At 44.4% G+C, this 117,067-nt stretch overlaps 3 protein-coding genes, 1 long non-coding RNA gene and 1 pseudogene across 14 annotated transcripts; 3 read left to right on the top strand and 2 right to left on the bottom strand.

Annotated features, from left to right (window-relative positions):
- Nucleotides 1–12,632: 12,632 nt before the first annotated feature.
- LOC140617665 (uncharacterized) lies at nucleotides 12,633–22,482 on the top strand. The gene is made up of 3 exons (XR_012017854.1): nucleotides 12,633–12,890; nucleotides 20,166–20,400; nucleotides 20,825–22,482. It is a non-coding gene; the product is annotated as an uncharacterized lncRNA (long non-coding RNA).
- Nucleotides 22,483–30,362: 7,880 nt separating this feature from the next.
- Nucleotides 30,363–79,054, top strand: DET1 (DET1 partner of COP1 E3 ubiquitin ligase). Of its 11 annotated transcripts, none has more exons than XM_072799393.1 (6): nucleotides 30,830–30,968; nucleotides 36,541–36,664; nucleotides 36,783–37,633; nucleotides 40,423–40,610; nucleotides 47,056–47,247; nucleotides 50,259–50,918. In XM_072799393.1, the coding sequence occupies exons 1-6, from the start codon at nucleotides 30,957–30,959 to the stop codon at nucleotides 50,446–50,448; spliced, it is 1,557 nt and encodes a 518-aa protein (XP_072655494.1). In that variant the 5' UTR covers nucleotides 30,830–30,956; the 3' UTR covers nucleotides 50,449–50,918. The 11 variants fall into 11 exon arrangements, with proteins under 11 accessions (XP_072655524.1, XP_072655447.1, XP_072655515.1 ...); XM_072799386.1 differs by lacking the exon at nucleotides 30,830–30,968 and adding an exon at nucleotides 31,032–31,073; XM_072799423.1 differs by lacking the exons at nucleotides 30,830–30,968; nucleotides 47,056–47,247; nucleotides 50,259–50,918 and adding exons at nucleotides 30,363–30,477; nucleotides 69,628–69,787; nucleotides 78,758–79,054 and having other exon boundaries at nucleotides 36,541–37,633.
- Nucleotides 79,055–80,955: 1,901 nt separating this feature from the next.
- MRPS11 (mitochondrial ribosomal protein S11) lies at nucleotides 80,956–90,186 on the bottom strand. Its single transcript, XM_072799325.1, has 6 exons — nucleotides 89,889–90,186; nucleotides 89,635–89,757; nucleotides 85,075–85,173; nucleotides 83,146–83,275; nucleotides 82,051–82,116; nucleotides 80,956–81,348 (listed from the first exon to the last, which is right to left on the bottom strand). Exons 1-6 carry the CDS (start codon nucleotides 89,951–89,953, stop codon nucleotides 81,241–81,243), a joined length of 591 nt encoding a protein of 196 aa, XP_072655426.1. The 5' UTR covers nucleotides 89,954–90,186; the 3' UTR covers nucleotides 80,956–81,240.
- Nucleotides 90,187–90,278: 92 nt separating this feature from the next.
- Nucleotides 90,279–100,271, top strand: MRPL46 (mitochondrial ribosomal protein L46). Its single transcript, XM_072799317.1, has 4 exons — nucleotides 90,279–90,538; nucleotides 92,158–92,347; nucleotides 93,101–93,274; nucleotides 99,887–100,271. Exons 1-4 carry the CDS (start codon nucleotides 90,311–90,313, stop codon nucleotides 100,135–100,137), a joined length of 843 nt encoding a protein of 280 aa, XP_072655418.1. The 5' UTR covers nucleotides 90,279–90,310; the 3' UTR covers nucleotides 100,138–100,271.
- On the bottom strand, nucleotides 93,767–96,869 carry LOC140610839 (tudor domain-containing protein 3-like; annotated as a pseudogene).
- Nucleotides 100,272–117,067: the final 16,796 nt, after the last annotated feature.

The following is a 117,067-nucleotide window of genomic DNA, read 5'->3' as shown; positions in this document are numbered from 1 at the left end:
AGGACAAGTGGAGAAGGGAAGTCGGTGGTGCGGGGGGTGGGGGGTGGTGGTGGTGGGGGGTGGTCACGGCGCTTCACATCAAAAGTCCCCTGTGGCCATGGCAACAGCTCGCGGGGGCCCGCGCACCAACCGCTCGCCGCCTCTCCTCTGTCCTGCGGCGGGGCTGGGCTCCGGCATCCCGCGCTCCACGGCCGCAGGATGCTGGAGCGGGAGCCAAAGCCGACCTTACCCGCCCTGGACGAAGCCCTAGAGCCAGTCCCGGGTCCACCTCTCCGTTCGCGCCCCTGTTTCGCGGTCCTAGCGAAACTGGGGAGGAGAGGGGCTGCCTGGCCTCAGGGAGACCCCAGAGAGCATCGCGCAGAAACCTTCGTTCCCACAGGGACATCCCATAGCCTTCCCCTTCAGCTCCCACTGCCCCGCCTGGGCCGTCGGACCCCGGGTCCCCTGACCGCACACACAGCCTGTCCTTCCTGAACTCAAGAATGTGAAGGCTTACCCTTCTCACCCACTCTTCACGTACTGAGGGAGCACACCCAGGGAGCGCCCACACAGAACCACCTGCCGGTGTCCTCACTCGCTGACACGGATCAACGAGGCTCCATTGCTTCAGAGAGCAGAGCAAACCGAGAAGAAAAGAGCAAGCCCACCATGGATCTAATGTACATCTAGGGTTTCCATGCTGGTTTCCAAATGGGGCACAGATGTGTTAACTGGGGGGGGGGTGTCTCACAGATTTTTTTTTTTTAATGAAGTACTTGTAAACAAGATTGAAAATGTTCAGATAGAAATCTGGGCATTCTATGTCTTTCAAAGGTAGGACAGGGGTTCTGCATGCAGTGGAGTAGCACTAACCCTTGTAGAAAGGACTGGGGTCCAGTCCAACCCAATGAAGCCTTCTATCCTTTTTGTCAGTGTCACCAAGGCCATTAATCAACTATTTTCCTTTCTCCCCTTTATAATAGTAAAAAGGAAAGTGAAATATTTTTGTACCCATCTCAGTTGTTCACTTCCTTAATGCCACCTTCAGGCCCCCAAATCATGTGAATTTTCTGCCCCCCTATGTCCAACAGGAGCTGGTAAGGGCTTTACGCGGGCTGAAATTCTTGTTTCACTACTGGCTGGCAGGTGCTCTACAGGTCCAACCTTTGACTGACACATAGGCATCTGTGCTGCTCATATTTGGACAACATAGGGAGAAGGATGTTTCCTGCTAATAAGGCTAGGTTTCTTTTTCTCTTACATTTTCACATTTCAAAATACACAGATGTTGGAAACATTTAAAAATTTGTATTTTTCATTGATCACCATCGAGCCCCAAAAAGACAAATACTGTATGATTCTACTCATATGAGGTACCCAGAGCAGTCAAGTTCATAGAAACAGAAACTAGAACTGTGGTTGCCTGGGGCTGGGGGAGGAGAAACGAGAAATTACTATTTAATGAGCACAGAGTTTCAGTTTTGCAAGATGAAAAACTACTACGGATGGGTGGTGGTTATAGTCGCACAACAATGTGAATATGTTTCACGTCACTGAACTGTACACTTAAAAATGGTTAACTGCATATTATATGCAATTTATCATATTTAAAAAAATTTTAAAGGAGGTGGTTATAGTTATAATGTCCAGCAAACCTTGAATTGTTCTGTTTGGAGGTAAGAAGAAGAAGAAGAAGAAGAAGAAGGAGGAGGAGGAGGAGGAGGAGGAGGAGGAGGAGGAGGAGGAGGAGGAGGAGAAGGAGAAGGAGAAGGAGAAGGAGGAGAAGAAGAAGAAGAAGAAGAAGAAGAAGAAGAAGAAGAAGAAGAAGAAGAAGAAGAAGAAAAAGAAGACGACTCGGGAGGAGAAATGCTAAGCATTACTACATTTTTTTCCCCTTTTTAAAAAGTTTTTATTAAGTAATCTCTACACTCGACATGGGGCTTGAACTTAACAACCTTGAGATCAAGAGTCCCACACTCTACTGACAGCCAGCCAAGCATCCCTGCTACATTTTTTCCAATGATTTGTTCAACAAATATATATGGAGTACATGGTATACGCCAGACAGTACACTGGGGCCTCAAACACAAAGACAGTGGGACAACCAGTAAAGTCTAAAAACAAATATACTTAAATTTTTGTAAGTTCTTAAAAAGAAAGAATAAAGAAAGGGGTACTTGGGTGGCTCAGTTGGGTATGAGATGGACTCTTGATCTCAGGGTTGCGAGTTTAAGCCCCAGATTGGGTTCCATGCTGGAGCCTACTTAAATAAATAAATTTTAAAAAACAGCTAAAAAGATAGAAATTATATTTAACCTCCAGACCAGTAGAGGAAAGAGGAGAAATGAGAAAAATTCAATCAATCAAGTAGAGGGTTAGATAGGAAAACAAAAGAAAAAAGCCCAAGGTAAACAGAAAACAACAAATAAAATGGTAAAAATACTTTTAATATTACTAATAACAACAGGGGCACCCGGGTGGCTCAGTTGGCTAAGTGTCTGCCTTCTGCTCAGGTCGTGATCTCAGGGTCCTGGGATGGAGCCCTACCCCCCACCCCTCGGGCTCTCTGCTCAGCTATAACCAAATTATAAGAGACATACATAGTCACATAAACATAGAAACTTTGAAAATCAAGAGTTGAAGAAAAAGTATATTTAGACAATATTAACTAGAATAAATCTCAGATGAAAACTTATGTAGGGGATGCCTGGATAGCTCAGTGGTTAAGCTCTGCTTTCATCTCAGGGCGTGATCCTGGAGTTCAGGGATCCAGTCTCACATCAGACTCCCTGAGGAGAGCTTGCTTCTCCCTCTGCCTATGTCTCTGCCTCTTTCTCTCTGTGTGTGTGTCTCTAATGATTAAATAAATAAAATTAAAAAAAAAACTTATGTAGAACTTAATGTAGAGTTTAAAGCAAAAAGCATTAAATGGGGCATGACAATGATTTTAATGATAAAAAAAGTAATTGGCCAGGAAGATAAAATTGAATTGGTGAATCTTTAACAAAATCTACCATGCTCTACCCTAAAATACATGTGACATAAAATTCAGATGGTTATACATGCAAATCTTACCACAACTTTGAGGAATAAAATATCTCTATATTACAGAACCAACCTGACTGGGGGGAAAAAAGAAAGGGGGAAAGGAAAGGAAAGGAAAGGAAAGGAAAGGAAAGGAAAGGAAAGGAAAGGAAAGGAAAGGAAAGGAAAGGAAAGGAAAAGAAAGGAAAGGAAAGAAACAATAACAAATCACAAGAAATAGGGGAAATAAATGTATAGAGCAAACTAACTTATAAACAAAGATGTAGAAAACAAGTTTTTAGTAAGCCAAACTTACATAATAAGTAAGATTTATTCTATGAATGCAAGAATTTTTAACATCTGGAAAATCTAGTTATGTAAATTAATTCAATTTTAATAGATTAAAAGGAAAAAAATCTTATGAACAACTGAATAAATCTAGAAGCATTTGATAAAATTCAATATTGATTTAAGATTAAACTTTTTAACCAACCTAGCATGAAAGGAAATTGCCACTCCTTAATAAAGGGTATCTACTCACAGCTAATATCACATATAACATTGCAGTATGAGAAGCATTCTCTCTGAAGACAGGAATGTGACTGCTTGTAATCAACATAGTACTGGATTGGACTATGAGAATACCAAATTGTCCTCCTTTCAAAATATACATAGAAAATGTAAGAAAATCTATAGACAAATACTATGGACTACTAAGATTGTTTGAAATAATACTACTGTCAAAACTCAACAGCACAATTGAGAGAAATCAATGAAACTGAAAGTTCATTCTTTGAAAAGATCATTACAATTAACAGTTCTTTAGCTAGGCTGACTATGAAAAGAGAGAGGGAGATTAAAATTGCTAAAATCAAGAGTGAAAGAGGCAACATTACTATTAACATAGAAATTTTTAAAAAAGATTTATCTATTTGAGAGAAACAGAGATAGTGACAGAGACAGCATGAAAGAACACGAGGAGGAGAGGGAGAAGCAGGCTCCTCACGGAGCAGGGAGCCTGGCATGGGACTCAATTCCAGGACCCTGGGATCATGACCTGGGCTGAAGGCAGATGCTTAATCAACTAAACCACCCAGGCGCCCCAACCTTACAGAAATTTAAAAATATATTTATATAAGACAATAATATAAACAATGGTATATTGACAAATTAGATAACCCAGATGAGAGTGGAGAATTCCTGGGGACACAGAAATTTGCTGAAACTAACTCAAGAAGAAATAGAAAATCTGAATGGACCATAATAAGTAAAGAGATCAAATCAATAGTCAAAAATAGTCTCACAAAGGAAAGCCCAGGACTAGATGGCTTCACTGTTGAAGTCTACCAAATGTTTCAAGGAGTAATAGCAATCTTTTGCAAAGTCTTCCAAAATAAAAAAGAGAAGAGGAGGGAATGTTTCTAAACTCATTCTCTGAGGCTAGTATTACCCGAACATCAAAACCAGATAGAGATATTGAAAAACTATACAACAGCCCTTATGAATATAAATGCAAAAATCTTCAACAAAATATTAGAAACAACAAAATATTAGAAAACCAAGTCCAGCAACTTGTTAAAAGGATTATACACCATGACCAAGAGGGATTTATCCCAAGAATGCAAGATTGGTTTAAAATACAGAAATCAGGGCAGCCCGGTGGCCCAGCGGTTTAGCGCCGCCTTCAGCCCAGGGCCTCGACCCGGGATCGAGTCGTGGAGCCTGCTTCTCTCTCTGCCTATGTGTCTGCCTCTCTCTCTGTGTCTCTCATGAATAAATAAATAAAATCTTTAAAAAAGTAAAAAGAAAATACAGAAATCCATATAATACCCTGTATTAATCGAATATGGATGAAACCCATAAGATCAACTCAACAGACATGAAAAAGCTTTTGACAAAATTCCACATCATTTCTTTCATATGGAACTCCCAACTAACTAAGAATAGAAAGGAACTTCCTCAACCTGATAAAAGTCATCTACAAAAAAACCCACAGCTAACATCACATTTAATGGTAAAAGAATAAAGCTTTCCTTCTTAGGAACAGGATGAAGATGTATACTCTCACCACTTATATTCAATGTTGTACTAAAGTTTCTATTCAGGACCAATTCAGACAATGAAATAAAATTAGATTAGAAAGAATTAGAAAGGAAAAAGTAAAACTTTATTTGCAGATGACATGGTCTTTATAAGTATAATGGAAAAGTCTGAGGAATCCACATACACGTACATGCCAATAAACAAAATTAGCAAGTTTGCAAAATATCAATATATATAAAATCACTTCTATTTCTAGCAATGAACAATCCAAAAATGAAGTTAAGAAAACAATTCTACTTGCTATAGCATCAAAAAGAATAAAATACTTGGAAATAAATTTAATGCAAGTTGTGTGAAACTTGTACATTGAAAACTACAAAGCATTGTTGAAAGAAACTTAAAAATCTAATAAGTAGAAAAATATCCAATGTCCATGGATTGGAATAATTAATATTGTTAAAATGGTCATACTCTCCAAATTGATCTGTAGATGCAACGCAATTCTTATCAAAATTCTAGCAATGTTTTGTGTTTTTTTTTTTGAGAAAGTGACATGCCCATTCTAATATTCATATGAGAATATAAGGAACCCACAATAGCAAAACATTCTTGAAAAGGAAGAGGAAAGTTGGAAGGACTCACACTTTGCAGTTTCAAAACTTACTGCAAAACTACCATAATTGAGATGTTATAGTACTGGCATAAATATAAATATAAATCAATGGAATAAAATTGAGGATCCAGAAATAAATCCATACATCCAACATCTATGATTTTCAACAAAGGCCTCAAGATAGTTCAATGGGGGAAAGAAGAGTTTCTTTAATAAATGGTGCTAAGACAACTGGATATCCATATGCAAAAGAATGAATTTGGACCTGTACCTCACACTTTACACAAAAATTTACTCAAAATAGATCAAAGTCTTAAATGTAAGAGTTAAAACTACAAAGTCCTCAGAAGAAAATATAGGTATAAGTTGTAGTGAACTTAGGTTAGGCAAAGGTTTTTAAAATACGACACTTAAGGCACATGCAATCAAAGAAAAAATATTGGACCAATAAAAAATATTTATTCAATTGGATAAATTGGACTTAATCAATACTTAAAAGTTTTTTGTTTCAAGGGACATTGCCAAGAAAATGGATGACCCACAGAATAGGAGAAAATGTTTGCAAATTATATCTGATAAAGGTCTAGGAACTTTAAAGAACTTTTACAACCCAATAATAAAAAGACAAATAACCAAATTTAAAAATCAGTAGAAGATTTGAATATGTTCCTTTAAAGAAGATACACAAATGGCCAATAAGCACATGAAAAGATGTTCAACATTGTTAGTTATCAGGGAAATGCAAATCAAAGCCAATGAGATACACTCACTAGGACAGCCATAATTTTAAAAGTGGACAATAACAGGGACTACTGGCTGGCTCAGTCAGTGAAGCATGTGGCTCTTGATCTCGAGGTCATGAGTTCAAGCCCCATGTTGGGTGTAGAGCTTACTTAAATAAATAAACCTTTTAAAAAGTGGACAATAACAAGTGTGGGTGAGGATATGAAGAAATTGGGACCCTCATACACTGCTGGTAGGAATGAAAAATGTTAGAAAACATTTTGGCAGTTCCTCAAAATGTTAACAAACATTACCCTATAACCCAGACCCAATGATTCCATACTTAGGTATATACTGAAGATAATTGAAAACATATGGTAGAATTAAAACTTGCATACAAATGGTCATATAGCATTATTCATAATAGCCCCAAAGCGGAAACAATCCACTGTCCATTAGCCAATAAATGAACAAACAAATGTGATAGAGCCATATAGTGGAATATTATTCAACCATCAAGACTGAAGTGCTGACAACATGGGTGTACCTTGTAAACATTTGGGATGCCTGGGTGGCTCAGTGGTTGAGCATATGACTTTGGCTCAGGGTGTTTTCCTGGGGTCCTGGGATCGAGTCCCGCATCAGCCTCCCTCCAGGGAGCCTATTTCTCCCTCTGCCTATGTCTCTGCACCTCTCTCTCTGTGTCTCTCATGAATAAATAAAATCTTTAAAAAGAAGAAAACATTTTGCTAAAGGTGATGGAGTTTCTTTTTGCAGGTGATAAAGATATTTCTGGAATTAGACGGTGATGTTTGCATAACCTTGTAAATATACTAGAAACCACTGAATTGTATACTTTAACAGGATTAAAATTTTATGGTATATGAATAGTTTCTCCATTTAAAAATATCAGTGGGGTGCCTGGGTGGCTCAGTCAGTTAAGCATCTGCCTTTGGTTCAGGTTATGATCTCAAGGTCCTGGGATTGAGCTCCACATCAGGCTCCCTGCTCAGTGGGGAGCCTGCTTCTCCCTCTCTCTCTGCTTGTGCTCTTTCTCTGTCAAATAAGTAAATGAAATCTTTAAAAAAAATCAGTAGCATTCCTGAGCAACACCTAATTTAAAAAGATAATTTAACAAATGAACTGATCCAAAAAACAAGAAAACCCTTTACGTATCAAGGAATAAATCTAATAATGATATGGCACTCATTGAGAAGATTCTAAAATTTTATTGAAGATTATAAAAGAAGACCTGAGTATGTGGGGGGACATGACATATTTGTGGATATGGCAATGACACTACAATGTTAATTTTCCTAAGTTAATTTATAAATTTATTGCAATTCTAATAAAAAGCCAGGGGATTTTCTTGTGCGAACTTAACAAACTGATGTTAAACTTAATATGAAGATGGCCAAAGAAAGCCAAGAGAATTATGAAGATTAAGGAAGAAGACTTTCTTGTCAAATATCAAGGTTTATAAGAAAACTATAGTAGGGGCACCTGGCTGTCTCACTCGGTGGAGTGTGGGACTCATGATCTTGGGGTTGTGAGTTCAAGCCCCACATCAGGTGTAGAGATTACTTAAAAATAAAATCTTTTAAAAAGTATTATTATTATTATTATTAAAATTTTATTTATTTATTCATGAGAGACAGAGAGAGAGAGGCAGAGACACAGGCAGAGGGAGAAGCAGGCTCCACGCAGAGAGCCCAATGTGGGACTCAATCCCTGGTCTCCAGGATCAGGCCCTGGGCTGAAGGTGGCACTAAACCGCTGGGCCACTGGGGCTATCCCATATTATTATTTTTTAAAAGAGTTTATTTACTCATGTGAGACACACAGAGAGAGGCAGAGACTTAGGCAGAGGGAGAAGCAGATTCCCCACAGGGAGCCTGATGCAGGACTTGATCCCAAAACCCTTGGATCACAACCTGAGCCAAAGGCAGATGCTCAACTACTGAACCACCCAGGTGACACTAAAATCTTTTTTTTTTTTTTTTTAAAGCTATAGTAATGAGTATTGCCTGGAATAGCCATAGCGATGTTAAAATAGTCTAACAGACTAGAATAGAGAGCCCAGAAACTAACAGAAGCTAGTCTGTATGTGTTTGGCACTTGTAATATTTATATGAAAAAATTCTTAAGGGAAATAAAATAAAATTAGGTTCTTATCTCATTCGATTCCCTGAAGTAATTTACATTTAGAATTAAAAGCAAAAACGTTGTAAACTTTTATTTAAAAATAGAAAAATATACCAGGGCATATCTTTATGATTTCATGACAGTGAATGATTTCTTAAACAAGACCCAAAAAGCACAAAGAAAAAAAGTATTCAATAACATTTACCTTTGAGACTTTAGTGGAGGCTGGGGTGCCTGGGTGGCTCAGTCAGTTAAGTGTCTGCCTTCGGCTCAGGTCATGATCCTGGAGTCCCAGGATGGTGCCCCGGGGCTCCCTGCTTAGCAGGGAGTCTGCTTTTCCCTCTCTCTCTATGTTCTCTCTCTTTCAAATAAACAAATATATAATCTTAAAAATAAAAGAAACTTTAGTGGAGACAAAAGATATCAACTAAATTAGAACCAAGTTAATTGGGAGAAGATATTTGCAAAGCATATCAACAATAAAGAATTAATATCTAGAATCCCTTAAGAACTTGAATAAATAAGTAAGAAAAAGATAAAGAAATGTTGAAAATTGAATAAAGGATATAACCAGGCAATTCATAGAAAAGGGCACTCCAATGGCTAATAAACTTATGAAAGATGCCCAAACTGACTAGTTATGAGAGTAATGCAATTAAAACAACCAATCGTACCCATTAAACTGGAAAATTAACCAGAATAATAATCCCAACTGTTGGTGAAGATACAGTGAAACAAGAATTTTTAGGCATTTGTTGGAAGTATAAATCGCTATCATGTGGCAGCATCTAACAAATTTGATGGTATGTATATCCTTCAACTCAGTAGCCCTCCTTCTAGTTACATACTCTAGGGAAATTCTCCTGCATGGTCACAAGGAAACATGAGGAAAATGGTCACTACACTGCTGTTTGAAGAATAAGACATGGGTACAGCTGGCTGGCTCAGTCAGTAGAACATGGAACTCTTGATCCTGGGGTCATGAGTTCAAAGATAGAGTTTACTTAAAAAAAGAAGAAGAATGGGGCACCAGGTGGCTCAGTTGGTTAGGTTACTGATTCAATTTCAGCTCAGCTCTTGATCTCGGGGTCATGAGTTTGAGCCCCATGTTTGACTCCATGCTGGGCATGGAGTCTACTTAAAAAAATTAAATTAAATTAAAAATTTTTTAAGAAAGTAAGGGGTGCCTGGGTGGCTCAGTCAGTTAAGTGACCATCTCCTGAGCTATTTCACAGCTTAGACTGGACCATACTAGCGTTCTGCTTTGTAGCTCTTGCCGAAATGACTTCTGCAAAATGTCCTAAAATAAGACAATTAAACACAAAAGCATTTGTCAATATCACAGGCAAGGGGCAGTTAAGACATAAGCCCCCAGGTGTCAGCAAAAAAGACCATCAGCATGTTGACATTAACCTAATAGGTAGACAGATATGTGAGCAAAGCTATGATTGGCAGGACTCAGCACACCTTGATTGCTTAAGATAGTTCTGCAAAAGAGCTCATAAAACCCCTTAAACTCAGAAACTCCAAGGGCAACCCTTTAGGGTCCCCTCCCTCTTGAAGAGTTTTATATTATTGCTCAATAAACTTTGCATTCTGCCCACCACTCTTCATCTCGTCTACCTTTTTATTCTTCAAAGTGTCACGACCAAGAACTGCAGGCACTAAACATCTACATCCAACATGGGGCTGACTCACAATCCTAAGATCACAAGTAGCATGCTCAAAAAAAACAAAACCCAAAAAACAAAAACACAAGAATCTCATGCTCCACTGATTGAGCCAGCCAGACATCCCTATATCATTTTATTTCTTGTTTAAAAGCATCTGAGGTGGGGCACCTGGGTGGCTCAATTGATTAGGCGTCTATCTTAGGCTCAGGTCATGATCCCAGAGTCCTGAAATTGAGCCCCATATTGGACTTCCTGCTCAGTAAGGAGTCTGCTTCTTTCTCTGCCCCTACTCCCCTTCCTTGTGCTTGCTCTCTCATTCTCTCTCTCTCAAATAAATAAATAAAATATTAAAAAAAAATCTGAGGCAAGTACATCAACAGCTGTTAAAACCAGGAAATAGATACATGGCCATGTTTTGTATTTTCTGAAGTATTTTACATATCTTTGAAATTTTTAATGATTTATTTTTAAAGTAGATACAAGCCCTGCACAAGGTTGTTTGATGGTAGAAATTGATGTTTGACTTTAGGAAGTTGTTGGACTTCTGGGTCACAGGTTCTTTTTCTTCAGATGAGGATGCCGACCCTTCTTTTGCTACCTGATAGGGTTTTGGTGAGCATCAAATACACTCACTCAAGAGAGCACTTGGAAAACTATAAATTCTGCTTAATGCTAATACTATTGTTATCACATAAAATGAAATGGCAAAAACATAATTAGCTAAGAACGGCTCAGTCCGAGATTTACAGTGAGAGCACACACTAATTTTGAATTAGATTAGAGACAAAGAGAAGGTACTCAATTTTTCCTTAATGTTTCCCCAGGGTGTTCTAAGCAGTACAGATAAAGGCCACTTGCCCAGGGAGGCAGGTGAGAAGGTCCTGGGCTTAACTGTAAGTATAAATCTCTCCTTTGGCAATCTACTAGACTATCCATCAGAGAAGCCTTTTAGTGGAAAATGCCAGAGGCAGCAACCAAAGGCAGCTTGTAGAAGTGATGGGCTAGTTACAGAGGCACATTTAAGAGAAGATGTAGGTGAATTCTTGGCATTTTCAGGGCAGGAAGGCCTGCAAGACTTTCCTGTGAGCAGCTCCATCTCTCCTGCCTTTGGAGAGGAAATTGCTGAGTTAATTATATACATGGGAGACACAGTGCTAGCTGACTGACTACTTCTGATTCGCATTATTATTACTGAAATGATCTCGGCTTTTTAGCTAGATTGGGAGAAACCAGTTTCCTGGACAAATCTCAATAGAATCATGGTTTTCCTATCATCAGGTGGAAATCTTGTTAAATGGTCCAAGGACCTTGGTTTTATGGGTTTATTTCCACAGCCCCTGGCACTTTAGCTAAGATTTCATTCTGAAATAACATTTCCCCTTGGTGAAAAATGTCTTGTTGCTCCAGGCTCTTGGGTTCAATGACCTTTATGAATTTCTGACTCCTGGAGGCCCAGGAGTAAATCAGAGGACACTCGCATATAACTTCTCAGCTGGCCTACAAGATGAAGAGGGGACTCCTATCAAAGGGAGTCTTGATAGGAGGGGACTCCTCCTAGCAAGGTCCCATCCAACCATTCAGAATGGTATTAAATGTAAATGTATTAAATTTAAGTAGATTTTATATTTTAGAGCAGTTTTAGGTCCATAGCAAGCTTGAGCAGAAAGTACAGAGTGTTCCCATATCTCCCCTGCCTCTACACGTGCCTAGCCTCCCCTCAACTCACATTTCTCACCAGACGGTACATTTCTTACAACTGATGAGCCTACACAGACACATTACTACACCCGAAGTCCATAGTTTACATTAGGGTCCACTCTTGGTGTTGGAATTCTATGCTGTGCATTTTGACAGATGTATAATGACATTTATCTACCATTATAGTATCGTCAAAGAATAGTTTCAGTGTCCTAAAAATCCTCTGTGCTCTGCCTGTTCATTCCTCCTTCCTCCCAACTCCTGGCAATCACTAGTCTTTTTATTGTCTCTACTAGTCTGTTTTACCTTTTTTTCCAAATATCATGTAGTTGGACTCACACAGTATATACACCTTCCACCTTCCATATCCACCTTCCATTGGCTTCTTCTGCTTAGTAATATGCATTTAGGTTTCCTTCATGTCTTTTTTATGGCTTGATAGCTAGTTTCTTTTTAGTTCTGGATAATACTATTCCATTGTCTGGATGTGCTACAGTTTATTTATCCATTCCCCTACTGAAGGATACCTTGGTTACTTTCAAGTTTTGGCAACCAGAATAAAGCTACTATAAACATCTGTGGGCAGGTTTTGTGTGGATATGTTTTCAACTCACTTGGGTAAAAAAAAAAAAAAAAAAAAATTGCTAGATCTTATGGTAAGAGTATGTTTAGTTTTGTAAAAAAGTATCAAACTATTTTCTTTTCTTTTTTTTCTTTATTTATGATAGTCACAGAGAGAGAGAGGCAGAGGGAGAATCAGGCTCCATGCACCGGGAGCCGGATGTGGGATTCCATCCCGGGTCTCCAGGATCACGCCCTGGGCCAAAGGCAGGCGCCAAACCGCTGCGCCACCCAGGGATCCCTCAAACTATTTTCAAACAGTGGCTCCACCATTTTGCATTCCTGCCAACCACGAAGGAGAGTTCCTGTTGCTATATATCCTCACCAGCATTTGGTGTTGTCAGTGTTCCAGATTTTAGCCATTCAAACAGGTGTGTAGTAGTATCTTATTTTCATTTTAGTTTGCATTTTCCTAATGACAAATGATATGGACACATTTCCATCTGCTTGTTGGTCATCTGTATATCTTCTTTGGTGAGGTGTTCACTCAGGTTTTTCCTTTTCTTATTTTTGAGTTTTAAGAATTCGTTTATTTTTGGACATACAGATATTTATCAGACACTTATAAAATATTTGTCAGATATTTCTTTTACAAATATTTTCTCTCAGTCTGTGGCTTGTCTTCTCATTCTCTGGACAGTGTTTTTGGCACAGCAGAAAAATTTAATTTTAATGAAGTCCAGATGACCAACTATTTCTCATATGGATCATGCCTTTGGAGTTGTGAGAAAGTTTTTACCATGCCTAAGGCCATTTAGGTTTCCCCTGTGTAATTGTCCAGCAGTTTTATAGCTTTGCATTCTTCATTTAGGTCTATACGGTACTTTTGCTTTAATTTTTGTGATGCATATAAGGTCTGTGTCTAGATTCACTCATGTGACTGTCCAGTTGTTCAGCACCATGTGCTGAAAAAACTATTTCTATCTCTACAACTGAACAAAATTCCCAGTAGACTGAGTCATTTCCTGAAATTAGAACATTGCTTGCCAAATAAGAGATACCTAAGGCACTGTCAAATTCTGCTTTTCCAGCTCCTTTCCTTTTCTGTTTTTTATGTTTTATCAACCTCCCTTCTCTTGCACTCTTTCTACCTTCCTTCCTTCCCATTTTTAAGTAATTTTAGACTTACAGAAAAGTTGCAAAAATAATACAGAGAATTAATGTATACCCCTTACTTTGCTTCCCCTAATGTCAGCTACTTATATAGTCACAGGGTAATTATCAAGGCCAGAAAATTAACATCTTTACAATACTAATAATGAAACTACAGGCTTTATTTGAATTTCACCAGTTTTCCTGCTAATGCCCCTTTCTCTTCTTCTTGGATCTCACACTGTGTTTGGTTGACATAGCTCCCTAGTCTTCTCTGATCTGTAGAAGTTGCTAATTTTTTCCTTGACTTTCACATCCTTGACGAAGAGCATTGGTCAATTACTTGGTAGAATGTCTCTCAATTTGGCTTTGTGTGTTTTCTCATTGATTGGATTGAGGCCATGCATTACTGGGAAAAATAGTACAGAAGAGATCTCAGGTCTTTCACAGTACATTGTATCTGTGGGTACCTGATGTTATCTTACTACTGATGATGTTAGTGAAGTGGTGTCTGACAGGTTTCTCTACTATAAAGTTATTTTTCCCTTGTAATTGATAAATATCTTCGGGGAACTACTCTGAAATGATGCTCTATCTGCTTCCCCTGGTTTTAGCCTCTATCTTGTCTGCAACAAGTATTATTGGAGACACATTATTTCTTAAAACATTGTTAAAAACTACATGGATATATTCTTATATTCAGTTTACAGAATATAACTTTAAAGGTTTTTCTTCACTCTTGCCACTCAGTACCACTTCCAACCCAAAGATAATGTCTCTTCAATGGTGTCTGTCCAGTGCTTTTTCTATGTACATCAAGAAAAATCTCCATTCTATTCCTGCTCCTCAGCCACCCCTTGCTCTTTCTGAAGGCAAAAAATGTCATTGGTGGCTTGGCTATTTATCTAGGGATATTTATGAATATGTGAGTACTGTTTATATGTATACCTTCCCAATGCAAATGCAAATGGTAGTATACCTTAGATACAATTCTGCTCCTTAATTTATACCTTTCCCTAAATGCAACTTGGAGATCATTCCATATTGGTACAAAAAGCATCTCCTCCTTAAAGCTAATGATGGTAGAGCATTTCATTGTAAGGATTCCGTTGTATGGACTATTTAATTAGTCCCCAATTGGTGGATATTCAAGTAGCTTTCAAATCTTTTGGTCTCTCAGTAACGTGGCAGTGCATTATATCTTCATGTTGGTGCAAGTGTTATTTATACGATAAATTCCTGGAGGTGAAAATACTAGATAGAGGGCATGTGCATTGATAACTTCTACAGGATATTAGCAAATCATCTCCCTATCAAAGCTTTATCAGTTTGTACTTCCATTAGCAATATATGAGAGAACCCCTTTTTCCTCGCTCTTATTAACATAATGCATCATTAAATGATTCCATCTTTTTAAATCATATGTAAAAAATTATATTCAATGTAGTATTTTAAAGTAAATTTTATTGACATTTAACATACATGCGGACATATGTAGAAATCATAAGCATACAGCTCCATTTATTTTCATAAAGTGAATTCGTCTGTGTAATTGCACTCAGATCAAGAAATAGAATTCCAGCAGCCCCATCATATCTCCAGCTCCCTACCACCCAAGACAGATTTCTAAACACCTTCAATTAGTTTTGCCTGTTTTTGAATGTTATATAAAGGTCATTATGCAGTCTGTCCTTTTCCTGAACTCAATATCTCAATATAGTCTTATTTTGCAATTAAATATATTGTGTGTACAATGGGATATCACATTTTATGTTTTAACAGCCATTTCTTAAATCCCTTTTTCTGTGAACTCTTGATTCATATCCTTTGGGCATTTTTCTTTTGGGCTATTAGTCTCTATTTTTGTTGGTTTATGGAAGATTGTTACATATTAGGAAATAGCCCTTTGTGATATAAGTTGCAAATATTCTTTCCCAATTTATCATTTGATTTTGCCTATTGTAGTTTTTGTCACAGAATTAAAAAAAATGTATGGTGATTGAATGTATTAGTCTTTTGGAGATTCTGAAGTTTGCTGTCATATTTAGAAGGGACTTACCTATGCCAAAGTTATTCTTTAATTACCCATAATTTGCATAGTTTTGTTTACATTTAAATATTTAAACCAATTGGTGGTCTTTCATTTCTGAATACCTTGTAATTTGATTTTTTAATTTTTTCTTAACCTAAGCGTATTTAGGAGAATATTTTAGTGACTTTTTAAGGCAGATAATATTTTGGTTATCCTTTTAAAACTACTAATCTTGAATTTATTTCATTGTGTTCAGAGATTGTGGCCTCTTTATGATTTTTAGGATTTGTCTAGTTTTCCTTTGTAGCTCAAAGCTGGGTCATTTTTTGTTCCCCGTGTGCTGTATGTGTGCATAATTTCATTCGCTTTTGTGTGTATTTGGTATGTGTACACATATGTAAAATACATTTATATATGGTCAAGTTTAATTATGCCATCAAATCTTTTACTTTTATCTAATATCTGATCGATGTGGCCCAAACCTTCCACCATGTGGTTTTATTAATATCTCTTTGTTTTTCTATCCATTCTTGCTCTCTATATTCCAAAGCCATGCTCTTAAGAACATAAGGGATCATGATTTTTTTACTTTCATTTTACCACAGTTGATACACAAATGTGTCTCATTGTTAAAATGCAAAGAAACAGAAATAGAGGTGAAAAATCACTACTCCGTGTTATTACATTAAAGCAACAATGAGATACCATTTTTCCAGCAACAGATTGACAACATTTTTTAAATATTAGTAACGTTCTAGAGCGCCAGAGTGGCTCAGTTGGTTAAGTGTCTGCCTTTGGCTCAGGTCATGATCCCAGGGTCCTGGGATGGACCCTGTGCTAAGCTGCCCCCCACTCCCACCCACCCCATCTGATCTAACCATCAGACCCCCTCTCCTCCCCCTGTTCATTCTCTCTCAAATAAATAAATACAATCTTAAAAAAAAAAAAGATCGGTAATATTCCGTGATAGCAAGCCCCTGTCATGGGTGAGAGTACCCCTGGGAAAGGTCCTAGAGCATTGCCTGGCATGTATGTTAGCAGAACAATAAACAAGACTTCTTGTTACAAGTGAAATGACTGGTTGTGCCATTTAAAAGTTTGGTAAGTATTACCAAGTTCTTCACCTAAAAAGTTTTGTGTGTGTTTTTTTTTAAGTTTATCTGTTCATTAAATAACCTCTATACCTAGCATGGGGCTTGAACTCACAACCCCAAGGTCAAGAGTCACATGTTCTTCTGACTCAGCCAGCCAGGCACCTCCTTCACCTAAAAAGTTGTAATCACTCTCTATCAAACCCACTGTGGGGATGCCTGGGTGGCTCAGTGGTTGAGCATCTGCCTTCCCCTCAGATCGTGATCCCGGAGTCCTGGGATCAAGTCCTGCATCTGGCTCCTCACAGGGAGCCTGCTTCTTCCTCTGCCTATGTCTCTGCCTCTTTCTGTGTGTCTCTCATGAATAAATAAATAATATCTAAAACACAAACAAACAAACAAACAAACAAAAAAGAACAACCTGCTGTGCTCAGAGTAACCCCAGCCCTAGTCTCCTTGCCCTAGTAGAGTAAGAGAAATGCAATCTGAGCCATTGTTTTTTCTCCTCCCATCAGGGTCATGCAAAAGTTCTGGGTTTTTGGAGATGCTAAGGCATCGGCTTCTGGCTCACATGGGTTTCCTTGGAGCCATGCATTGTGCCAGCCAGCTGCCCACTGCACAGGTTAAGGAATGCTTTGTAAGGTTAGGAGTACAGGTACTCCACCCCACCTGAAGTTTTACCATCATCTTAGGAGTGTGCATGCTCCTTGATTAGTAAGGGCATAGACTTTGTCTCCTCAGATCCCAGGAAATCTCCCTTCCCCAACATCACAGCTCTTCCCTTGCCCCTCCAAGACTCCTCACCTTATCCCTTATTCTGTGGCTTACTATTTCATAAAAGGGAAAAGGCCTTTGCCTATAGGCTGTGTCTGTTTACTGTCCTATTTAGTATTTTCAAGTCCTGCTTGGCTGCCAGAATTGAGGAGACAGGAAGGAACATTTAAGGGTAAAGAGATAAAATGTGATATTTTATAAATTATCCTACCACAATACCTGTCATTCTGTTTCCAGCTTAAAGGCTAACGCTACTTTATTTTTTTTAATTAAATTTTTTAAAATTAAAATTCAACTTGCCAACATAAAGTATAACACCCAGTGTAATGCTACTTTATTCTGTCCCAGCTCACTTCATATGTGCCCCCCAACACACACAGACACACACACACAGAGCTCCTGCACTCCATTTAAAAAGACAGCTGGACCATCGGGCACCAGGGCCAGCCAGGCCTTTCTCACACCTTTCCAGGAGCTGCTAACTAGGCACTCTGGCTCTGTCTCTTCTGAGTTGGTTTCTCCTGCAGGAGCATCAAGGTTGCCTGGCAACCACCAGCAGGTTGGCCTCTCATATGGTTTCCTTTAAGAAAATGGCAAAGCTCTCTTTCCTGTCGCCGTGCAAGCAAGGCCTAATTAGTGTGAACCGGGAATCAATCACGGAGGATTGGGAGCTGTGGCGCAGGATGGTAAAAGGGTGTTAAAAGCACAGAGGGATCTGGAGTGGGCACTTGGGTGCTGGTGTGAAAATAGCCACCATTTCTGAATTTTACCTTTTATTCCCTCCATGATGGAGTTCAGGGCAGGGCTTAGCAACGGGGAGCTCCTTAGGCTGGAGCCTGAGCTCCTATTGAAGGAATAGGTCGTCTTTAATCTGGAGAAGACTCTTCTCAAGGATTGGAGACATGGAAGTCTTTAAATATTTGGAAGCTGAGAGTGCAGGAAGGGGATTAGTCTGGTTCTAGTTGGTGTGAGAGGGAAACACACATGGGCCCATTTGATAGAGTGGATTTGAAAACCGTAAGTGGTCCATAGAGGAGAGAGGGTTTGTTTTGGGAGGCAGCAAGTTCCCAGCAGGACAGGTATGCATGCTGGGGGAGGGTATGCACAGGTAAGCACTGACGCCCACATCTATGACACCTCATCTTGGACAAGTCTGCATTCCTGAGTGGACACAGGTAGCTCAGTGTGTGGGCGCTGAGTCTACCCTCCTTGTACCCTGAGTTCCAAGAACTGGCCATCCTCTGGTCTCCACTGGCAAGTGGTGGGCCTGCTATCAACATCCACTGCATACACATGGGCATTTCAGCCCAAGGTCTCCTGAATCCACAGGTAAGGTTGGGGTCACAGCTGGTGTGGCTGACGCCGCTGCTGGGGGACACTGAACACAGAAGGTTGGGGCGATCTTGTGGAATGGACAGTAGAAAGGAGTGGCCTACTCTTGCTGAAGTGGATAGCAGTGTGAGCAGGGACAGGGCAAGGGTTTTTTTGTTTGTTTGTTTGTTTTTAGGGCAAGGGTTTTTTTTTTTAATTTTATTTATTTATGATAGTCACACAGAGAGAGAGAGAGAGAGAGAGAGAGAGGCAGAGACACAGGCAGAGGGAGAAGCAGGCTCCATGCACCGGGAGCCTGACGTGGGATTCGATCCCGGGTCTCCAGGATCGCGCCCTGGGCCAAAGGCAGGCGCCAAACCGCTGCGCCACCCAGGGATCCCTAGGGCAAGGGTTTTAAGTGGCACTTCTGGAGTTGCAATGGGGATGGGAAAATCATGGAGTGCATGAGAGGTCGGAGTGGAAGAAGTTGATGCCAAGTGATGTTGAAGTTCATTTAGATATTGAGTCTGTCAAGCAAGGAAGGACAAGTAATCAGGAGAAGCAGGCTCTTAAGGGACCAGCTATTACACAGGGACCCACACTGCCATTTGGTGTGATGTGCCAGGTGCTTTCTTTTTAACTGTCTTTAATCATCAACAATAGGTAAGGCAGGGAATATTACCCCCACTTTACAGATGAGGAAACTAAGGCACAGAGCAGACACGAGACCTGCCCTGAGTGACTTAGGAAACAGCAGAGTCAGGAGTCAAATAAAGATGTGTCTTCTTTAAATTCTATCTCTTTCTGCCTTGCTGCTGCCCCCCACCTTCACCCCCACCCCACAGCGGACGGGGATCCAGGCAATAGGACGACAGTTGTACACACACAGTCTGGGTCTCTTGGTGGGGAAGGGGGGTGTTAAACCTGGGTCTCTTGGTGGGGAAGGGGGGAGTTAAACCTGGGGAGCCTAAGGAGCTCCCTGTTGCTAATGCTCCCTGTTGCTCCCCGTTGTTAACGCTGAGTTCTGCATTCCTTTTTTTTTTTTTTAAATAGATTTTTCTTTTAAATGTATAAGTAGAGGGATAACAGACAGAGAGTACATGCATAAAGGACACTTAGGCATACAGCTGGATGACTTTTTACAAATGCACACGCCTGTACAATAATCACCCAGGCCAGGATACAGAACATTCCCAGCAGCCTCGATGTGTTTTTCTTAACACAAATCAGAACTCTATTGGAACAGCTAAATATATACATTAATGGGTCAGGTGCCACTGAATAGAGCCTAACAAGATTTGCTAACATAGGTACTGTGTTTTCTCTGCAAATGCTATGGTTTCCAGAGCCCAGAAGAGGAGGGGATGAGGCGATTGTACAGCAGATAAGATCCTGAAGGCCAGCGTTTGAGATGATTAATGGTCCCTGGGCTGCAACTCCTTTTCAGACTGATATGGAGAGAGGGCAGCTTTGTTTAAATTCTCGCCGTTCCAGCCTCCCCCCTGTCCCCCAACCATGCTTCTGTTATCTCAGCGAGGTCAGAATTAACCCGTGTTTAAACCATCAGAAGCCTTAGAGAAGGTGAGTCATTGATAGAAACTCATTTCTTAACAAAGTCAAAGAGGAATTTCTGAAGTGTCACCTGGGAACACAGAACACTGCCTTATAGCCCTCAGGGTTTGGGGGGCTTCATTCTCCCTGGCAGGTGTGTGGGACCCCTGTGGCCCCCTGGCTTTGAGGAGGTGAGCCAGGAGGCCTGGGTGGCGTTGTCTGGAGGATGAAAGTGCCAGATGGCTGGGCAGGTGTTCCAGCTGACTTAACAACCTTATCAGATGCCCCGAGGGGCCCAGCCCTCAGCAGATAGTAATGTTTTGTGAAGGCAGCAGGGGAAGGTATCCCCGCTCCTCTCTTCCCTCTTCCCATCTCTTGAACCTGTCCCATGTTGGTCAGAAGGCCATCCAGTGGTTCTTAGCTGCTGACTGTCACCCTGTCCCCCTCGTACCAGATCCCTGGCAGAGGCTTCTGGCCAGGTCTCTAGAAGGACGTTGGCTGTCTCCCAAATTCACCAATTGTGGACTGGCAAATGTGGCAAATCACACCCTGGCTGGTTGTGAGGTAAGATTCCTGGTTGAGTGGAAGGTGAATTATCTTCCTATGGTCATGTGGAGGGTTTGGGCATGCCCAGACACCCACATCCTAAACTGTTCTGCCCTCCTGTATTAAGCTGTGGGATTATAGCCTTTAGTTTTGGTCAATGGGGTGGAAGAAAGAAGAGAGTAACTCTGGGTGGCCTTATCCATGGAAGTGGCCAAATTTCACATCCCAACTACTGTGGTTATTGGTTACATATCACAAATGTCAATTTCCAGTTGCAAATGCCCACCTCCACCATCTTGGGACAAAGCCCGGTTCTTTACGATGATACCTAAAATGATGTCCTTTTCCTATATTCAGCCTTTGGTGACTAGGGAGGTTAGATGTCTCCAGGAACACAATCCTGCCCAGCACCTCTGCTCCCATAAAAGATAGAAAGGAGCCTCCAGGTCAAGGTGACTCCCTGCACACATGTGTTTTCCTCCTGCCTTCTCAAATCCCATGGTGAAGGCAATGATGTACAGAAGGACCCATGGCCCAAAAGTATAGAGCCATAATGTTGAGGGAAACAGGATGAGAGATCAACAAATTTCCAGAAGAAAGAAGGTAATGGGGGAACGCTGACCAGAGTAGCTGAACACTCAGTGTTGTAGAGGAAACGGTTGTCGCTTGCATAGAAAAGCTCAAAATTCAGAGTTTGATAAAAAGAGTGGCTAGCTGCTTAACATCTGTTCTAGGAGGAGGTGGGAAAGCTTGTCTGGGGACAGACCCCTGGGGCTCCTGCTATGTTTGATGGGGCTCTGGAGCAGCGGCACTCAAACTCTGCTACCCTCTAGAATCCTCAGAAAGCTCTGAAATACCCCATGCTCAGGCTGTACCCCTGGTCAATTTAATCAGAATACTTGAGCATGGGTCCCAGGGCTCAGCAGCTGTAAAGCTCCCTAGCTGCATTCACTGGGCAGCCATGGTTGAGAACTGCTAATCCAGAGGACACACTTTGTTCAGGCATTGGAGAGGGGGTGAGTCAGCTTGTTCACTGCCAGCTACCTCTAAGAGAAGCCTGCTAGTTGATAGGAGGGGCTCCCTGGATACATCCCCTAGCCTGGGCCCTCATCACGGGAAAGGTGGCCCCATGTTTCCCTCCCCATGTTGCTCTCTCTGTTCTCTACAGCCCCTAGATGATCTTCCTAGGGATTGATGCAAAAATCCTGTCACACCCCTGCCCTCCATTGCAGATCAAGTTCAGGCCATAGAGACTTCCCCAAAGATCCCCTTGCTCTTCTTTCTAGCTGAATTTCCTACCCTGGCCCTATACTCTGGTCAAATGGAGGGCTCACCTCATCCTTCTTGTGTCCCCTTACCACCCCAGTGCCTAGCTAGGTGATCTGTGTATAGAAGATGCTCACATAAAGGGCTTGTTTTGCTGAATTGAGCTTCACCAAGTGCAGTATCTTTGTGCTGCAGAATGAAGGAAATATAATCTGTCTTCGCTGAGCTGCTCTGGCCATAGATGGCCTGTTCTGAGGGTAAAAGTGGGGATTATAAGCAGCATGAAAACTCAGCATTTTTCTCAACCTACCATTTATGCTATTATTTGTGTTTTATTTGCAATACTTTCAGAATAAATATCTGTGCTGATTTGCCAATAATTAAAATAAAACATGTTCATTATAAATTTAAAAACCAGAGATACCTAGGTAGTAGAAAGTGAATCTCTCCGTTACCCTTTCCAGGAATAACCATTGTCAACAGATCGATGTCTAAACCTGCTGACTCTTTATTACCTATGCAAACTTTTCTCCCTTTCAAGTGGGTCCACACTTCACATACAGCTTTCCCCATGAACGGTAGTCACCAATGTGTCTCCTGTTGATACTGGCTGATATTCCACCTCCATTTGTTGAATGAGTTCCCTCTTGGTAGATGGTTACATTGTTCCCAACTTGAGCTGTAGGGTTTTTAGTCTATGAAAAAGTAAAGGATAGAAATAATTCATGAAAAACAATGAGAACAAAAGAAATAGCACTCTATCTCTCATCCAAGCACCACCATTTTGTCATAGTTGTTTACAAGCATTGCTCTTCCCATAGGTTTTCGTTAAAACATTTTAGACATAGCACGTACACAATTTGGGTCCTACTTTGACACTTGCTTCACCATAAATGTACACCATGTTGTGAGTCACTTGTCCTTACTGTTGGCTTTGGGAGTGGCTTTCTAGTCCTCGAGATGCCATCAGTTGCCCAGTAATTGCCCCGCTGCGGGATATTAATGGTTGCAATGAATAGTTTGTCATGGATGGTTCCACTCCCCTAAGACCTTTAGTTATAATTCCCGGTCAGAGTGATGGTACTCTCCTTCAAGAGGCTTACCACTGGTTCTATGGCTTTCTCAAAATGACTCTTTTAGAGTGGAGTATGTCTTCTAGGAGGTGTCTCTCACCATGTGCTTTCTCACCCATGCCCTTCTTCTGTGGCTTCCTCCCCTGACAGCTGTGCACCAGACCTGTAGTCAGAGATGATTTCTTGAAAACCATCCCTAACTAAGGGACACCCGGGCTCGCTGTCACCCGCTGTGTGTGTTCACATGGCCCTGTGCTTCCCCAGCCAGCATGCTCCACACCCATTCTGTTTTGCAGTGTGAGTTACTCACCACTGGATCCTCTCTGGATGACAGGGAGGATCACAGGGACTGGGGAGCAGGAAGGAATGCCTGGTCTCTCTCCCACAGACAGCCCTCTGGCTCCCTCTAGGCCCTCTGGGGATCTGTAGCCTACAGGTAGACAGGGGTCAATTCTAGCTCAGCTACCCGCTTCACTCCTGCCCTCAGAACAGGTCCTCGTTCCATGGTGCTTGGGCGGCCAGACCCCAGAAGTTAGGTGGTGGTTGGGAGGAGGCTTGTGCTTTGTGGGTGGCCAGGCCACCCCTGTTCTTCCAGCCAACCCAGCTGCCCACCCCAGGAAGGACTGTTTGTTCAGTCTTCATAACAGAGGGGCGATTACCGGTGCTGGAGGGGAGGACCAGCTGTTCCAAGTCCCCAGCCAGTCCTGTCCCCTCACCTGATGGCCTCCCTATGTTTTATCGAATCTCTGTGTCTCACAATTACCTGTAATTTCATTGCCTTCATGGGAAGAAGAGTGCTTTTCCCTGCAGCTAAGATTTTTCATGTTCTCTGGACTTTGCCTCCTCAACCCCCAACCTCTTCTCTTCATTTCCAGCAAGTGACATGAGCAATCCTTTCCCCCGGAGCTCTGCCTGCACCCCTATCCCAGCCACTCACAGCTCAGCTGTTACCCCTTGTCCTGTCCCTGAGAGAGGAAGGTGGAACAGGATGGCCCTCGGGCACCTCTGGGACCCCCAGTTTAAGGGACCCACTCCATGAGGCCCTGCTATATGGCTGAAATAGCTACTGCCACAGGAAAGAATGTGCTGATGGTTCCCTACTTCTTTTTCCTCCCCAGAGACCTTCTTCCCACCCCAGATCACAGGCATATCTAGAAGGAGGAGACTTCAGGTTTGGCTTACCCCATTCATTCATTCACTATTATAAAAAATACTTGTTATGTCTCTAATATGTATTAGGCATTAGATAATAAAAAAACTATTTAATGCAGATTTATGAGACGTGGCCATAGATATAATTTTAAGACATGGTAGCTGCCTTTGAGAAGTTTCAAATCTGTCTGGGCATAGAAGTGATCGTTGATTAGATACCTAATCAGATCTGGTATCATTTGAAGTAATACTGTTATCCCTTTTTTAAAGGAATAGTGAACCTGAGTGAACCTCAGAGCCTTTAGCCCTCTATGCTGTCACTGCGTACTTTACCCTCTGTGATTCAGTAATGCCGAACTGCATTTTGTTTCTGTAGACACTATGCTGTTTTGCATTTCATATCTTGGCCCATATAGTCCCTATTGTCTGGATCACCATCCCTACCTTTCCTTTGGCATCTTCTGTGGTGTTTGTTCTCAGAGTACTGGGGTGAGTGCCCATCTACCCACCTTGCACAGACCTCCAGCTGAGTGCTCCCCACATCATATAGAACTTAGCTGTTCATGAGTGTCTTTCCAACTAGTAGGCTTCCTTGAGGCAGAAATCATGTCTTATTCACCTTAGTCCTGCCATACCCAGCATAGGGCCTGGCACAGAGCCAGCAATCTAAAAAAGATTGGCTGAAAATAACAGACGGGTGAAGTCACATGTCTAAAGTTGCACTGCTCACAAAGGACAAAAATGAGATTTGAGGGGTACCTGGGTGGTTCAGTGGTTGAGTGTCTGCCTTTGGCTCAGGTTGTAATCCTGGGGTCCTGGGATTGAGTCCCAAATTGGGCTCCCCAGAGGGAGCCTGCTTCTCCCTCTGCCTATGGCTCTGCCTCTTGCTTTGTGTCTCATGAATAAATAAATAAAATCTTTTAAAAAATGAGATTTGAACCATGGTTGCTGCTACTGTAAGGCACCTTTGTGTGAATTAGGACAGAGCTTCCTCTCTGAGTGGATTGACTGCAAAAAATGCAAGTCTTCTGTGTGGACCACTGAGAAAAAGGCATTCCTTCTCTGGCTGATGCAGCGCTGTACCAGGATCCCAGCTCGGCTGAGCCAGCAAGGACGAGATTTCAGCCCCATTCTGCTGCCCAGGCATCCCAGTTCAGATACAGCAAGGGATGGCCTGTTTAAACTGTGTCAGTCCTCATTTTGAAGCCCATACTCTTTTTCTCTGCCGAATGAATGGGAGCAATTCTCCATAAACATTTCCAAGCCAAAAGGAAACTCAGGTGTGCATGTGTGTGTGTATGCTTTTGGGCAAGAGCAAACCTCATCCTGTTGCCTGAGCATAGGTACCTGAGGCAGTGGGAAGATTGTCCAAGACAGACTAAAAAGGCTGTGGGATCCTCAAGGACAAAGAAAAGCCATTGCTGGGGCAGGAAACATTTAGCTGAGAGCATGGAGGAAAGGTATGTCCTCAAACACTTGATAAGAATTTGGATTCATGGGGCACCCAGGTGGTTCAGTGGTTGAACATCTGCCTTTGGCTCAGGTCGTGATCTCGGGGTCCTGGGATCGAGTGCTGCATCGGGCTATCTGCAGGTAGCTTGCTTCTCCCTCTGCCTGTGTCTCTGCTTCTCTCTCTGTGTCTCTCATGAATAAATAAATAAAATCTTTAAGAATAAAAAAAGAATTGGGTTCAAAATCTGAAGGCTGAGGGACTACAAGCAGAAACTTTGCATTGCCTGCAATTAGCAATAGAGGATGTATTATAAGGAAGTGAGCCTTGTAGAGAGAGAAGAGAGTGGGGGGATCTAAATGAGGATCAAGTGAGACTGAGCTTAAGTTTCTGCATCTGTGAAGTGGGGGATAATAAGACTGAACTCGTGGGGGATTGAAGGACATAATATAGGTGAAATGATTGTCATAGCATCTGGCATATAATAAATATGTACTAAGTGCAGATTGTGAGGATTTTCATGAAAGGATAGATGATGGGGACGGTGATGGTGATGATGATGGTGTTAATCATGCTGTTTGTTGGTGATGGTGATGATGGGGAGTGGTGGTGTAATACTTAGGGTAAGAAATGTCTGCCACTGAATATAGAGGTGAAAAGAGCTCAGCCAGCCTCTTTTAGAATGGGAGAAAGAACAAGAGCCTCTCATCCTGCTTTTGTTCCCATCTCCTCCTCTTGTGGCTAATGCACATACCAAGCAGAGCTGCTAAAAGCCTTGGCAGAAGAGCCACAGGAGGACAGAGTGAGAGGAGAGAAAGCTCTCAGGTCCTCCAGGTCCCCCTCCCTAGTACTCCATCATCTCACTCACTTGGGGACCTGGTGTGCCCTGGGACTCCTGAGAGGGACAAAGGAGCACGGGCTGCGGTGGGGGCTCAGAACTCAATGTTCTTCCTGGGCTAGGAGCACAGTGGGAGGGAGTGGTGGGCAATTAGAAGTTGGAACATCTGGGAGAGGCAGGCTGAAGAGCCGTGGAATAACATGTGTCATCTGAGGCACTGCCTTGACTGGTGTCAGCATTCAGCAAATCTTTATTGCGTGTCTCTGTGCCCTGGCACTGTGTTAGGCCTCTGGAATCAGTAGCTGCAAAACCAAAGTGGTTACTGTTCTCACGGAGAGGACTTTAAACGTGGCCCAATCCAAAGATACTATTACTTTTTGAGTAAAAGCATTCACAGTTACTCAGGCCAAATATTTTGGAACATGCTTGCCTCTTCTCTTTCTCTCTCTCTCACACTGCTTATCCAAGCCATAAGCAATATATCTTTAATGTATATTTCAAATCTGACCACTTCTTACCACCTTCAAGCCTTTATCACTCAAATCCAGGCAGCTATCATCTCTTGCCTGGACTATTGCAATAGCCTCCTGGCTGGTCTCTCAAGTGTCTCCTCTCCCCATGACAGCCAGAGTGAACCTTCTAAAACACAAGTCTGCTTCTGCTATTCCTCTGCTCAGAGCCATCCTGCAGCTTCTTATTTCATTCTGAATTGAAGGCAAAGTCCTTCCAAAGACCTCCCAGGCAGTCATAGTCTTGGTCACCTTTTTTAACATCAGACCCTGAGAGCAATGAAATGAAATCCACTTCCTGGAAAAGTCCAGGAGGAAAGACAGCCTCAGGCCTCCTCTACCACCAGCAGATCTTCCAGGAAGCCCAGTGAAACAGCCTCCCCATGCTAGACTCTGCCTTAAATCAACAAATAGCAAGAATAATAGTGGGAAGTCAGAGGGTTTTAAAGACACTCTTATAAATGAAAATCAAATGAAAGTTAAACGTTAGGGGGCACCTGAGTGGCTCAGTTGGTTAAGCTTCCAACTCTTGATCTCTGCTCAGCTTCTGCACTGGGCATGGAGCCTGCTTATGATACTCCTTCTCCCTCTCCCTCTGCCCCTCTGCCTCTAAAAAACAAACAAACAAACAAACAAACAAACAAACAAAAAGAAACAAAACCTGCTGAACTATTTTCCACAATGACCGCACCATTCCTACCAGCAATGTAAGAGAATTCCAATGTTCTACAACTTCACTAATATTTATTATTTTCCTTTTTGAAAATCATAGCTGTCCTCGTGGCTGTGAAATGGTACCTCACTATGCTTTTGATTTGTGTTTTCCTGATAATTGATGATGTTGAGCACCTTTTTATGTGCTTATTGGCCATTTGTGTATACCATGTTTTGCCTATTTTTCAATTGGTTTGTCTTTTTGTTGCTGAGTTGCAAGAGTTCACTTTTCAAGATTTTTTTTTTCTTTGCAAGATTTTTGAATTTATTCATCTGAGAGAGAGAGACAGAGGGAGCACAAGCAGTGGGAGGGGCAGAGGGAGAGGGAGAAGCACTGTGCAGGGAGCCCCACAGAGACTTGATCCCAGGACCTGGAGATCATGACCTGAGCCGAAGGCAGACAGTCAACCATTTGAGCCACTCAGATACCCTGAGTTGCAAGAGGTTTTTTTTTTTTTTTTTTTTAATATTCTTGGGGATCCCTGGGTGGCTCAGCGGTTTAGCCCTTGCCTTTGGCCCAGGGCGTGATCCTAGAGTCCTGGGATGGAGTCCCATGTCGGGCTCCCTGCATAGAGCCTGCTTCTCCCTCTGCCTGTGTCTCTGCTTCTCTCTCTCTGTATCTCATGGACAAATAAATAAAATCTTAAAAAAATAATAATAAAATAAATATTCTTGATACTAGACCTTTATCAAATATATGATTTGCCAATATTTTCTCCCATCCTGTGGGTTGTCTTTTCACTTTCTTGTGTGTTTTGAAGCACATTTTTAAATTTTAATGAAGTTCAATTTAATCTATTTTTTCCTTTGATTGCTTGTGCTTTTGACGCCATATCTAACAAACTATTGCCTAATCCAAGGTCATAAAGAATTATGCTTATGTTTCTTTCTAAGACTTTCATAGGTTGCTCTGCATTTGATAGTTTCAATGACATTCTCTTATGTTATCTAATAATCAAATCAGATAATTATCAAATATTAGATATAAGAACACAGACTTGGAGATGGTGATGCCTAAAATCACGACAGAGTCCGAACTTGGTAGTGTGGGAGAGAACCCTGGAAAAAGGGAGATAGGAGTCCTGGGTCACAGTCTCCATTCTGCCGCTTGGGTCTGTATGAACTTGTACAAGTCATGTCCCTCTTTGGGTCTCAATTTACTCATGCATGGGCAAGGGAGTTGGTCTTGAGTAATGGCAATAATATTTTACTGAGCATCTATCACATTCCAGGCTTTGTGCCAGGCACTTGAAGTATAACACCTCTAATTCTTTTTTTTTTTTTTAAAGATTTTGTCTATTTATTCATGAGAGACACAGAGAGGCAGAGACACAGGCAGAGGGAGAAGCAAGCTCCCTGCGGAGAGCCTGATGCAGGACTCGATCCCAGGACCCCAGGATCACACCCTAAGTGGAAGACAGATGCTCAATCACTGAGCCACCCAAGCATCTCTAACACCTCTAATTCTTTCAGTAACCTTACTAGGTAGGTAAATCTTCATTTCCCAGAAGAGAAAATGAAGACTCTGCAGTCAGTACCTGTGAACACTCAGCCTAGAAATATCAAGACTGGGCCAAGTACCCACCCTGTCCCCTCTTACCCACTCACCCTTCCTGAGTCAGTGTGCTCCTCTGTAAAGGCTAACCAACATTCCTTCCCTCCAGAGTTCCTGTGAACAGTGTGGGTAGAGCCACTCATTCACAGTCACAGACCCACTCCTTAATGGGCACCTCCAAGATCTCAAACCCTATTGCAGGCAGGACAGAACAGAAAACAAGACAAAATCCCTGCCCTCATGGAGTTGACATTCTAGCAGGGGGAAGGGAAGCACAACAAAGAAGGAAATTTGTGCGTGCACACACACACACACACACACACACACACACACACTCCCCAGGTATTATCAGATAGTGATGGGTGCTAATGAGAGCAACCAGGAAAGCAGGTGACTCGTGCGCGAGAACTGCATGATTGACGCTGGGACGTGTGGGGGCAGCCTGTCCAAGCAAAGATCATGGGACTAGGTTGGAGCAGGAAGCTTTTCTGTACTTGCACTATATGCCAGCCACTGTATTGGAGCAGGGTGTTCAGAGAGAGCAGCACAGTCCTAGGGGTTCAAGGGCGCGCTGCGCAGGAGCGGACAACACAAAGCGGATCGTTCCTCCGCCCATGAAAAGGCCGCATCTAACCAAGAGATGAAACATTCTTTATCCACGTGCTTGCAAAGGTCTCCAGCAGGGCAGAGACATCACCCTAAGAGATCTCTGACGGGTCCAGGTTAGGGCTCCCGTTCATTTCTCTCCTTTGCAGCCGTGGGCCCCTTTGGCGGCGATCCCCCTCCGGACACCAGGGTGCGCTGTAACTGTCTCAGCGCCCACTGACGGCGCCGCGCTCTCCGCCCCTCGTCTCGCTGCACCGCACTTCCGGGGGCGGCGGAAGCCGGGGCCTGCGGCGGCGGGCGCGGGGGCCAGAGGCATGGCGGGGGCGGGGCTGGGGGAGGCGCGCGCCGAGCTGGCCGGGGGGTCCCTCGCCCCGGCCCTTTGAATTCGGACCGTACAGGTGAGGACTTCTCCTTCCTTGGCCCAGCCTCCAAGCCCGTCCGGCCGTCCCGGGGGCCTGCCCCGGGTTCCCGGCGAGGGGCGGCTCCCTCCCGGCAGGCCGCCGAGGCCCCGCGGCCCCCGCCCTCCCTGAGCGGTCCCTTCCCATTGAGGCCCCGCCCCGGGCTTCTCTTTCCGGGGGCGCCCCCTTGGGTGCGTGTGCCCGCCCCTCGGTATCCCCTTACGGTTCTGGAAGCCGGCGGGCGAGGGGGGGGGGGTGTGCGCCGGCGCCCCTGGGGAGGCTGGGACGCCGCCTCGGGGAAGGGACCTGCTCGCGTCCCGGCACGGCTAGGCTTTCTGCTGTCATTCACAAATAACGTACCGAACGCGTACGCAGGGAGCAGCCGGGCTCAGAAAACCGAGGTGACCCGAGCGGACGTGGTTGCTTCCTGCCTGGGGAGTACGGTTTAGTGGGAGAGTCGATCATTAAAACACACAACCATGCAAGTAGCGGTGCGTGTTCACGTCGTGGCAGTCCCGATGGAGAGGACAAAACAGGAAAAGCAATGGGGGAGGCCTGCTTCGATAAGGATGATCAAGGAAGACTTCCTGGAGGAGGTGACCCTTGGGCTGCCACTGGAGAAGTTACGGCGAGGGCTTGGGGAAAGGCGCCCCACCCCTAGGCAGAGGGAAGAGCCCCTGCGGATACCCGAGTTAGCAAAAAACCCCTAGGGTGAGGCAGGTTCAACCTACAGGAGATGAGGCTTAAGGTGTGTCCACTGCGGTGCCGGGCAGACCCTATGTGTGCTGCTCAGGAGCTCACCTTCTGGTGCCACAGGTGGAATAACATGCAGAGACAAAGCTGCAAGCGTGGCAAGTGCCCTGAAGGCGACGTGTGGCCAGTAAGCCGCTCTTTTAGCTACTGGGCAGGTGGAGGCAGATTCCTCTCAGGAAACGACGGTTCGGCTGATGTCTGGAACGGGAGGTAGCAAGGGGCACAGAAGAGCTTTTTTAGGTTTCGGTTAATAGTTAAGTGTCGGGCTTCTGAGGCAGGAGATAGAATCCCTGTTGGAGCAAGGGATACAGTTAAGGGGAGAAGATGGGGGCACCTGGTGGCTCAGTGGTTGAGCATCTGCCTTTGGCTCAGGCCGTGAGTCGGCCTCCCCACAGGGAGCCTGCTTCTCCCTCTGCCTGTGTCTCTGCCTCTCTCTGTCTCTCACAAATAAATAAATAAAATCTTTATTAAAAAAAAAAAAAGGGGGGAGAAGATGGGGTTGGAGAGACAGAGCTGGGACCTTTGAGCACCTGGCTGGGACGTTAAGGATTTTGATTCTGATCATAAAGAGCAACGGGAAGATAACTGGCCTGTTCTAATCCGTAGGGGAAAGGACGTGGTCACAAAAGCATTTTTGAAAAGATTACTGGCTGTTGAAAGAAATGGATTTAGGTAGGAAGCTGGTGCAGTTTTTGCAGATGCGAAACGATAAAAGTTTGGATGAAGGTGCTGGCAGGTTGTGGTAGAAATAAGTGGAAGATGAGAGGACTCTTTAGGAGATAAAACCTCCAGAGTTTGGTGACTGATCAGAGGGCTGAGGGAAAGGGGCGTGAAGGAGGACGGTCAGGGTTCTGGTTCTTGGTGGTGGGAGGGTTGCTGGGCCATTCACTGGACTAGGGGAGCTTGGACAGGGCAAGCTTTTGGGAAAATATCGTAAGTTACTCTGACTTTTTTTTCGTAAGTCTGACTAGAAGAGAGTATATAATACTTTTTTCTGTCGTATTTTAATTGTTATGAGTGTGTTTTATTTTTATAATGAGAACAATAAGAGAACAAATTTAAAAAGCCGTAAATGTCTCCACCATGTCTCTAAAAGTCATAATTGTGTGTTATAAAATTGTGTGTGTGTTGGGGGGTGGGGTGTAGGGAAGGGGAGAGAGTGCATATGCTGAGATAAGTGTTAGGAAAGTCAGTGAGGATTTCCTGTAGAATTTGGAGCTGGAACTAACAGGTCCTCTGCTTACCCTACCCCTTCACACCTCTCACCCCAGTTACTGGTGTCTTTGCCTTAAGAAGGCAAATGAGAGAGTTTAAGATGGGGCTATGCAAAGTATATGTCAGTTTTCTTACAGTTAAGCATTGATTTTGTTTAATAGGTTTAGTGGCTCTTTCTAAGTTGAGTACCTGTGATATACTTGGTTCGGCTCATCAGTTAGTCTGCTAGGTGTCCTGCCATCCCTGGCCTTATCTGCCTTTGCCTTCCCATTCTGGTCATCCTCTCTGACTCCAGCCCCCATCTTAGGTTGGCAGGGTGCTAGTTAGCAGGCTTGTCCTGGGCAGGGATTGAGTGATGCAGTTTTGTGTATTATTTGGTATTTTGAAATGCTTAAACCTTAATAGTGTGTTTTTTAGGCTGTATCAGAATAGCCACATCAACAATGTCAGTGTTACAAAGTGTAACTGTGTGCAACTTAGTATCTTACTGAGTTGTTCAGATATGGAGGATATTGCTCACTTTATCATGCCAAGGTCCTTTGAGAAAACTTATGAGAGAGATTGCTTTTAAGCTCTAGTATTGGGAAGGTGCTTCTTGCAAGCATCTATTAAGTTTTTATCTTATTGGCTGTGCAGATTCTGTAACTGATCGTGTTTTCCTTTTTACTTTGTATGCTGAGAAAATCAGGGCCACATTAGAAGGTTGGAAATCCTGCAGGTCCGCATGGTATGCATTTCTCTGTACATCTGGCTTCATCATCCTGTCCTACCTTAGTTTTCTCTTCATGATGATTGTTTTTTAAATAAAAATTTTGTACAAGTACAAATAATACTTTAAAAGCATATGTAATCTTTCTTAAAAAATTTTTTTTTACTTATTTGAGAAGACAGAGCCTGTACACAGAGGGAGAGGGAGAAGCAGACTCCCTACTGAGCAGGGGCTTGATCATGACCTGAGCCGAAGGCAGACGCCTTACTGACTGAGCCACCCAGGCACCCCAAAAGTATATGTAATCTTTAAAGAACAACAGTATAGTGAATGCTGATTTAAGAAAAAATACAGCCTTCACGTTTACCCTCATCCCATTTCTTACTTCTCACAGGTAACCACTGTTCTGAATTTTATGTTTATAATTCCTTTAGTTTTTGTAATTGTATACCACATATGTTGATAGCCTTAAACTAGAAATTGTTTGAAGCTTATATAAAGAGAATCACAAAAATATTCTGCTCCTTGCTTTCTTCAATCACCCTTGTATTCTGAGATCCGTGTAGGTTGTTATGTATTAACTGTAGTGCATTAATTGCTTCAAAGATTCCACTGTATGAATATGCCTGAAGGACTTGTTCTGGTCTTCTGTTGATGGGCACTTGAAGTGTCATCAGTTTTTACTTTGGCTGACAGTCCTACTGTGGACATTCATGTTATTTATGTGCAGACATTTCTCTAGATCAAGGTTTCTCATCCTTAGCACTGTTGACATCTTGGTCTAAATGTGGAGGGCTGTCCTGTTTACTAGTGGATGTTTGCCAACATCCTTGGCTTCTATTTGCTGGACACATATCACCCCTCCTTCCCAAATTATGACAACTAAACATTGTCTACAGATGTTCCAGAACTGCCCCAGTTAGGAACCAGTGGTCAAGATCAGTTGTTGGCAAACTTTTTGTGTAAAGGGCCAGCCAATAAGTATCAGGCTTGCGGGCCATGTGATCTTTGGTCTCAACTAATCATCTGTGCCTTTGTAAGGCAAAAGCAGCTATAGATAACGTGTAAATGAATGGGAATGGCTGTGTTCCAATAAAACTTTATTTACAGAAACAAGCAGGCAGACAAGATTTGGCCTGAGGGCAGTAAGCGCTCTTGCTGTAGTCTAGATCAGTAGGAAATATATTTATATTCTCACCAAGTACGTATAATTCATATATATAATGGAAACATTTTATAAAATAGTATTTACCCTTACTATGTATGATACAATTTGGTGTTTTCTATTTTATTCCACTTTTTATAATGTCAGCTATATCCACTAAATTGATTTCAAGGCCTCACTAATGAATTACGACTAGCAGTTTGAGAAATTTAATTTGCTCATAGAGGTATGCACATCTTTAAGTTGACTAGATAGTATCTATACTTACAGCATTTCAAATTTTTAGAAGGGGACAATATAAATAAATACCACATTGTGTGTATATTTTTATTTCTCAAATATAGACTGGATCAGTCTCTCCCCTGCCGAAAACCTGCAATAGCTGCTGTGGCACGGTGGGGCATGAAAATGTTTTCCAGTCTGGCTCCAGTCTACCTTCCTGGGCTTCTCTTTTATCACGCACACTGTGCCTCCTGGGCTCTTACCACTTGGAGTTACCCTGTTTCCCAAATATATCATGCCACACCTTCCAAGTGTATTTTTTAGGCTCCCTTCTTTCTAACTTGCTCCTCTTTTGAACTTTGCCTAATGAATTCTTTTCTTTTCTTTTCTTTTTTTTTTTTTTTTAAGATTTTATTTATTTATTCATGAGAGGCTCAGAGAGGGAGGCAGAGACACAGGCAGAGGGAGAAGCAGGCTCTATGCTAGGAACCCTATGTGGGACTCAATCCCAGGTCCCCAGGCTGGGCTGAAGGCGGCGCTAAACCGCTGAGCCACCTGGCTGCCCTGTCTAGTGAATTCTTGATCCTGCAAGGCCCATGTTGGAAAGTTGCTCCATTCATTCACTTGACATATTTCTGAGCACTTAGTGTCTCAGGTACTACTCAAGGTGTTGAGGATTCAGCAAGGAATTGGGCTGGGTGCGTGGGGTCTGGTGTGTGATGACAGATACTAAAAAGGTAAACAAAATAATTTCAAAACATGATGAGGACTGAAGAAAATGAAACAAGGTAGGATGATAGTTGACGTGAATGGGAAGGTAGGGAAAAGCTGAAGAGTTGCTTTTTTAGCTGAGACTTGAATGTTGACACAGAATCAGCAAAAGGGAGCAAAGAAGTTGACCAGCTTCCTTCTGGTCTCCATGGTTTCTCAGGAAATCCACAGACATTTGAATCATTTCCCGCCAGGTAATAGATCATCTACCTGGTTACTTCTAAGATTTCTACTTTGTGTTTCAGTTAAGTTTGACCGTAATGTGTCTGGGCATGATTTCTTTGGGTTTATCACATTTGGGGTTTTCTGAACTTCTTAAACTTTGAGTTTACATCTGTGAGGGTTTGTTTCTGGATTCTCTGTTCTCTTCCATTGGTATATTTGTTTTTATGCCAGTACCACACTTTTTTTTTTTTTTTTTTTTTTTTTAATTTGGCTTTGTAATATGTTTTGAAATCAAGAAGTCTGAGTCTTCCAGCCGTTCTTTTACAGAATTGTTTTGGCTGTTTGGGGTTCCTTGATGTTACATGTGCGCTTTAGGATGAATTTTTCTTTCTTTCTTTTTCTTTTTTTTTTTTTTTTTTTTTTCAAAAAACACCTTTGGGATTTTGTTAGGGATTGCATTGAATTTATAGATTGTTTTAGGTAGTATGGATATCTTAACAGCCAGTAAATAAATATATTTCTTTAATGAATGTGCACTGAATGTCACTCTTAACACTGAACAAATTTGGTGTAATTCTATGTTTATTCTTCTGAGTATTCCCAACAGTGAAATGTGCTTTGAACGTGTTCTGGTGAATTAGGTCCTTCCCTCAGACCTGTTTTTATTTTTTTTTATTTTATTTTTTTTAAAGATTTTATTTATTTATGAGGATGCACAGAGAGGAGAGAGAGAGAGGCAGAGACGCAGGCAGAGGGAGAAGCAGGCTCCATGCACCGGGAGCCCGACGTGGGACTCGATCCCGGGGCTCCAGGATCGCGCCCTGGGCCAAAGGCAGGCGCCAAACTGCTGCGCCACCCAGGGATCCCCAGACCTGTTTTTAAAGTCAGAAATGTCAGGACTGCTTGCTGACTATAACCAGGGAAGGGAGAAATGCTGATCACTCTCATCCTGCGAGTTCCTGGGTCCAGGGCATAAGGAGGAAAATCTCTTTCACTTGTGTATATTTATGTTTTGGTCAATTCTGGTTTTGTTTTTTTTTTTCTTCTTTACTTTTCTACACAGAGATGTGATAATGGATCATCATGTTTCCACCATCAAACCTCGAAGAATCCAGAACCAAAATGTCATTCACCGCTTGGAGAGGCGGCGGATCAGCTCAGGCAAGGCAGGCACCCACTGGCATCAGGTCCGAGTATTCCACCAGAATGTCTTCCCCAACTTCACAGTTGTCAATGTCGAAAAGCCGCCCTGTTTCTTGCGTAAATTCTCACCTGATGGACGCTACTTTATTGCTTTCTCTTCAGACCAGACGTCTCTTGAAATCTATGAGTACCAGGGCTGCCAGGCAGCTGAGGACTTACTGCAGGGCTATGAGGGGGAAACCCTGTCCAATGGCAATGACCAGCGGTCAGTCAGCATCCGCGGTCGGCTCTTCGAACGCTTCTTTGTCCTGCTACACATTACCAACGTGGCTGCCAACGGGGAGCACCTGAACCGGGAGTGCAGCCTCTTCACTGACGACTGCCGGTGTGTCATTGTGGGCTCTGCTGCCTACCTCCCGGATGAGCCACACCCTCCGTTTTACGAGGTATATCGGAACAGCGAATCTGTGACCCCTAACCCGCGGTCTCCTCTGGAGGACTATTCCCTTCACATCATTGACCTTCACACTGGCCGCTTATGTGACACCCGTACCTTCAAGTGTGACAAGGTGGTCCTGTCACACAACCAGGGGCTATACCTGTACAAAAACATCCTGGCCATCTTGTCAGTGCAGCAGCAGACCATCCATGTCTTCCAGGTTACTCCGGAAGGCACTTTCATTGATGTGAGGACCATTGGCCGTTTCTGCTATGAGGACGACCTCCTCACTGTGTCAGCTGTGTTCCCTGAGGTGCAGCGGGACAGTCAGACAGGCATGGCCAATCCCTTCAGAGACCCCTTCATCAATTCCCTCAAACACCGGCTGCTCGTGTACTTGTGGCGCCGGGCAGAGCAGGATGGTAGTGCGATGGCCAAGAGGCGCTTCTTCCAGTATTTTGACCAGCTGCGGCAGCTGCGCATGTGGAAGATGCAGCTTCTGGATGAAAACCATCTGTTCATCAAATACACTAGTGAAGACGTGGTAACCCTTCGAGTCACAGATCCGTCACAGGTATGCTGTGCTCTCCTGCTCTTTACTACTCCCATCTGCTTGGTAAAATGGGAGAGTTTCTCTCTTGGCCTATAGCCAGCCTCTCAGAAATGTGCATTTTATGTATTCTTGAGTTTTTGTTATCCTTGGCCTCAGACTTAAAACAGTTCCATTTTTCTCTGGCCACATGTATTTATTTGGATGAATGGAAGCTCAGTCTCAAGCCATTGATATGTGGGTAGTCAACTCTGTGATCATTACCCTAATACTTGACCAGAGCATTTTCAGTATCCTTGAGATAGAAGCCCAAGTGCTACAAGGTCAAAATTTGGACTACCTGTGGATAACCCTGCCCTGATTTTCTGAGACTGTGGCTTTTTGGTCTGACCTCTTTAGTTCTAGGAATGAGAATGAGCCCACCATGCCACAAAAATTTTCTAAAAATTTGGTCTCTCTTTCCTGCTTAAATGGATAATGTCAGTGCATGTCTTCATAAAACCTTTGGGAGGTAACTAATAGGTAAGTTCATCTAACAGTTGAGTGTTATGACTTTATCCTGACCATACCCATGTGCTGGACCATAGGTTGGAGAGCAGTGAAAAAATTAAAAGGAAGCCAAGACTTATGGTCTCCCAAGTGAATCATCACGACCAAAGGTCCTAGGGTTTTTCAGTGTGGATGAAAGATCTTGGAGGGGAGAGAGCTATTTCTTAAATGGGAACCTAGGGGTGTTAAGGGCATAGAAACCTCCCAGGACTCTTGGGTTGAAATACCATGTTGAAATTCAGGCTACTTTTGGGCATTTTTCTTTGAGAAACTCTCTACTTTAGTGTTGATGGAGTAAGAGACCTACCTTTCTGTACCTTTGCCACCTATTCTCCCGTTTGCAGAATGTCTCCTTAGGTGTGAATTTGGGAAATCACAATAGAGAGCAAACCAGTCAGCTACAAAGAGGGCTGAGTGTTGTATCTCCCACTGACTTGCAGTTGGTTCTATTGCAAGAGACTGTACAGGCCATTGTTTCCTAAGACCTTACCAGTCATCCATGGTAAAATGTTTTCCAGTACTTTTCTTTGGAATCATAGCTTGTATATTCTAAACAAAGGTGGGTGGCAGGGAGTAATATGGTTGGAGATAGTTTTTCTGGATTCTTTTCTTCCCTGTTAATGATGAAGTCACCCATTGAGCCATCACAGATGAGCATCGAGTTCACGTTACGTTTCATAGGAGATTGTCAGTGACACTCTTGGCTCCTTTCACCTTCTGTCCTGTATTTCCCAGTCTGTCCTGGAGGGAAGGCTAGTAAAGTTTGTGTAATTTTATATTCACATAATTGTGATGGATCCTGGTGGAGCCCTGATAATGATCAAAGTGTTGTCCAGGTCTATAGAAAGGACATGAGTCAATCTTTTATTTAGGTTTGAGCTATAATTACCTTTTTCTTTTGGAGGGCATAAGTTATCTGCGATAGCCGCGTTTGAGATTATCCTCCTTCCCTTTGCTAAAACATGACCTACTTATTTCTGGTAGTTATAATGAATTGTGGCTGGAATCAGTACTAGAGCTCAGTGTTTTGCTTACAGAGTTTGTAACCTTAAACCCAGTTTGCCCTAGTTGTCCTCCCACCCCTTTCCCTGTTTTAATTTGAGAGGTTCCAATAAGGTTAATGAGTAAAAAGTGCACCTACATACAAAGCCTTGCTGATATTATGGGTATTATTCTCAGGTTACTCTCCAGCCTCCTTAATTTACAGCCATATTTAATTTCCAGGTGACTGTAAAAGTCATGTAATGAAAGCTCTGGGAAGGACTAATGACTAATAAAACAGGTGGGCACTGTGGCTCTAGGAATTGATGACAGAGACTTAAACTCAGTCATAGGAGGGGGAGTACTAACCTTAATGTTCTGGAAACTTCTAGATCAAGCTTGCCGATTGATTCACACTACCACATTCATTGTGACAAAAACCAGGGGTTCCTGGGGCTTCCTTGTTAGGTAGAGCAGAGCACTGGTTGTTTAGAGGGCTAGTCACCCAGGGCCCATTCAGAGAAAGTAGAAAACTCTGCCACCTATGGCATTTGAATGCTTTTCAGGTTCCCCCTCTGATCTTAATTGCTACAAATCTCAAATGTATCGTCCAAATGCTCTTGGCTGAAAGAACATTTATGAAGAAAGAAATGGAAAATGCCTCCCTGATTTTTCATTTGTTCAGCAGCAGTTCCCTGCTTGGTTACAACTTGCCTGGGCAGTTTTAGGACACAGTGTACTTCAGGTTTCTCTCTGCATGTTAGAAATCTTAAGAAGGAAAATAAATGTCCCTAAATTGAACTTTCAACTGTACATATACAAGAGAAAATAATTTGCCAACAGGCAGCTACAGGCTACCAATCACTTTCTCAGCAGGAAGGAAAATTAAATCTGGCATTTTAAAAAAGTGCTTTTTATTTCAGGCTGGGTTGGGTAGCAAGGAGGGGGAATAAAGAGTAGGAAGGAAAAATATTGAATTTGCAGAGTCAGAAATGCAAGATTGGAAACCTTTCTACACATGTATGTGGGCCAGTTCAGTAATTCTAGCAGCACAGATACGGTGGTAAATCCAGCAGTTCTGACCATAACTGATGGCCCTTGGCTGATAAAGTTTACTGAGGCTTCCTCCTCTCCCAGAACCACCTGGAGCCACATTTTTATGCTAGTGCAGGAGAAGTGTTTGCTTGTTTTACTTGAGTACTTTGAATTTTCAACCAAGTGGTAGGTTTCCAAGGCATGGCTGTATACCCAGCTGTCTCATAGCTGTCTCTGTTCTTCTGCAGGCATCTTTCTTTGTGGTGTACAATATGGTGACAACAGAGGTGATTGCCGTGTTTGAGAATACATCAGATGAGCTTCTAGAGCTCTTTGAGAACTTCTGTGACCTCTTCCGTAATGCAACCCTACACAGTGAAGTCCAGTTTCCCTGCTCAGCTTCCAGCAACAATTTTGCAAGGCAGATCCAGCGCCGGTAAGCTCTTCCACCAGGCTTAACAGGCTTAATTTTTCTTTAGACAATTCACTGGTGTTAGGCCAGTAGTCATGTCCTCCAAAAAACCCTTCCGATATTCTCTCTGCTACCTCGCTTTGGTTAGGTCTGCCTGTTGTAATCCCTTGGGTCATCCTGAACTTCTGTCTCTCAGCACCTATGGAATTAGTTGTGCGTTATCTGTGATTCCTCCTAGAGGAAGGAGAGCAGTGTGAGAGCTGCCTAAGAGATGCAGAAAGGTAGAGACTATATCTTTATTATTTATTCTTATAGTCTCATGATGCACTGTCAAGCATTTAAGCATTTTTTCAGTGAATGACTAAGGAAATAATTTTAGAACTTTTGGTTAAACATGATGTGTTGAGCACATGTGTTTATCTCTGCTCCATCCCCAAACCCCACTAAAATGACAATAAAGCAGTAAGAGGTATACATTTAACAAGAGCAAAGAGAATGGGAGAGGAGAGACATTGAAGACGGGAGATGATTGGCAACAGGAGAGGGATCTGAATCAGTGTCGGGAGCTGATAAGCTAATTGATCAGCGGTAACCTATGACTTGGCACACTCCAGAGAACAAAAACTTAAGACTGCAGAATTTAGCCATCAAGAAACAGGTTGCCTTGCTCCAGAGAACTCTGGAAAGGGTTGGGGAATCGGATGCTCCTAGTCACTCTGACAATACCTGTGACGTAGGCTTAAAGCAGGAGGATTGGGTAAAGGTCTGGAAAGGCCCCATTGCCCCCTTCTCTAAGCCTGCTCTGCCAGATAACTGTCTTCCCCACCTTCTCAGGAGGCTGGAGGTTTAGTCTCTGGAGAAATTGAGCCATATAGGCACTGGTTTCACATTCATGAGGCACAGCTGAGGCAAGGATGGGATTTGTCATGCTAAAAACAAGAATTAAGTGAAAGCCAACAAACTGAAGGTAAGATTCCTGTCCCCTTTATCAGATATGGCAGCCAAGTGTATACTTCTCAGGCAGGAGGTTAGAGATTTTTTACCTAGGGAAAAAAAAATGACCAACCCAGAGAAGAGACCCTCAGATATTCATACTTGGAGTCCCTCTTCAAACACCTGGGTGACCCTCACTTAATACCCCACATCAGCCAGGTCTTCCTATGAACTAGAGTTCCTGATAGAATTATCTGAGCACATGATTATGACATGAACGGTTACTTTGGGTCATTTGCCCAAGCTGAATCCACTCTAGTCTGTAATGCCTCATTCGACGCCACATACTAAATTGCTCCTCCAACTCTAGCCAGTTAGGGAAAATATCTGTTTTCAGGTTTCAAGATAGGTCAGACCAGAGTGAACAAATGACTCAGAATAAGCATCACTGCCACTGGAAAAAATGAACAAAGCAGGTACATTAATGTAGTGGCATCATCTTTATGTGAAAGGGTAGTACTCAATTAGAAATAGATGGATGCTGGTTTTCAGACAGGTTACTTGCCTTTTCCTTTTTTTCTGGTTCACATAAATTTTCTGCCCTATAAGCATTTCTGTTCAGCATAGAAGGATTTTTGGAGGCAGAACATGGATCAGATTTTGCTTTTTTCATTTTGGAATGAATGTTTCTGCTTTTATTATTTTTAAAAAGATTTATTTATTTATTTTGAGAGCAAGGTGAGGGGTAAAGAGAGAGGGAGAGAGCAAATCTCAAGCAGACTCTGTACTTAGAGCCCAGTGAGGGGCTGGATCAGGATGAGATGACCCTGAGATCAGGACCTGAGCTGAAACCAAGAATCCAGACACTTCACCAGCAGTGCCACCCAGGCGCCCCTGAATTTTCTTCTTTCAAATTAACTTTAAAATCAGGCAGATCATTATCAATAATTACAAAGCTCAGTACAGCTGGCTGAATGAAACCATCAAGGAAGTCACTAGGAGGTATACTTAAACGAGGACAGGGATTTTTATCTTATATTCACTGCTGTATCCATAGCACCTAGGCCAGTATCTTTCATGTGGGAGAAGCTTATTAGGTATTTGTTGAATGAATGAAGTCACCTAGTAATTAGAGGAAGCTGTGTTTTTTGAGAATTATTTCAGAATACATCTGGAATTAAGTGAAATTGTAGGAAGTCTCAGGAGGAGAAAATAAAGGTTTAAAAGAAAGGCAGGGTTCCAGCTCTGTGATCCTCAGAATTTTGCATCATACCACCAAAATATTTTGAACAACTGTAGATAGCCTCACACATGGATTTTTAAGTTGATCTTAAAATGTTCTTGCTGTTATATTTAAATAACTGCAGAAGATGCAATTTTCAGTGTATATTAAATATTGATTTTTAAAAATAAAATTATTACAAGCCTTTTCCCCCAGCTTTATTGAACTACAATTGGCATATAACATTGTATAAGTTTATGGTGTATAACTCAACACCTTTAAACATAACCCAGGGAATCTAGATGCCATAGTAGTTGGTCTTCAGTATTTGATTATAAAAAGGAGAGAGCCAATTATGCCCATACTTCTGAAATTTTACATTGTTTTTTCTTATGTTCAAATTCATATATCTATTTTATCTCCTCCACAGAATTGTATCCTAGTGCAACATATTCCATTAACTGTCTTGTCATGCTTTGCTGCATTGAAAATATGTATGTAAATTAGAGTTATTTTTTTTCTTGTGAACAATGACTCTATATGCTCAATTTTATAGTCCCTAGTAATCTTTTAGTAAAAATAAGTGAAAGTGGATCCATTATAGGTTAAATGTCCAAGAAAAAAAGGACACCAAGAATCATGAGTAACTTAAGAAAAATCTTTATTTTGAAAGAGACCAAAATAAAACAAGCAGTAGAAAAAATAAAGGAGGAACATTGCAATTGCTGAAATAATTGAAGCTGTAAAACAAAACAAAACAAAACAAAACAAACCCCAAAACATTCCTAGAACAGAAATTTAAACTTTGTTAGACATAGTTGAGGAATTCTCCAAGAAAGTAGAATAAATAGATGAAAGTAGGAAAATGGGAGAGAAATGATTTAAAAAAAAAAATCAGAAAATTTGCCCAGGAAGTCCAATATCTGGTTGTTTCCAGAAGATGCAGTAGAGAAAATGACAGGGAGGAAATAATGTAAATAGTTTTCTGGTCCTGAAGAACATAAATTTCCAGATTGGCAGGACCTTTCATTGGTGTGTTGGGGCTGGCTCCTAATGGCTCATGAAGAGCCAGTTAAGCTATCAGGAATTTTTGCAAGCTGTTGCCAAAAGTGGTCATTATTAAAAATTAATTATTTCCTAGTTATTTTACTATTATTCTCTTGAGTTTATATGCATATTTTATCTAGATGGTGAAAATACAGTATAGTTATGTGCTACTGCTCATCTTCAGACAGCTCCACATTCAGTGCTGTCACATTGGTACCCTGAAATTGACCACAGCAGTAGGATTTACAGCACAGAAAGTGGCAAGTGCTGTAAAGCATGGCTTTTGCCCTCAGATAAAAAGTTATTAAATCTTTATTAGGCTGTCTCCAGTTCCATCAAGTACCCAGTGAGAAAAAGACCCATACTGAGGCATATCATGAAATTCTGAGACATTGTGGGAATGCCTGGGTGGCTCAGTTGGTAGGGTGTCTGACCAGTATTTTTTTTTTTTTTTTAAGATTTTATCTATTTATTTGACAGAGCAGCAGTGGGAAAGGGAGAAGCCTGAGCAGGGAGTCTGACGTGAGGCTCCATCCCAGAACCCTGGGATCATGACCTGAGATGAAGCCAGATGCTTAGCCAACTGAGCCACCCAGGAACCCCTAGAGTGTCTCACTCTTGATTTTGGTTCAGGTCATGGCTCAGGTCATGTGAGATCAAGCCCCACTTTGGGCTCAAAGTAGAGCCTGCTAAGGATTCTCTTTCTCCCTCTCTTTGCCCCCCCCCCCAAATAAATAAAATCTTTTAAAATGAAATTTTGGATCATTGAGGATAAATAGAAAATTATAAAAACTTGCAGAAAGAACATACATTTCACATGTCAAAAAATAAGTCCTCAGAATGGTATTGGACTTAATAATAACACTGAAAGCTTGTAGCCAATAAAATCATGCCTTCTGTGAAAAAAAAATGATATCCAATCTAGAATTGTATATCCAATAGGATGGAACAAAGACCTTTTCAGACATGAAAGTTCTCAAAAAATTACCTCTCATGTACCTTTTCTAAGAGAGCCTCTGGAAAATGTGTTTTCCACACAAATCACAAAATATGGTACAGGAAATAGTCTGAAATTGTGTAGTTGGGTGAAACTGATGGTTTAGGAAAAGGTAAGAAGAATTGATTATACGAGAGGCTGTGGGATCTAATACCTAGGGAGGAGGTTCTGTGGTGCTGGAAGGATAAACTCTGCAAATTTAGAAATACTCATGAATTGAAAGAGTCACCTGGACAGAGTGAGAGTGAGCCAGGGGACTTCACAGGGAAGACTGCCTCATCTTTTTGTCAGTGGGGAGCATGGAGAGTGAGGTAGTGGTGCTGCTGGGGGAAGACAAACTGCTTCAACCTAGAGGTTGTCCTGGAGGCTTTGACTTAGGATCATCATATAGCTGTGGGCCGGCCAGCCCCCATGGTTTGAAGCCAGTGAGCCAGGCAAGGCATAGTGTGGATTATGAGAGGAGGTAGTAGGGGTGCCTAGGTGGCTCTCAGTGGGTTAAGTGTCTGCCTTGGCTCAGGTCATGATCAGAGTCCCTGGGATCAAACCCCATGTCAGGCTCCCTGCTCAGTGGGGAGTCTGCTTCCTTTCCCTCTGCCCCTCCCTGCCCTTGCTTGTGCATGCTCTCTCTCTCTCAAATAAAATCTTAAAAAAAAAAAAAAATGAGAGGTAGTATTAGAACTTGGCTGAAAAGCAGCTGAAAACCAAAAACCTCAGGATCTTTGATTCAAACTCATTCAAAAGGGAAAGAAAGAAATTCTCCTTGGCCCAAGATTTAATGTTATGATTGACACCGAGGCTGTGAAAATTAGTCTCAAGAGGAGTAACAGAAAAGCAGTATTGATAGCTTGGCTGTCTTCGAGGGAAACAAAATTATTGATCTCCATCCAGCATCAGAGGTTAATGGTAAAGACAGAATCCATCTCATCAAGTTTTCTGGTCTCCACAAATTTGGGAGCATTCAAGTTTTAAAATTTATTTCATTAGTTTTCATTCCATTAATTTCAGGCATGAGATGTTATGTTTTTTCCTGGACTAAAAATATATTTTCCCCTTGAATTTTAAACCATATGATCTGCTTTGATATAGAGATTTTTAAAAATATATTATTGATAGTTGGACAGTCTTTCTAAGAAACTATAGGAAAGTGAAAAAGAAGAAAAAAAAATAAAAATGTGATTACACAAACACAATTATCATTTTGATGTATTACTACCAGTCTTTTTTTTTAAGTCCTAGATTTTTTTTCTTTGTTTTTTAAATCATACTGTGTATACAGAATGTATCTTGTTTCTTTCTTTTTTTTTTTTTTTTTTTAAGATTTTATTTATTCATGACAGAGAGAGAGAGAGAGAGGCAGAGACACAGGCAGAGGGAGAAGCAGGCTCCATGCAGGGAGCCTGACATGGGACTCCAGGATCATATCCCAGGCCAAAGGTGGTGCCAAACCGCTGGGTCACCGGGGCTGCTCTGTATCCTGTTTCTTTTACTTACCGTTATGGTAAATATTTCCTCTGTTACCATGTAATCTTTGAAAATCACAGTTTTCCATTAGGTTTTTAATTTTCTGTCAATTTATCATAAAGAACGCTGTATTGAATGTGCACAGCTATTTTTCTGCATATGGGATTGCTTGCTTAGGGTAAATTTCTGGAAGTGTAGAAATACTTGGTGACGGGATATGTATTTAGTATTCATGACAGTTGTGAAAAATGATTGCTTTGTTATTATTACTACAAATAAGTGAGATACGTGATTGTGTCCGTGTTACTATTCTTTAGATACTGGCGTTTCTGTGGGAGTACAGGTAGCTAGCTCTGAGCCTGAAACAAGGAATGAATAATTTGTCGAAAGTTTTGATGAAAGTTGGCTTATCACTGATCCTGAGAAGAGTCAGAGGCTGCTCTTCTCCAGGAGATCCTCTGTTCTCTATTAACTCCTTTCTAATGCAAGGTGAAGCTGTTATTTGGGGGAAGTAGATTTGAGTAGAAATGTTGTCATAGAATAGTTATGCTCGTTTTAAACTTGTTTGGAAAGTCTTTGTTAACTTTTCTAAAGTAATTTAATGTTCCCATTTCAAATTCTGTTTTCTGCTTTTTGACAATATTTGTAGCCAGGCCAACTTGTGATGTGTGAGTTCTGTCTGACTTCCTTCACTATCTAGATTTCTATTTACAGAATGAGTTGTTTTTAGACGTGTTTTATCAGTTTAAAATCCAAGGCAGCATTGTGTGCCTGCTAACACAGCCTTCCTCACTGGTGCTTTATTTTAGGTTTAAAGACACTATTGTAAATGCCAAGTATGGAGGGCACACGGAGGCAGTACGCCGACTACTGGGTCAGCTCCCCATCAGTGCCCAGTCTTACAGTGGTAGCCCCTACCTTGATCTGTCTCTCTTCAGCTACGATGACAAGTGGGTGTCTGTCATGGAGCGACCTAAGACTTGTGGAGATCACCCTATCAGGTATACTGTCACTGCTTCAGCTGCTAACTGTCTGAGGGCTAAAGATGGCCCACTTTCCACCTCTTCTTCTTGGACCTCATTTCACTGTGATTGTGTCCACTTGTACTCATGGGTCGAATTGGAAGGATAGGCTATTTCTATAATGTGAGTGCTTTTGATCATGTAGGCCCTGGTCTCATAAATGAAGGAGTTTTGCTCTCCCTGGTCTCATAAATGAAGGAGTTCTGGTCTTTGCTTCTCATCAGAACATCCAATCCAGATACGTGTTGTTCCTTTTTAAAGGTATCCAGGGTAGGAAACCACATTCCATTTCATGATAGTGTTTATAGTTGAGACTTTATAATTTTATTTCACTCAAATTATTTTATCTCCTCATGTTACCTAGTAGAAAAGATAGCAGAGATAATTTGGGAAATAGGCAGTTTTGGAGAAACTCCTTGCTTCCTCACTTGAGAAATTTTGGAATGTAAACTACTGCATTATTGCTATAGAATGTCTTAGAATCAGTCCTTCCCTTACAAATGTCCATTCCCCAGTCTCCCATTCTCTCCGTTTTGGGAGCTTGTGATGTTCTGTGTACTATGTTAGGTACTAGGGAGAGTAACTGAAACCTCCACTGCAGGGTGATTTCAGGGGATGTGTGTCCCTGGAACCTTGGGCTGAAGAGCGAAAGGCCTTTTTCACTCTGCAAAAGGTGGTAGGCAATGTTTCACGATCCAGCTTTGTTGTGTATTAAATAGGTTTGTGTAACACATTCTGTACAGTTAATCACAGTTCGTGGTATTTCCTTTGGGAAATTGCAGTCATGTTCCAAAAGCCAGTTAACTTTTTTTTTTTTTTTAAATTATAGAAAGCTTTAAACATATAAAATGGGAGAGTATAGTGAACCTGCATATACCCACCATCCAGTTTTAACAGTTATCAACTCATTGTTAATGTTATTATCTCTTACCACACCCTGCCCCCAACTGCCACCCTTGATTATTCCGAAGCAAAACCCAGATTTCAGAGCATTATACTCAAATTTTGGTATGAATTTCTAAGACATAAAGACTTAGAAAAAATACAACCATTATTTTATCTTAAGAAAATTATCAAAAATTAATTAAGACCACCAAGTACTTAATTTTCACGTTTTCCTGTTGTCTTGTAAATATTTTTTTTATGGTTCCAATTTGTTCCCATCAGAATCTAAACAAGGTTCATACATTGCCTTTGGTCGCTACTCCCTTAAATCCATTTTATCCTGTAGGTTCTGCTTCCCTCTTTATTTTCCTTGCAGTGAAATTGTCCTGTAGTGTTACCCACATTCTGGTGTCTGCACACTATCCCTGGAGTAGTATTTATGATTTTTCTCATTCTCCCACATTTCCTGTGAACTGGTAGTTAGATGTAGAAGCTCAAACAACTCACTTTACCTTACAAGCCCTTTGTGTGTTGGAGACTGTGTGGGTAAGGTGAATATGGTTTTCCCATGTAAAAGCATATCATGGACTTCATGTGATATTGTCAAAGTAGCATGGGATACATTCCTCTCCTTTCTAACCTACCTTTCTAATTTGAAAAGAATAAGCTAAGTAACAAATTTGGAAGTGGCTGTTGCCCCTAACTAAGGGAGTTTTTCACTTATTTTTAATTTAAAATGAGAAATGTGAGGATATTAAAGGCATTGGAGGAAGAAATGCCATGACTTGAACACTTGTATTATGTATTCCATTCTGGTCTTTGTCAGTATGCATGCTTACATGTATATTGTTGTCATCCTGGTTAGCATCATCCTTTGTAGTCTGCTTTTCTTTTAGAAATGTTTTTTCATGTTGTTCATAGTCCTCAGAGTTAGAGTCTTAATGACGGCATATTATTCCCTCAGTTAGTTGTACCACAATTGATTGAACTAGTCCCCTGTCACTGAACCTTAATTATGTCCTGAATTTTTACATTGGAGCTGCACTAGAGTAGCTGTCTTTATTCATACACTATGTTCTCCATTTAAATTAAATTCTGAGGATGTAAATTCTTGGAAATGGAGTTACTGAGTCAGAGGCTATTAATATCTTTATGTCTACCATGTGTTTGCTTTCCAAAAGGGAAGTTATAGAGCTCTATAGTTCAAAGCTCTTCATTTTCTAGGACTTTCCCTAATTCAGCCCCAACCCCACTGAACATCTCTAGTTCCCAATACCCTAGGGTGTTTATTTTTACATATGGGAAAATGTCTTAAAGTATGAGGTTGAATGGAAGTATTAGATGAAAAATTAAAGGCTACTTAGTATTTTGTTTTTATCTGTGGAAAGAGGAACCTTCTAAAAGAATTTATTATTATTAGCACCATGCTCTAACCCACTAAGCTAACTGGCCGCTTGGTAAGAGTTTATTCTTAAAAGTGAAAAACTCAAATATGGGCTGAGATCTGTATTGTCGTGTATAGCAGCCACTCACCACGTGTGGATTGTTAAACACTTACAATGTGACTAGTCCAAGTTGAGATATGCTTAAGTGTCACACATCAGATTTCAAAGGCTTAATAAAAAAAAAAGTGAAATATCTCATTAATATTTGTTTACCTGGGTTACAGGTTTGGATACCAGGATTGGGTTAAATAAAGTATATTATTAAAATTATTTTCACCTTTTTCTTTTTAACTTTCTTAATGTGGCTACCTGGAAATTTAAAAGTATACATGTGGCTTAATTTCATTTCTAGCCCTGGCCTAGACAGTCTTGGGTCAGCTTTTCTGGAAAAGGGGAAGCTGTAGTTAAGGCTGTAACTAAGGGTCATCTTGGGAAAGAGAAATAATCCAATGACTCAGGACAGCACAGTAAAATTCATAATGACCCTGTGCATAAAATGAGTTGCTCAAAGGCAGTTTTGCGGTTCCAATAACTTGGGGCTGATGTAAGAGGAGATAGTGTAAGATTAAAAAATGAGTTGCCACATTCCTGTGCTGTGCAGATTTGTAGATGGTGGTGAATATCTGTACCATCCTCTCTTTCTCTCCTTGTTCTGTTTAGGTTCTATGCCCGGGACTCTGGTCTGCTCAAGTTTGAGATCCAGGCAGGCTTGCTTGGCCGCCCCATCAACCACACAGTGCGACGCCTTGTTGCCTTCACCTTTCACCCTTTTGAGCCTTTCGCTATTTCAGTGCAGAGGACTAATGCTGAGTATGTTGTCAACTTCCATATGCGACACTGCTGCACGTAGGTGCCTCACCAAAGTCCGGTTATCTGGTCTTCCAAGACATTCCCCCCTTCTCATCTCAAGGGGACTCTGAAGCAAAAGCTCCTGACTACCAGCTTTGTTGGTTCCAGACTGTAATACCTCAGATGGGGAGAGTCGGAGAGAGGAGTGAGGGTGTCTCAGTCTAATAGAATCTTTATCATATCCAACTACTACTGATTGATGGAAAGTCATCTGGTCTTTACCTTGTGGGAATGTCTAGCATTAATTAAGTCTGTTTAATTTTTGTTTTATATTGCATTTTATTGCTATGAAGATGAGAGCATTACCCCTTCCCCCTTGGCATCTGTTCTTTGGCATTATGGTATGCAGTCTGAAGCAGGGATGTCTTGTTTACTCACAGGGACTGTGTACATCCTTTCCACGTAGCCAACAACAGGGCTGTCTTTATAAAAAAAGAATAATAATAAAGCCTTGGTATTTTCTTACTTAAATATATCCCGTTTGATGATTGCCTTATGTCCTGATCTCACCAAATGCTTCTCACATCCGTGGGTTCTGGGAAGGACTGTGAAAGGGGCCAGAGGCCACGGCTCCAGCGGCCACCCTTGGGAGAACTTAGTGGTGTGTGCCTGCATGGAAGATTGTTCTCTGCCAGGACTGTTTTCTTCCCTGGGGTTTTCTCCTGGTAATTGTTACAGCTGGAGGAACTGGGCATAATTGTATGTTGTCATGTGGAAGCATGCTCCCATCTGTACCATCTGTGTCATGCAGGTGGAAGAGTGAGTAGTTCTCTTTGGCCATAGCAGATACAAACACTGTGTGGCACGTACGGCGATTGGGGAGCTCTAGCTGGCAGACACCAGGCGTCTCTAAAGAGATCAGACCGGTTGTGCCCGGATGGCTGAGCCATTGCAGCTCCTACAGACGCTTGCTGGGCCCCAGCCCACCCCCTTCTATATGGTCTCAGCTAGTGTTCTCCAGTGGGCTTGTCAGGCTGTTTATGTTTCATCTGCATAATGTATCCACTGTTTATGTAGTAAGCTTGTTCAGTAACATCTGACTTTGAAAGCAGCCTGGAAATGCTGGGTTTCAGAGCAGGTTGTGAAAGGAGCCATGGATGCAAACAGATGGATTCTGTATCCCTCTGCCATCCAGATTGACATCCCTTGGGAACATGACAAATGTAATATGAGATACTGATTCCCACTAAAAGCAGTTCAGCTAATTTCATCATCTTCAATATTGAACAACTAAATTCATTTTCATTTGGCATTCAATACAGGATTTGAGCACTTACTATGAATCAGGTAGATGCTGTGCTACTCTGTGAAGGATGAAGAGAGAAATAGACAAATAAAGAGAATTCTAGTGCAAAATGACAAAAGCCCCCATAGTGGTTACTTGGAGATAGTGGAGGAGGATGAAGGAGAGGTGGAGAAGGAAAGCTATCCTGGGGAAGGGCCATTGGAGCTGAATAAATGGAAGCATGTCCTGTGAACCAGGGCAGAGGACAGACATTTCAGGGAGAGCTCCAGCATGCCCAAAGACACACTAGCATGGACAGGGCCATTGGGATGATAACTAACACGGCTGAACACAAGCTATGGGGGAGGCCAGGGGAATGTGACTGAATCACAGAAGTCTGGCGCACAGTGCTAGAATTTTGTGCAGTGGAAGACCTACTCCGAATTTCACAAAGACCATCGTTAGCAGCCTGGAAGATGGTTTGGGGGAACTAGAGACTGGAGATTGGCTGACAGACCAGTGGTAGTAATCCAAAGGGGAATGGGAGAGAGGATGACATCCCTGGGCATCGGGAAGGGTGAAATACTGATTCTTCAAAGGTTATAACAACATCAGGGTCCCACAGCAGTCACACATATGTGGGACTCAGAGAATCTTCCTTTGTAGATGTACCTTACCTGCAGCTTTATCTTTGCACTGGGTTGCTCGATTGCACCTGAGGGACTCAGCAGCATGGAAGGAGCATGGAGTGTGAAGTTGCTGGGGTCTCAGTGTGAATCCCCCCACTTCCACCCATTAGCTGTGTGATCCTGGGTCCATTCCCTAATCTTTCTGAAGCTTAATTTGTACATACTTCCACCTTACTCATCCACTCTCCTAGTCAAATCTTAGGTCTTTCATCATGTCTGCCTACTGAGTGAGCAATCCTCATGTACCTTCCTTGTCTGTTTACTCTCCCTCTCCCTGGAATTGCCGATTGACACCTTCGTTTCTCTTCAAAACCCCTCCTGTTTCTCATGATCACCTTGCTACTGACTCCATGACAGCAAGAGAAACAATTGGAAAAAAAAAAAAAATACCATATCAACCATGTGACTTGCATATGCACTCCTTCCAGAGTGAAAGAGCCCTGCTTCTATAAAAGGCCAACTCCTCTACCAGTTCACTGGGTCCTCTCTCCTCTTGACTTCTCAATGTCCTCCCTCCTGCAATGATTTTTTTCTGCATCTTTCTCTTGATAGGTCATTTCAGTCAGTGCATTAGATGCCCTCTAGGATCTTTCCTGCTTTGGCCTCTGTTTTAGTTACCTTTAGTTATCACCCATCTCTCTGTTACCCCTCACAGAAAAACTTCTTGGAAGAGTTGTTGAAATTAAATGTTGTCACCCCACCACCCATTTTTCCTCAGCCCACTGCAGGTAGATTGTAGTGCTCACACTCACTGGAACTACTTGTCTAGGCACCAGTAACTTCGTGTTGCCAGTTCAGCACTCATCTCCTGTCCCTCTTCTACTCAGCCTCCCATCATTGGGCATGATTCATTTCTTTTCTTTTTTTTTTTTTTTTTTAAAGATTTTATTCATTTATTAATGAGAGACACAGAGAGAGAGGCAGAGACACAGGCAGAGAGAGAAGCAGGCTCCATGCAGGGAGCCCGATGTGGGACTCGATCCTGGGACTCCAGGATCACGCCTTGGGCTGAAGGCTGCACCAAACTGCTGAGCCACCCGGGCTGCCCCAGGCATGATTCATTTCTTAATCAAGAAACACTCGCTTCTCTTGGTTTCCATGAGTACATGTTTCTGGTTTTCTTCCTATCTTGCTGATTGTTGCTTCTTGGTCCCTTTGCTGTCTTTTCTTCTTCGATTCTATGTTTAGATGCTAAGTACCCCTGCCCTTGGCCTTGGAACCTCACTTCATTTCTTCTGTATATAATTTCTTTAATTGATTTCTTCCATTCCCCAGGTTTCAAATTCTATCCATATGCTGATGAGTCTCAAAACTATAACTCCAGCCCTGACCTCTTCATTCACCTCCAAATTCATATTCCCATGGCTTACATGGCATCTTCATTTGAATATCTAATAGATACTTCTTTTTTTTTGTAACCCTTTATTTTTATTTATTTTTTTAAGGATTTTATTTATTCATTCATAGAGACACAGAGAGAGAGGCAGAGACACAGGCAGAGGGAGAAGCAGGCCCCATGCAGGGAGCCCAACGCGGGACTCGATCCCAGGTCTCCAGGATCACACCTTGGGCTGCAGGCAGCACTAAACCGCTGCGCCACTGGGGCTGCCCCTCTAATAGATATTTCAAAACCACATCCAAAGCAATGGTCTTGATCCCATCCACCCATCTCCACCTCCAACCTGTTTTTCCTTCAAGAATTCCTATATGGCTTCAGTGTCTACCCATTGACTTCAGGCAAAAACTTAAGAACTGTTTTCAATTTTCTTTTTTTCTATCCCCCTCCACTCCCTGCACTGCTCGCACCTCTGACTTCACTCTGGGGATGTGCCCTGAGCAATCTAAACCAGTCATGGTAATCCTGTACTCCTTGTTAGTGACCAGAACTAGAACTTTGGTCGATAGCAATTGGCAGGAGGGATTGGTTTATGATTGTCATGTGACAAATCAGGTCAGTGATACTGTGAGGTAGAGGAACTGTTGGGGGAACCCTTTCTTTTGAAAATGTCAGTGAGGAACCGTGTGGCCCAAGTTCCACTCTCCACCGCCCTATGATCCTGTTCGAAGTTATCCGGAGAAGGAAGTTAACCTGGAGGGCAGAATGGAGAGAAAAGAACCCAGATCATAGATGACATAGTTGGTTGACTGGATCACACAACCCTGAAACCCACTCTACAGCTGGATTTCCAGTCCTGTGAGACAGTAAGTTTCCATACTGTTTAAGCCACTTCGAATTGGTTTTTTTGTTTCTTATAATTGAAAGCAAAGTAATAGATGCAAAGAGAAAGGCAAGTCCCCTGGGGAAAGACTCATGAAATTCCTGCCAGCTAGGTTCTTAGATTGGGTTTGAAAAGGCCTGACTGTGATTCCTGTTCTTTGATTTCTGTGAGATTCCTGGCTCCCCTAGAGCCCCCTGCATCCATACCTCAGGTGGCCTCTTGTACCTGAAAGGATGTAACTAAAATGAGAAAGCATGCAGCCCATTGAGCACTTGACCCATATGAACTTCGCAACCTCTGTGTCTTCATATTAACTTTGTTTCTAAAGAATTTAAGGCCACTCTTGGTAAATTCTAGTGCCTTCTCTCTACAGATATCCAGTGAATCTCAAGAATCTTTGGAGAAACAAGTTCTTTGCATTCAAAATGTTTAAGAAAAGTAGAGACTTCTGGGAATATATCTTTCAGATTTAATTCTTCCTGAAACTCTCCTCTCTTCCCTACTCTGCAGGGTCTGGCATGTCAACGATCAGTGCCAAGCTGCCCTGGACCTTTGAAAGGCTCCATTTAAATTTAGCAAAACCTCTTTCATTCTGAGTCCTTGTAGAGAAGCACAGTGTAAATCATTGAAAAGCCTAAATTAGATAATTTTTAAAAGAACGATAGCTTCATTATTTTCAAGTACACAGAGTAACTCCATCTCATCCATGAAGTGTTCCTTTGTAGAAGCCCTTAGAGACTTTTCCTTAATGAATGGATTATAATTATTGGTAATCAGCATAACAGTTCTCTGTGCTACGTGCTTCAAAAGGAATTGACCATATTAAGTGATTTTGATGTTCCAGAGGGCAATTTTATTTACAACATTCATCTGCTCAGTGTATACCCTTTATAGCTATAAACCTCTGTTTAAAAAAAAACAAAGAACAAAAAACTTTTGATGGCTCTCTCCATCATATAAGACATTTGATTACCAAAGGCAGAAATAATGTAGGAGGAGAGACATACATAGTGGGGCTCATTCTTTACCCATGGTGTCCTGACAGAAGAACCCCAGGAACCCCAAGTGCAGCCAATACAAACGCTGAGCTTGATAAAAGAACTTTACTGAGTTTCCATTCCTCCGTAATATGGGGCTGATGTTTACTTTGTAGGGCTGATATGAGCACTAAATGAGTATTAATTAAGCTCTTCATACAGTAAGTACTCAATACATGCTAGCTGCCTTTCTCTCTCTAGATTGCTTGATCTGTGTGGGAGGCTCATGCCTCTTTATTTATTTTTTTTTTTTTTAATTTTTTAAATTTTTTTTATTTATGATAGTCACAGAGAGAGCGAGAGAGAGACACAGGCAGAGGGAGAAGCAGGCTCCATGCACCGGGAGCCCGTTGTGGGATTCGATCCCCGGTCTCCAGGATCGCGCCCTGGGCCAAAGGCAGGCGCCAAACCGCTGTGCCACCCAGGGATCCCTAATGCCTCTTTAATATCACAGAGACCACCCAGTCCTGGTAGTGCCTCTCCATTCCTTGCTGACCAAGAAACACAAACTTGCCCCTTCTCCACACCCACCCTGCACAGGAGACTGGTGGCTTGGCTTTGGAGGTGGTGCCATTCTGCTGCTATGGCCTCTGTCCCCAGCATACCCCCGTCTGAGAAGATGAGAACATCCCTAGCCCTCTTTGCGGCCAAACACATTGGACTTAGAGGAGCCGTGTTTGCTGAGTTTATTGTTGTCAATTGTGAACATGTATTAAGCATTTACGATGGGGCATGAAGCTATGTAAGCACCTTGTGCTGGAAGGTATTCCTTCGTTTCATCCATTCTGAGATACATTTCTCAGCATTGGAGCATGTCTAATACCGATGTCTTATCGGTGGTGCTAGACCATGACTTGACATCACTACTGTTGTCACCTGTGCATGTGAAGGCTGGGCATGCTCTTCTTATTGTCACATCCCTGTTGAGTAAATGCCCTGTGAATACCATGTGTGTTAAATGTACATGCTATTTAAAATGTCTCCAGAAAAAATTATGCTGTGATTTGGTACTGAAATGAAAGGTTATTTTTTTTTTGAAAGGTTATTTTGTATATAGAAAAGTATGGAAGCAGAGCAGTGTGGTTAATTTTGGTCTCAATGAAGTAAAGTTTTGCACTGAAGGAATGAACATGAGGCCGTATCTCTTTGCAAAATGCAGTCAAGGGCTTTTAGGAACTAAGAAAGAAAGCAAGGTAACCACTGGCAAATGAGATTTTATTGACATGCTGAGATTCGTGCAAAAGGACTGCCTGTCAAACACCCAACAAGGCACATGAATGAAGGGAAAGCTATCACATGCCTTGGAATAAATGGAAGAAGTTTTAATCGAATAAGAGGCCTGGTGTGATCGATTCATGCAAAGCACAGGACTAATCATTAAGGTGTGAACCAATTTGTCAGAAACTTCATGCTGACTTTGAACAGAAGCTGATTAACTTCCAGGGGCCACATGATTCCAAATAGGAAGAAGGTGAAACTATAGCTGAAGTCAAATGAGAAGTGCTGATGACTCGGGGTTCATAACATGCCCCTAATGCCTCTAAAAAAAAAAAAAAAAGCCAGCCTGAAATGCTCTTTGGATAAGTATATGTTTTAGGGGTACTAGGACTTGTTTTAATCCAACACAGACATGGAAGTGACTGTCACAAGGGAAGAAGTCTGTTTGACTTACAGGCCTCTAGAAACAGGTCATGAGGGATGACTTGCTTCTATGGGGAAGCACCTGGGTCACTCGGGAGATAAGGGGAGCCGGGGGAAATGTGGGTGAGAGCCTTTATTGTGGTTTCTACAGGAAGGAACAGACAAGGCAAGCTGAGTAGGTTTGGGATTGGCTAATTGGAATAATTTTGATGGGCTCTGGAACGTAGTGACTGTCCCTAGTTGTCTGATACTTGGCTCTGAGGTATTAGGGCAGCTGGATAGTGGCCCAGGATGTAAGAGCACTATAGAGGAGGTGGTTGGGGTATTGGCTCTGTATTGATTGGTTTGCATAGAAAGTCACATTCCCAGGGGAGTTGTTACTCTCTCTAGGAATTAGCTAACTCTGGGAGGGGTGGTCCCTAGTAAGTGAAATCCTAACATGTCAAAGCATCAAAAATAAAAGGCATGGTTAATACAGTATAAAATAGTAGTTCCAACTAATAAGAAAGCATTGTCATGGTATAATTATCTGGGTTCTTTTTTGTTTGTTAGTGGCACATCGTTGGTAGCCAGCCTCCAAGATGGCCCACAGTGAGCCCACCTCTTAGGTTCATGCTCTTGTGTAGTTCCCTCTTACATTGTATCTGGGTTTCTCTGTGTGACTACAATACAGCAGAAGTGTGAGCAGGTCACTTTCAAGCCTAGGTTATAAAAGGCATTTCAGGGCTAGGCTTCCACATCCACTCTACTTCCCTTGAATCAACTCACTCGGGGAAACCAGCTGTCATGAGGATATTCAGGCAACCTTCTGGAGAGACTCACTTGGCTTCTTGCTAATAGCTATGTGAAAGAGACATTTTGGAAGTGGAGCCTCCAGCCTCAGTCAAGCCAACAGATGACTGCAGCCTTGTGGGAAACTCTGAATAGGAACCACTCAGCCAAGCCACGCTTGGTGTGGAGTCGGCTTGAGTTTCTCTCCCTCTGCCCCTCCCCCCCAAATAATTAAATCTTAAAAAAAATTATCTTTCTCCCTCCCTCTGCCCCTCTTGCTCATGTACACATTCTGTCTAAAATAAATCAATCTTTAAAAAAAAAAAACCAACAACAAAACACCTAGCCAAACCACTTTCAGATTCTTGACTCTCAGAGATTGTGTAAGATAAATGTTGTTTTAAGCTGCTGAATTTTGGGAGTAATTTGTCATATAATAATATATAATTAATGCAAATAATGGTGTGTTTTGCAATATGAAACCTTGTATTTGAAAAATGCCATATTATCCTCATTTTATAAATAAGGAAACTGATCTCAGAGAGACCAAGTGATGTGCTCATCATTACTAGTTAGTGGCAGGTAAAACTGTAATGCATCCTGTGTAATAATTAATTTAAATTTATATAGGTCTGGATATAGATAGGTCTAAACTGGTATTTTACTGATTACCAATAACATTAATAGGAAATTCTGCTGTTTTTGTGCTTCTGTATCCACTCCCTCCCTTATAAGGAGGATGACCAACAAAAGTATCTTTTATTAAAGGTTGAAAATATATTCCACATATTTCTCTCTTTACACTGGTGTGTTGATTGACTTACTTGTTCACTTATGTATTTGAAATTTATTGAGGACCTACGAAGTGTCAGGAACTAAGAACATAAGAATTTGGAAGCCAGAGACCCAACCTTTGAGCTTCTAGTCTGAAAATGTTTCCAAATACAGCCATGCCTCGGAGAGATTGCAGGTTCAGGTCCATAGCACTGCAAGAAAATAAATGAATACTCCGATAAGGCAAGTCAAATGAATGTTTTTGTTACCTGTGTGTATAAAAGCTATGTTTAAAAAAAAATTTAAAAAAAGCTATGTTTACACTATGCCATAGTCTGTTAAGTGTGCAACATTATGCCCAAAAGAGCAGTGTACATACCTTAATTAAAAAATACTTTATTACTAAAAAATGCTATCATCACTGCTTTCACTGAGTTATAATGTTTTTGCTGGTGGAGGGTCTTGCCTTGGACTGGTGGATGCTAAAGGTTGGCACAATTTCTTAAAATAAGACAACATGAGGTTTGCTGCATTGATGGACTCTCATATCACGAATGATTTTTCTGTAGCAGGTGATGCCATTTGATAACATTTTTCCCATAGTAGAACTTCTTTCAGAATTGAAGTCAGTCTTCTCAAACCCTGCGCTGCTATTTCAACTAAGTGTATGTGGTATTCTAAGTCCTTTGTTGTCATTCCAACAGTCTTCACAGCATCTCCACCAGGAATAGATGCCATCTTAAGAAACCACTTTCTTTGCTCATCCACAGGAAGCAACTCCTCACCCATTCAAGTTTGATCATGAGATTTCAGCACTTCTGTCCTTCTTCAGGTTCTACTTCTAATACTTGTTCTCTTGCTATTTCCACCACATCTGTAGTGCCTTCATCCACTCATGGCATGAACCCCTCAAAGTTATCCATGAGAGTTGAAATCAATTTCTTCCTGAATCCTGTTAATATTGATATTTTGACCTCTTTCCATAAGTTATGAGTGGTCTCAGTGGCAGCCAGAATGGTGAATCCTTTCCAGATTTTCAATTTACTTTGTCCAGATCCACCAGAGGAATTACTATCTGTGGTAGCTATAGCCTTACAAAATGCATTTCTTAAATAATAAGATTTAAAATTACTTCTAGGTCCATGGACTGCAGAATGGACATTGTGTTGGCAGGTGTGCAAACATGAGTCTCTGTACATCTCTGTCAGAGCTCTTGGAGGATCAGGTGCATTGTCAATGAGCAGTGATATTTTGACAGGAATCTTCTGAGCAGTAGACCTCAGTAGTGGGCTTGAAAAACATAGTACAGCATGTTGTAAACATATGTACTGTCTGGGCTTTGTTGTTCTCCTGATAGAGCACAGGCAGAGAGATTTAGCATCATTCTTCAGGTCCCTAGGATTTTCAGGATGGCACGTGAGCACAGGCTGAACTTCAGGTTAGCAGCTGCATTAGCCCCTAATGATAGAGTCAACACATCCTTTGGAGCTTTGAAGCCAGGCCCTGACTTCTCCTCTCTAGCTATGAGAGTCCTAAATGGCATCTTCTGATAGAAGGCTGTTTCATCCACATTGAAAATCCATTGTTTAGTGGAGCCACCTTCGTGAATGATCTCCTCTAGATCTTCTGGAGAATCTTTCCTTAAGCCTCATGAACCCACCTCTGCCAGCTTCAGACTTGTCTTCTGCAGTTTCGTCCCCTCCCTCAGACTGCACAGAATTGAGGAGAGTGAGGGCCTTGTTCTGGATTAGGCTTTGGCTTCAGGGATGTCCTGACTGTTGGATCTTCTGTCTAGACCACCAAGACTTTCTCCTTATCAGCAATAAGGCTGTTTCACTTTATCATTCTTGTGTTCAGTGGAGTAGCACCTATAACGTCCTTCCAGAACTCTTCCTTTGTATTCACAACTTGTCTGTTTGGGGCAAGAGGCCTAGCCTTTGGCTTATGTAGACTTTCAACACACCTTCCTTTCACTAGGCTTAATCATTTCCAGCTTTTGATTTAATGTGATAGTTGTGTGACTCTTCCTTTCACTTGGACACTTAGAGGCCATTGCTGGGTTTTTAATTGGCTTAATTTCAATATTGTTGTGTCTTGGGGATCAGGGAAGTCTGAGGAGCGGGGGCGGGGGGTAGACGGAGCAGGCAGAACACACACCAAACAATTACATAACATCAAAGATCGCTGATCACAGATCGCCCTAGTAAATATAATAACGAAAATCTTTGAAATATTGGAAGAATTATCAAATGTGACCCAGAGACTCAAAGTGAGCAAATGCTATTGGAACAACGGTGCCAATAAACTTGCTAGACATGGGGTGCCATGTGAACACAGGGTATCGGAAAAATACCATAATGTGAGGTATGTCTATGCCTACCTATCTCCCTACCTGTGAAAGAAAGAGGTGCCTGGGCATCCCTCTGGCTCACCCATCGCACCATCAATGAAGCACCAGGTAACCGGTGTCTGAGTGCGAAGTTGGGAAGAAGGAGCCACGGGGTGGACTGCTGTGCTGTGGGAGCCCATGCCTTCTCTGTGCCTTGTTTAACTATGTCTGATGATGAAGTTCTGTCCCCCACAGGGAGCACTTACAGCACCACAGGGCAGCTGTCTGAAACTGCTGCCTGGTTCTGCTGGCAGAAGCGGGATTCTTAGGCCCCATGCTGCACATCCCATTCATCTTCCTGAGACCAGAGATCTCCTGGTCTTCAACTACTGTTTCTCTTCCAAACTTAGTAATTAACTTTCCAGGATTAGGAGAGGAGACTGTCACTTAGCTTTAATTAATTGTTGAAAGAACAGAGAGGGGTCTATGTTTCTAATAAAAGGAAAATAAAAAAGGGAGAGATTGGAAATATTCTGAATGGGGGAACACAGAAATCAAATGAATGCTGATTTTCAAACTCAGCTTCTTCTCATTTTTCTTTAAAGGTTTTTTTTGGGGGAGGGGGTTTATGAAGTTTTAAATGTGTCCTTAAGGAAGGATGTATTACTCAGAATAAATGGCCTCTAGATTATTTTCCAAAGTCAGTTGTTAAAAAATTTTTTTTGAATGTCAGTCTGGTTACATTTTTTAAGAATAAAGCTTATCTGAAAAGTGACTGTCAACTCAGGGTGGGTTACAGATAAAACTGAAGTAGTGGGCATGTTAGAATCTTGAAGGAAGTTTCTTTTGAAAAAACCAAGTTGATATTTTTATTGAGAGAATGAAAAAAAAGTGTCAGTTTTCACATGACAAATTGTAGAGAGTTAAAAAAAAAAATCTCTGATGAGGTTATGTAGAAGAGAAGGATTCATGATTGAGATACATCTCAAAATCCTGGAGGACAGGACATGAGATTGTCCAGGTTGCCAAATAGAGGGATGAGTTTTAGAAGGTTGAAAAGTATTGTGTTGGAAAAATATCCATTTTCTGAAAAGGCAGAATGAAAAGAGCTGGAGTGGGAATCAGGTACATTTCTATGGGTCTCTTGAAGAGTGGGTTCTGGGAGCGTCAGGTGGAGGGCCAAGGTCAGAGAAAGACAAGTACCCCCTCACAGAGTGGATCCGTGATTACCTAGGTGCTTTTGTCTTCTCGATTTCGGTTTATAATCCTGCCATTGAGTAAGCGCCTTTTCAGAACGGGGGGTGGGGGGAGCCAATAAAGTTGAATACATACAAATAGAAACTTATATATAACAAAAATTATCAAAACAAAATCAAATGACAAATGACAATACATTTATCAAAAGATTGACTTCCTTAGCATAAGACATTTTGAAAATGTATGATGAAAAGATGAACAATCCCAAGTGAAAAATGGGCAAAGAATCTTATTAGCAGCGTGTTCACAGAAAACATAAATACACATGGACAAGAGCTACATGAAAATGTTCGCAGTATTTTCTTCTCACCCATCAGATTAGCAAAGGTTAAATGATGACCCCGTGTTGTCAAGAACGCAGAGTGCCCTCCCCACACTATTGGTGGGGGAGTAAGCTGACTCAGACTCCCTAAAGGACAAAAGAACAGTGTCTTGATAAATGTTCATATTTTTTAAACCCAGCTAAATTTTATATATTAAGGCAAAACATTTGCGTATGTAAGACATATGTACAAGGCTATTTCATTGCAGGTTTTTCATTATGAGAAACTAGAAACTACTAACTGTGCATCATAGAGAACAGACAAAATAAATTATAAATGTCCATAAAATTGAATCTGATACAGCTGTTGAAAATAACGAGGCAGGTCCATACTTATTGATTTGGAAAGCTCTGTGAGCCCTAGCAATTGAACAACTGTGTCTAGTGTGATGCCATTTTTTTGTAAAGATATAAAAACCAACTAAAATCTGTACTGAAATTGAAGTCAGCCTAGATATAAATATATACATGCTCACCGAGTCATGGAACACTTTGGAAAGCATATGAAGATGCTATTAATGATAGTTACCTCTGGAGAGCAAGCAAGCTTATTTCCTTTATCTTTGTAATTTTTTAATATCAGCATGTATTTCTTAAAAAATTTCAATGAGGTCTTTTTTCACTTTTTAACTGTACAATTAAAGCACAAACCAGAAGACTTGCCAGCTTATCTCTACGTATAGTTCAGTATTGTTAAATTTATTCACATTGCTGTGCGACCAATCTCTGCAGCTTTGTCATCTTGCAAATCTGAAACTCTGTAGCCATTAAATAATAATTCCCCATTTCCCCCTGCCCAGCCCCTGGCAACCACCACTGTGCTTTCTATGAGTTTGACTACTTGAATAACCTCATGTAAGTGGAATCGAACAGCGTTTGTCTTTTCCTGTGTCCTTTTGTGACTGGCTAATTTCACTTAGCATAATGTCCTCAGAGTTTGTGCATATTGTAGCTTGAGTCAGAATTTCCTTCATTTTTAAGGCTGAGTAATATTCCATTATATGTGGATACCACACTCGGTTTATCCATTCACCCATCAGTGGACACTTGGGTTGCTTCCATCTCTCGGCTATTGTGAATAGTGCCTCTGTGACCATGAGTATGCAAATTCAACTTTGAGTTGCTTTTAATTCTTTTGGATATATATGCATAAGTGGGATTCAATGAGTTATTTATTTTTTAATTTTTTTTAAAGATTTTATTTATTTATTCATGAGAGACACACAGAGAGAAGCAGAGACACAGGCAGAGGGAGAAGCAGGCTCCCTGCGGGGAGCCCAACGAGGCACTCGATCTCAGGACCCCAGGATCGTGCCCTGAGCCGAAGGCAGACACTCAACCACTTAGCCACCCAGGTGTCCCTCAATGAGTTTTTTAAATAGTACTTAGCCAGTGAATTCACCTGTAGCAGCTGAGGTGATATTAGGTAGGTGCCCTGTGGGCCAGTTGAGCTGTGTAGTCTGAGGCCGGGATTTTCTTTACTAGTCTCCAGGGGCTTAGCAATTTCATTCCTGTCCCCTGAGCCTTTCCTTTGTACAGACAGGAGGGGCGTTCTCGGGCTTGTGCACCCGCTGCTCCCTGCCCGCTCCTGCCTGCATTAATTCAGCACATTTCTATAGCTCCCCGAAGGAGGAGATGCTGCAGCAGCATTTAATTAGCGGCCTGGAACATGCTTTCCCAAGGACACGACTTATTTCGCAGCCAGCTGTTGCCAGTGGCTCCCTAGCAACATGCAGCACTCACATCTGATTGCTTCTCTCTTAGGGGGTGGCTGGTCCACCTGCTGTCACCAGCCTAGGGTGGGGGCACGAGGCAAGGGGTCCCTGGGTCTAGGGCTAATTCTCTAAAAGAAGTAAATGATCGGAACCTGGTATCCCTGCAAAGCCAAATGTGGTACTAAAGCCTCTTGACCCTTGAACTACTTATCCCACCCCTCCCTTAAGCTCATGATTAGAGCAGACAGAAAGAACATCACCAGCTATAGCACAGATAGAGCGACATGGTCTAGAAAGGTCCATTGGAATTGTGAAGTGCACTGAGAGACTTTGGGGAAGAGAGAATGGTCTCGCCCCATAGTAGGCAGAGCCTGCCTTTCAGAATGGACTTGGGGGTGGTGCCTGGGAACACCACCTCTAGGACAAGGGGAAGAGGAAAGCGTCATCCCCAGTGTCCCCCGAATTGCTCTGGGTTTCCTGAGGCTTTGGAAAGAGGGCGTGGGGAGAGAGCTACCACTTTGAACGTGAACTTGCCATTCCTCAAGGGGTCTGAGAGGTGGCTGCTCAGGGACCTGACTTCAGGCCTTGATTCCTCCCAGGGGCTTCTTCTGCAGAGGCTGCAACTGGACGTTTTGAGGCAAGGTGCTGCTCAGTGACCTGCTCTATTTGGCCTATGTGGTGCTTTCACAATTTTGAGGATTTGTAAAACATCTTGCTTTTTCACGCTGCCATCAGGAGCCCCACAGTGGGACCCCTTTAGACTGGCTCGTGTGGCCCCACTTCACCTGTCCATCAGCCTGTGGCATGTGGGAGCCCCACGCACACCCTTCTGCATCCACAGTGGTGAGGGAGGCTGCATCTGCAGGGGTCCACTTGCATTTCCTAATTTGTTCCACAAATGTTTCTTGAGTTGCTTCTGAGTGTCAGAGCCTGAGCTAGGCACTGGGCCGAAAGGACCAGTAAGATGTGGCCTTTGCAGTCCTGCATTTATGGGACAGATGGGGAGGCAGACGAGGAGACAGGTTGGGGATTCACTGAGAGACTAACCAGTGCACCTGGAGTCCAGGAGCAGAAAATCTGGGTGCCTGACCCACACTGGTGGGGTCAGGGCTGACTCTGGGCAGAGATGCCACCTGAGCCCAGTTCCCAAGGATGATGGGGGTTAGGCTGGTGAGGAGAGAGGAGTGGAGGGGAGAGGGAAGAGAAGGAGACCTCAGCCAGAGGGATCTGTTCAGGGATTGGCACACAAGACCAGAGACCCAGGTTCTCCCCTAGGCCAAGAGTGCCCAAGGGGGTGGCCTGCTGAGGGATTGCACTTAGCCCCGCAGAGTGTCATCGGGGAAACCATTTATCTGGCTCCAGAGTGGATCTGACGTGGTAAGGGCAGTCAGGAGGCAGGGAAGGGCTGGCAAGGAGGTTGTGGAGGTGACAGAGGAAGTGAGGTGTCTGTGTGGAGCTCTCTGCACTCCCCTCTGTCACTCCCCAGCAGGGAGCAAAGCTGCCTTAAGAGGTGGGCTCCAGGGGGGCCCCTCCTGTCCTCTGGGACCCAGCCCGCCTCTCACAGCCTCCTCTGCCCGCTTTGTGCCTTCTCCCACCTTACTACTCCTGAGGCCCGGCAGCGGGACGCTTGAGTATTATTGGAGGCTCAGCCAGGTGTGGCAGAGTCGGGGCTCTGGAAGTGACAGTTCTTGTTGGATGATGAAGCTGGTTGAGAACTCGGTTTCCCTCCAGCTTGCTGCCTCTCAGTGCTGGGCACCACTGCCCATGGCCTGTCCCAGCTGGCTCCTGGGCCCACCATACCTGACTGGGCCTCTGTGCCCTGTGGCCTATGGAGGGTGGTTAGGAGTGCTGGTGGCCGGGCAGTGACTGCGGGGTAGGGGGTGCAGAGCAGTTGTACATTGGGGGCCCGGGGAAGGAACACTTAGGGATGAGTTAGGCAGGTGGGAGACACAGTGCCTACCAAGACTGGGAACCCAGGGAGAGGCTGTCGTGGAAGGGACAGTATCCGACACGGTTGAGGGGCCATGGGACACCCAGTGAGGCATCCACAGGAGGCCCGGTAGTGAGCCTGGAGAGCCAGAGCTCTAGACTGGAGGTCAGGATTGAAGGGCCAAAATCACCCACGGCAATGTTTTGTTGAGAAAAAAATATAACAATTGCTGTGCCAAGTATTTGAAACCACACGCTCATTAACTCTTTTTTTTTTTTTTTTTAAGATTTATTAATTCATGAGAGACACAGAGAGAGAGAGGCAGAGACACAGGCAGAGGAAGAAGCGGGCTCCCTGCGGGGACCCCAGTGCAGGCTGGAGGCACATTCACTTCACCTCTCGTTGAGGGCAGGCATCCAGTGAGGGCAGCAAGTTTGGCCTCTCCAATTCTGAGGCTACCTCTTCCTAGGCTCTGACCCCACTGTGTTGCCTCCCTCAGCCTCAGTTTCTTCACCTGTAAATGGGCACAAGAATACTGACTTTGGGGTCATGAGGATGGAATAAGGGACTGCACGCCCCACACAGTCTGTGGCCTGACATGCACGGCAGAGAGCGCCCTGTAAGGGAGCACATGGCCCCTCCAGCATCTGGGTGGAGCGAGCCAGTGTTGGAAGGGTTAACCAGGCAGTTTCTGGTCCTCTTACCCTTGAACGGAAAGGCTTCCTTTTTCCCATTTCTCGAGAGACCATGGGGGGACGACAACCTTTGGTTCTGGCTTCCCTTTCAGCTGCTTCTTATTGATGAAGTGAAAATGGAAGCCACCAGCTCAAGGTTGCCCTGCTGTGTGGGCAAAGGGCCGGCTTGCCTCAGCTCGCAGGCCCCTTCCAGGCCATGCTTCACATCCCTGGAGCCACAAATCAGCAGGAAGCCTGGCTCAGGGGTGGCCACGCAGACAAAGGCTGTGGGCGACAGTGTCTTCTCCAGAAAATATGAACATGTGTGTAGTGGCTGCAGTTGTCATAGAACCGAGGGCAATCTCATAAGGCACCCACAAGAGTTTCAAGTTCAAGGCCTCCATTCATTCCCGAATGATGTTAGTGGGCTCACCCTGCAGCTCTGCTTTCCATACATTGTCATTTGCTTGGTTCCCCCCCCAGCATTCAAACCTCTTTTTGGAGTTTGCAGGATCCTACATTTTATGGGTTCTAGTAGGGAGCAGGACCCGCTCCCATGAAGGGGCCTCAGCTGAGGCTCTGCCGCTGGCCCACCCCCAACAGAGCTGTGGGGTCAGCTCTGCAAGAGGTGCATATGGGCAGCTCCCTTCCTGAGTCCCAACTACGAAGTCTTAGCATCAAAACTGCCTCTTCTAAGTACAGTTTGCATGTGGAAGTAGCCTACAGTTATCGAGATCATCTACTGCTGGAGTAATGAGAATCAGGCAAAATAATTCTAATTTTTATAGAATGGCAAAGCAACTCAGAACAAATGAGGGGAATTCTCTGACAGGCCAATACTAGTAGGTGGGCCTTTTGCTTTGTAGTCTTTCTTCTAGATTCTTAAGGTCCCTTCATAGGTTTCAGGACACGTTTTGAAGAGGGTTATAAAGCTATTGCTTTGGCTATTCTTTCTGGAGGGCAGACAGACCAAGCTGAAGGCCCTGCTTGAGTTAAAGGGGCTGTCTGCTGCCCAAGATGCCTTCTGGAAGGTCAGCTGGCATTTTCTTGGCCACTTGAGCCAGACACTGTGCAAACTTCTTTATGTATGTTAGCTTACTGAACCCTCTCAGCTAACTCTCTCGAGCACCTCCTATTGTCTCTACCTTATATGAGGAACTCAGGCACAGAGAGACTACGTAACGTGCCAACAGTCACACAGCTGGAACCAGAATTCAGATTAGACTTCTGAGTCTGCCACCCAGTCAGCCCCTTACCCCTGCGTGTGGTGAAGGGCCCTGGGGAATGACGTGGGATGGAGAAGGACAGATGGCATAGCTAGGGCTCACACTGCCAGCAGGAAGCTCTGTGGGAAGGATGGAAAATCCCCAACTGAGGTACAGATCCAAGCCTGGGGGAACAGGAGAGATGCTCTGAGGGATAAGGAGCCTCTAAAGACACCTGTGAATCTCTGGCTGGGGAGGGTGGGTGGCAGATGGGCAGCCATGGAGCACAGCCCTGACCAGCTGTTGTTTGCAGAGTAGGCCGAGTGCATGGTGACAGTTGGATTAGGTGTACCCAGCAACCTCAGTGACCATCAGGTGGAGACGCACTGTGGGCCCTTCTGGCTGGCCCTTCCAGCACCTACCCGCCCTTGGAGCTTAGCACTTGCTAATCTCTGTCCCCATGGCGGCAGGAGGTGACAGGGTCATCACTTAGGCCATGGAATCTCCCACCTCTTGCCGGCCAGGGAGCTTTTGATCAGAGAATCTTCTCCCTTCCAGAAAGTAAGATGTAAAATGAGAATGACAGGCCCAGCATCTGTAACTAGGGCGGACCGTCTCTCCTGGCCTACTCTCAATTCCCCTTTCTTCCCCAGCCTCCTGTCTCCTTTGATTTGGGTCCGCTGATTTCATTTGTGCCCTTGTGTTTCCTGCCTCATTTCACAAAAGTTTTTGAAGCAGTTATCAAAAATGCATTCCAAACAATAGGACAATAAAATAAATATCTGCATGACTTGGGGCCAGGAGAATACATGAATGAGCCTCTAGAGGTGTATGTGGGATGCTACGGTTCCTTAGAAACCCCTTTTCAGAATACTGCTTCTGCAACCGTTCCAGTCTGTCTCACACTTTAAAGCTAGACGGACATTTTGGGCATACCTTCTTTTTTTTTTTAAAGATTTTATTTATTTATTCATGAGAGACATAGAGAGAGAGAGAGGCAGAGACACAGGCAGAGGGAGAAGCAGGCTTCATGCAGGGAGCCTGACGTGGGACTTGATCCCGGGTCTCCAGGATCAGGCCCTGGGCTGAAGGCAGCGCTATACCACTAAGCCACCCGGGCTGCCCTGGGAATACCTTCTTTTTCATATTACACAAGCAGTTGGTTCATTCAGTAAATAGTCCTTAAGTATCTAATAATAAGAAAAAAAATCCCCCACCTTCATTTCTAAATTCTTTTGTCGCATTTTGGAAACAGCCCCTCAGAACCAGACACTGGCCGAGGTTTCAAATTCCAGGTAACACTCTAGAATCCATTCCTACATGTCATTTTAGCTGTTTGCCCTGTTGGTAATCCAGAGTCTTGCTACTTAGTGTTTTGGAATATTTCTCCAGAAATGTTCTAGAAAACTGCTGTAAAAATCACGTGATGGAATGCTCTCCAACATTCTCACGGCATCTTTCTGGAAAATGGCTCAGTCAGCAGCTGGATGGCATTCCTGTTCCTCTGCAGTGTGGAGCCGTGGAGAGCTGGTGAGGGGTACTGAGGCCAGAGGTGAGCCCCCTCCTCTTGTTGCTGAGCCCTCATTATGTACCCCCTCTCTCTTCTACTCTGCCCCCCCCCCCCGCCCCATAAATCCACAAGGGCCTGCCTTCGTGAAGTTACATTCCTTCTGACAAGCAGAAGCTAAACAAGTAACAAACGAGTGACATCCTCTGTTGTTGTTGTTGTTGTTGTTTTAAAGATCTCCCTGGCTGCTGGGTAGGAAGTGGGTCGTGCCTGGGGGAAGGGGCAAGAGGACACAGGGAGGCCACTCAGCAGTAGGCCAGGGCAGCAGGCCAGGCAGGACTAGGGCGGTAGTAGACACGGTGAGAAGTCAGAAGGAGATCTAATTTGGAGGTAAGGCCAACTGGACCAGCTGATGAATTTGGCATAGGGGTGAGGCAAAGGAACCAAGGATGCGTCTTGGCCTGACCTGGGCCAGCTGTTCCATTAGCTGGCTTAGGTAAGACAGGGAGAGGGAAAGAGTTTTGCTCTGGCCACATCAGGTGGAGAGATCTGTTAGACCTTTCAGTGAGAAGATCTACAACTTCCTAGTGATCACCCAGCACTCTGCTGGATCTGGGCTGCGGGTGCAGGAGCAGAGGGGATGGTCCCAGGGGGTAGGCTGCCCAGGAATTCACTGCCTGGATCAGGGCAACCCAGACCCCTCTGGACGCCCAACCCCCACCCCCAGGCGACTTACTCTGGCCTCATACATTCATTCCCCTGACACACGCAACACATGTTCATTGAGCACCGTGGTGGATATTTTCCATTTGCCCCTGAAAGGCACAGTTTCTGGTGTCGTCAAACTGGACAACATGTCCTTTTCTGCTGTTCCATTTAGTATTCCAACTTTTGAAGAAACATGAAAGCCAGCTGAATGAACAGATGGATAATAAAATATAATGAATAAGGCCCACGAGGCTGGGCTCCAGTAACCTGGGCCAGCGGGAGGACAGGTGAACTCAGAACCTTTTTATCCTGTGTCTCCGCTCCTCAGGCCACCATGGCCCTCTACTGCGAGGCCCTCTGCTGCGAGGTGCTGTCATGCCTCTGATGGAGCCCTGCTCAGAAGCCTTAGGCTTGACCCAAACTCCTTTGCATGGCTTTCCCACGGTGGCCTCAGCAGCATTCCCAGCCTGCCCCTGCCCTGACTGCCACTGACCTGTCCCTACACTGTCCCAGAGGGCTGTTTCCAGAGCCTGGGGCTGGCCAGCCCCCTTTCCTGGCGTCTTGGCAGATAGTCTGCTGTTCCTTGCCGCGTCCCCACCCCCCAACCATGTCCTCCAGGCTGTCATTGTTGCAGAGACCCAGCTCAGAGCCGCAGCCCTCTGAACTTTCCTTCCCTGGAAGGCACCCCCTCCTAGCCCCAACATGAATCCCAGCCTTGCTCCCCATGCTTCTTCTACACTCATCCTTCCCAGAAAGGAAACCCAGGTCCCCCCAAGAGGCACTGCTGACCTGTGTCTGGGAAGCGAGATTTCTTCAGTCACAAGGTATGGAGGAGGCAGGAAGCTGTGTCCTGTGGCCCACCAGGCTGTGTGTGCAGTACGAGCTTCTCACTTGATCCTCGAGGGCTCCGCCTGGGTCTAACTCACCTTCGTGCCTCCTGCTCACTTGGCCCAGCCCCACTTGTGCAGGATGGTCAAGGGGCCAACTCCTGGTGCTTTGGTTTTGTAGCTCGAGGCCCATAGCTGAGGGCAGGTGATGCTACGAACCCTCATGGTCTGAAGCCCTGAAGCCGTGCTCTTCAGCAGGCCTGGTATAGAGTTAGGGCGAAGGCATCACCAGGAACTAGTTAGAAATTCAGCCTCTTGGGTCTTTATCCAAGACCCATAGAATCAGACACCTACATTTTAACAAGTGTCTCCCGGGTACTCATGTGCACAGTCAAGGATGAGGACTAGTCACATCCACGTGAGACCTTAATAAAAGATAGAAAAACAGTGCCAATAGCTGCCACCCCATCCGGCGAAGGAAGAGCTTCAAAGTTCAGAAAGGTGTACAGTTACAGGAAACAGAAAGGACTCTAGCTGTGTTTGGTTGAAGAGGATTTGTTATTGGAGATTAGGTGTTTACAACGCTGTCGGAGGGGCCCAGAACATCCCTGCAGACCCTCTAGGGAACTGTGCTTTTGTCCCATCAGGAAGGCTGGGCTTTCAGAGCGAGTGTGGGCCTGGGGGCCTCAGATCCCTGTCTCTCCTTGACCCCAGGGTGGGGACACTGCCACTGCCCCTGCCACCACCAGCTCTCGACACCAGCAGAACTGGAAGAAACCCAATATCTCGACTCAGCCAAATCAGCGGGATGGGGTTGATCTCTTCTTCCTTCCAAATCTTCTGCGTAGTGAGACCTTACATAGGGCCAGGACTGCTTTGGGCTTTGAAGTCAAGTGATGGGGGGAAGGCTGGCAGGGCTCAGGGCGCCTATGGAAGAGGACTAGAGAAGCATGCCTAGCTGCGGGAAAGCGGTGAGCCTGCTCCACGCCACCTCTAAGGCAAGATGGTTCTACGAGAGAGTTTTGGGGAGCAAAGTATTGATGGCACCTCTGGAAGCTTGGGTAGAACATTCGGGCACAGACAATGGTGCCTGCCTCTGCTTCTGGCCTGGAGGAGCCGGGAGGTGGGAGACTGGTGCAGGAGGGCTAGGGTAGGGCCAGGGTTGGGTAAGCCATGCTGCTGGCATTGGGTGGGGCCAGGGTCAGTGGGGCATCCCCAAGGTTTCTGTGGCTCAGTGGACACTGAGGAAGGAGCCCCATTCTGTCCGCCTTCCCACCCTACCCCATGCTTGGGAGGGTAGTGTCAGAGTCTGGAGACGGAAGGGGAGAAGCTCTGGACAGCCACAAGATCGAAGTTTCATTATGGGTTTGGCTGGGCTTTGGATCCCTGAAAGACAGTGGTAACCATCAAAATGGGACTTATTCTTACAGTTTAACAGGTGATGGGGTTGAAGGAGTGCACCTGCTGTGACAAGCACTGGGTGATGGATGGGAGTGCTGAATCCCTATAGTGTACACCTGACATTCGTATTACACTGTATGTGAACCAGAAAAAAAAAATTCAAAGAAATTTTGAGAAGTACCCACAGAGCCTTGGAATCTTCCTGGGATGGAGGCTCAGGGGTGTTGAGAGGCGGGTCTCACAGGGTTGATTTGAGGCAGCGAGGAGAGGAAGAGAACCGGATCCTGTTAGACTCCATCCAGGATCTGTGCCTGGACTTGCCCCTCATCGAGGGGCTGTTGGAGCTAGCTGCGTCCTTGGGGGACCTGGGGGGTGAGTGGGCCTGCACGCTGCGTGTGGTGTCCTGGAGGCCCCGGGCCCACGCGGTGACCCAGTTTTCTGCCTCCGTCAGAGCCGAGTGAGCTCTGATTATAGGGGGTGTGAGGGCTCTAAATGACTGCAAAGTACGTTTCAATCAGATAGAAAATAGGTGAGAAATGCATTTCCGTTAATGCTCCAATTATCCCAATCCTGACAGGACCCAAAAAAAAAAAAAAAAAAAAAAAAAAGCCCTGCTCCCTGGGACGTGCTGTCAGGATCCCCTGATTGTCCCGGCCTGCCTGGAAGCAGCTTTGTCCTCGGCTCACACAGCGAGGGGCTGCAGAGCCGTCCTGGCGGTCCTTGCTGTGGCCGAGCCCCATCTTCGAGGGCCTGGGAAGCAAAGCCCAAGGAGGGAGCCCCCCTGCCCCTTGGTGTGGGGTCTGCCCAGGGTGCACCTGTTCCTGCATGTCTGTGCAGACCCCTGACCCCGGCCCCTTCTGTGAGACCCTCCCTGCTGCTTCTTAGCTCTCTTCCACCCAGAAATAGGACTTCTGCCTCCCGGGCCTCTCTTGGATGGGCCCTGCCAACAGTTCTGATTGCTGCTGTCCTCCATCAGGTTCTCCTCTCATTTCCAGGGGGAGAGCCCATTCGTTGCCTCTACCAGCTTCCAGTGGCCCCGGGTGGTCCCTGGCTGTGGCCACATCCTCTCTAGTCTCTGCCTCTGTGCTCGCACAGCCTTCCCTCTTCTGTCTGTGGTGCAGTCAGAGTCGTCTTCCATTTTATAAGGATACCTGTGATCTCGCTCAGGGCCCATCGGGATCGTCAAGGTCATCTCCCCATGTTGAGATCCTTAAGCACAATCTGCAAGGACCCGATTTGCATCGAGGTTGACATGTACAGGTTTCAGGCTTAAGACCTGAGATCTCTGGGGACCATGCTTCGGCCCGAGAGAGCCTCCCTACCTCACATTATGTTTTGAGCTGTGTGCAATTTACTGCACATACTGTGTCATCTCTGTCCTCTGCTTTTCGTTCATGCCATCCTCTGCTAGAAACAGGCCCTTTCGCCCCTCACCCCCAGCATCTGCCTTCTCATACTCTTATTTTCAGCTCAGATGTCACCTCCTCTAGGAAGTGTTCCTTGAACTATCACACATGTTCTTGCATGTGTGTGCATCCATGCACGCACACACACACACACACACACACACACACACAAGTGCCCCTGTTCTGTGGTAGTACTGGTGGTATTACAATAGACTTTTCCAGAATTTGTCTCTCCCCACATTAGCCTCTAAGCTGCTTAGGGCAGCAACCAGGTTTCACACATATTGTATCTGAGTGTTGATAGATTTTCGAGGAAGGAGGGAGGGAAGAAAGACCCCTGAGGGATAGACTCTTGAGTCATTTGGCTTTTTAATTTAATTTTTGGCTGCAAATTTTTAACAATCTGGCTTAATCTACAGTTGAGTGGATTTAAGGGAGTAGGAGGACAGGTGATTGGCTCCTACAGAACATTTTCTGATTAAAATCACAGGGGAAAAAAAAGCTTTTGAAAAGTAATGCTAATGATGGCTGCAAGAAGGCACCTGCATTCACCATTGTGTTCCCAGCCGGGTCCCCACAGCGTGCAGTGTGAGGGGGGCAGGGGCACCCTGCATGAGCACCCGCTGTGCAGCATGCGGTACACGGTTATCTTAGCAAATGTCCCTAACAGCCCTCTGAGGGTGAGAAGCTGAGGTTCAGACAGATGCAGAGATGGTCTCTAAGGGCTGAGCCCTTCCCACCTCAGCAGGCTAGAAGGGATGGGCAGCCGGGGAGCCCTGGAGAAGGCACAGGGTTGGGGCAGAAGAGCTAATTGCCTTTCTAGGACACACAGGTAGACCTTCGTCACACCCCTGAAGCTTTCCCCCAATGCGGTCACGTGTGTCAAGGCCTTGGCTTTCCTCCCGGCCACACATGAGCTGCAGGCTCCTGGGAGGCCAGAGCCGCATCCCACTCAACCCCCTCTTTGACTCAAGGGGTAAACCGAAGTCTGACGGGGGACGGAGAGCGTGACCCGACAGCCTGTGTGTGGAGTCTTTGCTCAACTGGGTCTAGACGACATTTGTTCTGCTGGCCAGGGACCCTGGACACTATGCTGCCCCTGAGTTGACATTTTGTTTCTGTTCGATGGGATTACGCAAATCCAAATGGTTAAGCTGCCATTGGGTGCTATGGAAACGGAGCGCCCTGCTTTGTCTGCCCCCTCCTTCCAGCCAAGCAACAGAGGCCAGCTTCTCTGGCGAGACTCATGCTAAATCGCAGAGCATGTGCACAATTTAATTTGGACCTGGGCAGGCAGAGGGGAGAAGCCAGATTAATTACCAGAACAAATTTCCAAGCCAAGTCAGATGTCTTCCCCCAAACACTCGACCACCAGCAGGATGGGGGTGGGGTGGGCATTACAGGGTCTTTTCAAGTATCTATTAAAAATGTTATGTGCATACTTTAGCAGATAATTTATATAATGCCCAACTCTGCAGGTTCTATACCTTTTTTTTTTTTTTTTTTACAAACCAGTCCTTCATTTTGATTTTTATTCTATTTTAGTTGGCTCATTCAAGATTTTTTTTTTTTAAGATTTATTTATTCATGAGAGACATAGAGAGAGGCAGAGACACAGGCAGAGGAAGAAGCAGGCTCCCCACAGGGAGTCTGATATGGGGCTTGATCCTGGATCCTGGGATCAGGCCCTGAGCCAAAGGCAGACGCTCAACTGCTGAGTCACCCAGGCGTCCCTTAGTTGGCTTGTTCATTAATCTGTATAGGCACCAATGTGTACATGGCACCCCATCATAAGGATGGAAAAGGTAAAAAGTGAAGTCTTTTTTCCATCTGTTTCTCAGATACTGTTTCCCTCCCTGCTGAGATGCTACCATTTTGGGGTATGTCTTTTCAGACACTCAACACATATATTTATGTACCCATACCCTGTCCTTTTGTTCAAAAATGAGTAACTGTACTATGCACATTGTCCCCCTCCACACCCCTTTATTTTTCACTTAGCAATACATGTTGGCCTGTTTCAGGGCTAGTATTTCATTATATGGATGCGTCCTGATGTCTTTAGCTGGCCTGCCACTGATGGGACATTGAGGCTGCTGTATCTTGCCATTACTCACAGCGCTTCAGAGTCTAAGCTGCGCTGTCCAATATAGTCGCCACGAGCAATGTCTTCCTAGTCACATTTCTATTAATTTGAGTCAAATAAAACTTAAAATCCAGCTCCTCAGTCATGCTTGGCCACATCAGTGCTCGAGAGCTGCGTGGGGCTGGTGGCTCACAAGCCAGTGGTGAGGATATGGAGCATTTCCAGGGTACAGGGAGTTCTCTGGGATAGCGCCGTCCTGTAGGGTGAATTCCTAGAAGGGCATTCTGAAGCCAGAGGTCTATATATCTTAAGAGTTGGCAGACACTGCTGAACCTCCCTCTGAAGAGGCTCTAGCTATTTCTCTTCCCTGCAATCAAAGCTCAGAGAGGAACAGCACGTTTTATTTCCGAACGACTGTATGCACTGCGGGGGGAAGAAATGTTCCCTGTGTGCTGCTTGCAAGGACATTGTGTTTTGTTGGTGGTGACCAGTTGAACATCGCTGTCCCCAGCTTAACAGGGGGCGCACCCATCACCGGGAGCCCCACATGGGCGGTCTCCCTGAGGCCTGGCTTCCTGCCCCCTTGTTAAGGGCTGCCTCTCCCCAGATCTAAGCCACCTCCATCTGCTCCTTGAGGTCCAGAGCACCTCCACGCCCTGGATCTGGACCCACTATGTCTCAGGGAAGAGTGCTGGCATCCTGGCACATTCCCTGTCTCCGTGACACCGCCTTTATTGGAAGACTCAGCCTCCTTCCTCGCCTCCCACTCTCTCCTAGCTCTTCTCTCTTTGGCAGGTGGTGACCTCTGCATCGCCAAATCCAGGTGGTGTTGCCCTGTCCTCATCTTGCCAGAGCTCTTAGCCACAGCCTGCACTTTGTCCCTTGGCTTCTGAGATGCCACGCCTGCTGCCTCTTTGATCATTTCATCCCTGCCTCCTTTGCAGCCTCCTCGTCCTCCAGCAGTTACAATCGACCTCTTGTTTTCCTCCTTCTCTACCTTTTTTTCCTGGGCAGTCTCACTGCCACCATGGCTTTGATTAGCATCATGTGGGGAATAACGGTCATGCAGTTTAATTCCCATTTTCCGGTTACTAGTAAGACTGAGCATCTTTTCATGGTTTCTGGCCTTTGTATTCCTTATGAAAGCAGGTTAGAAGCAGAGCAGACTGGGACCCAGGTTCCCGTGCAGACCAGGGCTATGGCCCTGACTTCCCTTTGTGGCCTCAGCAGTGAAGACTGACAGCTTTCTTTGTCTACAGCTCATAGTTTCTCGCCTTGAACCTGAGATTTACTCACACTCAGTTTTAGATGACAACATACCCAACTTCATCACCTGTAAAGGAGTGAGCTTTAGAGTCCCCACCGCTCAGGTTCCTTCTACAGCCTTCTGTGCGCCCACTTCCCCTTCTTCGCACCTGTTGAACCTGCTCTTTATTCTTGTGTTTGACTCCTTCCTCTTCTCTCACCCTCCGGTCAGCTCTTCCCTCCATTTGTCTTCCTATCTGGTCTGAACCCTATGACCCCCCAGAGCAACCAACCTGTACCTGGTAACCCGATGAGCTCTTACCTCCTTAACTCGGGCCTGGTTGCTTTGCCAGTTTCCAATCCTAAGGATGCTGATCCAGTTGCTTCTGCCTGCCATCTTCTCTTAAGGGACACAAGCCTTCCCTTGCATCCCTTAAACAGAGGGGCCATTCATACCTCTTTTCTGGAACTTCTTTCTTTCTAATTTGGCCCTGTGTCTGTCTAGCTTCCTTAGACTGTGAACTGCATACAGGACAGTCATGCCAGTGGCATCTCTGTTCCCCCAGGGCCCAATCTGTTTGTGCAAAATAACCTATGTTTGCCTAATTTGGTTGAACAGAAAATTTCTGCCTTGGCAGTGACTGCTCCCAATCACTTGGCGCTGATACTCCTCAGATTTAAAAAGCAAGATATTTATCGGGTACAGGAAAAAATGCATAGAGAGAAATGATAAAGGGGCCCAAGTGGATGGTATATATGCATTCTTTTGAATGGACATGTCAGGGTGAGGTTGCAGGCAGAGGTGTCTGGAGAATGGCTTTTCCTCAAGTGCAGTGGGATTCTGCTAGCATTCAGGGGCTCTCATGTCAAGCAGGCTCATTTTGGTGGTGATGATACATCTTGGTGTCTGGTGATGACCTTGGCTCAAAGATGGGAAAACATTGCATCTATGCAGAAAGGAAAGAAGTTGTACTTGTCTTTGCCTGCGTAGAGGCTTCCCTGATGTAACCAGCCCTGGGCCAGCAGCTCTGAGCCTATAGGAACAAACCTGTGAATGCACTCATAGAAATAATCCGAGGGCCTGCTGCCTGGAAGCAAGGGAGTGTCTCACACAAGCTGATGCCAATACTCTGCTTGTGCAACTACTCGGGACCCACTGCCCAGCTCTGCCCCTTTCCGTCTCTGCCTGGGGGAAGTGCAAGCATGCAGCCCACCTGTGTTCTCAGGACTACCAGGAGGCCTGTTGCTGAGAAGGGTTTGTGGCAGCAGGGGGCGGGGTGGCCAGCGTTTGAAGTCAATGCTACCTGCCTTAATTGGTCAGGCTTCAGTGAATGTGCCTTAGTCTTCCCTAGGAGGGGCCGAGTCTTTGAGAGGCCAAGACCTAATGAAGAGAGCACGGCCTTCGTTGGCCTCCCTGGGCCTGGACACAGCAGCATGCCCTGAGAGCTCGCAGTAACAGTGCACATTCTCCTGCACACCTTGACCACCGGCTCTGGTGGTAGCACCAGGCATCCGTTTCTGGGCCCAACACCATTGATCTTGTATGGCTCCCAGTGTCCTCTCTGTGCTTGAGCATTATCTTCCATTTCAAAGCCCTTCTGTAAATAAAAGCATGTGTTGTTGTTTTTTTAATTTTAAATGTTATTTCATTTGAAGTCATTATTTAATTTTTGTACAGTTTCTTTGAAGGCTTTTTTTAAAAAAAATTTAAATTCAATTTGCCAACAAATAGTATAACACCCAGTGCTCATCACATGCCCTCCTTAATGCCCATCACCCGGTTACACCATCTCCCCACCCCCTTCCCCTTCTGCAACCCTTTGTTTGTTTCCCAGACTTAGGAGTGTCTCATGGTTTGATAAGTTTTCTGATGCTACAGCGTATGGAGGATTTCACTTCAGGAAGAACAAAGACCACCATTCTAACCACACCAGCCTGCTCCCCTCCCTTCTTGCTTCTGGTTGGGCTCAGCCCCTGGGACGCCCCGCAGGGGATCAGAGAGTGGGTGGGCACAGTCAAGGCGTTTCCTTCCTTTCTGGGCCAGGCCTGGGTTTTGGCAGAGGCTGTGCTCCTCGCAGCCAGGTTCTGGGAACCTCCTTACCTTGGCCCTGCCAGCCTCGGGTGGGAATGGCTTCCTGTTCCTAATCCTTGAGCACTCCAGCACCTTTGTTTTCTCACCCCTGCCCACACCTCTGTAAAGAGCCCTCCTTCAACTTCTCTTCAAAACCTTTCCAGCCATCTGTCTCTTGCTGGGGCCCTGCTGGATAATCTGTCCAGGTGTCCTCTGTCCAACCAAGTAAAGGCTAAACCCTATCAAATCCTGGAGTGGTTCTTAGGAGCTGTGTGAGCGCTCGTGTTTTTTCGCGAATAACATTTACATGTAGTGAGACACAGGGCTCCTTCTAGCCTTGGCCTTGACCCGACAGGCCTCCAAGTGGGTTTTTTCAGTCAAGGGTCACAAGGAAACCTTCGCAGCTCCTGCTGAAAGAAGAGAGGGCAGCAGGGAGATATTTTTCCTCTTAAATTTGTGCCCCAGGGCAGTCCCGGTGGCACAGCGGTTTGGTGCGGCCTGCAATCCAGGGTGTGATCCTGGAGACCCAGGATCGAGTCCCATATCGGGCTCCCTGCGTGGAGCCTGCTTCTCCCTCTGCCTGTGTCTCTGCCTCTCTGTCTTTGATGAATAAATAAATAAAATCTTTAAAAAATAAATAAATTTGTGCCCCGGATGTGGTCTTTTCTGCCTCCAGCCCTGCATGACAGTGGTTTCCCCGTTCAAGAGGCGCCTGTGCATGAAGTCCCTGGGGTCCAGGCCTATGGCCTCTGTGTTCAGCAGGGCCCTTCCTTCGGCTGGCTCCCAAGTGAGGAACGATGCTTCTCTGGACGCGTGCTGCTCCTTCCCCTTGGCCATGCTCTCCACCCTGGCCCTCTCTGCCCATGGAGCCGGCGTCCCTCCCGTTGGGTCTCTAGAACCCCAGCCTCCCGCTCCCATTTGGTGTGTGTGTGTGGGGGGGCTCAGAGCTGATGGGTGAGCAGCCAGTTCTGCCTGGAGCTCCTGCTTTTGTCCTCACTATCCGGGCTCCACACTATCTATTGCTCCTGCCCATTCCTCCATCCACTCTATTTTCTAGAAAAGCCCATTTTATACTCCTCTCCTTCCTCCCTCCAGGGTCCCTGGGTCTTGGGTGCTGGGAATGTGGAGGAAGGGCCTCAGCGTGTGTCAGGTGACGTCACCGCAGGGGAGTGCAGGTAGGCCTCTCACACCGCTGGGAACTTTAACTAGGCTCACTAATTTTAACTAGGCCTATTGACGGTGGAATTTCTACAACCAGAATACTCTAGAGGGAGGAGGCAAGAAGTTCTCAATCTGGGGCCCAAAAGGAAACACCTGGAAGCAGTGAGGAAGCTGCCTAGTAAACAGCGACTCATGTCTACATTTCCCCCGTGTCTGGGGTCTCCCCTCCATCCAGTCACCTTCTCACTTTTGGAAGGCAGCCTGGATTGCTGTTTGCAACTCTTCAAGCAAAAACAATCACAAATTACTTCAGGTGGCAGAGATATTTTTATTTTTGCAGAGCAGAGGCAGCATTTATTGGCTATGGAGTCTAAGTGGCAGCTGTCCTGGAGCTCCTCTCGAGTCCCTTCTGGACACTGGTCTCCAGTCGGAGGAGCAAGCAAGGCTGCCACGCTAGGGGGCAAGGCTCCCCCTTACTCCCTGAGAGGTCTCCAGCAAGCCCTCCACTGGAGACAGCTCTGACAGGGTGCCTTCTACGAGGTCCAGCTGGAGGTAGGACTTGAGGACAGGTTCAGGGGCAGGCTTCCTTTCCATCACAGCCTCCGAGCCTTCCTGGGGCGGCAGCCATTGTGCGGGATAGGAGTGTTGTCTGTGATGGAGATCACCTCCAGGCCCCCCATGGTCAGTCCCTTGATGGCAGACTGGAAGGAGCAGAAGAACAGCAGAATGCCGTGGTCCCACACACGATGACCCAGCATGTCCAGGCAGGGCTCGGAGGGGCATCGGGGGGCTGTGATACCTACAATTCTAACTGTTCTCTCACAACAGACACCCAACCGAACCAAACCCTTCACCGTGTCCTCACCACTGTCAATTTCTCTAGAAACACCTGACACTTCCCACCTCGTGCTTTACCATCTGAAAACCGAGATTACCTATGAACTCCTACACACCTACCTTAAGCATTATGCTTCTGTAGTGTCGTCTGTCTGGAATGTACCCTCCCTCCCCACATACCTGGCTAATGCCTCACTATTCTTGAAAGTCAGTACAGATATGTCACCTCTTTGGGGATATACCCAGTGGGCTCCCAGCACCTTGGGCGCAAGCTTTACCACTGTACCCACGAGTCTGTGCTAAGGGACCTGCCTGTGACAACCCCCCCCATGGAGCACCTTTCTATGCCCAGTGCCTGGCACACAGCAGGCACTCAATATGGGTCTGATGAATTAAACTCGATGACCTAGACTTGCTTTTGAGAAGCTCTGTAGGTTAGAAGACCAGAAAGAAACTCCAGCCATCCTGGAAATCCGCCAGAGGCTTCTTCCATTCTCGACTCTATGCTCAAGCCCGCTTCTCTCACTAAAGAAGCACACTCACTGCAGAGACTCCTGGCTACTTACCAAGCGCCCTGGCCCCAGGCCCTTCACCACCACTCGGATGTGGGTCACGCCCTTCCCCGTAGCTTTCTGGAGAGGAGAGGTGAGTGGTTAGTGCTCTAGAAAGAGAATTGCTACAGCCAAACTCTCTTGCTGCTACCATTTGGAGCAAGAGGGTTACGAGTTCTGGGGGAAAGGCACCCACACACGTAAACAGGCAGAAAACAGGGAAGGAAGCAAAGGACACATGGTCACAGTGCAGGGCAGACATCAGCAGAGAGCACAGAATGCGTCAGATTCTAGATTTATAGTCAACTGTAATCCTGGTTAACCCAGGGCGGCACTGCCACCTGATGGAGATTTCTAAATATCACTCACCTTTTCCTCAGTAAATGCAGAATTTTAAGGCTGAGCCTAAATAACCCATTGAAAAAGTTATCGTTTTCAGGTGTTTTAAATTTTAAGTGTTATTTAATATTTTCTCTCTTGATTATAAAAGTTTGTTATAGAAAGTCTGGAAAACACACAAAGTCACTCAACGTGCCATGCAGAAGCCACTATTAACACTGACCTAACTGTATACAATCTGTATTGTACACTGACGATCATTAATACATGGCAAATAATATGTTGGGGCATCGAGCTTTATTTGAAGGCCAAGGTTTTCCCTCAGGAAATACTTCTTGTTTGGCAGAGTGTGCACCTTTGTGAGGCTGGTGCTATGGTAGACAGCACGCAGGCCGCGATCCCAGACCAATGACTGAGCAAGTCACACTCTGGACTTTAACTGGCTCTTAAAGAGATGGGTAATACTAAGCATCTTCTGAGGATTTAAGGTAACGAATGTAAAGTGTCTGGTGTACAGCAGACGGTCAACAGGAGCATATTGCCAATGTGCTTCTAGAAAGGTCCGCAACAGTTCACAATGAAATTGGTATTGCTTGAGAGAGAGAGAGAAAGCGACAGAGAGACCTCTTCAAACTGCCGCCAAGTGGAGTATCAAACAAGAGTTGTCCGACAGCATTGTTTCTGAATGACTTCAAGAACCTTCCTCACAGGGATCAGCCATGCAGAAAATGGAACCCATCACAGAGGGAGCCAGAAGGAACACACACTTACCACAGCGGCGGCTATGCCTGCTGTTTGTGCAGCAATGCCCGTGCCCTTCTTGGCGTTCCGGAATCCCTCCGTGCCACAGGAAGTGCGGGCAAGGGGCTGGTTAGCGGCAGAGACCACCTGGATCTGCGTGCTGAGGAGGCAGGGAAGTGCACAGGCTATGACCACTGGCCAGGGAAGTAAGGGCACTGAGCCAGGGCTGTATGAGCCCGCGGAAGATCAGCTGCTTTCCCTTTGAGCTTCTCAGATGAATGCTTTTTGAACTCCTACAGGAGGTGTCTAGAAAGGTCAGAATCATCCCCTAAACCTCATCAAAACCTGACATGTCAATCAATCTAAGGACTGCTCTGTTAATGGACCACATGTTTGTGTCACCCCAAATTCAAGTTGAAATCCTAACCCCAGGGATGCCTGGGTGGCTCAGTGGTTGAGCATCTGCCTTTGCTTCAGGTCATGATCCTGGGGTCCTAGAATCAAGTCCCACATCGGGCTCCCCGCAAGGTGTCTGCTTCTCCCTCTGCCTGTGTCTCTGCCTCTCTGTGTGTGTCTCTCATGAATAAATAAATAAAATCTTAAAAAAAAAAAAAAAAGAAATCCTAACCCCAAATGTGATTGTATTTGGAGGGGCCCACGGGAGGTGAGTAGGTCACAAGGGTGGAGCCCCCATGAGAGGAATTAATGCTCTTATTATAATAAGGATAGTGATTTAAAAAAAAAATCCCACAAAACTGTTATCATACCTAACACAGTAAGCAGTATTACTATAGTGGATAATTTTAATGCTAAATGACACTGTTCCACCATCAAAAAACTTTTAAGTGACACTTCTTTTCTAGTCATCTCTGACTTTAAGAAATACTTAGACATGATTTTCATTACTCCTTGGCCACCATCGCTCCATCTTCTGGCCTGAAGAGCTCCCTGAGGCATCATGTAAGGAGAGAGGGAGAGGAGCAGCTAGGGGGAAGATAGGGGGTGGCCCCGGTTCCGGGCCATCTGCCTGTCGGCCTGGCTACAACTGCCCTTCCCCCCTAGCGGAGCTCCCAGGGTGTCCAGTGCAAACAGAAGCGTAAGAGAAATGCCTGTCCCTGATACAACTTCAACAGTGATCTACAGGGCTGGCCATAGGTGCTTCTACACACAGGGAACACTAACCTATGTCCTCGTTAGCCTGAAGAGGGGAGAAAAAGAAATCCAGGTGCTCTCATTTGGAGCTTCTCACATGAATGCTGGGTGAATCCTGTGGCATCTCAGCTGTGCCCCACACTCCATCCCCAACGAGCAATGGTTTCTTGTATGGTTCTCTGAATTGCCTCATGGGCAGGCTGTGACCAAAGATTGACCCCCTCCCCCGGCAGGGGCTGGTCTGCAAAATTGTCCCTGATGTCAGGATGGCTTCTGCTGTCAACACGCAGCTGGGGAGGCCCTCAGCACTCACGTGGAAGTCACACATTAAATCACAATTCTCTTTTAGCCCTACAAGGTTGGAGGTCAGTGCACAATGGCCCAGGGTAAGTGCTTCTTGCAGATTTACATTTTGGTAGGTTTGTTTGTCAATAAATCATATCCTCTTAAACCACTGCTCTCATGTTTATCTCACCCCCTCTGTTCCCCAGGATCTAGTAACACTTAGCACACTTTCTTAAATGTTCTCTGCAACTCCTGAGTGAAGCCAGGAGATACTAGTCCTAAGGCATGCAGAGAGAGCTGAACACTGTAACGTGCTCAACCTAGCTCACATTTCATGAAATCTGAATAAACTTTACGAAGACATGTCGTTTCCCAAAACAAGGAGGAGAGGCGCTGGGGGGCCTCTGCATTGACACTACCAAGAGGAATGAGGGCCCCTGGGTGTGCCCCCCCACCCCTCTCCACCGCCCATGAAGGGGAAGAAGCCCCCTTAAAACCAGCCCAGGTGCTTCTGCCACTTACTTGTTGTAGGATGCTTTAATGTGTGCGATTGGGATCTCTTCGAATTTCTTTCCTGCCCACCTCAGAGGGCTCTCCTGTCCTGGAACTGGAGGGTAAATGCTGTAATTAAAGAAACACTTGAGGTAAAAACTCTACCCCGGATCTGCTCCTAGGGTAGCCACCCCAGTCCGCCTCAGTTCAAAGCCCAGTTGGCCATGCTGTGCTCTCTTTAATTCAAATACACACAGGTGTCCTTCAAGATTCCAGACACAAGTAAGCCTGCTGTTGCATCCTGCCTACATGCTCGGATCAGACCCGTGTTTGTATCCCCTAACACCTCCTGAAATTCAATGGACTCTAGTTTAGAAAATACTCTATTACAGGAGTGCAATCCTGCCCCGGAGCCCTACCTGTCTTCCCAGAGATAGATTTCAAAAACAAAACAGAAAATAACATAACGGTCTTCAAGGGTGTTCCTTCCTGCCCGGCCTGATCTGGAGACAATGCGACCCCTCAGCAGGCTGTGGGCTTCTCGACCTCCAAGCCAAGATGGAGAGTGGATGGGGCTCTGATTGGACATTAATGTTTAAAACTGAATCATTTCCCCATAGATCGTTTCCCCTACTGACTCCGGGATCTAAGAACTAAGCCTACTAAAGTCTGGATGTGCTAGTGTAATACCTTTATATACAGCAAGGTTTTTGTTTGTTTTTTTAAGTTTTATTTATTTTAATGAGAGACAGAGAGAGGCAGAGACACAGGCAGAGGGAGAAGCAGGCTGCCTGCAGGGAACCTGATGTGGGACTCGATCTCAGGACCCTGGGATCACGCCCTGAGCCAAAGGCCGATGCACAACCACTGAGCCATCCAGGTGACCCACGGCAAGAGTTTTGAACTTGAGAGGATTTGGAGCTTGAACCATTTAACTGAAGGCACGGAGATCAGGCCTTTAAGCTGACCAGGTCCAATGTGCAAAGGAACGAGTGGTTCACCCTGGGGCAGCCCAGACCAAGGAAAGACAAAGCCTTCTGGGCACTGGCCTGCTGCCTCTTCATATCTGTCCTCACAACCGGGAGAATAGAGAGGGGCCAGCATACATAGCGTCTCTTCGGAAGGGCCATGGATTGAAAACAGCCTCTGCTCTCCACTGCTGAAGGGCTGGAAGGGAAGGCTGACTCCCATCACAAGCTGCTCAGGCAAAGAAGTGCCACCAACCCTGACGGAGTGGCAGCCGCTGGAACCTGGGCCAGCTCAGCTGTAGTTCCGCTCCCAGATAAAGAAAGCCTGGCCTCACGGTCTGCACCCCACTTCCTAATTGTGGCTAGAGACCATTTTTTAAAAATGCAAATGCATGTAGAAAAATGTGGGATTATAGCTCCTGGCTCACTACTCCTGTCACAATTCTATGCATGGCTTCTGTAAGATCCTTCCAATCCCTTGGCTTCTGTTTCTTGACCTCCTTTTCTCCAACGATCCTGTGTCCTCTGGCATAGCCTGACTGCTTCCTCATGTGGTCACACCTGGCCTTTGTCATTGCCACGTCTGCACACCTCGTCATGACGTCAGGCTACCACCTCCAGGCACACCCCTGCTACCCTCACTCTAGGAACCCTTCTCCAAGCCCACTGATTCACTTTCCCTCAGTGCCCCCCAGACCTTTACTTCTCTCCTGGCCTCTAGTAAATTCCATGACCAATCATTATAATTGCTCCTTTTGCATACCTCTGCCTCTTACTTCATCGTCCCCTCCTGGCAAACTCTAACCATGGCTGAATCCATCTCTCCTGCCACTCTGAACCTGGGCATGCCCCTGCACAGCTGCCTACGGAAAAATCCATACCAATGTTGACTGGTCTCTATACGTATCGTGGTTTCTCAACTTCAACACTATTGACATTTTGGGTAAGAGAATTCTTTGTTGTGAGGGGCTGGCCTACGTGTTGTGAGGTGTTCAGCAGCATCCTCAGCCTCTACCCGCTAGTTGTCCCTCCGCTGTCCTAAGTTCTAACCAAAATGCCTTCAGATATTGTCAAAAGTCCTCCTGGAGGCCAAACTGCCTCAGCTGGGAACTACTGCTTTATTTTATGACTTGTAGCATCAAGTGGGCCCTCAGGACTGCCTGGCAACCCGCACTGTACACATGTCCCCAATTCAATTATTCTTCCACTCTCCTGGATGAGTACTTTAAACCGTCCTTTGTCTCCCTAAGCCTCCACCTCCTTCTCGTTTCCTCACAGCCAAATGATGACCTTTGGAGAGAAATACAAGCAATCAGAATTTCTTCTTTCTTCTACTACCAAACATCTGTGCCCACAATCTTTCCCTTCTCTCCTCTTATCATGCTCCACTTGTGTTAGCCTCTCAAGGACATCATTCCACCAATGTTTCTACCGCATGTCATTCCTGTCAGCAGAACATGCTGACATCCCCCAACCTAAAAACAAACCTCTTTATCCCAAAACCTCCCTGAACTCCTGCCCATTTCTCTACTCCCTCTCAAAGAATGGACTATACTTGATATTTCTGTCTTCTATTTTCCTCGAACCCACTCCAATCAGACTTTAGTCCTATTATTCCACCAAAAATACTCTAGGCAAGGTCACCAACCAACTCACTGTGTTAAATCAATCGAGCAGTTCTGTCATCAGCACAGTGACTTATTATATCAATAACATCTGGCACAGCTGATCTCTCCAGCCTTGAAACCACTCTAGGTTTTCTTACCACCTCTCAGGAGTTTCCCTCTTTGTCTCCTTTGCTAATTTTTCCTCATCTCCTAAATTTCTAAACACCAGAGTGCTCTAGGTTTCGGTCTTAGGACCTCTTCTCCTCTTTATCTACACTTACATTCTTGATGATCTCGCAGTCTTGTGGTTTTAAACGTCATCTACACGATGAATCTTTCAAGTGTGTGTGTGTGTCTCTAGCCCCCCTCAGTCCCCTGATCTCCCTTTCTAAAAGCCCACACTGTATCTCCATTAGATGTTAATTAAGCATCTCAAACTTAACCACCCAAAGCCAAACTCCTACAGTCTTCCCTACTTTCAGAAATGACAACTCCACCTTTCCAGCTGCTTAGGCCAAAGATTTTAGTGTTCCTTCTTCATTCTTCTCCTTTTCTCACACCTTACATGAACACATCTTGTTGGTCCCACTTTCTGTATGTTCTTGCCCCGAAAGCTGTCATCTTGACCCAAGCCACCATCATTCCCTGCCTGGATTATTTAAAAATTCTTCTAACCACTGAGAAGACTTCTCCCGGCTTCCATCCTTGCTTCTTGACAGTTCCATTATCAACATGGCAGCCAAAGGGACTCTTTAAAATGAAGCAACATCATTTCAGCCCTCTCTTCAAAATTCTCCCGTGGCTTCCCATCTCATTCAGAGTCAAAGCTGTTTTAAGTCCTTAGGAAGACCTACAAGCAGGTAGGGCTGCCTCCTCACAGATGGGCGGCACCACTCATCCCCTTCCCCCATCACCTGTTTTACTCGTCATGCCACACTGACCTTCTTGCTACTCCTCCCAATTGCTAGACACACTCTCACCATCTGTCGTACCCTCACGTTTTATGTGTTTTCTATTTACTGCCCCCTCCCACGAGAATTTGAGTCCTACGGGGACAGGGTTTCTTGAGTGTTTGGTCATTGATGTATCCTTAATGCCTTAAACAGTGCCTGACATTGCTGAACGACTATAACAGGATGTTGGCTTAAATTCCTTCAGCAGCTCCCCACCCCCCACTGCTTACAGTGGGAACAGTGTGAAAGCTGCAGGGTTACAGATGAGACCCTCAGCATTCTGATTCCTTCTCCTGTTGGCCTCTTGTGCCATCACACACACAAATGAATGTACTGTACCACATGCCTTTACACAGACTATTAGCGTTGCCTAAGATGACCCCTTCCCCATTGTCCAGCTGAACTCCAACTCCGTTCAGTTCTCAGCTCCACATTATCTTGCCGGCAGTCTTGGCTGATCTCCTCGGGAGTGAGACACTCATTCCTTCACCTCTCATCCACTACTGACCAGATTATGCTGCATATGTTTGCATGGCTGTCTTCCCCAGTAGCCTGTGACCTACTCGTGGGGTAGAACCATCTTCTGTACTTGCATTCCCAGCATCTAGCACAGCGCCTGGCACCAAAACGGCTGTGAATGCACGCAGGGGTGGTGGCACTGATGGAAATGCAACGTGTCAGTCCCTAGGGTGGAGCACAAAACCCACCCTGCACCAACTCAATAACCTACACCACCGCGGGGCACCCCCAACTCCCATGTTGCAACCGAGACCCAGGGAAGGTTGTGAGTCAGCCGTGAGACCCCTCTCGGTGGGAAAAAGGTGATACTTCCGCTCATTCATTGATCAAAGTGTTCACAGAGCGTCTGCTGTGTGCCGAGGCTCATCGCATTTGACCCCCGCAACCTGTCTCGGCACCCTTTCCCTCTGTCTATGAGAAAGCTGGGGCTCAGGGACTAATGTGCACAAGCTCCCAAAGACGTCAAGTGGCAGAGATGGGAATGCACTGGTCCCCGGACTCTGCACCGCGACGCCGGTGTCCCGAGACGTAACTGGCCCTCACCTGAAGCCGCTGCGGCTGGGAGTCGAAGCCTCCGCCTTCTCCCCAGCCTCCTGCTTGGCCGCTTGGTTTTGCAGCTGCCGGGCGCCGGCGTGGACGGTGGAGGCTGGCGCCCCCGCCACGACCCTGAGGGGAGGGAAAGCTCAGTGAGGTCCAGGCCTAACGGCCACTGCAGTCCAAGCAGCTCAGGGGCACGCGCAGGAGCGCAGTCGCCGGGCGGGGCGTGGGGGGGGGGGGGGAGCGGTGATCATTCTCACCTGGGCGTCGGGGACCAAGCCCACGACCGCAAGAGCCAAGACCTCGTCGTCCGTACCACCTGCATCACTGGAATTGGCCCCCGTCAGCCGCCGTCCGCGGCGACCGCGGCGCCAGCACCACGAGGGCTTGTGGGGGAGAGCGTACAAGGAAAGTCATCTCATTCCTCTTCATAAGGCCCACTACAGATTTTTACTCCCATTCAAATGCTCTACGATAACTATCATTGCGAGTTCTCACCGATAGCTTCTTCCTTTTTCCCTAATCTTCTAACATGAAATCCTCGCCCACCCCTCCATATTGGAATGGTTCATTCTAGTAGCTCCCCGGACGGCCCGCTTGCTCTCCCGCGCTGCCTTGTGGGAACATGCGATTGGCCCAGGCCCCCGCGGGGAGCCGCGGTGCACTGTGGGAGGGCCGGAGCATGGCGGCGCCCGTAGGGCGGACTGTGCTTGGGGTGGCCAAGGGCTGGCGGCGGCTCGAGGGGCTCCGGACCGCTAGCCTGGGTTCTCGCAGCCTGTCCCTCGCGGCCGCACCCTCGAGCAGCGGGTCTCCATGGCGTCTTTTGGGCGCGTTGTGCCTGCAGCGGCCACCGCTGGTTTCGAAGCCGCTGACCCCGCTGCAGGAAGAGATGGCGGCTCTCTTCCAGCAGGTAGGATGGAGGTGCGGCCGGCGGCTTCAGGGTGCTGTTGCGGAACCCACAGAAGCACGTGGGCCGGGGCTGGATTCCGACTCCGGCACCAGTCAGTCTGCGTAACCTTGAGCAAGTCCCTTGGTTTCTCTGAACTTCACGCTCAACCTGCGCATCAGCATCTACCTTACAGGGTTGGCTCGCTGCGTACAAGGCGTTCGATAAAAGATAGTTTTCATTGGCATTCGATGTTGTCACGTTAGGCAGCTCTTTAGAATTGTTTTCCTTTGTGGTCGGATACACGAGGGGTGCGGTGGTGAACAAGACGACTTAGCTCCTATCGTAGGCACTCGGTAATTTTTTAAGTTTTTATTTTTTTAAAAGATTTTATTTATTTATTCACGAGAGACACACAGAGAGAGGCAGAGACACAGGCAGAGGGAGAAGCAGGCTCCATGCAGGGAGCCCGATGTGGGACTCGATCCCAGGACCCCAGGATCACGCCCTGAGCCGAAGGCAGCGCTAAACCACTGAGCCACCCAGGCGCCCTGGTACTTGCTGATTTAGAGAAGGGGGAGTCTGTGATGTGATGTTTATAGAGGAAGGTAGTGGGCACATCTATGAGATGCCTGTGATAAGCGGCAGGTGAGGAAACGGGCAAACATTAAGTGTAGTGGCTGTGAGGGGCGTAGATCCCCACAGATAGTGATTGAAGGTTGTTTCCCTAGAATTTGAGATGTTTGTGTGTGTGTGTGTGTGTGTGTGTGTGTGTGTTGGCGCCTAAAAGCTCTAAACTTCACTTCGTGGTTTTTACTTGGTTTATTTATTATGTAAATATTGATCATTTTATAGATAGTCACTTATCACCTATTTTGCTAAGTGCTAGAGACAAGTAAGACAGACCTGCTTCTGGTTCTCCGAGTGTTCAGTCTAGCGGAGGTGGGCCAGTCAATAACCAAATAATCCCATGACTATAACCGCAGACCCTGGTGAGTGTTGTAAAGGAAGACGCAGGGTAAAACGTTTTAACGGGGACATCTAAGTTGATTCTATGGGTGGTGTCAACGAATATCTCCCTAAGAAAGTGATGTTTAAATTGAAATCTGGGAGCACCTGGTTGGCTCAGTGGTTGAATGTCTACCTTTGGCTCGAGTCGGCTGCTTCTCCCTCTGCCTGTGTCTGCCTCTCTTTCTGTGTCTCTCATGAACAAATAATAAAATCTTTAAAGAAAATAAATTGAAATCTGAAGGATAAATAGGAATCTCCTAGAAGAGCATGAGGGAAAACATTCTAGGAAGAAGGGAGTGCATCTGTAAACTCCCCGAGGCAGGAAGGCTCATTGTGAGATCAAAGACTGACAGAGGAGTGTGGTAAGTGGGCAGGCAATGCCTGTCCCAATCCCTCTGTTCTTTGTAGCAGCTTGACTTCCAATCACATCCTAACATTTTAGCAAATGTAACTCAAGCCCAAAGTGCGGGTGACCTTTTTTTCTTTTTCTTTTTTTTTGGTGGTGATTTGATTGTATGTTTGGTTATGCTGGGTGGTAAACTTCTGAGTCCGTCAAGTGTGCTATAGCTCTGTTTTCTCCTCTACCTGTTCTTTGTTTTGGTTTGGCTATTTTGTGCTTTTAATTTTCCTAGATTGAGGTAGAGAGAAGTATGTATTCAGACCATGAGCTGCGTGCATTGGATGAAGCCCGCCGACTGGCAAAGAAGAAAGCTGACTTGTATGATGAGGAAGATGATGAACAGGATATACTGCTGGTGCAGGATTTGGAAGAAGTATGGGAGCAGAAATTCCTACAGTTCAAACCTGGAGCTCGCATAACAGGTGTGTGGTCTTTTCAGGCCAGCAGGAGAGAAGGGAAAGGGGAGTATTGTGGTTCCTAGATAAAGGACATTGGCTTAGCCCCTGCTTTGTATTTTAAGTAACAAGTAATTGCAGAACTTCCTTCAGGTGGGAGGAAAATCAATCCTTTTCCCTGTTTCTCACATCCACCCTAATAAAATTTTTAAAGGCACATGTTATTTTTGAGTGGAAGGTAGGGGTGTTGGGATAACCTATTCTCTCTCAGTTAAACTTTATGAACGTTATTTGAGTTTAACTCCTAGTTCAGGTGTGAGAGTGGGGGGAAATTAAGCCTTTCCCACTAGTTTCCTGTGTTTTATCTGAAAGCTCTCCTAAAGCAGAGGATTGAGTTCTCTTATCTTTGCTTCAGAGATGAAGCCTGAAGAACAGAGAAAGTGGGGCCAAGTTAAGTCACTAATAGTGTCAAAACCAGTGAAGTAGTAGTGTTTGAAGTAGTGTGGGTAGAGCTGCTTTTCCAGAGGCTCAAAGTACTTTGTGTTGTGCTCTTCAAAGGAGAAGTTCAGCTTTTGGTTTTCTCTTCTTACATTGTAATTTTCTTAAGATTGTGAGACTCTGAAAGAGGTCTGAATTCGAGAGATGGATCAGGATTGTAATTTGATTATAAGAGGACAGAGGTTGTGGCTCTACCTTAAAAGAAGACTACAAAACTCTGTTCTTTCTTGGTTCTGGCAGATCACAGTCTTTTTGTCTTCTGTGATCCCCTTTTCTTCACAGAAGCCGATAAAAAGAATGACCGAACCTCACTGCAGCGGAAGCTAGACAGGAACCTTGTTCTGTTGGTCAAAGAGAAGCTTGGAGACCAGGATGTTTGGATGCTTCCCCAGGCGGAGTGGCAGCCTGGGGAGACCCTCCGAGGAACAGCGGAGCGAACCCTGGCCACACTCTCAGGTGAGTTCTCTGCTTCCCTCTGAACCTCACAAGACTCGCTTCACACTAAGCCACAGGATATGCAGGCTGACTTGTTAGGATGGCTGGAAGGATTGGAGATGGGTTGTTAATGGGAACTCTGAAATCTATGAAAGTTTCAACTAGAAAAAAAATCTTAGATTAGGCAAAAGTCTTTGTCCCAGAGAGATTTTTAAGTTTTTCTTCTATTTCTTTTTTTCCTTATATATAATATTGCATTTGGTCTTCTTGATGGCAGAAGAAATAGTTCTTTTTTTCACTTGTAAAAAGTATTTGCTTTGTTGAACTCCATATTTTTTTTCTATCCTTCGTGTGGAGTTGAATTTTCCCCCCTCAAATCTACTATTTCATTCTCCACATAATATCCACCATGTCTGCTGCTGCTTCTGAAGGGAAAGCAAGAGGTCTGTCAACAGGTTTTGATCTGGAAGTTTTAGTCAGTGGCTCCTTTCTTCATAAAGACTCTGCTTGGTCTTAGTTCCAAGCCTGGGGAGGTTGGTAAAACTGCTGGGTTGGCTGAGTAGATCTTCTTGTTCTGCCTTCACCTCCTCTATGGAACTTGGGAGTTCCCTTGTGGGTCCTTCCTCCTCCCACACCTCTCTTTGAGTGGGCCGGTGTTGCATCAGTGCACTTTGTGGTTGCCTTAATAGATTTAACAACTGCTTTTGTACCTGAAGAACGGAGAGGTTCAATTTCTGCTCAGTGAACCTTGTCTTCCCAACAACATGCACAGCCTTCATTTCCAGGTTTTCATGGTTTTGCATATTCCACAGGAAGAGATAATTCTAGTACTTTTTCAGGTTTATTTGGCCCATACCTTCTCTTGAGTCCAGTGTTGTAAGATATTTAATTGTAGTAGGTAGCCATCATAGGTCCTGCCGATTCGATGGGTCCTACTCGCCTTCTCTTTAGTGGCATTTCTGTCTCTGTTTGGAACGCCAGTGGAATTCAAAGTTCAGACAGGATTCCGATCATTAGTATTTACGCCAGATTTTCAGATTTTATGCCACTGAAAACTTCATTATTTATTATTCATAAAAATGATCATGGTGTGCTTGTTTGGCTTTCTCTTTTCCCACAATTTTGATTAGTTTAATCTATGAATTTCTTGAAGTGGGTTTTATTTCATATCTGCATAGGATGAATCTTTTCCTGATCTGCTTCGCATAAACTTACCTTTTTTTTAAAGCAATATCATTGTACTGAGAACTTAAAAAACACAAAGTACCTTTAATTCTTTCATATCTAGAATATGGCCTGTCACTCATAATTCTCTCTTTAGCCCATACTTTAGATCCTGAAGAAGTATTTGGTGTTTCAGAACGTTTCTGTCTAGATAATCCACTGCCTTCTGAAATTGACTTTGAATTTTGAGTGTCTCTTTGAAAATGAGGACATTTTTCATTTCTTGCCTCTGGTGTCATTTGGAGGAAGATGTCTTGGTGACTCAGTAATGGACAATCTGTATTTTCCCTGAGAAAGTTGTTTTTGCTGTGATTTAGGTTCTGCCCCAGGGCCCAGTACAGGAGCAGCCAATTAGAAAGTGCCTAGACTTTCTGTAAGAGGCTTATTTACTTATCTTAAAATGGGTGGTTTGAGGGGCAAGCATTCAATTCAACACACATCTAGGGGTCTGAAAATACCCTCTAGGGATACAGGCTAGCGGGATCATCCCTGTGCTTTCCCTGTCCCCCACTGAGATTTAAAAATTTAGTGTGTATTTTCAAAATTGACAGTCCTACCACTCTCAGCCTGCACCTCTTCTTATCCTTGCAGCTTTGCTTAGTGGCCTGACACTTAACTCCTTTACCCAACTGGAAATGTCAGAGTTATCTTTGACCTCATTCTTACAGTCTGAAGTTCTCAAGTTCCACCTGGTCTATTCTAAATATTCCTCTCTTTATTCCCACAGTGTTAACTGTCACCCTTTTTGCTTCTTGCCAGATCAGGTTTTCTCATCCTTGGCACTGTTGACATTTGGGGCCAGGTAATTCTTTGGGGCGGGGGGAGGCTGTTCTGAGCATTATGGGATGGTTAGCAGCATCCCTGGCCTCTACCCGCTAGATGCCAGTAGCACTAGCCCATCCTCACTTGTCCTAGTGTAACAGCCAAAAATGTCCCTAGACATTGCCAAATATTACCCTGGGAGTGAAATCACAGTGGTTGAGAACCATTGTGCTAGACCTTTGAATTAGATGCCAAATAAATTCCCCATGGCTTTCATGTCATGCCCTTCAGTGCTGCCAGAATGAACTTTCCAACAAATCTCTCTGCCTAGAAGGTTTCCCATAAAAGTTCAGACTTGCAAGAATGGCCTATAGATCCGTTTGCTCTGGTCCTGAGCTTGCCAGTCTTCCATCTGGCTGCACATTGATGTATATTCTGAGCTCCAACCTAGCAGACCTTCTGTGTTCCTCCAGTAATGTGGTCATTCATGTGTCTGTTTTGTGGCCTGCTGATCTCTGACTGGAATGGTATACTCCTCCTTGGAGTGACTACTCAGTTTTGAAGACTCGGCTTATACATTATACCTTCTGTGGTGGAACCTTCTCCAAGCCTCCATGTAGACAGAACTAATCCTCCCTCTAGGTTCCCATAGTATTTGTGTGTGCCTTGATTCACATTATGCAACATTTACTCTGAGCCTACCATTTGCTGGATACTGTCTGGGCAGTGGGGTTACAGTGATGAATAGGACACTACCCCTGCTCTATGGGAGCTTATGTTCTAGTGGAGTATGTGCTCTTTCACTTACTTCCATTGCCTGGTAATCTGTTTATTGACACATTTTTCCCCCAGCTATAATTCTGACTCCTTTGAAGGTATAGACAGGATCTATCCCCTTCCATCCTTCCAGCTCTTAGCACAGTGCCTGGCTCACAGCTGAGTGTTTACTGAATATGTAGATTTGGCAGTGTCAGTACCACTTTACTGGCCCTGCCACCAGCGCAAACACCTGCCAACAAAGCAGGAGCCAGTGTGTGACCCTTTGCTCCTTGGCCACGAAAGGCCTGGGGGCTTGCGAGAGCAGGAGTGAGACAGAATGGAGTGGGGAGGGGACCTTCACCATGCTTCCGTGTCCTCCTTGTCACCTAGGAGGTGGCATCTGGGTTTCCTGCCAGGATCACTGTGTTCAGATGCTCAGCTTCCCTCACACATATGTGAGTGACGCTTGCTCTCCCTCTCGTCTGCCACGCAGAAAGGGCTTCCACCTTGGCACAGCTTTTCCTCCTCCTAACGTTCCCGCTGTAATGAACAGACATGAAAGGAAACATACGAAAGACACATTGACATTAAACGGTGCATAACAAATAAAATGTGTTGATTTATTGTGAAGTTATTAAAATGGTAATATAGAATAATTAAAATGACAAAAGCTCAAGAAATGTAGAAGTGTACACCCATATATATATGTATATATGAGTCAGAGTCCATTTCTTTCCTCCCCATTGGCACCTCATTTCCCACGTCCTGCAAGATGGGCTTCCTCCAGGTGGAATTCATGGTGAAGGATGGACACATGTACGTTTTTGTTGGCTGCTGCCCGGTCCTGCAGAATGTACATAATGCTGGACATTTTCAGGTCTGGTGTAAGGAGTGCCTGCTTGTCTAGGCCCCACCAACATATGGAAACGTCTCCTTAATTTTTGCTTATCCAGTCAGTAAAAAATGGTCTCTTTTGGATTAGCAGTTTCCTGCTTGCTAGTAAGATTGACCGTATTTTATTTTCATGGGTTTATTGGCTGCTGAAATTTCTCCATGATCCTTTGCTCATCTTGTAGTGAACTGTTTCTTTTTTCTTCTTGATTTGACTGCATTTTTTAATCTGTTTTTCCAGATTATAGAAAAATATATATTCAGTGAAATAAGTGGAAAAATTCGGGGAAGTATAAAGAAGCTTGCCAATGTAGTTCCACCACTCATAGATACCCACAGCTGACATTTTGTGTTGTAGATGAACTCACGTCATGTATCAGTTCTTCATCGGATGCTCCAATAGTGTGTTGTTGTTTTTTTTTTTTCTGTAAAGTTTTTATCTATTCATGAGATACAGAGAGGCAGAGACATGGGCAGAGGGAGGAACAGGCACCGGGGGTTGGAGGGGTGCCCAGTGTGGGACTCCATCCCAGGACCCCGGGATCACAACCTGAGCCAAAGGCAGATGCTCAACCACTGAGCCGCCCAAGCGCCCCCAGCAGTGGAGTGTTTTTGTGTTTTTGTTTTTTTAGTACTAAGAGAAGCAATTTGTTATATGTGGTGAAAAAAAAAATTTTTTTTTTTTAAAGATTTTATTTATTCATGAGAGACAGAGAGAGAGAGGCAGAGACACAGGCAGAAGGAGAAGCAGGCTCCTTGCAGGGAGCCCGACGTGGGACTCGATCCTGGGTCTCCAGGATCATGCCCTGGGCTGAAGGCGGTGCTAAACCGCTGAGCCACCCAGGCTGCTCTGAAAAAATTGTTAAAACAGTTTCTAGTACATGTAGTATAGGGTAAGAAGTAATATTACTGTTTTAGAGGCATCTGCTAGTAACAGTGTTTGGTGTATCCTTTTATTTTTTATTTATTTAAATTTTTTTTTTGGTCTTTTTAGGAATTACAAGCACATACATACTTCATCTGTTTCCCCCCCCCCGCACATAGTAGGAGCATGGTTATATACCTTCGCTTCTCTTCTTCGCAGCTTTTAAGCATCTCTCTGTATCAGCATGTGAAGCCATACCTTAACGCTTTCTGACACGAGCATATGATTCATAATATACATGTGCTACAGTTCATTTAACCAGTCTTGCTTTTACAAATAAGCTGTAGTGAATGTCTTGTGTACCTACCTTTGGTCACATGGGCAGAGAAACATTTCTGGGAAGATCAAGTTCTAGAAGCCAAGTCGCTGGATGAAGGGGTATGCATAAGGTACGCATAATTAAAGTTGATAATTCTTGCCAAAAATAGAGGTTAACACTAATTTCTACCCCCCTGATGGTGTGAGAGTGCTCATTTTTCTCTTGATAAGCAGTGTACAGCTCAAAGTTTTGGGACTTAGTAATGACATGTTGTTTGAATTCTTATTTCTTTAATTGTTAATAAGATTGAGCATCTTTTAATGAGTTTATAGGTCAGTGGTATTTATTTTTATGTGAACTTCTTGTTCTATGCTTAGTTCATTTTTCTTTTGGATCTATTGGCTTTTTCCACATTGATTTCTAAATACTTATACCCGAAATTACTCTTCCTTTGTGGAGTGTGTTGAAATATTTTTGTTAGTGTGCCATTTTGTCCTTGACTTTTATGCTTTGCTTTTCTTTATAGAAAGATTTAGTTTTATGTAAATAAAATGTTTTTTTCTTTTACAGATTTTTAAGATTTGTGTCTTGGTGAGGGCTTTCCCTCTCAAAAATGATATGGAAAGTATCCTACTTTTTTTCCTAATGCTCTTTCAGTTTCTTTTTTCTTTAATGAAAAATTTGAAAATACAAAAACATTCAGAAAATATTAAACATCTATGAAACCACCATCCAGAATGCACAATCCTTTTATGAAAGTTAAATTTCTATTCTTAAATCTTTGATCCGTGTAGTGTCAGTTTTGATGTAAGGACTGAGGTTGGTGGAATCCAGCTTCATTTTTCCTGTTGAGCTAGCCAGCTTTCCAAATGCCAGGATTCATTGGTCCTTTCCCCTTCCTTTGAAATGCTCGCTCGGTTGGGGTTAAACCTTTGTTATAGATTCTAGGTAAATTCCAACCACCTGTCTGTGTCTTTTAACTATTGATACGATGTTTTCACCCTACAGAAGTCAAATTGGGTCCTCTTTATGCTTTTCAAGTGACACTCCCTTTAAAAGGCTAAGAGTGGGGCAGCCCCGGTGGTGCAGCGGTTTAGCGCTGCCTGCAGCCTAGGGCGTGATCCTGGAGACCCTGGATCGAGTCCCACGTCGCGCTCTCTGCATGGAGCCTGCTTCTCCCTCTGCCTGTGTCTCTGCCTCTCTCTCTCTGTCCCTATGAATAAATGAATACAATCTTTAAAAAAAATAAATAAATAAAAGGCTAAGAGTGGGCAGCCCAGTGGCTCAGCGGTTTAGCGCTGCCTTCAGCCCAGGGCGTGATCCTGGAGACCTGGGATCGAGTCCCACGTCGGGCTCCCTGCATGGAGCTTGCTTCTCCCTCTGCCTGTGTCTCTCATGAATAAATAAATAAAATCTTTAAAAGATTAAAAAAAAATAAAAGGTTAAGAGCTTTGCTTTACAGATACCCAGTGTAATAGTCCTTCATTAACAAGTCCTTCATTAACAAGTCTAGAAGCTTGGTGCCCTGACTCCAGGTAATGGTATCTGAACTGCATCACTAACTTCAGTTTGAGAGTAGTAGCTTGGCACATGGGATGGATCCAGTGAATCTGGAGCCCATGAGCCCATGGGCCAGGAGCATTTGGATGGAGATGGGGAGAGGCTCTTCAGGAATGACCCTCGTCCTCACTCCCAGGGATTGCTTTACCTCACACTGGAAATGACTCTCACAGAGACCCCCTGGTGTTTGAGGGGCCAAAAGTAAACAGATGGGTGCATCCTCATCTTCCAAATCTTCCCCTCTTCCCTTCAGAGAACAACCTGGAAGCCAAGTTCTTGGGAAATGCCCCCTGTGGCCACTACAAGTTCAAGTTCCCTCAGGCATTGCGGACAGAGAGCAGCCTTGGTGCCAAAGTATTCTTCTTCAAAGCCCTGCTATTAACTGGAGACTTCTCTCAGACCAGCAAGAAGGACCATCACGTCTGGGTCTGTAAGGAGGAGCTGGGTGACTATTTGAAACCCAAGTATCTGACCCAGGTTAGGAGATTTCTTTTGGACCTATGATGGGCAGTGCCACCTGTGGACAATACTCGACCAGGCCTGGGACGGTGCCTCAAGGACATCATGTACTTATCCCGTCTTTGCAGGGAACAGCATGCAGCCAACTAAATTCAGAGAAATAAACAAGTTTATCATTGTGTGGGTCTCAGCTGATTTGTCCTTCGAGGATGACTGGCTTTTCCCTGTGCAGAGAGAGCTGTCCCGTAGGCTGCCTTTCCCTTGTTTCCAAGCTGATAGTTGTGTGTTGCATTACTTCATAGTGAATCAGTTGGTTTCCTGGGCCCAGAAAGAACCAAAGGAAATGACCTAAGAGCCCTGAGTTCTATAAAAGCTAGTCTCATGCAAAGAAGGTAGTTCTACGCAGTTCCTTAGCCATTATCCATTTTGTGTTTTCCTCCCTTTGTTTTTGATATGGAGGTGTATCAGGCCAGCCTAGGAAATTATTTCTTCCTTTTTCTTTTCTTCTCTCTTTTTTTAAGATTTTTTTTTTTTTTTTTTTTTTTTTACTTTTTTACTTTTTTAAAGATTTTAACTTTTTTGGAGAGGGGCAAAGGGAGAGAGGGAAGCAGACTTCCTATTCAGCAGGGAGTCCAACCTAGGGCTCAATCCCAGGAGTCTGAGATTATGACCTGAGCCGGAGGCAGACACTAGGCTGGCTGAGCCATGCAGGAGCCCCCTTTTCTTCTCTTTGTTTTCTTTTTTTAAGCATTTTGTATTTAAGCATTTGAATTTAGTCCTACCTGTTTTGAAACAGTTGTGTGAAATAAGCAGGGTCCGATTGCCCTCTCCATTTTATAAATGGGGGAGTCATGGCCATATGGGATTTAGGCTGAGAATCTTAGGTCACTGATGGTACAGGAGGAGAAGGCTGACCTCTTGCTTCTGGTCTTGGGTTCTTGATCCCTCCTTCTGTTGCTTGAGTCCTCACTGGTCCCAGTGCTTGGCAAATGGGAGGTACTCTGAACATTTGTTAAATGATTAGAAGAGAGGGAAGGTCTCAGGCATGCCTCTGCACAGGATGGCGGTTCCAGTAGCAAGGCTGCTGTCCTGAATCCCAGTTTCCTGCTCTCCTCTCAGCCTTCTGGGTTAAACAGACTGGCCTGTCTGATGTAAGGTGGTGAAATGGAATTCCTGTTTCTGCTTCAGATGTAGCCTTTCATTCTGAGTCAGGGAAGTTGCTTTCCATGATCAAAATGAAGGTGCTTAGTCCTGATATGCCGTCCTTCCTCTGTACCCCCATGTGCCTGCTCTTCCCCCTCATCTCAGAGGGAGATGTCCTCCAGCTGAGGCTTGCAGATTTCATGGGCAGTTGTGATGCCCTGGGAGTGAGAGGTGGGTGCTAGGAGAGGGCAGATGGAGGACCAGGGGTGCATTTCTCTTTCAGGGTTTCAGGGTGAGTTGTGTATGTGAACTATACTGCTATACTGCGAACTATATTCGCCTGAGGGACCTCCAGCCTAGAACGGAGGGAATTCCCAGAGTGAGGTGGAGACTGTGGTGTTGTGATTTATAATAAATATACATTTGGTCTCTGTATCCACTCCTTTCATAAAACTAAAACCTGTGGAATTTCCTGTGCTTAGAGCAATCAAGGTGTCTTCTGTCATGTTAATGAGGTGAGTTTTGGGGAGCCCCTTGTAATCTAAGGATTGGGGCTGGTTGCCAGGGAAGCCAACCATGTGACTGGAGGGTGGGAACTTTAGTCTAACTCCCTGACCTGGGAGTGGGAAGGACCTAGATGGAGTTCAATCACCAATGGCCAGTAATGGAATCAACCTTGCCTAAGAGATGAGTCCTTCATAAAAATCCAAAAGGATGGGTTCAGAGAGTTTCCAGGGTTGGTGACCACTTGGGGATTTGGGGAGAGTAGTACAGTCCTAAGACAGCATGGAAGCTGTGCCCCCTTGTCCCCCATCTTGCCCTGTGCATTTCTTCCATCTGGCTGCTCCTGAGTTTATTCCTTTTATAATAAACTAGTATTCTAGTAAGTAACCTGTTTCTCTGAGTCCTGTGAGCCATTCTAGCAAATTAATTGAACCCAGTTTGGTAGTGGGGGTGGGGGGGAATGTCTTGGAACATCTGATGAACCTGTTGTTCAAAAGCACTAGAGCCTGGACAGGTGATTGGCATCTGAAGGATGGGGGGACGCGGGAGGTATCTTGAAGGACTGAGCCCTTAACCTGTTGGATCTGATGCTCTCTCCAGGTAGATGGTGTGAGAAGGGAGCTGAATTGTAGGACACCCAGCTAGTGTCTGAGAATTGCTTTGCGAGTGGGAAGAACTCACACACTGGGATTGGTACCAGAATCTTTTTTTTTTTAAAACAGTTTAGTGTTTCTTTGTTTTGTTTTTTAAAGATTTTATTTATTCATTCATTCAATGAGAGACACAAGGAGAGAGAGAGAGGGAGAGACACAGGCAGAGGGAGAAGCAGGCTCCATGTAGGGAGCCTGATGTCAGACCCAGGCCCAGGGCTGAAGGCTGCTAAACCGCTGAGCCACCCGGGCTGCCGGGTAGCAGAATCTTAATGACTATTCTTAAGATGCTCTGTTTTGTTATCAAGTTGTTTCTTTAATGGGAAATAACACATACAATTGGTAAATAGAGAAACAGTGTCAGGATAACGCAAAATTAGGTTAGTTCGTATAACATTTTCCCCAGAACATTAATATTTTGAAGTGATCAGGGACAGGATTGAATTACCTTAAGAAAAAAGCCGCAAATTTTATAGAAGTGCCTTCCTTTATTACGAATAGTGGCTGGTTTAGTAGCTTCAAAAATCACTGTTAGTGACTCCACGGTGTTAGGCTGTCTGGGGAAATGGAGTGGAAAGAAAGATGCTGGGAAGGCACCACCCTCCCCTTTGTTTTACAGAATTGATGAAGAAGGTCCCTTCCTGGATCACGTTTTTTATTTTGATGGAACTAGTCCCTGTGTGTCAGGAAGAAGCATGAGCCCCGGGAGCAGAGGCTCAAAGGACCAGTGCACATGCCCAGTGGGGGCTTAACTGCAGCAGCGTCACTGGGTTATTTGTGCCCTGGCCACAAGATCCCATAGTATCTGTGTTGTCTGCTCTAACCCCCTTTTCCCAGAAGCCTTGTTATTTTTGGAGTGTGATCTTGCAGAATGCAAGCTCTTTTGGCATTACAGTCAAAATGACTATTTGCTGAATGCCGGCCTGAATCTTCTACCGGCTGGCAAACATGACCAAAAAATCGTTTCTAGTGTATCCTCTGGGGAAAAGATCATCAGGGAACCAGGAGGTGATGTTCTCTGTGTTTTATGGGGAACTTTCAAGAGAATGAGGGGAGGAAGGAAGAGTTAAGGTGTGAAATGCGGGCATCAGGAGTTGTGGTCTGAGGTGTGTTTGTGCACCCTTAGAAGAAAATGCAACTGTGTCTGTGTAAGACACATGAAACAGACTACCAAGCTCACTAGAAGTCTCCTCTAAAAGTTTAGGGTCCACCTGGTCCCTTGCCTTCCCAAGTGATTTCTAGTCACTTCCGTTTTTTTACCTTTGCTATTACTATGGAGAAAATATTAACCACTCTTAAAAAAACTTGTTTTCCTAGTAACCCAGCCTCAAGAGTACTTCCCTCTGTACCTTTTCTGCACCATGTAGGTGCTTCTAGACTTAGCACTTTATAAGACAATAAGTTGTCTGCCTCCTACACCTAACTGAACTTCTGAGTCCTAGGACAGAGCCTGCCTCATGGCCACCCTTTAAAAAATTATTTAAGTGAATCACTCCTCCCCTTTGAGCACTGAACTTAGGAGTCAGGAAACCTGGGTTTGAATTTCTTTTGACCTTAGGTAAGTGTCAACCGAGAAGGAATTCACTGAAAATTTAAGCAAACTGCAAATTATTTGGGTAGTTAGTTCTGCCGTTTGGGATACACGGTCTCAGGTAAAAACCTTACTGCATCCTGAGGAAGACAAAGAAGGGGCAGAGTGAAAAAGGCAAAAGGTCACAAGTACAGCTCTCATTCAGGTCCTCTATGTAAAACGGGGATTGAAACTAGGTTAACTAGGGGGCACTTACTTAGGTGGCTCAGTCAGTTAAAACGTCTTGCCTTCTCAGGGTCCTGGGATCGAGTACGTGCCAGCATGGGGTTCCCTGCAAGGAGACTGATCTTCCTTCTGCCCCTCCCCACCAACTCCTCTCTCTCAAATAAGTAAAATCTTTTTTAAAAAAAGGAAACTAGGTTAACTGGGGTTGGTTGGGCCAATATGCAAATGAAGGATTGAATTGGCTGTTTTCAAAGTGAAGAAGAGATGATTCAGGGGTGGTGAGTAAGGGAAGTCCTGGCTGAGGGCTTGTCGCTGGCAAAAAGTTCCTAGTTCCTCTGATAAGGATGGGCATAAGTTTCTCCATCCTTGTGGCCTCCTGACCCTATCTTAAAGACATTCTCGGGGTGCCTGAGTGGTGCAGTCATTTGATCCTCCAACTTTTGATTTAAGCTCAGGTCATGATCTCAGGGTTGTGAGTTGTGGAGCTCTGTGTTGGGCTCTGCTCTCATGAGTGCTCTGAGTAGGCTTGTCCCTCCCTCTCTCCGCTTCCCCACCTACCCCCTCATTCTCATGTGCATGTGTGCACTCTCTCTTTCTCTCAAATAAATAAAACCTTTGAAAAAATAAAAGACATTCTCTCACTTAGACTTGCTTTCTCCATCCTGAAATCACCTTTTACACAAGTTGCTCGTACTACTGGCCAAGTGGAGAAGCTGTACTCGGGACCCTACCTACACCTTACGTTTCTATATAAACTAGACATCATGAGCCCTGGTTTATAGATGAGAAAATAGGGAGTTTAGTTAACTTGCTTAGGGTGACTCACTAGTAAGTCCTGGATCAGCACTTGAACTCAGATCTATGCACAAAGCTAGTTCTTAAGTTTTCTTGACTTAACCTTTCTCATCCATAAGAGGAAGATGATCCTCTTTCTCAGGTATTCTGATAATTTATGTGAGAATACTTCATACTGTGTCTGGCTTGTTGTAAACACTAAGCAAATGTTTGCCCGTTCCAACGTATTTCGGCTCCTGAATGCTCCCAAACCCACCTGTATCATCTTTAGGTTTTGCAGCTCCCAGTCTCACCTTTTCCAGGTGATGCCTTGTAGCAACCAAGTGTTTCTGACCTATTTGGAAAGGGACATGGGAAACTGGAGATTGATGGACTTCAGCAGACGATTTCGAAATGGGTGGGTGGCAGGTCAGCCCCCTAACCACATGCAGCTGGCTGGACATGCCAGCCTTGTCCCACCCTGGACCAGGCAGTCCAGAGCCATGGTTAGGTGCTGGCCTTCGGAGCACTGACAACAGGATGGACTTGCAGTCCTGTTCTGTTACCCCAGCAGGGGGGAACACACAGCTAAAAGGTCACCAACCCAATTATTAAGAGCTCACAGATCACTAAGCTGCAGGCACACACAGCAAGTTAAAGGCTGTTTGCCTAAAATATTAGGGCAGCTTCCGTGCCCCCTTCTCTGCTGTATTTATTTCCTAGAAGCCTGGATGATAGCCAGCCCCTGCAGGCTATCTGTCACCTCCCACCTGCCTTGGAATGTCAGTGCGAAGCCCACAGGAAGGGAAGGGGGGAATCGCTCTTCTTGCTTCCAGGAGAGGAGTCCAAAATAGACAGGTGCAGCGATAGGTCCAGGCAGCTGAATCACTGCTGCAGCTGAGGGGTGCCCTGTAAATCGGGTTATGGATGGCCAGAGAGGGCATTACTTACTAGTCCAGAGCAAGGAATAGGTGCGTGTGCATGTACACATATGTGCACGCACACACACATGCACACACGTGCACACACATCAGCTACCCTGACCCAAGTCATCCTCAAATGGACGGAGGAGTCAGCACCAGATTTTGTTGAGAGGATTTGGCAGCACAGACACACCATTAATTTTCTGAAGGTACCCAGGCCCCGAGTATCTGCTAGGGGGCTGAAGAAGGGGCTAATGTGGGGAGAGAGACCCCCGGGTTCTCTGTTGGCCCAGAAGGGAGAAATTGGCTCTAATAGAATCACATGAGGGCCACTGAGGATAACAGGACTGTTGGCAAAACTGGGAACATCCTGAGACTACAGGGTTTGGCAGGACACCTCCAGGACACCTCCAGGTCAAGATGCCTTGGGGTAGATAGGGCTGAGAAGAGAGAGGACACCCCACACTAAGCAGCAGTAGAGGTGGAGAGGGCTGAGGCAGGGCTTCAGGATCCAGGCGGGGTTGCATCTTACGCATGAGCACCACAAGGTGGCAGAATTTGCTTGACAACCACTTTGTCCCTTGCAATCTCTGCACCTGGCCTTAGGCCACTGCCTGGAGAGGCTTCCTGCCCAGGCCCTGCAGAACCCCAGTGCCCTGTCCCCTGGGGCCCAGGGGCAACCTGAAGCTGATGTGCCACTGGCCAGCCCAGATGCAGGGCATGTTCCGTACTCTGCTTCATTCAATTCTCCTGTCAGCCCCATGTGGCAGCAGACAATCTTGGGGAGGTGAAGGGACACAGGCCTCGTAGCCAATGTGTGGTGGAGCCAAGATCGAACCCAAAGCCACCACTGCCCCATGCTGCCTAGACAGCCTTCTTTGTATCATTGAGTTCCCACACCTGTCACCAAGGGGCTGTCTGCTGCCAGAAAGGCCCGAACAGGAGTAGTTTGGGAGCATAGGAAGAAGATTTGGAGTTGAGAACAATGAGACTGAACAGAGCTTGAAACCATTGAACTTGGGGAATGATAAGAGTAGTGATCCTCAAGTCTGAATGTTACTTCTACAAGGGAAGTCAATCAGGCTCCTTTGGCTCAGAGGCAGTAAGCTTGAAATGCAGCAGGAGGGATTTCGGGGAGACTACAACATGAGAAGACTTCCTTGACGTTTAGGATTATTAAACATCAAAGTGAATCCCTGAAACATTTCACTGACCATTCAGCAAATATTTGTGGAGGAGATGGTTTGATTGCCAAGCACTGAGGATAAAATGTTGATCAAAATACTCCTGGCCAACGTCTTCTCGACAGTTTAGTGCTGAGGGTGGCAGCAGGAAACAGACCCATCAACTAGCAAAAGGGAACTGCGTCATGGGAACCCAAGAGGTTGGTCTGGGGCCCAGTAAGGGCCTCTGGGACACACATGGCTAAGCTGAGGCCTGAAGAGTAAGGAGGACTGAGCTGGGGGAGTAGAAGGAGTAGGGAACATGTGCCCACAGAGGCCTGAAAGAAGTTCTGTGAGGCTGGAGTACAGTACATGTGGGAATTATTTTGCAATGTCTTAAAGACGCTTAACAGTTGTGTTGTCTGAAGGATGACTTCCATCCTTCCATCCTGCCAACCAAGAGAATGGGTTCCATCATCTCTTATTATGGTGAAGCCACATCTTCTCCCGGGGGCTGGATTCTAAAGTCAGTGCACAAATCATGTGCAAAGCTACTACTGAACCATCATTTAGAAAGATTTTGCTGGTGTTTCTTCCAATGATGGAACCAATCATGGTTTATTTGGTTGAGCACAAGATTAACTGGTGGCTTGTGCTCAGGGGCTAGGTCATATAAAACACTAGGACTCCCATACCTGTTACCAAGGGGAAATTGACTGCAGGTGTATGTACCCTGAGGAAGGGCCCGAATTGGGGGCAGTTTGGAGGAACATGAAGGTTCTTTTCTTGAGATGCTCACACAAAGATAGGCTTTCAATATCCAAGGTGGAGATGCCTTACCCATTGTAGGCTTACTCCAGAGCAGGAGCCCATGGGAGCAGTAGCCTCATTTACAGTGGATGGAAATGCCCATACTGTTTACACATTATTAGTCTCACCTTTAAAATCCCTGAATAGTATTTTGAATTCTTAGAAGTCAAAGGTTTATATGATGTGATTCTATGGGTATTTATCTGGTTCCCACTTGTTTCTGTAGCTCCCTGCACACTCTCATCTGCACTGGCTAATTATCAAGCAATGAAGCATATGTTTTAACTCATACACCCCAAAGAGACTTGATCTTAAGGGTGACAAATTGGCACATTTTTTTTTTTTTTAAGAGGAGAGATTTGGGTTTAGGAAAATTCTTAAGCCAGAGATGGGAGTGAGTAAGTGATTAAGTTGGGTAATTCTAGCCTCAGCCAGTAAGAATATGGAGTGATTGTAGCAATGATTGTAGATTTTATGTATGGCACACAAACTGTCTGAAAGTGGTTCCAAAAACTTCACTGAACTGTAGCTGCATCAATAAAATAAGAATTTGGGGGATCCCTGGGTGGCTCAGCAGTTTACTGCCTGCCTTCGGCCCAGAGCGTGATCCTGGAGTCTGGGATCGAGTCCCACATCGGGCTCCTTGCATGGAGCCTGCTTGTGTCTCTACCTCTCTCTCTCTCTGTGTCTCTCATGAATAAACAAATAAAATCTTAAAAAAAAATAAAATAAGAATTTAAATTTTTAGAAGGTGACTGCTTTGGAGCAGGTGACACTCATTTGGATGGAAAAGTATGTTTGTTTAAAAAAAAAAAGATGTTCCTTATATTCCTATTCATATACATCCTTCTCTGAACACCATCCTCATAGCCATTTTGTGTGCATACATGGCAATGACATGTTTTGTATACATATCCATCCCTGACAGAGACATACAGCCACATTTTCTACCACGTCCATAAAGAACATTTTAGTATACTTCCTTTCTGCCATCCCCATTTCTCATCAGTCTCTCACACAGCCACACACACACCACCCCCCACACCCTTGAACATCATGCCACACAGCTTTGAACATTCACATCACACGTACACATAGCTTTGAGCATTCCCAGCACACACACACCTCTTTGAACATTCCCAGCACACACACATACCCCAAGAGCTCTAAGTATTCTCATCACACATACACATACCCTTGAACACTCACATCACACACAAACCCTTGGATGCTGGCTCCTATCACACATTTATACAAACCCTTGAAATCCATCTGATACACACACACACCCTTGAACAGTCACCCCAAAAGAAGCACATGCACATTCTATACACATGGACCTTTGAAACAGATAATGCACATGCGCATTCTTGAGCATTCACATCACACACAGACTTGAATATTCACCTCACATGCTGCTTGGGTCATTTGCCTGTTGCTCTCAGATCCACTCCTCATACTTTCCCGCTGTGCTCTATAGCGTGTGTGCATGCATGCATGTGCATGCATTGAGGTGGGTGCTGACCCCTGAAAATTGAGTTTTCCAAGCTTCCTTGCCGCTGGGTTCCAGTTGGGTTTGGCCAGTATGAGGTACTGGTGAGAGATGGGAAGGTGGAGGGAGGACCAAGTGTTTCTTCTCATTCTTTGCATAGGTGGCACTCCCAGCATGCTCTTTGTAGTCCCACCTTCCACTAGCAGCCTTTTTCTTGATTCCAGTTCCTGCAGGTTGATCAGGACTCCTGGCAGCACCACTTCCTTCCTCTGTCCTTCCACTCCAGGGGTGGTGGTAACCTCTACTCTTGCTCATCTCTGGACTGTTTCCCCATCCTCTGTTTTTGTTCAGTCTTTTCAAACACCTGTGTAAGTAGTTCCCTGGATTAAATTCCCTCTTCCTAACTATTTGGCATGGGTGGCTTTTCCCTAACTGGACCCGACTGCTGCTCTGCTGACATCCACACTTGGGAATAGTCTCTTCCCTAACCAACAGACTTTCTTCCAACTGTGCTCAGATCTTGGTTGGATCAAATGCTGGCATGGAGAAGGTGTTGGGTATTTGTTGAATGAATAAGTACAGCGGCCCCTCCTCCCTGTTCCAGCATATAGTGGGGACAGAACTTGTTGTATTCCTGGACTGAGTGGCTTGGGGGCATTTTCAGCCCTCCCTGGATGGGTCGCAGATGACAGCAGTGAACCCAGCCTCATGAGATCCAGGTCATCCCAGCCAGAGCCCATGTGGAGAGTAGAGCATGAACAGCCCTTGGCTGAGTCATGGAAACTTTCTTGGAGCCTAATGTGTAACCAGATTTTGCATTAGTAGGCTAGATATGATTTCAGAAACACAGAGACTCTCAGTGCCTGAGATAAATCAGAGAAAATGGAGATGTCTCTCTTTCCCTAGTGGTTTGGGTGCACCTGTGCTCTGAGCATGGGCCCCCAAATCTAAATCCCTGCTTCAGAAATTGATTGGGGCAAGCTGTTCTTTGTTTCAGCATTCTTGCCTAGGGAATCCTGAGCAACTGTTACCCATTGCTTATTCCAGTCTATAGAATGTCTAAGAAACCATCTGATCTTGAACAAGTGCCTCCATGTGAACAAGCCTCCATGTGAACCTTGGCTTTCTCATCTGCAACATAAAGAGGCTGGATTTACAATGCTGGTAGGGGCTGTGGTGAGCTGGTGATTAGGTGTTGGTGATCGGGGTGGGTCCCGGACAGTACATGTGTTGTCCACAGGGAGGCTCTACACACAAATGCATACACAGCCCCAGATTCTCCAGGCCAAAAGCTGTGCTGCCCTGTGGCTTTACAAGGCACATGGGGCCCCTCCGCAGAGTCTCCCTGCACGCGTATGCCTCTGAGTGGCCACCTACTTGTTGCAAACGGAGTTAAGGCATTGAAGGCCAATGCAAACATGCAATGATATGGTGAGGCCGAAGTCATCAACTAAGGCATTAACGCATTAAATGAGCTCATAAGAGTTAGGCAGAATTATGGAGAGGTTGTGGGAACTCAGGGGAGGTAAAATTTGAGAGGGAAGACACAGCCAGGGGAAATAAGTAATATTGCCAGCATCCAAATATTTTCACAGGTATTTGATTCATTTTTGCATCTTTTTACTTCAAGCAGACCGTGTGCCATGTCCTCTGTTGTCCAGTGTCCCACACTTAAGTGGACTTTGCAACAGGCCTGAGGAAGGCAGGGCTGTATCAGCATTCCTGGCAGACAAGGGAAGCCAAGAGCTGGGGATGTGAAGTGGCATCGCCCTTGTCCTACACCTAGTGAGTGGCAGAGCAGGGACTTCAAGTCCTTGTGAGGCAGGAGGACACCCCTGTGTATTGGACATAGTCAAGAGGGTGGTCACCTGCCTCAGGGTGGCCTTGAGTGATTCCATCTGGCGAGCAACAGCTCCTGACATGTGACAAGAAGTGATGCTGGCTGGATTCTCTAGGTCAGTGGATGGAGCAGGTGAGATCCTTTACATTTTAGTGTGATGAGGCGTCTCTAGTCTTGGATCTCATGCAGAGCCAGAGGCAAAGGCGAGAGACCCCAGGGAGGCCTGACTCCCAGCCTGGGGCTTCTGTTAGACACCATGTGGAGTCTGCCTGGCCTCAGTATGAGATACAATCCCTTCTGGAAGGCTCTGAGAACCTAGGATTCTCCCTTCTTGTCTCCAAATTCCAGGCTCTGAGGAACCCGCATGGCCATGGTGACAGGCTCCTTGGCCCTTATGACCCCCTCCCGGAAGACCAGGGAGTGTACTGCACATGGGGGCCTGTACAGGTAGAGAGGGCTAGGCTCTTTGCTCTGCACAGCTTTCCCTTGGATTACAAGATAATGCATATGAAGGAACATTAGCTCATCCAAGTTTATGGATTTTGTGGAAATCAAATTGTAGTAATCTCTCTGACCATCTGGTCTTGGTGCCGGTAGCCAGAATCTCCCAGAAACCTTCTCAGGTCCACATGTAGGGCTGGGGCTGGGGCTGGATGAGATCATTGTGCCCAGGGCCAGGCCAGGATTTTCCAAGGGGTCCGGATGGGTTTCTGCACCCAGTACCTGAGTGAGGAAGGCAGGACAGGGGTCCACTATAGCTTCAGGAGGGATGTGAATACCCATTCATTACCACTAATAGCACATATGGATGGTCCACCTGTTAGTGTAATGAAAACTCAACCTTGCATTTTAGAAGGCATCATTAGGCACATTTCTAGGGATTGGGGGAGGTGAGGGTGGCTTTTCTTAGATGCAAACATCTTCCATCCTCCTTAAAGAGTGCAACCTGAACAATGGAGTACACTTCTGGAGGCCTGGGTCTTCCCTGCCTGTGAGAAATTGAAGTCAGATTTTCTATAGCTAGTCATTCGGGCTCTGCTTTCATGGGTGACAGAGAGCCCATAGCCCACTGAAGCTTTTGAGTGAGAAAGAAGTGCAGCAGGACAGTGTAATATAGAGGTGAGGCGTATGGACTCTGGCTCTAAACGATCACGTTTGTTTTTTTTTTGTTTTTGGAGAGGGAGGGCGGGGGAGAGAAAATGGCTCACCCTGCACCCATGGCACCTAGGTTGCTACATGGAGCCCGACACAGGGCTCAATCTCATGACCCTGAGATCACGACCTGAGCCAAAATGAAGAGGCAGACGTTTAACGTACTGAGTCCCCCAGGCACTCCTAAACAATCAAGTTTGAACTCAGCTCTGCCACTTAAAGGCTGAATAGCCAATAGCTAAGTGGCCTTGGGCAAGTCATTTGACTTCTCTGCACCTCAGTTCCTCATCTGCAAAATGGAATATAAATAAGATGGACTAGTGGGGATAGTCTGACCCAGGAGTGTGTGGAAGAACGGGTGTCTAGAGGTGGTCGGCAGTGGGGAGGGAGTGCTGTTTTGTAGTACCTGCCAATCTCCATGGTGTAAACACTCCCACTCTGGCTAGTTTTGAACCACCATGGTGGTGTCACTAACTGAGGAATTAGGAAGAGGTGCCCATATTTGGCTCTCAAGAGCTGGCAGGAGCTCTGGCCTGGTACCACTGATATGATAAGGCTGCTTAAGAAATACTACAAATTAAAAAAAAAAAAAAGAAATACTACAAATTTTCATGCTGGCTGGTAAATAGGTACTGCCTCATGAGTCCTACTCCTAATCCGTTAGCCCTGGCCCCTTCCATCATGCTCCTCCCAGACGTCCCACAGGCCTGTTAACCCTGTCCCCTGATTTGGCCAATATCTGTTCTAACATGTTAAGGCTGGGCCAGACCAGTAGGCAAATTACTGGAATATCACGAGTCTGCAACCAAAAGGTGCCAGGACAGTAGGCTGATGACCCCAGCTTGTGGATATGATTCCCAGGTCCACCACTGTCAGCTTCCTGCCCATTGTGTTCGCCAGAACAGCTAAGAGACAGAGCTCTGTATCTGGTGGAACTGGGCAACAGGGAGTACACATTACTGTTAAAACAGAGTTTGCACATGATTTGCTTAAATGATTAAAAATTGTAATCAATATGAACTGCTTCACCAGGTTGGAATGCAAATACTGTCACATTTCTTTAATTTCTTCAATTAATTGCTTGAGCAGTCTTTATTATTCAGAAGTCCAGGATCTCTCTTTTGAGGCTTCCTGCCCTCATTGAATTGTTGGCTCAGTATGAAGGAAGAAGACCTACTTCCAAATGCCAGGAAAAAAACAAGAGTCTGATGAGCCTGCTAACTGGCTATCTGGGTGGGTGTTTGCTCTGGTGCCCTCATTAAGTGCTCCCATCCTGACCTGTGTGCTAAGGTGGTTGGATCTGGGCAGGCAGGAAGCAGAAATGAGTGTGATGGGTTGGGGGTGAGCAATAGAGAGTGGTGGGATCTGTGGTGAAGTGGCATGTGTACTCCCTCAGCCTGTTGTGGCCAATGTGGGTTCCATGTTGCCAGACTTTCTCATGCTTTCAAAATAAATGAGGTATATGTTGGGTTTTGTTTTTGAGTTCATGAAGCTTTATTAGAAATGGACATTTTTCCGTAGAGATTGTGTCAATTTACATCTCATCAGCAGTGTATGGGTCCTAGTGGCTGCATAGCCTCACCAGCACTTTTGGCTGTTCCAAGTGGGTGTAGAGTGGTACCTCATTATGGTTTTAATTTGCATTTTCATGATGAATAATGATATTGAGCATCTTTACCTATATCTATTGGCCATTCAGTGTTTTCTTTTGTGAAGTTCCTTTTCAAGTCCTTTTCCTCTTTAAAAAGTGACTTATTACTATATTTTATATGTATAATATGTATTATGTGTTATATATATTTGTTCTCTATTCCTTATATATTCTGAATACAGATGCTTTTCCAGATACATTTGCTGTGAATATGGCTTGCCTTTCACATTCTTGGTGGTGCTATTATTTTGTTCCTTAAATGTTTGGTAGAATCTATCAGTAAGCCATCAGGGTCTGAAGTTTAATCTGTATAAATTTTTAACTACAAATTCAACTAACAAAGATGGAACTTTTCTCTTTCTTCTTGTATGAGTTTCATAAGGTGGTGTTTTTCAAAGTATATTTTAAATTTCTTCTAAGTTGTCAAATCTATTAACAAATTCTTTGTACTATTATCCCCCTATTATCTTTTCAATATCTGTAGCATCTGTAATAATGCATTTTTCAACATCTGTAGCATCTCCTTATTATTCCACATATTAGTATTGTGTTCTATCTCCTTTTGCCTTGAAAATTCTTACTAGAGAGTAGCCAATTTTATTAATTTTAAATAACAACAAATTTCTGTTTTGTTGGACTTCTCTGTTAATTTTATTTTTTCTATTTAATTGATTTTTTTGCTCTTTCATTGTCTTTCCACTACTTTGGGTTACATATACTTTTTTTTAGCTTTTTGTGGTAGAATCATTGGCCATTATTTTTTACATGCCTTTAAAGCTATATATTTTCCTCTAAGCATTGCTTTAGGTTCATCCCATAGGTTTTAGTGTGCTGTTTTTTTCAGTTCAAAATATTTTCTCATTTCCTTGAAATTTCTTCTTTGTTACTTGGAGTTATTGTTTTTGTTGTTACAAAGAGAGTTACTTAATTCCTATATTTTTAGAGATTTTTAAGTTTTGCTTTATTAATGATTTCTATTTTAATCCACTGTGGTCAGAGAACAGATACTATATGCTTTTAACTCTTTGGGATTTATCAAGACTTGATTTATGTCCCAGCATAGGATTATTTTGGTGATTGTTCCATGTGACTTTAACAAAAGTTATATTCTGTAAGTGTTCAATCTTGGTTTTTAAAAAAGTATTCATTTATTTAAGTAATCTCTACACCCAGTGTGGGGTTTGATTTCATGATCCCAAGATCAAGAGTTGCATGCCCTACTGACTGAGCCAGCCAGGCATCTTGACTATTGTTTTCTATAAATATTAATTAGGTTAAGGTAGTGGTAATATTTCAAATCTACATAATTCTTAAAGTATACATCTGTGATTGTCGATTTATTTCTTTTATTTATGTGAGTTTTTGCTTCATGTATTTTGAAGCTCTGTTATTAGGTGGATATGCTCTATTATTAGATGCATATGCATTTATGATTGTTGAGTCTTCCTGATAAATGGACACTATTATCATTATAGCATATTCCATTTATTCCTAGTAATATTCTTTGTCTCAAAGTCTATTGGTCTGATATGAATACAGTTACACCAACTTTTTTCTGATAAACATTTATATGATATGCCTTTTTTCATCCTTTTACTTTCAAACTGTGTCCTTATATTTAAAGTTTGTCTTTTGAAAAAAGCATAATTTGAACTTGATTCTTTATCTGGACAATTTTTTTAATTGAAGTGTTTCATGTATTTACATTTAGTATAATTAAGGATATGTCAGGCTTTATGTTTGCCCTTTTACTATGTGTCTGATTTCTTTCTCATATATTTGTTCATTTCCAGTTTCCTTTTGAATTAATCAAGCATTTTTAACCATTCCATTTTATTCTTTTGTTGACTTTTATAAACTGTACCTTCTTATGTTATTTTTAAATGTCTAGTATAGAAATTACAATGATAATACTTAAATTTTTTTGCATTTAATATATCATATAATTAATATTAATCAGTATTATTACATTTAACAATGTTAGAATCTTAGAAACTATGATTCCTTTTACTTCCTCTCCCACTATTTCTGCTATTTTTCTTGTATTTCATATCTGGATATGATATAAATCCTACAGTTCAATGCTATTATTTGTTTGCTTTCAGTATTTTATATATATATAATATAAATATATATATTATATATTATAATATATAATATATATATATGATTGCCAATATTTACCCTTTTTTGTACTCTTTATTCCTTCCTAAAGATCTGGGCTTCCATCTGTTCCTCAGCCTGAAGAGCTTCCTTTGGTATTTTTTTTTTTTTAGTGCAGTCTGCTGGTGATGAATATTCTCTTTTGTTTTTCTGAAAATGTCTTTATTTTGCTTTCATTTTTGAATAATGTTTTCATAGCATATAGAATTATAGATTGACCATTTTTTTTCTTGTAGCATCTAAACAATGTCATCCCATTGTTTTCTGAAATCCATTGTTTGCTATAAACAATGTTTACATTGTTGAGATGTTTGCTGTAAATCTTATGGTTATTCCTTTAAATTTAATGTTCCTCTTTTCTATGGCAGCTTTAAAATTTTCTCTCATCTTTGTTTTTCAGTGGTTTTACCATAACTTGCTTAGTTGTACTATTTGTATTTATTCTCTTTGGGATTCATTGAGCTTCTTGGATCTATGGGTTGGTATGTATCACAAAATTTAGAAAATTCTGGTCATTATTTCTTCAAATACTTCTTTTTGCTCCAATTCTCTCTTTCCTCTTCTTTTTGGATAATTGTATTTATATACACTGTTTGTTTGTTTGTTTTTTCCCCACAGCACTCTGATGCTGTATTCTGTTTAAAATTGTTTTTTTCCTTTGGACTCAGTTTTGTAATTTTCTCATTGACCTGTTTTTGAGTTTGCTGATCCTTTCCTTTGCTTTATCCAGTCCATTATGAAGTGATTTCTTCATTTCAGATACATATATTTTTTAGGTCTGAAATTTCCATTGATTCTTATTTAGAGTTTCTGTTTCTCCAATGAAATTCTCCTTCTTACCCATTATGTTTATACTTTCCACTTATTTCTTAAAATACTTATAATTGTTATTTCAGATTTCTTGTCTGTTAATTTCATTATCTAGGTCATCTATTGGTCTGCTTCTATTGACCA

Source organism: Canis lupus, chromosome 2, assembly GCF_048164855.1.
Source record: "Canis lupus baileyi chromosome 2, mCanLup2.hap1, whole genome shotgun sequence".
Lineage (NCBI taxonomy): Eukaryota > Metazoa > Chordata > Mammalia > Carnivora > Canidae > Canis > Canis lupus.
Note: the sequence above shows the minus strand (reverse complement) of the source record. Positions and strands in the feature narration are given on the sequence as shown.

Bases quoted from the DNA above. Each gene is read 5' to 3' on its own strand.
- MRPL46 (XM_072799317.1), top strand. From the start codon at position 90,311: ATGGCGGCGCCCGTAGGGCGGACTGTGCTTGGGGTGGCCAAGGGCTGG. The intron at 92,348-93,100 runs GTGTGTGGTCTT...TTTTCTTCACAG, and splicing joins ACCTGGAGCTCGCATAACAG to AAGCCGATAAAAAGAATGAC. The intron at 93,275-99,886 runs GTGAGTTCTCTG...TCTTCCCTTCAG, and splicing joins AACCCTGGCCACACTCTCAG to AGAACAACCTGGAAGCCAAG.
- DET1 (XM_072799346.1), top strand. From the start codon at position 36,551: ATGGATCATCATGTTTCCACCATCAAACCTCGAAGAATCCAGAACCAA. The intron at 37,634-40,422 runs GTATGCTGTGCT...GTTCTTCTGCAG, and splicing joins GAGTCACAGATCCGTCACAG to GCATCTTTCTTTGTGGTGTA. The intron at 40,611-47,055 runs GTAAGCTCTTCC...GCTTTATTTTAG, and splicing joins GCAAGGCAGATCCAGCGCCG to GTTTAAAGACACTATTGTAA.
- MRPS11 (XM_072799325.1), bottom strand. From the start codon at position 89,953: ATGCAGGTGGTACGGACGACGAGGTCTTGGCTCTTGCGGTCGTGGGCT. The intron at 83,276-85,074 runs GTAAGTGGCAGA...CTGCCTCCTCAG, and splicing joins ATTAAAGCATCCTACAACAA to CACGCAGATCCAGGTGGTCT. The intron at 81,349-82,050 runs GTAAGTAGCCAG...TGCTCCTTCCAG, and splicing joins GCCTGGGGCCAGGGCGCTTG to TCTGCCATCAAGGGACTGAC.